Raw genomic sequence first — 121,896 nt, forward strand, 5'->3', positions numbered from 1 at the left:
GTTTGTATAAAGGTAGTAAGTAGTTTATAGCTGATTACTACATTATTGTGTAAAATGACCAATAAAGACATGTGCATAATCTATTGTTGTACATTTTATTATTTATTAATGTAATTTTTAACAGTTTAAGGACATGAATGTAATTAGTCCACTCATTCCCAAACCTCTAATGTCAAAAAGCTCCTCCCCAAACTTTTTCAAAAAGAGCTTTTTGTGTTCATCAAAATAATTGAAACCTCTTTTTACCAAACACTCAAAGTAGAGGATTGACTAATCAAATCCTCTAATATGAGTTCAAACCTCTAATTTTGCCCCAAACCTCTCTTTACCAAATAAGGCCAAAGACAACTTTCATCTAAGATAAAGGGCACCAAAAGTCAAATTTCAGCTGCAATTCATTACATAACACCCAAATCCCTACAATGAAATGAAGTAAACCCTTGGGAGTTTCACCCAGCGATACACTCCAGAATCAATCAGTGCCACAAGGGTAAAGCTGCAGACTCACCTTCAGCTACTAAGAATCTATAGTTTTTTCTTTTTTGGACGCATTGGACTTCTCAAGAATTTTCTCAGGCCATAATTTGTGTAGTACCATTATACCCAGTCAATTAGAGTGGTGTTAACTGCGAAGGCAACTTGATAATATTTTTAATACCAAAAACTAACCTCCCACCCTCTCTATCACCTAATTTAGAAACTAGATCTGAAAGAAACAGTAGACTGCCCGGTCACCACATGCAGTTTGACATTGCCAAAAATATGCCCAAATTCATCCCCACCTGAGACACGCTAAAATCACCCCCGCTTAAGCACAAAGTTCTAAGCTGCAGATGAGAACCATCAGAAGGTATGCTCTAAACAAAAGAGCACCAGTGTCCAGTAGTGGATCTTGGTCAAATTATATATGACGAACCAAGGTTTAAGATTTGAACCTCTTGATCAATACAAGTGCATTCAATCTATATATCACAACATTCTCTAGGTACAATTAGCTTGTATAATTAGTAATTCGAAAAAAAAAAAAATTGGGGCCAGTCGAGAAGATCACCCCTACCAGTGTCGAATCTAAAACTATAAAAGCTAGAAGGAAAAAAAAAAAAAAAAAAAAAAGAGTGCACGAAAAATATTTGCAGCACAGATGAAATATCGGAATATTAAAGCCTATAGTAAAAAAAAAACATGGTATGCACAAACCCAAGCATACGGATACAATTCGCACCGCAAACACCTAAAAGCACGCAAGGACAGCAAACTATGCACAAGGTTCCAAAGGTTATACAAATACAGATCATCAAAATCAGAACAAAAATTGGTGGAATTAACATGCTGCATTTGCTACTTCAGCATGGGTTATTTCTCATGTGGCTTGCAGAAGTCAAAGGGAAAGCCTACCATATTCAGTGAGTGTAGTAAGCATCAGAGGGATGCCCTCCACATAGAAATAGCACATGCTGGAACTATATGCAAAAAAGAAGGCAAGAACACCGGGTATGCATCTCCATAGAGACTATACTAGCTCTACCTGATGATTCCTAATGCCTAATCCCAGATCTCCTGTTATTTTAACATATGCAAGGCGTTACCCAACCGGGAGAAAGAGCAGTGCACCTGAAATTTCTTTAAATTTGCTAAAAGGTGGTGAGTTATACTATGTCAGAAATAAAAAGGGATAGTTAGAGAGAAAGATCATTCAGAAATTATGAGCTTTTTCGTATTGCGAGTGTGTCTAAGCCACTCCAAAGCTTAGAGGATTATCAATCAACTATATTTCTCTCTCTTCTCTATTCTCAACTGTTACCTGGTAAATTCTTGATTGCATTCTGCAAATCCCTAGTTCATTTGCACTTTGATGACCTTATTCTCCTCCCCTTCTGTATTTTTCCCTACAATTATCAATTTATCATCAACATTCTGACATTCGACTACAGCAAGCACGAAAGCGACCTCTTCCAAACCCACTGTTAACGTACAAGCATCACATTTAGGTGCGAATAAGGGTGTACAACACAGTAGTCTTAAATTTTGGATCTGAGAACACCGTCCTATATTGGGAAAAGGGTACGAGAATATAGAAGTTAGAGAGAAGGAAATCTTATCAATAACCACTTTAATGTCAATTTTTGTGGCATAACCACCTTATAAAAAAAACTTCGCAAGAAACCACCTTTTATGAACTCATCTTGTGTTATGATACTTGTCGTTGGATTCCGGCAATTGACTTCCATTTTCAAGCTCTAATACCACACATTCCGTGACCCGTTTACCCCCCCCCCCCCCAATTTCTTTCATTTTTCCCACACTCCCCCCCACTTTCATCCTCTCTCCTCTCCTTCGCATCTTCAACCTCTTCCTCTTGGAAAGGGGGGGGGGGGGGGGGGGGGGGTTGAGTGGGTCAGATGAAGTGCAAGTGCGAGTCAATACATGAAAATGGAAGTCAACGACCGAAATCTGAAAAGTTTCATCTCGCAAAGAATAATTCATAAAATGTGGTTTTGTGCCAAGTTTTTTAAGAAAGGTGGTTTCTGACATCGACTAACATTTAAAATGTGCTATCTGACAAATTTTCGTACATATAAATATATTACCTAGAAAAATCATCTTTACTACCACAGTACGGGAGTTTCACTGCCTTAAAGGTGTGGCGCACTCTTGCCTTTCGGCTGCAAGGATGCAAGCCTAGTACAGGAATGGGCTTGTGTGCGCTTAGCAAGCAAAAGCAAGGATCTACTAGAAGAAAGCTACACTATTGCCTCTTGGCAAGAAGATCGCATGTCAGGCATTGACTGGGCTTGTGTGCACACAGATGCCAAGCGAACCAAGATGACGAAGCAGGACTAGCGTAAGTCCAATGCCAAGTTTAGGGTAGGGAATAACAACATCATCTCATACATCAAAGTTGTATAAGCTTTCTCTTGCGTATTCATGAATAAATCAAAGAACTGCGAGTCTGCGATATTGTTTTATGGAAGTAGGTAGGCTAGACAGGCGCTTTTGCGAATTTCATTGAACTTCTTCCTCTTTCCTGAGAAGCGCCACTAACACTCAAAAAAACCAGAATACGAGCCTCTAAGGAGTTAAGGTATGAAACAATCCATCAATACCTACAAAGAGGGTAGATGTGATATAGCAGTTTATCCTAGCGAACCTGAAACTGCAGTGACATCATAATGGAAGAGAAACCTACAAAGAAGTCGTAAAAACAAGAAGTACAAGTACTAGAAAGCATAGATACAACTAATGCAAGCTAATCTCAAGTGGATTCTAACCACTATGGTCACAAACTTAGAATTTTCTAAACAATAATTGCTCTTGATTATAATAGAGTGCATTACATTTACATAAGCCCCATACGTTCTAGAATATGGAGTTAGAAAGTAAGAAAACTTGAGGAAATATATACAGTAAAAACAAGCTATAAAATCGACCGTTCCCCACGTGGGCCCCTTCCTACACAACAAAAATTTCAAAAAATGAAATAAGTGAGTATCAAAATTGAGCTCCCATCTATTGCAGACAAAGACAGGAACTCCACCAACCCAACATCACCTCCCTTCTCACCAACACCTTGTTCCATGTCCTATCTACATACTTCCAGCACTACACACGACAAAACCTGCGCTAGTAATTATCTCACCGTGGATGCTGACATCATAGTGAATTGGTGGGCCAAAGATTCCATGGTGGTCTTTCCCTCGGCTATCCACGTACAAAAAATAATGTTCTCTTGTTTTTCTTTATCAGATCACTATCCTTTCTCTTACTATCGCTTCTATTTGCATTTTTATACTTATCCTATTCATCTCAAATTAGTCGTCGACATCCCCAGCCGAAAATTGACATCGGATCGGATTTAGCATCAACAACAATATAGTTGAAGAAAAAAATATATGAAATACAAAGAGAACAAAGCCAGGAATCACTCAGCATCGAATATTATTGAACTCATTAATAATCAAACAAAAGCAGAATGAGAGGAATTGGCAAGTTGGTAAAACAATCATACAGAACAATGGTAGTAAATAGAGTTCATAATTTATCAACTCACAGAATTTGCATCCCGAAACTCAAAAGACTTGTCCAACACACTGTACAGACAGCAATTTGAGGCAAAGTTTTGAATTATAAACGTCTGAAACCCAGGTACCTGTAAAACAACCATTAAATCCAGGCTTCTAGGTAAAGACGTTAAAAAATAAGTTAAAAAACCACAAACCTTCTCTTCTCCATATGGACTGGTGCACCAGTCTTTAATTAGTCGGATAAACACCTGCACACATGCCTAGCAGACGGAAGCACATATTAGATATTATAAGCTACCACAGAACAAGTATAGCGGACACAGTTATAGAAACAGTTGAATCAGATTGGAGAGAAGAGAAAAGTGCACACCTTCCTCACGGTAATATCTTTATGGTTACAAGACGAATACAATAACAGCTGCATGATTGGATCCAGATAAACTCTACCTTTGGAAGATAGGAACACTGAAGACAGATCATGGGTGGCTATAACATTAAGAAATGTGTAAAATGTTCGCTGAAGTTCCTGCAATTCACGAATTTCCTACGGCAAAAAGAATCAAATTATAAGAATTATAAGCAGGTCTTCAAGGCCTTAATTATTGGGCTGTAGACAGAAACTACCAATCAACATCAAATGCTCTTTGTAGCACCAAAAACATTATATTTCTGTATACAAACCCAGTTTACCATCCTCAGGAATGAAAGTAAAGAATTGATTTTACCATGACTATGAGTTAAATTTTAAACATTAAGTATATCAAAGAATGACAACCCCATCACAAAGAACATACCTCCGCATCGCTCCCTGGTCCACCACAAGGAAATCCATTTTTTGGAATAACAGAGAATGCCCTACTGGCGATGGTAGGAAATACTTCATCCAGTATGTTGTAAACCGAGGTGCTGAATTTGCATATGAGTTGATTGAGTAATACAAGGACTCCAACCAACTCCTTTGGCTACGTAGGAAACAAAGTAAATTTAAAGTTAGCCACAAGATGCTATAACTAGAATAAGAAATCTTTAAAATGAAAACAAAGGCAGATATCATCAAAATAGACAATGGACCCCTCGGTCCTTCAATTGTTTTCATCTATATTACTCATACAGCAGTACAGGGTGAACTAACACATGAAGAAAAAAAAAAAACGTATTTTCAATCCTTTTTCAGGTAACATTAGTAATCAGGGAGAATAGCCACAAGCTTCAATGCTAAAGACATCTCCAACACTTGAACGAAACCCAGACAAACAATTGATACATTATGTAAATTATGAAATTGTTGAACGACCAATTTCTTTGGGGTTGTTAATGTACAAGTGTTGTGTATTTCGGTCAAACAAGGATTTAGCTTTCAGATTGGTTCAAAAGCAATCTCCAATAAGCATACAACAAATTTATTTCAGCTAAGTAATGGACATTATAAAACCTGCAAGTATTCCATTATGAGCTTTAAGTTACTGCAGTAAGTTCATTAACTAACGAGACATTAGAAAGATAAGAAACTGAAATTTTGAATGTTAAGCGTACTGGGGAAAAAACTAAAACAATTAAAGCTCTCCCCCCCTAACCACCTCCTTCTCTCACTCTCTCCCTCCTCCCCCCTTCTCGCTCTCTCTCTCTCTCATAGATAGATAATAAACCCAAAAGGATTCTCTCAAAACATTACTTAAACCTTCAACTCACAAGAACTTCAAAGTTTACAACGTACTCACGTGACAACCAATGTTCTGCTCCATATGAATGGAAGTATAAAATTTGTAAGAATCTAGAGAACAAAGAAGCAAGTTCATAAGCAGGCGATACACAAGATCATCCTCAACCCAAACAAACATAATTTCCTAGAGTGATTGAAAACACCACATAGACTCTCAAGTTGAAGAATGAGAACCACCTTAGCACATCTTAAGAAAGCAAAACGAACCGTTGTAAAATTGCAACTCATAAAGCCAGCAAAACAACATAATGTACCTCAATTTCTGCAAGCAGCTGCTCCAATGCCTTCGGCAAATAAGGAAATACAGATACACCCAATGTTTCAACCATGCGATGGATAAATGATGTGACCTGATAAATAATAAGGTAATATTTAGCAAATATTAATAAAACAATGCCTTGACAGAGTAGTATCGCATATACCTTGCTGCGCAGGGATTCCACTTTTGGAAAAACAATGAGAATTTGGAGCAATACATCCAATGTCTGCATCAAAAAAGGAAAAAGCAAAAGTATTATATAACTCGACAAAGCAAGAACTCAAGAAGAAAGCACTTACACTTTTTTTTATAGCTGACATGGGGTAGGCCCAAGGTTTCAGATGACTAATGTGATAAAGAAGAGATATAGAAAGAGGTTAGAAGTTTCCATATGATGAGGAGAGAGAAAAAGAAACCACCAACTAGTATGTTGCAACGGATTCAACATCCCACATAGGAAAGTGTTCCAACTCACAGACCAAAGTATTATATAGTGACAAAAGCATCCACGCTATAACAAAAAAGGTTGGTACCAAAAATATAACCTAAGCATTTTAAGATATTGGCCAAAGCCAAAACATACAAAAATGGCAAGAAACAGGGGTGGACATATTTGTTGATGTCACAGCCTGTCAATACTCAATATCACAGGAATCTTTATTACCAATCATGCAGGTATGAGCAGATGCAATTCTATAGTGCAAAATAGCACAACTGCACATGGACTGCATATTTCAGTAAAGGATTCAGAGTAAGATTGAAAAAGAAAATTAGAATGTCTATCTCATGACTAGGAGTGTTATTGAGCCAGGGTGGCTCGCAAACTGTTCGATATCGGCTCGGTTAAAGTTCGGTCAAAGCTCAGCTCAAGTGGGCTCGATTCGAGTTCGAGATCGGCGTGAGACCTTAACAAGCCGAGCATGATAGAGTTCGGCTAGAAAGCTCGCAAACAGGTTCGATATTAACTTACTATTTTAATCTAACTAAAACCTTAATTGAACTCCACTTGAAAAACAAAAGCGCCCAACTTCCAATCCCAATTCCCAGCTGCCCCAGACTACTTAAAAACTACAAATTACTGAATGAGAAATAACAAAAAGAATTAGAAGGTTGTTCAGTCATAATTCACACATAGCAGTCAGCACACAGCTGCACACCAAACACCACTTGAGGTATGAGATATTGCGCTGAGGGATGCGGGGTTCGTGGCGGCGAGAAGCGAGGTTCGTGGCGGCGAGAAGCGAGGTTCGAGGCGGCGAGAAGCGAGGTTCATGGCGAACAACAGGGAATTGCAAGTGAACAACTTTTTTTGGGTTAGCAGTGCAGATGAGTTCCGCGAGCAATTTTTTTCTTTTTCCTTCTTCTTTTACTTGATTTCCTCTTGATGTATGATGAATTATAATAACCGATTATTCCCTCCTCCTTTTCTTAATTTTGCTTTTTCCTTTTTCTTTCCATGAGCTGATGACAGACTCTTTCTCTCCTCCATTTAAAATTTTTCTTTTTTCTCTTTCTTTTTTGGTATTTCCGCTGATGTATGTGAATGACGATGAGTTGATTTACCAAAAAAAAAGAAAAAAAAAAAAAATCTCGAGCCATTTTCGAGCAGAATAGTGGGTGAATTTTACTCAAGCTGAGGCTCACTTGTTTCGAGCTCGAAGTTTCTTGTTCTCGAGCCAAGTCGAGCCTGCCCAAGCTCGGTCTCGGTTCGGCTCCTTAATACCCCCTACTCATGACTCATCATGCCTGATATCTTTTGGGTGTAGCAAGTATCCCGATGACAAGGTAGGGAATGGAATATTTTGAGGCTACTAGGGCCTTTGGTGATCAGTGTCATCTTGAGCTCAGAATTAGGCAGAGAGCTGGACCAAAATTGCATACACTAGAGTGGCACTGTTTTTATGTTTTCCCAGTTGAAGTTCCTAAGATATTTAAAAAAAAAAAGTAGCAGCATGAATGAAAGCATAGCAAACCAAACCTGCTTAAACATGAGACCAATTGCTGGACGGCTGCCAGTTACAAGACGTTCACTAAAACCCTGCATGGAAAAATTCAAAAAGCAGATTAAGGGGAGGCCAGAGGCGATGGGGCACTCAAGCTAAAGACTGTAAGAAAAAAATACACATGTTTTCATGTATCCATCATGTACAAGATTATTATACAACTAAAACTAACAAGCTTGATTCATGCAAAGACTACTAAACCTTTCAGGCATTATTCCACAAAATTACCATACAACACATTGTTTAAGCTCTTGAAATGTGAATTCGACTATATCAAGGATTTAAATGGCACTGATTACACGATCATTGATCATCCCTAATTTGCATTCACTACAAACTGTAAGCACATCTGCATTACAAGATGTACATGTTGCACAGAAGGGGCCAAACCTTGCTGAGTGCGTTAATTGCCATAATAATTTGCTGAATAATCAAAATAGTGGCTGGCGAACCTTCTGGATTCTGAATTTTCCCACTCACGAGTAATGTCTCCACCTGTATAAAGGCAATGTAAATATTTCAGACGTAATTCTAATACAATATATAAGGTTTAGCACTTCAGCAATATATGAGAAAGTACATTAACAGACAACAAGATTTATTTGAACATTCAAGACCGCAAAACTTAACCTGCTGACATAGAGGTGTGAGTAATGAGGAAAGATAATCAGTTTGCTTCTCAAGGGGAACATCTTCCATCCCAATCAGAATGCCAATTGCCTGCAAAACATGTCGAAAGCAATATATTCTTCAAAATCAAGAAAAAAAAATGTGATAACTGTAACTATTCCCTCAGCATTGCATATAGATCACAACTAAAATTTCTGACCTCAAAGATGTGACTTCCATCCTCAGCTCCAATCATCTCTTTAGCCGCAAAATCCATGCTAGTAAATCGAGCAACAACATCTTGCAAACTCTGCAAGTTAATTAAGGTAGAATTTAGAAAAGCAAAGGAGTTGTCAATTAGTCCCAACCACATGACATGCTCAATTCATCAAAAAGGAAAGATCACCTGTAAAATTGTCTCAATATAAGGAACAAGCTTTGATTTCAGCAATTTCACAACCCTCATAAAAAGATAACTTGCCCTCCTGCTCACATTGATATTTGGGTGGTGTATACCTCTTTCATCAAGAAAAGCTGCCAGGGCCATGGGTATGCACTGGGTATTTTCCTGAACATACTTCATGTACCTCGTAATTGTCTCCAAATATGTAAGGGCAACCAGCCTATTAGAATGGCATGAGAACCTTGTTGATAAAAGCATGGGCACTAACTCTCCTAGGACCCCACTCCCTGTTCTCATTGCCTCATCGCTCAGTGATTCCCCAAGTGCATACAGAAGCGAAAGTGCAGCTTCTACCTCCTCGGCATTTCTCTCAGTAGAAGATGCAACTGCGCTACCTAATGAATTTCGGATAAATAAATGAGTCACATCAGGTGCTACACGCCCCACACTACGGAGAAGAACCAGTAAATCCTTTCTAAATTCAAGCATCCTTTCCTCCTCTTCTGTTCCATCTTTATCCAGCACGTCAAGGTTATCTCGGTAAATGGGATCATAGCATATCTGTGCCCTAATCACTTCTAAAATCTGACTCACATGAACCAACTGCTTTTCAGTCAATGGAGACAGATTCTTCATTGTAGCTACATAACTAGCAAGGAACTGTACAGTACTGAACGTTGCACCCACCTCAGAACTTCGCATCACATAGAAAACTGATGGCAATACCTCTTCTAGAAGCTCTGATGATATTCGCTTACCTTCCTCAGAACTCGATTTCTTCGAACATTCCAGTACCTCAGCTGCATAACCAGAGAGCAAAGTGGCTATGCTAGAGACCAACTCAGTATCAGCTTCCTCACTTACCAAACCAAACACACGATTGATCTCCAAACTCCTTAATAAATAAAGCTTTGCTTGTGGATCCATCCGCTTCATTACCACAGCTAAAACACAATCACTAGCAGCACCCCTAAGCTTCTCAGACAACCCCTCAACCAAGATTAACTCAAACAACAACGGGATAAACACATCATTAGCAATCAAACTTATATCAATCCACGAGATATATCTCCTCATTGAATCCAATACACTAACGCAAAGCTCAGCATCCGAACTCTTATACACCGTAACAATGTCATACCACGCTCTAACAATCTGAGGCACACATTGTTGCCTCATAGCATCCTTAATTCGCCCCGCAACAGCCACTTCTTCGGCATTGCGAGGATAGTCCAAACTAATCAATTCATCATCCAAAGCAATCAACAACCTACAGAACATATCAATCACCACTGCCCCTTTATTCAAATGCGGCAAGAAATCCACAAACACTGAAGACCATACCAAAGGATACTCCAAATAAATCAAAGTAACCAACACTTGGGCAAGCTTATTCTTAATAAAAGCAGGACTATCTAATACCCTAACAACCACATTATTATCATCAACCCCCTCATAACACGCCATTGCAAATACAGATTTTCGAATAAACTGCTTCTCCTCGAGGCTCATCGAGGTCGAATATCGACCTCGAATCGCCTCGTGCAAGGATTGCAAGCACCAGAACTGAACTTGCACTAATTTACTAGTAAACAGACGCTCAATACATATGCTACAAATTGTTGGGTTCTCCTTAATTCGTTGACAATACTCAATTGCTTGAGACTTTAACACAGAATTAATAGTCCCAGATTCATCAAAACTAATCAAAATCCCTTTATCTAAGTCATCCATATCTTGATTAATCAACAAATCCATCCCAAAAACCCTAATTAGAATTCACAATCACACACAAAACCCAATCTTAAACCCTCCCGTAAAACCCTCAATACTGAAATTTCCAGATTTTATCATCAAATTAAACAAATTAACAGTTCTTGTTTTTTCAAATTGATAGTATTGTAGCAATGCCGAATAAGTTAATTGGAGGAGAGAGAAAGAGAAAGGGATCTGGCGAAACTCACCTCCAATAAATAAAATTAGGGTTTTTTGATGCTGAATTTATTGATTGAAGAAAAAAAAGTTAGGTTTTAAAGGGAAATAAGTAGTATTTTTGAGGGTATATTTGGTAGGAAAAAAAGAGGAAATTTTGGAGAGAGAAGTCGTGTTTATTAGGTGAGTGAAGTTTCAGAGTTTCATCAATGAAAGTGGAGGAGACGGAGGTTTTTTTGTAGGGGAAAAGAATGAGGGAGGTTTATATATGAGTTTTATTATTACGAAAATGTCCTTGTTATGGTGCAAAAATTTGTGAATTTAAATGGCCCCTGCTGATTTGCTTAGCCAATGAGAATACTTTTGACTCCAGCTGGACTTTATGACTTATGAGGTGGCAATATTTAGGGAGGGGTGTTTATATGGAATAATGGGAATTAAAAGCGAATTTAATGTATTAGGATTGCAAATAAATATTAAATATTTTTTTCGTTTTATAATATAAGTTTTGTTTCTTTATGAGGTGTTTCAGAATATAAGTCGTATTTCTATTTTCAATAAATAATAATGTCTAAAATAATTTCATGAAAATAATTCAGCTTTTAATGCACTATTATGAATGACAAAATGGAATCTTTTACCCCATTAACTCCTCTACGCGTTAAATCATGCAACATTAATGTTTACTTTTTATTTTTTTTAAAAACAAAAAAAAATATGTAAGTGTTTTTCAATAAAATTGAATCTTTTTATCCAAATAAAATAATATTTCGTTTTACCTTAATTTCCGTGTAAAAATAGGATTAGGACTTAGGGTCTGTTCTCCCCAGCTTATTTTCAGTTCAGTTCTAATAAGTTCAGTTCAGTTCAGCTCCATTCTTTTATAACTATTTTGTTAAATATTATTATTATGTTGGTATAATTTATTTTACTAATTACTATTACTATTATTATTATTATTATTGTTATTATTATTATTATTATTATTATTATCATTGTTATTATTATTATTTAAATATATATCATTAATATTAAGTATTATTATTATTGTTGTTTTTATATATATATTTTTTATTATAGCTTTACTCATTATTAATACTATTATTATTAGGAGGAACATAGTTTAGGTCAAAGCACAAATAAACCCACTTTTTTTTAGCCATAAACCAATCAAATCGCGTCAAGACGGTTTATGATGTAATTTTCGCGGTCCAACCAAATCATCATTTTTATTACTAAATATTTATATATTATTAAATTTAATTATTAAAATAGTAATATTAATTTACTTCTTAGATATTATTGTTATTATATATCATCGTCAAGTATTAATATATTAATACAAATAATATAAAATAATAATTATTAATTATCATTATTATCATTAATTATTATTATTATTAATTTATGATTATTAATATTATTTATTTATAACTATCATTTAAAAATATCCAAAATACTATTATTATTATTATTCGTTATTATTACTTATCATTATAATTATTATTTAATATTCATATTATTATTTTTTTAAATATTATTTATATATTTATTACATTCAGTTTAATTCAATTTAATTTAATTTAATTTAATTCAATTCAATTCAATTCAATTCAATTCAGTTCAGTTCAGTTCAATTCAACTCCAATAAGTTCAGTTCAGTTCAGATGTTTTATGCCGAAGAGAACAGACCCTTATATTATGAGATGGGTGGAGTATCTTTTACTATAAAATAATATTCCATGAGTCCCATAATATAATGCTTATGTCTCATTTTTTACGTGAATTAAGGTAAGTGGAACGTGAATGATAAACATTTAATGTTCTGGGAAAAAAGGCTGATTTTGGGAGAGAGAGAATGGTGAATAATGGGTAAAAGAGCATTAAATATATAACTAATTCAACCCTTAGGTTCAAAAATAAAGAAAAAAATAGGATTGTTTATATGGGATAATGGGAATTAAAAGCAAAATTAATGTATTAGGATTGCAAATAAATATTAAATATTCCATCCGTCTTATAGAGCATTAAATATATAATTAATTTGATTTTTAAGTTCAATAAACAAAGAAAAAAATATTTTCAAGGAGCAAATAAATGATGTTTGCATGTTTATTAGGCAAATAAAGGAAAATTGTGAAATTAAAAAATAGAAATAAGAACAACATTTTGGGACATCCAAAATGAAATGCAAGCACTATATTATGGAATGAAGAGAGTATTAATTTAGGAATTTATGGCATAATCATGCGTCAATCAATGTAATAAACTAATCATACTTATTTATTGCTTAATATATATTTTCACTTTCAGCATCTTATATGTATAGCTCCCTCATGATTTCTCATTAGAATTAAGTTGTAACTCGTGTAACTTACAAATTTCATATTTTGTTAGCTTTAATTTCAATTTTTTATAATACATGGTAATAAGACCTGATAAATTGAATATACATAAGTTTTTAATACATGGTGCTTTTTTGGTGATTTTAAGTTGTAATTGAAGTGTGAAGTTTTGAGTCTTAGGCATGTTCTCGCCAGCTTATTTTCAGTATGTTTAGTTCAGCTCCAATCAGTTCAATTCGGTTGAGTTCAGTTCGGCTCCAATCAGTTCAGTTCAGCTCCATTCAGTTCAGCTCCATTCAGTTCAATTCAGTTGAGTTCAGTTCGGCTCCAATCAGTTCAGTTCAGCTCCATTCAGTTCAGCTCAGTTCCAATCAGTTCAGTTCAGTTCAGCTCCATTCTTTTATAACCATTTTGTTAAATATTATTATTATGTGGGTATAATTTATTTTACTAATTACTCTTATTATTATTATTTAAATATATATAATTACTATTAAGTATTATTATTATTGTTGTTTCTATATATTATTTTGTTTATTATAGCTTTACTCAATATTATTACTATTATTATTAGGAGGAACATGGTTTAGGTCAAAGCACAAATAAACCCACTTTTTTTAGCCCATAAACCAATCAAATTGCGTCAAGACGGTTTATGATGTAATTTTCGCGGTCCAACCCAATCATTATTTTCATTACTAAATATTTTTATATTATTAAATCTAATTATTAAAATAGTAATATTACTTTACTTTTTAGATATTATTGTTATTATATATCATCATCAAGTATTAATATATTAATACAAATAATATAAAATTATTATTATTAATTATCATTATTATCATTAATTATTCTTATTATTAGTATTAATTTATGATTATTAATATTATTTATTTATAACTATCTTTTAAAAATATCCAAAATAATATTATTATTCATTATTATTACTTATCATTATAATTATTATTTAATATTCATATTATTATTGTTTAAAATATTATTTATATATTTATTAAATTCAATTTAATTTAATTCAGTTCAGTTCAGCTCCAATAAGTTCAATTCAGCTCCAATAAATTCAGTTCAGTTCAGCTGTTTTATACCGAAGAGAACAGGCCCTTAGCCTACAATTTGGAAAAGGTTAATTAGATCATAGACATTTCTATTTTATACGGCCTCATGGTTTTTAACACCCTAATCAATCGCCAAGTTTTCCATTTTAGTAAGAAACATGCCAAGCGTGTTATTTTAGTAAGAATATAGGGTTTGCTTATATTTGTATGTTGACTTTTGCTTATTAAATATTGCTGCTAAAGAACTACGATATATTGACCTAGTGTTTCTATAATATATGGTTGCATCTTGAATGGAGGAGTCGAGGAGATCCAATAATATTGAGCTGAATTAGTTTGCTACAAAAATCTCATTGGTGGGACATATTGAACGGTGTTTATGGCACCAATGCAACCACCTGGTTATTGAAGGGAAGGTGGTGCTAGATGGGCTTATTGTGCTCCGCGCTTGCTCTTTGGTCAAGATAGGCAGTATAGCAAGAAGATTTACGGTGTGCGTGTCCGAAAGCCTTGCTCCGGTCCATGTTGCTTGGTGGCCCCCGTAGTGGAGGTTGTAAAACTGAACGTTGATGCATCTATTATTAGTGGAAAATGCTAGATGATTCCAGGCATGGTAGCATGATATGATATGGTCTTGTGGTATGCTAAGTTGCATGGAAACGAGGCACGTAAACAGACACGGAAAAACGCAAATTCTAAAAATGAGGAAACGTCGGGAAAACGTTTTGGGAAAACTTTGAACAATCTCCATTAGTAATTCTAGTTACTTAATGATCTACATTTTGTTTGTATTGTCTTAGCTTTATATTCTAATCAAATTTCAACTGTCTTAGACCTTTGGATTACAAGTATGTATAATGGATATGAAATAGTAGCATATAAATATATAGATTTAGTATAGACTATAGTACTAGATGAACTGTATAGTTGATGACAATAGTTGTAGGCTTGTAGCCGGCCAACAGAAGAAGAAGTATTAGATAGGGTGTCCATGCATTTCAAAAACGTTTTCTTGTGTTTTGACACACAAAACGTTTTCTTGTGTTTTGACACACAAAACGTTTTCGACAGGCGAAACGTCTACCAAACTGAAGTATCCGTGCATCAAAAGGTGATATGCGCTGCTTTTCGATGGTTTTAGTACTATGGCATATGGATGTGGCGAAAGGAGAAGTGGTTTTTGTTTGACCTTGAAAAGTACTCGCAACATGGGTTTGGGAATCTCGTCTTCAAGATTGATTATATATCTTCAACTAGTTTGTCGTCTCCATAACTCTTCCATCTTTTTATCCAACCTAGATAATATCTTTGAGGATATTTTTTCTTTAGTAGATCTTCTAAGCTTGATAACTAATCTAATGTACATAGGAATGGAACGTTGTCGCATATCACCTTGTTAGACGAGGGCCTTTTGAGATAAAACAATGTTGGGAACGACATTTCACCTTAAAATTGTTCCATATGTTCTTATAGATTCTTTGTCCATCAATTAAATGAATGCGGAATTATCGGTCGAAAAAAAGTTTGCATGAATATTATTACTACATCGAAATATTATTTAATACAAATTCAATAAGACTATATAAATAGAATATACATGCCAGATCCAGCTATGAATGTTAGCAGAGCCAAAAAAAAAAAAAAAAAAAAAAACTAACCGGAGCTTCAACCCAATATGAGTTGGGCCTTTTGAAGTATGAATTGCATTCAAGGACCACAAAATTTGGAGGCCTCCGCCATAAAATGTACACGAGAGATTGTCAATTAAGTACCCCATTGATGTTTGGGCTCACTTCTTTTTAGTAAAACACCATCGAACTAGAGCATGATACTATGTTGGAAAAAGTTGAGGCACATATATAAAAATCAGTTCTTCAAAGTTTAGCAGATCAAGATTTCTCCCTTGGATCATCATGAATAATACAAGCATTATCGTATACTAAATTTAGTTAAACAGGGATGTTAGTTATAATTGGCAAAGCTATCTAGCAATATTTCAAAAAGTTAGAAAGTGAAGAATTTAATAAGTCAAGCTAATCAGCAAGTTCAGCTTGATTTATGAATATTTCACCATAATTTATATGCGATAAGTAGAAGGTGCAGCATAATGTACCTTCTAATTTTACAATACCTGTCAATATATAGATCATCATGTATGAGCAGCAAATAATAACCTAATAGTGTTGTGTTGGTATCACCTTCGATCCCAGATATTCTGGGATCGAGTCTTACCCCATGTAAGAAGGGATCCTTCATTTTCCCCTATTTACATCGGATTTCATCTTACCTTATAAATATATATAAAAAAAAGCATCATCATGTATTATACATGCTAGTAAGTATCACAAGCAATAGAAAAAATTTCTATATTGCAAAATCATTCTAAGCACCTTCCTTTCATTCATCAAATCTTCCACATTTGCATTTGGCTTATATGTTCTTCAATAGCCATTCTTGCTATATATAATATTTTGTATACATGATTATTTTATTAATTATTCTTTATAACAATTTCTAACAAGTGTTTTACTAAATGTGAATGAAAATCGGCAATTTACAATATATTAGATTACTCTAAGGGTTCGTTTGGTTCACTATATTTGAACTCCGAGAAACGGAATCAATTATCGATTCTCTTTCTCCTTGTTTGGTTCATCCATTCATCAATTGATGGCAATTGATTATTCCAATTTGTTACCTTTTGTTCCCCCTCAAGTAACATAATCCATTACTTGACTGTAATGGTTACCATTCATTTTCATTTCTTGTCTTGAACAAAACACTTAATAAAAGTGACCATTTTTGTTACCATTCTCATCCTCTATTTGTGTCCATACCCTTTTCATTCTATATCTTGAACCAAACGATTCCTTAATAATCATATTCCACCATAAGAGAGCAAAATTGTCAAATAGTAGCTAGAGCCTAGAAATATCGCAAATTAGATCCTGCACCGAGGTGTAGGATGAGCATCCTACACCTTGGCCAAAACTACGTCGTTTTGATGGTTTTAGGAGAGCCAAAATTTGGCAGGCTTTTGGCAGTATTTTTGAAAGTGGGCCAGCTCTTTCTCTCTCATCACTCACTCATTCCCTCTCTTTCTCTCTCATTTATTTTTCAAGAACCATTTCAATTCTCTCTCTCATTTATTTTGTTCTTCATTTATTTCTCCCTTATTTTCATTCATTTCTATTATAAATTTCCAAATGTTGATATTTGATTTTATATTCTGTTTTGCATTTTTAAAACTTTTTTTAATGTACAAATGCATATGGTTTGATGTACAATAATATACGAGTGTACATTTGGGGATTTTCAGTGATCAAAGTAATGACCATCAGTGTACATTGTGATTTATCCTTATTTACGTTGGTTGTGGTACCTTTTTTATTATTAGCTCCACCTACAGTTGCATGTACATGCACGTACCTTGCATGTACACTTTGTTGACATTCATGTACATTAACTGGGTTACAATCATGTTGATATGTGTTGACCTTTTGTTCTAGTACCCATATTGAGTTTTTTTTGTTTTGTTTTGTTTGTGTCTATAGAATATGTTATGCATGCATGTTAGTGAAGCTAATGTATATTTAGTCATACACAGTGATCATTAACGCAACTTTAATGTACACAGAACAAAGTCAGCTCTATAAAATAACTTGAACATCCAGTCATAACAACATTGTACATTCAGGCTTAGTAGTTGAACAATCTTGCTAGAATATTTGTACATTGAGTCATATCCAGTGAACATTCAATCAAACAATAATGTATCCTTATTTTCAGTGATCAAAGTAATGACCATCAGTGTACATAGTGATTCGTGATTTATCCTTATTTACGTTGGTTGCGGTACCTTTTTTTATTATTAGCTCCACATACAGTTGCATGTACATGCACGTACTTTGCATGTACACTTTGTTGACATTCATGTACATTAACTGGGTTACAATCATGTTGTTATGTGTTGACCTTTTGTTTTAATACCCATATTGAGTTTTTTTTTTGTGGAACCTGGAGCACTATGAGGTATAGGACTGTAATTGTACATATTGAATTTCATTAATGAACAAACATCAACACACCAATGTACAAAGATTGCAAATTACTCACTTGACATCAGCTTTAGGAATTGGGTTACTTTTATTCTATTATGTTTCTTTGTACATTCTTGGCTTCGTGGTTGTTCATTAACAAAATCAAAATGTACAATGACATCTCCCCCCATAAAATCGTCAATAACACACAATGAACAATAATAGACATCCAAAGTACAATCCTTGTGATATAGTGAACAATGTGATAACACACAATGAACAATAACAGACATTCAAAGTAGAGGTTCAGATATTTCTTTAGATTTTTTCCCTTTGTTCTCAAAAGGGTGGCCAATGGTATTTCTTCACTTTGTGTTCTTGCAACCTCAAAAAAAATTAGTAATTATAGGATGAAATTTAAAAAACGAAATCATTAAACATGGAAGGAGGTTGAGTGTGGAAAAGAGAGAAGTGGTGAACAGTATATGGGGGGAAATGATGGCAGTTGACATCAAATCAGTTATTAAATGGTGAACAGTAACTGTCAAATCATTTACTTTTTGAATTTTCGACATGTACATTGGATGTAAGGGGAATGTACATTGGCTGTCAAATCAATTACTTTTTGCATGTTGAATGGTGCGTTTTATTCTCCTTGCCTTGCATTTTGGAGCTAGTGTAGGATGCTCATCCTACACCTCTATCCACTATCTACCATTGAGAAATATACCCTCTCATCATATTGAAGTGAATGACTTTGTCATTTTGCATTGAGGGTGTTAGGTACCTATTTTCTTGTTTAACAATTACCATCATGAACTTTTGGCACGTTGAAAACGTTTGTTAAGAGCAGAGCACACGAAATATATTTTATAATCACTGTAAATTTATAATATATCGGCTCTATTTGGCAATACTAGCTGAAAATAAACTGAAATTAATAATTTAACCAAAATTAATAATTTTACTTGAAATTGATAAAATAAAGCTGAAATTGATAAAGTGTTGGAACTAATAAGGTAACTGATTAGTTTAACTATTTGACAAAATTTGTTGATAAAGTTGATAAATTATTTATGCAAAATTAATTGTTGTTAAAATTTTGGAAAGATTTTCCAAAATTTCAATCACCTGATTTTGAAAAGGTAAAATTTTTAACTCATCATTTAAGTCATTTTTACAATTTGAAATTTTATTTTAGATGCTCCCCAAACACTACTAATCATTTTAGCACCTAATATATATTAACACCTTATCATTTAAAGTAACTAAAATGCTTCCCCGAAACAGAATCACTATATATATATATATTACTTCCTCCGTTTCACAATAAGTGAAACATAGAGAAAGTGGGGAGTTACCAAGAAATTTAGAGAGAGAAAGTTGGGACCATAATAAAGTAGAGTGGAAAAGTATTTACTATCAGTCAATTTATTTCAATAACAAACTTACTTTTTCATGAATTTAGCAATACCAACCTATTTATATGAGATTATGAGGGAAAAAACTTTATCTACCCAGTGGGTCAACAACCCACTACTAATAGAAATGAATAAATAGTGGAATACAACTCATCAGTTCTAATAGTTTTTTAATGCTCTATTTCTAGTGGGTTAACTACCCACCGGGTAGATGTAACATTGCCAGATTATGAGATGAATGCGTGCTTTACAACAGTTGCATGAGAAATCTTTCGAAAGTGTGTTAGTTTCAATCGGTGTATTGGAAATGCGTGTGCGGACTTCTTACTGTTGCATATGTCTAATTGTCCATGTGATGACTTGCACGCGGTTGCTCATTGCTTGCACGCTTTTCTTCAAGCGATACCAATCCATTCCACGCCACGCAATCCTTCCGGCTCTACCCTGTAAGGCACAACCACACTATGCTAAAACTAGCTAAGCTTTTATCAATCTTCACTCACCTCAATCTTTTTTGTTATTTGTATGATGGATTGCTAAAGATTTGTTTGGTATCCCTTATAATTTTGCTTATGAAATATGCATCAAAAAAGTAAGTTAAACATATATACAAAGAAACTACCAAATTAAGCTTGGACTAATGGTAAGGAAATGACTTTCCAAATTCAAGGTTGGGGGTTCGACCCCCCACTAGGGGAACTTTGGGAGAGAGTTTCCCCCTTACCATCTCCCTAATCTCAAAGTGTCTACCCATAGAGGAGAGTTCATATGAGAATGCATACTAACATGAGAAATGAGAATGAATTTTACGCGATATAATTCTTATGAATAAGTGATGTAACTAATAAAAAGGAAAATTAGAAGAAAAATGAATATTTTTTTTGGGTTCAAAACTTTTTAGAGCGTATAACTCTAATGAACAAGTATTGTAACTCTAATCCAATCGTGTGGTTGAGATTACTTATATATATATATATGTATATTTAAAAGGTTGGGATCGATCTGGTGAGAATACTCACTTATGTGGGAACACATACTCATATGAGAACACTTTAAAATCTAGAACGCATACCTATTTTTTTAAGAACCTGAGAATATAATCAACACATATACATATATACATGTTCTGAAATATTTCAAGTGTGTTCTAACTTTTAAATTTTTTTCAAACATGTTCAGAATTGTTTCAAACATGCTTTCAAATTATTTTAATTATGTTATGAAATATTTCAAGTGTATTTTAAATTTTCTCAAATATGTTCCAAATTATTTTAAATATGTGTTGATTTATTTCAAGTGTGTTCTAAAACTTTTCAAGCATGTTCTGAATTATTTTAGTTATGTTCTGAAATATTTCAAGTGTGTTCTAAATTTTTTCAAACATATTCTGAATTATTTCAAACATGTTCCAAATTATTTTAATTATGTTGTGAAATATTTCAAGTGTGTTCTAAAACTTTTCAAACATTGTCTGAATTATTTCAAACATGTTCCAAATTATTTCATTTACATGAATATCAAATCCGTTCATACTTATATATATCACACATAAAAATTAAATCATAACATAAGAATTTATTATGCCCTCGCACAATACCACTCACCCAAAAGCCCAACAAGCCCCAAATTCCTTCCCCCTAACCCCCAACAATATTAAAAATTTGCTTCCTACTAAATTTGAACTTTAATCTCCCGTATGAGGAATAGAAAGTCATATCATTGAATTATAAAGATAGATGCAATGACTTTGTCGAGCGTAGGTTAAGAGCAACTCCAACGGTTGCTCTTAGGTCCTAGCTTGCAATTTTCCAAAAGTTAGAACTTCTAGCTCTATTGTTGGAGAGAAAACAAGTTTGTTGCTTTGTGAATCCAAGTAGCTCCGCAAAGCTACTTGGACCCCACTTTCACTTTACTCTTTCACATTAAAAATTGTTGTATGTTGATGACATGTGGAAACTATAAAAACTACAAGTGGTTGTAGTTTTTCAATGAAAAAGGTTGTAGCTTAGGAATGTTGTAGTTTGGAAATCTGATGTGGCACATAAAAATACAAGTAGTTGTAGCTTGTCATTGTGGGTGCTCTAAGACTATGTTCAGTTCACCTTATTTTTGCTTATTTCAGATCTGATTAGATTAGATCAGAAAAAATAAGTTCAGATCAGTTCAGATCAGATCATGCTTATATTTAAAAATTATTATTACTAATAAAGTACTCATTGACACGAATCAAACAAGACCCCACGTGACTATATTTTTTCTTATATATTGAGAAAAATCTAAAAGATAAGATCTTGTAAATCAGATAAGATCAGATTAGAAAAAATAAGTTCAAATCAGATTAGATAAGTTCAGATCAGAAAATTTGAGGTAAATTAAATATAGCCTAAAAAGCAACGTGCCTGAATTGACTCTGACTATTTCTAGTGCTAAAAAAAGTAAACTCATGAAATATTGAGCAGTATTCATGTACCCTCTCAATCAACATACATATACTGACAAGAGTCAACAACTCAACATATATGGACGTCGTCCACTATTTAAGGCGGGATCAAATATATCTAATCTGACGTGGCTCATCAACATTGATTAATCTGATTCACTCCTCCCTCAAGACACCTCTACTGTGATCGTGACCGTACTTGATCATTTCCCCACGCTGATTTTTTCTCTATATTTTCCTTTTTTTTATTTGGGTGGCGGCCAAGTTTCATACGTGATACGTGTGTTCTTAATAGTAGTCTAGTTGGTGTACACGTGTCATGGAAGGCAATGGCTGACAATGACACGTTCTAGTCACGTGTTGAATGGAGATAGGAATAGCAAATACTGTAGGAATTCTTCACTGTAAGTTGTTGTGTTGTGTGGACTGTGGAGAGAGAATGATTTGGATTGTAGGAGGGTGGGTGAAGTAGGAAGCCGTAATGAAGAAAGGAGAAGGCAATGGGCAGGGTAGGAGTGTCCTTATTTCACTTTCTAGAGGAAGGTACAAGGATGAGCATCAATGCATCATGAGCTATGTCAAAGATTCACACTAAAAAGTTGTTTGGCAATCGGCGGTTGGTTGTTAGCTTTTGGCTGGTTTAATTGGCTTTTTTGACTGGTTGAAAGCATTAACTGTATGTATTGGCTTTTTAAGTTGGATGTTTAAGCCAGTTATTTGCAAAAGTGTTTGACGAAATTAATTGTAGTTGTTGGCTATTTATTAGAGAGTTTATAGACCAATAAGCCAATCCAAAAAAGCTACTCCAGACAGCTTTTTCATTTTGACTTAAAAGCCAACTTTTCAGCCAACCAAAAAACCAATAACCACACACTTTTTTTGGTTGTTTGACCAAATTGAATAGCCAATGAAATAGCCATTTACCAAACATGACCTAAATACGTTTTTAGATTTTTTTGGCAGATGTAACTTTTTAAAGATGTCACTTCGTTAATTACGGTCTTTTCATGTCAATCTTAAATAAATTAAATACTTTTGAGTTGCAGCCTAAAAGGCGTAAAGATAAGTTGGATTCCGGCTGCAACTTAACAAAGTTTGGTTTATTTAAGGCTGTAATTGAAGACATTGAAATTAAATGGCTGCAATTAACAAAGTGACAACTTTAAAGAGCTGGATTTGACAAAAAAAAATCCATATTTTTATTAAGAAAAAATAGACGGTTAGCAATATTAACTTTGGATGTTATGCTTTTTTCAATCTCAACTTTTGATTTAAGCTAAGCTTAGTCATCCCAACTATTACTCATGGTTGAGAAAAAAGCGAAACTCCTGTAATTGGTTTGAAATTTAGGAATTTGATGCCGTAATTCCTAAATTTCAAATTAACGTAAATTTGTTTCTTTTTAATCTAACACATCTTTAACATAATCAATAAAAATGTAAAAAAAAGCATGAGAGATGGATCGAGTGATGATGGAGAGAAAAAGTAAGATAGAGAAGAAAATGTAAGTATAAATGATACTTCCTCTGTTTTTTTTTACGTTAAATTTTTTTTTTATAATTTTTATATTTAATAAATATAAGAATAAATAAAAATGTAAATATGTATTTCTTACAATTTTTACATTTATAAAATTAGAGATATTGTGGGATCAAAGTTGTGTTTCGACAAGTGTAAAAAGTCAAATGTTACATCTATTAAAAAACGAAGGAAGTAATACATATATATGCTTTTGATTGGATATAGCATTAGGAGCCAATGTCCAAAACTAGTATTGTTAAAACTGTATGTATATTAAAAAGAAAAGTTCTAAAATGAAAAGTTTTTTGTCCGTATCTACCTTATACTTTTTTTTTGCGAGAAACTACCTTATTTACAAAAATTTATACAAACTACCTTTGTTACTTATTGTTTGTTGACTACTACCTAAAAACTTTTTCCGACGTTTGACTGTAGTGTTTCGGTGAGTAAAACCCATATGCAGGTCATGCGACTAGTATTCTTATTTTCCGACATTAATGTTTTACGTTTGATTGTAACTAACCCGAACATCGAACTGACCAAAATAATATTTATACGTCAATAATCGTTAAAAAAATGAAACAACTAAAATGATTGAAGTGGGAAATTGATAGGAGATTTTGCTTAATTGTCAAGACTTGAGAATTCAGAATATATTTATATACTAAAAGATATTTAAGTCATTAATATTCACAAGTTGGTGACAATGACAATAATTAATTTTAGTAATTTCTTAAATAGGGTTTTAACTAATGATTACAAAATTAAATAGGCGTCAAAGAGAAGTTACCTTATGACTTGCTAGGGCCTCGGCGGGTTTGCTTTTGTGAGCGACAATTTTAGCTGGTAGCGACTCTAACGAGCAAGTTGTTTGATTTATATCCCAAGTTCAAATGTATTTTTGAGGCAGTCAAAAGTTGAATAGGTGTATAGTATTGGCTGGATACCTTATCTTGGAAGCGATTCTTCCTTGGTTTTCCTAGCAAAATGGAGAATCTTCTATTATGAGCCCACCGTTCGGGTGTCGGCACATACCAAATTCAGGCGGTCCTACGTTGTCACATGCTGTTTGCCGTTTATACATTCACTAATTAGTACTCCCTTTTTTTTCGACTTGAAATCTTGATTTATTTACAATTTGAAAAAATCTAATTTTTTTTTCATATATAAGAAAAAAAAATTTATATAGAATCTTATTTGATTTAATTTGATAATTACGTTATTAATATTCAATTATTATAATTTTAGTGTTATGCAATGCAATATATATGCAAGATCTAAGAATTATATTGACAAATGCACAAAAAAATGGGTAAAGTAATCATCACTCTTTATCTTAGTCTTATCCTTCTCATTAGACTAGAGCTCAATCACTTAGACTATGTTTAGTTCACCTAAAATTTTCTGATCTGAATTTATTTTTTCTGATCTGATCTGATTTACAAGATCTTATCTTTTAGATTTTTCTCAATATATAAGAAAAAATATAGTCATGTAAGATATTATTTGATTCGTCTCAATGAGTACTTTATTAATATTCAATTATTATAATTTTTACTAATATGTAATGAAAGATATTTAATAGTAATAATGATTTCTAAATATAAGTATGATCTGAACTGATCTGTTCTGATCAGAACTTATTTTTTCTGATCTGATTTGATTAGATCTGAAATAAGCAAAAATAAGGTGAACCGAACATAGCGCTACTCCACCATATTTTCTTTCTCCTCCGATTTCTTCTTTGCTCCTCTTTTTCTTAGTCCATCATGAAGAGCTGGACATTAATTTTTTTTTCTCTTTCCTAATAAACTAATAATACTTTTATACTCTCTCTCCTCATAACCCACAAGGAGGGCAACCACTGGGAGTACTCTAAGAATACTCTCAATCATTGTCCTCTTTGTGGGTTATGAGGAGAGAGAGTGTAAAAATATTATTAGTTTATTAGGAGAGAGAGAAAAGTTGGGCAAAAAATTAATGCCCAGCTCTTCATGATGGACCAAGAAAAAGAGGAGCAAAGAAGGAATTGGAGGAAAGAGAAAATATGGTGGGGTAGGTGGAAGAGTGAGAAAGTAATAGAATAATCAATGACCCCAAACTATAGGGCAACCATTGGTTGTGCTCTTAACATCACTACTCAAATGGATAAAAATAATGTTTTAATGTATTCCTAACCAATGAAAATTCAATATTAAGAGGGTTGTCAACCCTTAGGGTCACTCAATCAATGTCCAGGAAAATGTTTGAGTAACCCTTACCAACCCTCTTAGACACATTAGAATAAAATATTAATATGTATGTAATAAATGAGGAGAAAAGAGATATAAAAATAATGTTTTAATGTATTCCTGACCAATAAAAAATCAATATTAAGAGGGTTGGCAACCCTCACTCAATCAATGTCCTTATTGTTATGATTTTCAATCAAAAATAATGGCATTCGGCACAACTTATCCACAACCTCCATCATCATTTTCACCAACTTATCCATTCCTATAGAAAAATGATTAAAAAATTTCACAAAAATAGTAGAACCATCACCTAGTCAATAATTTGCCTAATTAAGCACTAATCTATTACACATTTGCACCTAGCCACCTACAGTAATATTTATATTCATATACTCCATGAATTAAGGTATTTTCCAGGGGCTTTTTAGTCATTCCACTATCTCTCTCCTCATGGCCACTAAAGCAAAATAAAGAGGAGAGAGAAATTTAGAAGATGAAGATGAAAGCAAGCAAGGTATCTGAATTTCTCAGAACCATAATTGCTTTAATAAAAACAAATAAAATATCAACCAAATAAATAAATTATATATATAAAAAAACAAGCATCCTCAATTTAAGCAAATCTTCTTCTCCACAAACATACTCTCTCTCCTCTCTCTAACTTTTCCTCTCTCTCTCGGAAATCTAGGTTTAGGGTTTGCCGTCAATTTTTCCCCCAATTTTACATCGTTTTATTCTCAAATTTAGGCTAAAATTTCAATTCACCGCTAAAAAAATTAGATCTATACTGAAATTTCGATTTGAACACCTGTAAATATAAAATTCGTAGTATTAATTTGACTTTTTGTTGATTCTTCCTTTTTCTTCTTCGTTTTTGTTTTTACTCCAATTTCAGAAAAGTAGTTGTATAATTTTCACAGATCTGCCTAATTTGAATCTTTTCATTGTATATATATATATATACCTTTACTATTCTTTTGTTTCTTAAATTCGCCGAGAAAGTTCGAAAAATCTTCGAATTCGACGAAGAAGATCGAGGAATCTTCACATTTCCCCTCAAATTTCAAGTTGAATTAAGTTCTTCGATCTTCATCAATGGCGGTTTCGACAATTGCGTTGTATGCGAGTCCACCGAGTAGCGTGTGTTCTACACCACATCCATGTTCAATCAATTCTCACTCATCTTCCTACGACTTCGATCTCAATGGTAGATCTCCTTCAACGAGCTCACAATCATCATCGTCAACCTCTCAACGGCCGATAATTGGAGGTTTATCGTGTCTTTTGAAACACTCTTCGTGCTCGGTAAACGAGGAATTTCAGAAGGTTGGGATAGAAGATCATCATTATCATCATCATCATCAATACAGTAATTTGAGCAGCTCATTGCGGTATTCGAATAGCTCGTCGTTGAGCTCTTCGTTGAAACGCGAGCTTCAGAGCCCTGTTTCGGTGTTTCAAGGTCCTGTTTCGGTTTCGAATAGCTGTAATAGCGTCGTTTCGGGATCGTTTTCGGGTTCCGGTTCGTTTCGGATGAATAATACGACGAATGGACTGTTGAATGGTTTTGTGAGGAATTCGTTAGGGTCGTGTTTGGATCGTGATGTGGAGGAGCTTACGTTTAATATGGAAGATCATTATGTGTTTGGTAATGGTGTTGAGGAATTGTTGGCAAGTGCTCAAATTAGGCACAAGATCTTCTATGAGGATTTTGTGATCAAGGCGTTTTATGAGGCTGAAAAGGCTCACAGAGGACAGGTAACTTTTTAAATTATTGTAATTTATTTGTATATGCTCTGGTTTAGATTCAAATGTCATAATTATGGAAGAAGTTAGTTGTATTAGAGATAGTTGAAAAGTTAAAAACTTTGTAAAGCTGCAGTAGTGTTGATATTTGAAAAGAATTAAATGCTTTAGTTTCAGTTATAGTAGGATTTCTTTTGATTGATGAAATTATAGAAATTTTGTAGAACGTGAAAATTTGGGAGGTAAGTGAAATCTGTTTACAGTTGTTTTGATTCACAAGTTTTGGGATGCTACCATAGTGTAACTATATAATAACGAATCATATGATGTTTAATTTCGAGCTGTTTTATTGTATGAAATTGAAAGTATTGTTGATTGTATTTGATTGTGAAGTTTGTGTTTGGCTTTTGTTTGTGTAGGTTAGAGCAAGTGGGCATCCATACTTGCAGCACTGCGTGGAAACCGCAGTGCTTTTGGCTACCATTGGAGCGAATGCGACTGTGGTTGCTGCTGGTTTATTGCATGACACCATTGATGATTCTTTTGTTACGTATGACTATATCTTAAGCAACTTTGGAGCTGGGGTGGCTGATTTGGTTAATGGGGTAAGAGATCTAAGTCTACCGTAATCAGCTGTGGTCTTTCTGTTTGTTTGTAAATTGCTTATGTTGACGTCTTTTGTCCATTTTTACAAAACTGTGGTTTGTTTTGCTTGCTTGTGAATTTCTCGTTTGAACTTCATATGTCGAATATTTCTGTTTTGCTCTGAAATACTTCTGTTTCTTTGTATTATGCTTATTCAGTTATCTGTATCTCCATCCAATATTTCGTGAGTTGCGATAATTGTGTTTGCCTGTAAATTACTCATTTGAACTCCATACTTCTGTTTTGCTCTCATGTATGAATAGATCATTTGCTTGAACCGAAACATGAGTCTTAAGACGGTTGATCTTTATTTTTTGCTATGACAATTTATGAATAGAGCATTTGCTTGAACTGAAAGATGAGGCTAAAGACGGTTGATCTTAATGCTCTGCTATGACAATTTTATCTATCTTTGTATTAATCTTTGTATTATATATGTAGTGTTTCCAATAGCGTACTTGAACACTTGTGATCTTATAATGAAATCTTCGACGTTTTTCAAGCACTCTTGGAACTCTTTATTGGAAAATGGGGCTAAAAAGGCATAGACATCTTTTATTTGTTTTTAGCATGAATTAATAATAAATTGTATCTTGATGCCTTAAAGCTGTTGATATGTATTTGAATAATGAGGGATTTACTGCAATCAGTTATATTGATGTCTTATTAACGCTGCCGATATGTATTTGAATAATGAGGGATTTACTGCATTCAGTTCTATTGGTGTCTTATCAACGCTGCTGATATGTATTTGAATAATGAGGGATTTACTGCAATCAACTCTATTGATGTCTTATTAACGCTTGATGCCATTGATTCAGGTGTCAAAACTAAGCCATTTGAGCAAGCTTGCACGTGAAAATAATACAGCGAATAAAACCATTGAAGCAGATCGGCTGCATACGATGTTCCTTGCTATGGCGGATGCTAGGGCAGTCTTGATAAAATTGGCAGATAGATTGCACAATATGATGACACTTGACGCATTGCCCTCTCATAAGCAGCAGAGATTTGCAAAGGAAACATTGGAGATATTTGCACCATTGGCTAACAGACTTGGTATTTCTACTTGGAAAGAGCAGCTGGAGGACTTGTGTTTCAAGCATCTATACCCCCATCAACATGATGACATGTCTTCCAAGCGTATGAAGTCATTTGATCAAGCAATGATCGAATCAGCAATCGGGAAACTCGAAGAAGCCCTCAAGGACGAAGATATATCTTATCATGATTTATCTGGTCGTCACAAAAGCTTATATAGCATCCATCGCAAAATGTCAAAGTATGTTCAGTATCTATGATCTTTCTTCTTGTTTGGTGGATTTTGTTCTGTACATGAATTTACAAATCATATAAATGGCTGTGTTCCTTCTTTTTCCATAGTTTGGCTGACTATATGTTTAATGATGTGCAGGAAGAAGCTGACAATGGACCAAGTTCATGATATTCATGGTCTGCGTCTGATAGTTGAGAATGAGGATGACTGTTTTAGAGCACTTAAAGTTGTTCATCAGTTATGGTCTGAAGTGCCTGGAAAGTTCAAGGACTATATCCATTGTCCGAAATGCAACGGGTATGTTCTCTGTTATGAGTTGGGAGGCTGAAAATTTCCTGCAGATTCTTTTTTTGATGGCTTTCTTATTTGCAGATACAAATCCCTTCATACCGTTGTGGTTGGCGAAGGAATGGTTCCACTTGAAGTTCAAATTCGGACCAAGGAAATGCATCTTCAAGCAGAGTATGGTTTTGCTGCACACTGGAGATACAAGGAAGGTGATTCTCAACATTCATCTTTTGTGCTTCAAATGGTTGAGTGGGCTAGATGGGTGGTCAATTGGCAGTGTGAGACAATGAACAAGGGTTGGTCATCTATCGGTTATGCTGATTCTCTCAAGCCACCGTGTAAATTCCCGACTCATTCTGAAGGATGCCCTTATTCCTACAATACTCTATCTGATCAAGATGGACCTGTATTTGTTATCTTAATGGAGAATGACAAGGTTAGTCTTCCCGCCTTCTCCCACATATGTTTCACATGTTCGGGTTCAATTTGATAGATTAAGATAATTAGCGGTTTAAATTAGTTGGATCATTACGTGGTTTGGCCGTTTGGAGGAATTTATAATGCTATAGGGATACTAGCGTGGATTGGACTAAGAGATTAAATCTTCAAAAACTGATATTGAGTTCTGCTAATCTCTTAGTCCTTCATCCTCCCTTCCATCATACTGGCTAATACATGGGATGGAAATCTCCTCATCATGTGTTCACATCTGTTTTAATTTCTTTCCGGTTCTTTTGGGATACTTGAGTCCCAGTTGAGTGTGAACCTGAATAATGAGTTGGGTGGGTATCCTGAAGGCTTCGAACTGAATATTTCATTGGTTCAGTGTTATGCTTAAATTTCTGTCTTGTTTCTTTAGCACGCTGAATCTGTGACGTGTTTTAGATTTATTGCATTTAAGGTCTCGTTTTTGGGTTAATTATTCTTATTGCAACACTACTACTACAAAAAGTAATATTTATTAAAATGAGTTTCAATCAGAAAAAATCACAAGAAAAACATTAAGAGAATTAGCAAAAAATCAGTCATGATCGATAAAAATCAGTTTCTAAGCAGTAAAAATAATTTTAGTTGTATAGAAATTGCATGAAGTGAATATTGCTCATTTTTTAAAAAAAAAAATTAAATTAGTTTAGAGGTTCTTGTGCAATTACTGAGTTTGGGATGTTTCATTGCAGATGTCTGTTCAGGAGTTCCCCAAGAACTCTACCATGATGGATCTGTTAGAATTGACGGGCCATGGTAGCCCTCGTTCGACATCTTACGGTTTCCCGATGAAGCAAGAGTTGAGGCCTCGTCTGAATCAGCATCCGGTGACTGACCCAACTTGCAAGCTGAAGATGGGAGATGTCATTGAGCTTACTCCTGCCATACCTAACAAGTCGCTGGTTGAATACAGAGAAGAGATCCAACGTATGTATAATCGGGGTCTCTCAGCATCCAAATCTTCCCCTGCCACCGCAAGTTCTAGTACAGTTGGCTGGAGAAGTTGACAGAAGAATGCAGATGTAACTTTAGTAATAGGATTACAGTTGAATAACACAAATCTGTTGTTGTAAATAGATCATTTGTACAGGGAAAAAGAAACAATTATGGTTCTTGTACGTGGGAATATAAGATTGTGGCTAACTGATTCTGATTAATGGCAGTAATGAAAAGTAAAGTATTCCCACAGATGCAATATATTTTTTGTATTTTATGCTCTTTTGGAATTTTTCAATCGTGTATTCTTAAGCGTTAAATTGCTTTCAAAGACTTGTTTGTACCTCAAGCTGAAGGTCTAATAGCAATTCCGTGTTAATAATTTATACCCAAACCCCTCTTCTTGGTAACAGACGATAATTAAAATTTACGAAAAAACTAAAGAGGAGGGACTAAGGGTCTGTTCTCTTCGACATAAAACAACTGAATTGAATTGAAATGAATGATGATATGTGAGAGTAAAAGTATTATCCAGAGCTGAACTGAATTGAACTGAACTGAAAATAAGTTGGGGAGAACAGACCCTAAAACTACTATACACAATGGAGTGCTCACTAAAAACTAAACTTACCATGTCCTTAGTACAAATCTAACAACCACCACGCCTAGTTCTTATAATATCGGTTTATGGTTTTTTACATCTTTAACCATTTATATTTTTAATTAAGTAGCAGGTTAATTATAGAGTTAGATCGATTGAAATATATATCAAATTACAAATACCAATAAGATCTACATGATAATATTTTCCACATACAACCAAGCTGTTGGTAGAGGTGGTGGGGAACTCACCTTGTGACTTGGAGGTTACAAGTTCGAACCCCACTACCTACTTATGTTTGGGAGTAGGGATCCCTTATAAGTTTCACATTATGAAGTCACTGAAATACACTTATTTGTTGATCTAAAAGCAGAAAACACAAGGCTAGCAGCTTAGCAGGCAACTAACTAAACGGGCTAATTAAGCAGTGTTTCCTCCAGTCTTCATTTCCAAAGAAAATGTTGAACAGAGTCTTGCCATGAAAGCACAAGCATTAACATGATCAAAACACCAGCAAGTCCCCAAGACGAACCACCGATTCTAAACACTGATGAAGGATCAGATGACAAGATCCAGCTTCGCTCTCGTGTCATCGACGAAAACGTAGGTGATGAGGTAGTTTTAATTGCGATTATGAGGCCGGCTAAGACCATAGGCAGAACAAAGCCAGAGTTCCATCTTATGTCATATCGCGTGTCATTGTTCCGAGTCACATATAATGGGGATAGTATCACAGCCGAAACCAATGCTAGCGCCATAGCTACCGGTCTTTGTGACGAGTAATGGCTCGAATAAGCGTAGGAAGTATCCATTTTTTTGATGGATCTTTTATCACTCAGCTGAACTCACTGAACCCACGCTAGATCCGCCCCTGTTTTTATGTAAAAGATCACTATGCGAGGGATGATGAAATAAGTGTAGGAGGGAAGGATGTTAAGAATGTGGGAAGGAGGGTTATATAGGGGATGAATGGGGTATGTAGACGAAGGAATTTTGCTGTAAAGTATGGGTTATTGGGTGGCAAAAGATATAAAGTAGCCGTCCTAAAAGTTCATAAAGGGAGGGAAAGGTTACGAACAAATTGATTGACATTGGGATGGGGTAAGGAAGGATTTGAATTAGCTAAAGAAGTTTTTGGAGGTAAGGTATATTCTCTCTTTACTCCTTTCTATATGTATCTTATTTTCTTGCTTTCATACGTAAACTCCCTTGCTAAGCTATTAACTATAGGTCACTCAATCAGTGGCGGATGCATGTTGATGGAACTGGGGTCACTTGACTCCACTTGGGGAAAAATAATATATGGAAAAAGAACCTAATTTTTATTGTATAAATGTAATAGAAGTGTTAATTAATAGTAGAAGGGAGCTTACTCAACACTAAAAAAATTAAAGGATCCCAACCTACATTTACATTACTATTTTGGGCTTTTATGATTAGTAATCTCGTTGCATATAATTTCTAGATCTGTCACGATCACTGATGAAAGATTCTTGGATGAGATCAGATGGTCTCACTCGACCAAATGGCTATAAGTGATAAAGGAAATGGAAGTGTGTTAAATGAACCATCTTTGTTGTGCTCATGTGAGTTACTCCTATTATTGCCAATTGATTTTAGTATGAAACCTTATTTGGGCTTGTATGTGAACAAAACTTTCCTCCTCGCTATTGAGCTGTCCAAGTTCATTTTCAGTTCTACCAAATTTATCAAAGTGCTATAAGATTGATTAAAATATATAGGCTAAACTATGAGCTATCAAACAAAAATAGAGTGAACTAACGAAATTTGCAGAGAAAAAATAATTAAATTATGAACCATGCTAACAAAATGAAAATCATTAATGTTGAAGTTAAAATTTCAAGCATGTAAAGCACGGAGAAAAAATAAGGTACTCTCTCCATTTCCTATTGATGTTCCTAGTTTGACTTATACATTTGTCAATGCACATTTTTGTATAAATATTTATAACTACGTATTTGTAAAAACTATAAAAATTTGCTATTATTAAAGTACTCATAGAGACGAAGCAAACATGACCCAACATGACTATGTCTTTTCTTGTATGTTGAGAAATATTTCAAAGTAACTACATATGTTAATTTCATATAGTGTAAGATTCCAACTAGTTACATCAATAAGAAACGAAAGGAGTGTAACAATTAGAAGTAATTATCAACCAAATACTTGGTTGTAAATTCCATTTCAATGCCAATTATTAAGCAACTTCATTGCCATTCAATGAAACTTATGGAAAAAAAATGGAAACATGCAAGTATTATTATGAACATTAACATGTAATTTTCTTCATAAAGTTATTACTTGTAAATTAATTACTATAACTCAATTAATCACCATTTGTTACTGCCTACCAAATGAGGCGTATATGATAATGAATATGAAAAAAAGGAATAAGAGAGAAGCCCTAGTTTGAATATATAACCAATTCCAATGAACTATCTTCTTGAATAAACAAAAAAACAGGTAGTATTGTTTATCTCTAAAGCCTTTGAGCGTCTTTCATTGTGTCTATCATACTATTAAAATGGGTGGATAAGACATGTTATTACGCCTTAATTTTTTCCGTGCACTTTTAACTACTGACACATAAAAGGATTTCACATGAAGATTTGAACATGTGATCAATTACTTGCAAACTAAAGACTAAATCACTTTAGCAAAAAAACTATTAATGTCTAACTTATTAAAACCATATATTTATACATTAAATATTCATTAAGAAAATGGAAGATCAATCATACTTCTAACCCCCCTTCACAAACAATGTGTGCTCCCCTTCTCACATAACAGAATTAAGATTATTAATGCCAACAGGTTATTCTAATTATTTTAGCATTTAGACTAAATTTCTAATGTATCATATTGCAGATGATGATAGAAGGCATCGTCCAGACCAAAATCTAGTTAACTAGTAACACAATATCGTAGCATGCTAAATAAAGCCCTAGCCATAAAAATTGATAATCTTCGGGAACCCTTTAAATCATTTATCTTGATAGCGTCGGGTTGAGAATTTGTAAAGTCTTTTTGTACTCCAATTCTTTCGAGGCATGGTCCAAATGTTTTTAAGGCAATGTTTAAGTTTTTAGGGACATTTTAATTTTAGATATCTAAATGTATTGCTGATGACCCCATGGTAAAATGAAGAGTGCTCGGTCTTATAAGAGAGTGTCTGGTCTTATAATAATGAAGTTATAAAATGTCCTCACAATATATACAATGTCTTAAATATTTTGATATGTAGTCATTTTTAAGTTTCTAACGGGAGAAAGGAGTATTTCAACTACAGATGCATAAGATCTTTTTACGTGATAAATTTTCCCTAAACCTAGTTTTCTCTCTAGCTAAGTGCCTTCATATTTTACCCTACTCCTTTTCATCAGTTAGGAATTGTCATGGACGATTTATCCATTGTAATCCCCTTTTCCTCTCTTATTTTCAGTTTTATTTCTTGTATTTTTCTTGTTTTGTTGAATAAATTAGTCTCTCTTTATGAGAGTTTCTCGAACCCTGTTATGGGAATTTTAGTCTCTATGGTGGATATCTCCTTCTCTCTAAGGGAGTTATGAGTCTGGTTTGTTTGTCTTTAGGTATGAGAAATTGTTCTTATTGGTTGAAGTTCAAGATTAGCAACATGAAGGTAGTGGAAACTCAGATTCGGTTAACATGATTCGATCAAGAACGTCGTTCTTCCCCAAATTATGTCAGAACGATAGAATACCTCATCAATAGCTGCTTGATTAAACAAACACATGGAAGGATGCATTGTATCGCTCGATCTGCTGGTTCATTGTAGTTTCTCTGAAGACGAATTTGATTTGATGCTATTTGATTGTATCTTGTTTTCTTTAATAACTGTTGTAGATGTCATTTGACCTTCAATTAATGAAATTTATCTTTAAAAAAACTAAAAATTAAATGCAACTTACTACATGTTCGTGGTGTTATGTGACGATCACCATACCTCAAGGAACCCCTTAATATACTTTTATATTTCAGTTAATAACTTTTGCTGTTGACATCTTGGAAATTCTATTACCAAAAGTTGTAACAATTGGTATTTGATATATATATATTGATACAAATCCTATAATGGTCCTGTTTGGCAAATAGAGTTTAGAGTTTGCGGTTAGAATTTTAACTTTTTGTTCAGCAGATTTGACTGCTGATTTGACAACTTTTTTTATAAATGTGTTTGGTAAAAATTAACTGATTACTAAAAGCTTATTGTCATTTGTTTGTGTAAAATGACATTTATAGACATTTTAATACATACATATGTGTAGTATTATTATTAGGGGCAAAAAAGTCATTAAATATATTTCTACCTAATCCTCTAAAGAAAAAGCTCATAATATGAGCTTTTTCATTTTGAGAGTTTTCATTCCAAAACTCTCTCTAAAACTCTCTTTTACCAAACACCCCTTTTAGAATTTTTGACTACTCAAAACTCTAAAAGTGGTCCAAACCTCTCTTTTTGCTCCAAAACTCTAATTACCAAACACCCTATATATATACATCATAACAATTGATTTTATACATTAAGAAGAAGTATATGGCCAAAGTAATTAATTAAATATCACAAAAGTCAATTTGGAACACAGGACACATGGACTATAAGTGTATATCCTTAGATCTTTGCCCGAGTGTCTCACTTAACCGTTAAGCTAATCCTATCTAGTATTTGCATGATTCTCTTCATTTATAAAGAATCAATAATTAACTATACATGCAACTCTATTACTCTAATATCATGTACTTTGTCACATAAAAGTTATCGCTTTTTGGACGTTAAAGCAAAGAAACTATACAATATAACCGTCATGTTTGTTTTCACCAATGCAAGAAAGATGCTTCTTTACACAAAGGACACACTTCATTTTTCATCAAAAATAATTACGTCTAAACCTCGCCAAAGAAGTTACAACTATCCACAACATTCCACGTATTCCATGTGATCTCTTCATCAAACAATTACTATAACCATGTTTAGCAATTAAATTACAACAAACAGATTGAAATTGGTAATGGTTTCGTTTTTGAAAGGGCTGATATATTAGAAAAATTATTAAAAAAGACGATCTAATTATAATATAAAAGTAGACCTAGTTACTAAATGGATTAAACTAGTTATCGAAAGAAATTAACCTAGTTACTATTGGGCTTATTCTCTTTTCAATAGCGGGATTACCATTGCTTAATTTTAGTTTAAAAGTAGGCGGTCTCTTACAAAACAAACTCTATATATTATAAATCTTCACATTAATCTCCTCGTTAAGTATACAAATATGAAGATGTTGTAACTTGTAAGAGTGATATAAGTTGAATTATTGAGCTTTTTTCAATACACACATTAGATAAATTCTCTCACAATTGGGATTTGGGAAAAAGCCGTCAAGTAATTCGGGTGCAAAGGAAACACACCCAATTATAGTTAATGTCCTATAAAACATAACAAGATTTACACAAGAAGAGATTGAAGAGTTAACAATGCTTAATATAGAGCTTCTTCATCAATACTTTTTAAAATTACTCATGATAATCAGGAAGATTATCACAAACGTACCAAAGTTAAAGCATACGCCTATATTTGTCCCCATAGCTCAAAATTTACTCTCGTCGTACTACTATTATTGTTTTGGTCTCTTGCCATGCATCATTGACTTGGATGATCAAACCACCATGCATTTTTGGATCTCCAATCATAGGCGCCACGATCGTCCGAACCTAGTCCTCATCCATGGTTGTGGTGGCGATGCATGCTGGCAATTCTTCCTCCAGGCATGTATATTATTAACTAATTGCCTAATTTCTAGCTAATTAATCTCATCTTGATTTTAGTAATTTTTAGTTCATTTCTTCACGTAGTCCATATATCCACCCAAAAAGGCGGAAACATATGTGTATTGTGTGGAAAAACTTAATGATCTAAACGTATTATAAACAGTTTTTTGAGAGGATATTGTTGATCTATAAACCAAAGTTAGCTCAACTTGATTCACTTCTCATTCGAACAAAAGTAAAAGTATATAAAGACACCTGATATTTCTTAATACATACTTTCTCCATTCTGAAACAAGTGAAATACTTCTAACTCTTACCTAAGAGCTTTTCGAAAGAAGTATTTTACTCATTTTTACAATGGAGAAAGTATAATTTAACGTGTCTTATAGGTCTATAAATTAATAAAAAGGTATTCATATGTTCAAATTCCTGAAGGATATGAGTTAGCTCAAGTGGATAGAGTGCTCCCCCTTGGCCCCTGAGGTCTGGAGTTCAATCCTTACCCCTAGCATTATGCTGGAGTATTTCCTTAGCATGCTATGCATGTCTTACCAGCCAATGTATGTTGGTGTTTCCTACCGGTTAAAAAAAATATGTTCAAATTTCTAAAATTTCTAACTTGGTTCTTTTAACTATGCTTGAACAGATAGGATCACTATCCAAATCATTCAACATATACATGCCAGATTTACTCTTCTTTGGTAAATCATACACCAAGTGCATGGACCGTACGCCTCGTTACCAAGCCAAGTGTGTGATGGAAGGGCTGAAGAAGGGATTCGGCGTCGATCGATGCACGGTATACTCGATCAGTTATGGAGGGTGGGTGGGCTATTCCATGGCTGAGATGTACCCTAACATAGTGGAGATGAATGTGATAGTTAGCACTGGTGTAGGAACTACCATTGAACAGAAGTTGAATCAGCTAAGTAGGGTAGGGAAGCAAGCAGAGGATCTTGTTCAAGTTGTTATACCAAAGGATACTGATGCAATCAAATTGTTGGTAAAATCATCATCATACAAGTCTAATCCTGCAATTTGGGCTCCTGATTTTTTACTTTGGGAGTTTATCAGGGTAAGTTGTTGCTAATTAGGGTGCGTGCTTTTTAACTAAATTTCGTAGATTTTATCTGAACTGATTGGAACTTATTCAAACTTACTAAATCTTATTATCGAACTTACTGGAGCTAACTTGGACTTATCTTTACTTAACTATTTCCATTAGTTCTTGGTAGAATGTTAAGAGAGGATATTAGTAGTGTGGCTTCCCCCACAATTCCATGCCAAGTTCCTCCGTAATTTGTTTTTATTTTTGATCGATTTCTCTTTTTTTCGTTTGTTTGGATGTTTCTAGAGGTGATTATGGCCCGGCAGGGCCGAGTCGTGCCTAAATAATTGCTCATTAGTTGGGTCGGGCAAAAATTTTGTGCCCCCGTTATTTTGGGTAAAAATGAACGGACTTTTCGAGTCAAAATCGAGCCGGATCCAAAACTAGACTAAAAAGTCATTTTTGGCTTGCCCAAAGCCAAAAAAAACGAGCTGGGTTGAAGCTGATCAGCTCTAGATTTTTCGTATTCAGTATCCAAGAAATTAAACTAATCTTTATTAGACTTAGAAACTTTTTCCTTTGCCAGAATAGATAATGCATAACATGATCTTCTTTTTCTATTTTCTACGTACTTTGTACTAATATTTATGTTTATTAGCCATCTATTAGCTAGATTCTGTCAAACGATTTGATACCATTCAAATAATGTAGCAATTATTAGCCTTTCAGGTAATGGAGGATAAAAACAGGAAGGAAAAAGAAGAGCTTATCAGATGTTTAATATCAGGAGAAGCAGATTCTAACGTTTCTGCTTTATCACAGGTAAATTAGTTCATAAACGCTCTAAATAGAAGAATATATATATATATGATCGATCGAGTATATTTCACCCATAAATCGACACTTAGCACATCTTGTAAATGACAAACTTTCCTATATATTTTAGAAAACAAACATAGTATAGATGAAAATTCGGTATTACTACATATATTTTACATAATTTTAAACCTACTCATAGTTTATACGAATTTCCAAATATAATAGAAAGTAGTTAAGGTTACTAATTAATCACATACAATCTTTTTCTATGATACATCTATTAATATTAGATCAATTGTTGAATTATTTGTCTTTATATATTTCTATAATAACGTGTGTGTATAACATGGGTCACCTGTCTTCCGTGTTGGTAATTTTTTTGATTCGGCAATTAACTGGCCAAGTAGGCTCAACCCTCGTGAGTTAGGGGGTAACAAGGAAATTCCAACCCATAAGGAAACTTCTAGAGACTGGAAAGTGGAGATTTTACACCCACAAGCAAATATCCACACAAACACCCCAAATTTAGGGTTAATGAGAGTCGAACTCCCGACCATGAAGTTGAGAGGTGGGAGCAACCACTGGGCTCTCACGTGATTCTCTCTTACCTTTATGTTGAGTATATTTTGATTTTTGAAGGAAACACTTCTTGTCTGGGGTGATCAGGACATCTTCTTCCCGGAGGACATAGGCCATCAACTACTAAGGTGATTCACTAAAACTCCATATAGTGCAGACTAGTGTAGTGTAATTCAAGCAAATAATTTTTGATGGTAAAAATTTATCATGCTGTTTAACTGCAAACTTCTGTATAAAAACTGCAGGATGTTGGGGCCTAAAGCAAGATTAATGATAATTAAGGAAACTGGGCATGCAGTAAATATTGACTCGCCAAAGGAACTCAATGAGTTGATCAAATCGTTTATTTTTGGTAAATTAGATAAATAGAATGCAATGCACCAGCATGGGTTCGCCAGTGAAATTATCTATAGTAAAATAGAGGTAGCTTTTGTTAAAAGTTAGTAAAAATCAGAAGTGAACTTGTCTTTAGTTTGTGCTTAGTTTTTCCTATTCTATCAGTGGAGGGTGGGTGGGATACTTGATGTATATTTGTATTTGTATTTCAGGTGTAAATGACAAGGTACCTCTTTATAAAATCAACAATAATTTATTTAAATGAGCAAAAGTTTATTAAAACGAGCAAAAAGATTAAATGTGTAAGAAAGTTAAAATAATGAACAAAAATTTGTAAAACGAACAAAATTTTCTTAAATGAGCAAAAAAATAAAATGAACAAAAATTTCGATTTTTAGAATTCAGCTTAACCCTTGAAATGAGTATATGTGTATTGTAGAAGTCAAAATGTTTCAAATATTTTGAAATAGATGAATTATTGTATATCAAAGTTTAACCCCAATAGAATCTTTATAATCGGTAACTTTTAATAGAATTGCAAAGTAAGAGATGGCGTGACGCCATGTCAACACATGATATTAAGTGACATGTGGCGGCTTGTAATCTTTTGTCCATGCATTTTTATAATATATATTGATGTTGATATGATAATAGAGTATTGGGTTATGACCTAATAATAATGGACTTGTATTCATCCTTGAACAAAAAGTTATTTTCATTATTGTTATCATCTTTTAAGCCATATTCGAATCCTCTTATACTGTTCTTTTATTTATTTATTTTATAACTTGCAAGTGCTCCTTCCTCATTCAGAGTAACAACTACTCCCTCTTTTTTTTTTTTTATTATTGTCACTTTTTCTATGCGCGTCTTCCAATGCACTTCTTTTAACTTAAATATATATCTTTCATTATATATTAGTAAAAATTATAACGATTGAATATTAATAATGTATTAATTGAGACGAATCAAACAAGACCTCACATGAGACATGACTATATTTTTTCTTATAGATTGAAAACAATTGAGAAGATTCTCTCTAAGTATAATAGTGCCAAGATTCTAAGTGAGAAAGATAAAAAAAAAAACAGAGGGAGTACTATATACTTTTGCTACTACTACTACTGCTTCGCCATTATTATTCAGATCATTTTCTTCATCATCACCTTTATTAGTTTTGTCTTCGACTACATCTAGATTCTCATTCCTAAATATCATGACTTCAAAAACAACTCCTCCTACAACATGGTTTTTCTTAAGCCATCCGCATCCGCTTATATCGCATGTTGTTTTGTTTTCCTTATCTAATTTCACCAAGAGAGATAAAAGGTGGCGCTTCACGTTCCTTCGAAATTAAATCTCTCTAGTTTTAGATTTCTCCCTCCCCCTTCCTCGCCCAATTTTTCTTATCGAAATAGGGAACTAGCTCTGATCCCCTTCTACTCCTTCATCCATTTCTCGCCAATTCCTCTTACCAAACAATGTACTAGAGTAAAATAGAAATGTAAAATTAAGTTGGTCAAATAAAAAAAAAGGATTAAAGTCGGGATGTTTTATTAGAATTTTAGGAACGAAATGGAATAGATGTGATATTGTAGAAAATGACAAAATTGTTTGGTTGTAATTGTTTGGATATGTACCTATATTTATTGGATCCCATACCCAATCAATCCCGAAAATTGAGATCTTGTATCTCTTGAATTGGAATTTGAGTAACACTAGCCTTATATACACGTAATATGTGCTTAATTTCAAAACTTGTTATTCTATTATATACTGCATCCGTTCTATAATTATGATTATGCTTAAAATGTGAAAGATTATTAATTAGATGAATTTAGATGTATTAATTCGCTAATCTAAAAAACTAAAAAAGGTTGTGAGTGATTTTTAATATGATTTTTTTCTGAATGAATTTTGAACAAAAAGAATAGTCATAGTGAGTTGGTTTGACTGAATTATAGAGTATTAAAGGTAGTGATTATTTCAGACTTTAATTTTCAGGTGGACTTATGTATACCATCTTCTCTTTTTTTTTTTTTAAAAAGGTCAAGATATTTTTTCCATTTAATTTTTTGATTGAAATGTTTAATGCATATAGCATTTTAAACTTGTTTAGAATGACAAGTTGAAATGAGAAAGATTAATAAATTATTTTCTTTTGTAAATTTTCTTATTCCATTAGTCATTAAGGGAAAATTGGGAATTTTCAAATGGGAAAACCATTTTCCTCCCATTCCATTATATAATATAGATAATGGGCTCTAAATTTCTACTTATGGGATCTTCATTCGCATACCATTTAATTCCTATCTTCATTCGCATACCATCTAAAATTTTTGTGCTTTTACAAGCCTACAATACGTAAGTAATTACTAGAGGTGATCATGGGTCGGGCCGGGTCGGGCCTAAAACATTTACCCATTGAGCCGGACCAAATTTTTTTGCCCAAAACCCACTATTTCGGGTCAAAATGAGCGGGCTTTTCGGACCAGAATCGGACCGGACCAAAAAATAGACTGAAAAGTCATTTTTGGATTGCCACAATCCAAATATCGAATCCAAATATCAAAGAACTTTAAACCATAATAAAAAAAAGGTATAAACATGGCTTCCCTCCCTAAGCCTTAGAAAAAGACTACTCACTCATGATAATGATAAACTCAATAAACATAATGAAAATCGAAAAATTCATCAAAATAAACAAAGTAAATAGGAATAACGAATGATTGGTGAACAATGAAAACGAAATCAACGATCTTTATAATCTTCAAAACCAAGAGTTAATACAAAGCTAGAGACGGAAAACTAAGTGTTTAGACCTTAAAAACGCAAAAATTAAGGAGGAAATCCGCCCGGTCGGGTACGTGAGCAGTTTTGCTCTTTTTGTCGCCCGATTGGGCGGGCGAATTGAATATGCTAGCAGCTCTATTTTCATGGCTCGCCCGGTCGACCGGGCGCACTAGTAGAAAAAAGGCTACTTGCTGCGGTGAAAAAGTGCCCTATTGCTGCGGAATAGGGCGCGCAGCAATTAAGGGCGCAGCAATAGGTATTAATAATATTGCTGCGGTTTTAAACCGCAGCAATATTACGTAATATTGCTGCGGTTTTAATGACCAAACCGCAGCAATATAAGAAATTGTGGTGAAATAAGGTGGCCCAAAAAGGTAATATTGCTGCGGTTTCTGGCCCAGAACCGCAGCAATATTACTTTTTTTATTATAAAAAAGTAATATTGCTGCGGTTTTCTGGCCCAGAACCGCAGCAATAGGTACTGGTACAGGCAAAAAAAATTTTTTTTTTTTTGAAATTTTGCAATTAAATTTGAAAGATTAAAACCCTACCACTAACCCATCCACAATCCATCCAATTCACATACAAAATGAAGATGAAATAACATGAATTTCATTAATATATAAAACTAAAAAAAACTAATTACATACATAATACAAAAATCAAAAAGTAAAAACAAAATAAGAAACTATTACAACTTAGACTAATTAAAAAAACTATAATGAAAAAAAAATAAGAAACTGATCTCTAAAATAACGAAAAAATCTAAAACCATATCTAAAAACGACAAAAGTAAAAATAAAATCCTAAAAATAAAAAAATCACAGATCTGGAAACAAAAAAAAAGAAAAAAAAAAAAGAAGAAAAAAAAAAAAAAAAAGAAGATCTGATGAAACCAACGTCGACATCACCGTCGACCATCACCAGCCACGCACCATTTCGAACCTTTGGCCGATGAAGGAGAGTTAAAAAAAACGAATCAAAACCAAAGAAGGCGGCGTTCACCGACGAACCTTTGCGCGACCCTTTTATCTCTCTCCTTCGATCTAGTTCTCTTCTTGCGGGTTGTTGAAGGCGATGAAGGCGGCAAATGAATCTGACGTTGAAACGAACGAATCTGTTGTTGCGACGAACGACGGTCGAATGTGGCGAGCGACCGGCGACCGGCGAAGAAGCTACGCGAGAGGATGAGAGGGTTAGAGGGAGAAAGAAGGAGAGAGAGGAAGTGAGCGTGAAACTGGAAGAGAGGAGGAGAGAGAGAGAGGAAGAGAAGGTGAGCGTGAAACTGGAAGAGAGGAGGAGAGAGAGAGGAAGAGAAGGTGAGCGTGAAAAAGAGAAGAATGGAGCGTTATATATTAAACCCTAAATGAGGAGTTTTTTGCCAATTAATATTGCTGCGGTTTCCACGTAGGACCGCAGCAATATTATTAAAAAAATATTTTTTTAATATATTGCTGCGGTCCTACGTGGAAACCGCAGCAATATTAGCTGTTCTGGGCCCACATTTTTTTCAAAATGTATCCGTTGAACAATATTGCTGCGGTTTTAGGCGGGAACCGCAGCAATATTGTCAATTTTTATTTTTTTATTTCTTTTTGCGTGTTATATTGCTGCGTATAAGTAAAACCGCAGCAATATCACCGCAGCAAATAACATTTATTCTACTAGTGGCGGGTGGTTTTTCTCCTTTGTTTTCCGTGCAATTTGTTCGAATCGCTCGTGCAATCTTCCGGATCTTCCTTGGACCTTATGTGACCATTTGTTTCCTGTTTCGCAACCTAAATAAAGGCACCGAACGCCTAATCTGCACCAAAACATGTAACACATGAAAACAACTCCAAGCACATCAAATCACATAAGAAACGAGCCCAAAAGAGCTCAAATCGACTATCAAAACTAAGGGGATTGGAGTAAATAATCGATATATAATAAACACATCAAAATCCCCCAAGCTAACCTTTTGCTTGTCCCTAAGCAAAACCTTGACATGAACAAGAATATGATTGCTTCATCCCTTTATATATGAAAACAGAGATCAAAATCTTTTATAAGGCTCAAAAATCATTCAAGCAGGCACAATTCAAGTTCAACTGTTCAGATTACACTATCCACCAATTGCCCAAGCAAGCAATCAAATGCGGCTGCCTTATATGACATGCAAATATCGAAAAGGCACTCACTAAGGTGTCACTCCTCTCAACATTTTTGTGGCAGACAATAAATGTGCCCGAACCCTCACCATCACAACCATAACAACCCTTCCCACTCACATGACTCTCATGTGTTTATAAAGGTAATAATGCCACTCATCCTAATCATGTCGACTCAAGTAGCAAACATACTCTTTAACCTTGACAAACTGACTCCACATCAATCCAATAAACAATGTAAACACAAGCTCAAGAAGACTTTTTCAGGGTTGTTATGAGGCTTAGGTAAGGGTAGGGAATATGTATAGGAAATGTGGTGGAAAAACCAAGAGCGGGGGAGCAAAAATCACTAGAAGCATCAACTAAAACACAACCAATAACAATGTCCCAACTCCATGAATCAACAAAATTTTCAATAAAACCATCCTTGAAGCAATGTAATAAATTTTACTTTGCAAGCAAATGTGAAGGAATGAATTTTTGAACCCTTTGTTTTTTTTTCAATAATCTTTCTTGTCTTTTTCTTTGCATCTTTTTAATCCAACAATCACGTTTATTTCACTTTGCTTATTCTTTCTTTTTCTCAAACTTTGAACCTTACAAAATAAATCATCTCCATCCAAAGTAACTCATAAACCCATCTCAGATACTAGCTTAGTACATGAATTATTCATTGGGTTCAACGGGACTAAGGAGGATAATAGTATATAAAACAAAACCACTCTGAGGCTCGAAAATCAGAAAAAAGAACGCCTCTATCATATCAATTGCCATAAGTCATCAGATATCAATAAGTATGTTGTCAAAGTCAAGATCAGTCAGCTAATGAGGAACTAACACACAAGAAACAGAATGGATATAGAAATAAATCCATGGGAAAAAATGAATCCTCACAGTCTAACTAGTTCAAGCATGAAGTCATGATAAGCGCGTTATTATAAAAACTCACTTAAGGTCAAGGCATTTAAAGTTCATATTCCAGCATCACAATCTCAAGTGCCCAACTATCCAGATAAATAGCCCAAATACACTTTCAAAAAACATCATGGGGCATAGTGAAGCAATCAAACCAATCCTGTCAAATCGTATTTTTGGTATTTTTTCAGCAATATTTGATTTTTTTTTGTTTTTTTGTTTTTTTGTTTTTTTTTTAATGTAGGAAAGCAATGAAACTAAACTACGAAAAGCAAAGAAACTAACTACACTAAAAAGCAGTAAAAAGGGAGGGGGTGTACTTACAGAAAATCAAAATCTCCCCCCCAAGCTGAACTCGACAATGACCTCATTGCATAAGAGGGAAAGATACGACTCACCCGTCATCATCAGACATATCAGCGGTAAAATCGCCACCAGTAGTACCTACAGCACCAAAAACAGCATGGCCAGAAGTACCCTCCCCAACATGGTCAGTGGGGTCAGGTACATGTGGCATCATGGGTAATAAGCCCCTGGTGAAAATAGTCATGATAAATGGGGTATAGCGCGTGGCGTATGTCGGACTCCACGGTGGTCAACCGTGTGTCCAGGGAGGTCAGGTGAGTCTAGATAGTGGCCTGGCCGAGCTCAAGACGGCCCGTCTGTGAGGTAAGGGAGTGTTGTCCCTGCTCGATGCGGGTAAGGGCCACCATCATAGGGTCTACAAGTGCGGAGGAAGAGGCTTCTGACCCCACATGGAAAGTAGGTACGAACCTACTGTACGAATGAAAACTAATACCGCAAGTGCACGGTATACAATGTAGCACAACTAGCAAATATGGGTCGAACCCACAAGGATGTTGATACTATGTTAAAAAACCCACTTGAATGTTTGAATTTTTGATTATGCAAAATAATTACGCTTAAGCCAAACAAATATTAGACTATACTATAACAATAATTGATCTACCAATAATGACTAAGCACTAGCAGCACAAACTATAGACTAAGACTAAACTAACTTAAGAAAATGAGGAAAACAAATAAGCTATTGGAATTGCAAAGACAACAATAATAAAACATGAATTATGATAATGGATATTGGAATCTAGAATAGGACTAACCTAAGACTTTAGAAGAATTGCAAGTAGTAGTATTTTAAGCAACACAAGATTGAATTATGGAGTAAGAGAACAAGCAATAGTAAGCGAGGATAACTAAAGAAATAAAAAGAAAAAAAATAATTCTTACTCAAGAAAAGGAGGAAAGAAGAAAAAAAAACTAATAGTAGATTGCAAATCAGTGTGCCACGAACGAACAAACCAAAAATTAGAGAAAGAAAGGAACGAAATTATCAAAGTTGATTAATGAAATAGATAGAGAATACTGAAATCGAACTAAGCTTCGCCGTTGTTGTCACCCTGTCGGCAATAACAAGCTCTACAGAACAAAAATCTTGCAATTGAACTAAATAATAAAGAACAACAGAGAACTGGACCAATTGTATTTCCGCCGCTGTCACCGACGGATAAATAAAAGAACAGACCATGAAAATGTAAACCTAAAACTAACTATTGTGTGAATGTATTATGTTGTTGCTGCTTATTCAGCTTCGTGAGGCTTAGGGTATGAGACTCCCCTCCTCTTATGTGCTACTCCTTTGCTGCGCCCAACAAAACAATAGAGTTTTGTCTTATTCTTCTTTTTATTTCTTCTTTTGTTATTTCCTTCATTTGTTGTGTGTCCTCCTTGTTTTAGTACAACATTGAGCGTTGGCCCACTTTCTTTCTAATTGATACAAATCTCTCTTTTGCTTATTATTGGACCCATATTATCTTATTTCGCAAACTAAATACCTACCATAAGACAAAAGACTAATTAAGCTTAATAGGTGATAAAAATAATAACTAAATGGAATAAGTACGTAATAATAAATGTCATCCGAAAAACCCATATATTTATATAAAATATATTCAAATAACTGAAATATAGGGGTAAAAATATGCAATATAATTAGCTAATCACCTACACTAGGTTCAAGGCGGGTTTGAGCACGGTCAGGAAGAAGGATAGACTCTTTCTTAGCGATGTACCACCTAAACTTATTGGTCGACTAGGCAGTTATCCACTTGGCATTAATCATATAATCAATGTCAATCTCAGCAGGACCACCAACTGCATTGCTAATGTCAAGCGCATAGCCAAAATGAACAGCGATAACGGTAATGAGGCCACCTAAAATAATAGGTTGCCCCTAACACTACCATCATCAAACGTGGCGGGCAAACTAGTGGCAGTTCGCTTTAGCTAGGACACAAACAAGTAGGGGAGGCACAAAAAATAGTCAAACTCGGGAAACAGATAACTCTCCATCAGAAAAATCTCCTATTTTTGACAGGAGTGGGGCTCAGCACGCCCAAAAAGGGTGAATCCCAAAAATCGCTGCAAGTAGCGAAGACTAGAAAAATATAGATGGTCAACGGACATGTGTTGGGTGTTCACTTCCTCCTCTCCCGTACATGTTGTCCACAATATATTAATGCGAATGTGGGGAGGGTGGCGATGGTCATCAATTATAGGGAGGCCTAAAATAGCAGCTAATTGTCCTAGGGTGAGTTCTCAATCCTCATACATGAGTCGAAAATGAAGAACCTGATTTTTCATTCCCTACTTCTAGGGAACTCAAAAATTCAAGTGTGAGATGCCTATAAATCCAGAAAAACATGCCAAACATTGAACCTAATCCCAGTTTCTCAAATAAAATCTTAGTATCATCAAATATACTCAAAACATGCATAGAACTTGAATCAACAAGACGAGTTGGGATTATATTCCGAAATTTTAACTTTTGAAATTTTTGTTTTTGCTCTAAAGATGTAAATATATTACCTCGGAAAAAGTTGAATTCGGTGGAATTTGTTGCTTGATTCCCCTCTTGTGTTTTGTCTCCTCTTGTTTGGCCTTGACATTGTGAAAGTTGTGTGAGAGAGTGAATTAAAGTGGGAGGAAGAAAAGATGGAAAATTGTGAATTTTGTGTGAGAAAGATGAAGAAAAGGAAGGAGGGTGAAGAAAATTATGAAGGAGAAGATGGAATTTGTGAGTGAAGAGAGGTAGGAAAAAGGATAGGTATGGTGGTAGTGAGGAGAGAGAAAGGCCGGAGGGTTTTGAGAGGGCTGTTTTTTTAAAAGGAAATGTTAAATCAAGTTCCGCTAAAATTATGATACATTGGGGGATTTTCTCCATACAATCAAGTTCTAAAGTACCTTTCGTATCTCACCTTGCCACTAGATTCTTTTAACACGAGAAAACACAAAATTACAAATATCTTTTGACAATTTTCTAATATCATCATAAAGTAAGAAAATTGGAGCACATTCATGATACTCCAACTTCACACCCTTTACCACATTTAGGTATGTTCTCTTTACCTTAAAAAATAAGTTTCAGGTCGAATAAATCCAGATCAAGTCTAATCATGTTTCATCAGGTCTAACACAATACTCAAAAATAAGTTCCAATAAAGGTCAATTAAGTCTGATAAGTTCAGTTCAAATAAGTACAAGTTTTTCAGTTGAATAAAACGCACCCTTAGTACTGCATCCCCCTCAAGCCAGCCAAATTCGGTCATACCCACGTCTTCGAGCTATTTGGAGACCATAGCGAGCTGCAGCCGCTTCAGCCATCGTTGCCTTGCACCCCACCTCAAGCTTCTTTACTGCAGCCATTATTACTTTACCATCTTCATCCCGTATGACCACCCCAGCCCAATATACGAACCATCAACAACATGGGCATCAATATTCACCTTCACTGTACCTGTGGGTGGTTTCTTCTACTGAGCTATAGTCGTTAGTGAACCTGTGACCAGAGAAGAAGAGAGCGACACTTGCTGTTTTTACGAACCATAGTCAGCAACCATTAGAAGAAAGCTAGCTGCCATTACGTGCACATTCAAGGTCACATTAAATTTGACAAAACATATAGCCAAACTATTGTCATTGATTAGTTGCTGATTTGTTTGTAGTATGTTAATTTAGTTTGATCTGTTAGTGTCTTCTTAGAATTTGTTTTAGTTAGTGTCTTCTTAGAATTTGTTTTAGTTAGTGTCTTTATTTTCTTGTACTGGGGCTTTGCCCCTCTTCTTTAAAAAAAAAAAAAAAAAGAAATTAATCTATTTACTAATATCAATTAACTAGTTATTATGTCCTATTACGATACGTTTTTATTTATTATTTCCTTCGTTCTTTTTCTATGCAATAATTGAATTATCGGTTTTTTCACCAAGTACCCCCGAGTTTTCAAAAAATTCACTTGGTACCCTCCATGTTTTCAAAATTCACCAGGTACCCCTCAGTTTCGAACTAATACACTCAGATACCCTTAATGAATAAAGACGTTAATCGCCGTTAGTCATTAACCCTGATTTCCTGTTTTAAACCCTAATCAACCCCCTAATGCTACCCTAATCCTAACCCCTACCTCTAACCCTAACCCTAACCCACAACCCACAACCCACAACCCCACCACCCACCACCCCTGTGCCTCCCCCCACCCCCCGCAGCCCCTCCCCAACCCCCGCGCCGCCCCCCTCCCACGCACCCAGTTCAGTTCACCAGTCCCCTCACCCTTCTCTCACCATCACGCGCCCCCACAACACCACCCCCACCCCCTTCCCACCAAGTGTTGTGGCCCCCACAACTAGCTTCCATTTTCGCACTCCTCCACCGCGCCGACGACAACTATAGTACGAAGCAGGGGAGAGGCGGAGCGAGGGAAGCAGCGAGATAGAGGAAGAACAGGGGTGGGGGATGCGCGAGTTAAGGGCGCGGGGAGAGAGAAAAGAACCACCGCCGTGAGTGATTGTGAGAAAAGAACCACCGCAAGGAGAGAGAAAAAACTGCAGCAACACCGCCGTGAGTGGAGGGCGCAGGGGTGGGGGCTGCGGGGGTTAAGGGCGCGGGGGTGTTGGCTGCCGGGGGTGGGGGAGGGGGGCTGCTGGGGTGAGGAAGGGGGGCTGCGGGGGTGGGGGTGGGGCAGGGGTGGTGGGAGGGTGGGGGGAGGGGTGGTTAGGTTTAGGTTTAGGGTTAGGGTTAGGATTAGGGTTAAGGTTAGGATTAGGGTTAGGATTAGAGGTTAATTAGAGTTGAAAACAGAAAATTAGGGTTAATGACTAACGGCGGTTAACGCCGTTAGTCATTAAGGGCATTTGGGTGTATTTACATAAAAGTGAGGGGTACCTGGTGAATTTTGAAAACATGGAGGGTACCTGGTGAATTTTTTGAAAACTCGGGGGTACTTGGTGAAAAAACCGTTGAATTATTATATTTACCAATACACAACTTTAACTATTGATATCTCTAATTACTTTTTAATAAAAATCATACTTATTTACATATTAAAAGTATATATCGAGACAAATCTAACAAAATCTCACATGATTATATTTTTTCTTACATAATTATCAAAACAGAGGGTGGTGAATGAATAGTGTAAAAATCTCATTATTGCAATAGAAAACAAACGGAAGAAGTATAATGATAATCAAATAGTTGAAGTAAGTGATACACTCAATTATACACGAAATCTATATTTTACAAGGTGGTACTAAAAACTGAAAACATGAGTTCAAAACTTGTTTATAAAGCAATTATAAGGTACATCGGGCAATATATAGATATAGAAACCCATAGACAATATTTGCTCATTTTAAAAGCCATATTACTTATTGCAAAATTATTTGCTAATGTCCATGTCACTTTTGCTCATCAGGAAATTAATTCTAATTTAAACCCAACCTTCGACTCCTTGTTGACCAACACCACCCTGATATTGTTGTGTTAGTCGAGACCCGTGTTTGCCGACAAACAACCACAACCATCCTCCAAAATATAGGTTTCGATTCCTGGCATCTAGTTGAACCGAGGGGATTTGCCGGAGGCATCATCCTGCTCTGGAATTCGACCCATGTGAAATTTCAGGTTGTAGGATGTAGCACTCAAGGGGTTCACGGAGTTGTCGAGGTAAGTATCTTGAAACATACTTACGTTCTTTCGGCTATTTATGCATCTCCTAATTTTGCTACTAGAAAATTAGTGTGGAAAGAATTATGTGATATGGCAGAAATTATAGATTGTCCTTGGTTAGTAATAGGCGATTTTAATGAAATTATAAATCAAGGGGAGAAGTTGGGTGGTCAACCAATTAAACAAAGACGAGCGCACCTATATGCATCAACTATGAATATGTGCAACTTGTTAGATTTGGGTTTTCATGGTCAAAAGTTTACATGGTCTAACATGAGAAAAAAGAACCCGATTTTCGAAAGACTTGATAGGGGATGGGTGAATCCGGAATGGGTCTCGAATTTTCCTAACTCCAACCTTTGGAACCTTCCTAGGGTGACTTCCGATCACTGCCCAATCCTAGTGAGACTTGATAATCCCCCCAAAAAAATTGGAGAGAAACCTTTTCGGTTTGAACCAATGTGGATATTAGACAACACGTTCAAAAATAGTGTCATGGAGTCGTGGGTGAGGGATGCGGGCCCAATAGGGGACATGCTAAAAAACTTGAAATGCACGTTAGTTGATTGGAACTCAAACACCTTTGGTAATGTTTATAGTAGAAAAGGACGGACCCTAGCTAGACTAGAAGGCACCCAAAAAGTACTTCAGAGGAACCCTCATTCCACTTTTCACCATAGACTCGAAGAAGAGCTCCAAAAAGAATTAATTCAAATCCTTATGCAAGAGGAGACCCTATGGATTACCAAAAGTAGGTTAGAAAGACTGAAAGGGGGGGGAGCGTAACACGAGTTACTTTCATAAAAGTGTCATGATCAAAAGAAATGCCAGTCGAATCCTGTCCCTAAGAAATGATGTAGGGCTAGATATCCAGGATCCGGACCAAATCAGAGACCACATCTCTGACTTCTTTAAAAATTTATATTCCACGGAAAAAGGTGGTTGTAGTCGTTAGAGAAGCCAAAGCCAAGAATTAATTGACATTGCGTACCCCCCGTCTGATGTGAAGATTAAAAGCTCCCTTCATCAAATGAAACCTATTAAGGCTCCAGGGCCCGATGGGTTTCATCCCATTTTCTTCCAAAGAATGTGGGACATTGTAGGGCAAGATGTGTGCAGAAACATTAGGGAATGGTTTCATCAATGTGAAGTCCCTAGTGAAATGTGCCAAGCCATCATTTGCTTGATTCCAAAACAACACCCTCCCGAAACTGTTAAACACCTTCGCCCTATTAGTCTATGTAACACTATGTACAAACTTGCAACAAAAGTGATCATTAATAGACTAAAACCTCTAATACCTCATTGGATATCCCCAAATCAAAATAGCTTCATTAAGGGGAGGGGCCCGGATGTTAACAATGTAGTAGCTACGGAAATACTTCATTCTATGAGTAAGAAGAAAGGCAAAACAGGTTGGTTCGCTCTGAAAATAGATCTGGAAAAGGCATATGATAGGGTCGAATGGAGTTTTGTTAGGCAATGCCTTCAGAATCTTGAACTCAGTGAAGCCTCAATTACCCTTATCATGAGTTTCACATCCCAATCCTCATCCACAATTCTCATAAATGGTAGGAAATCAAGCCCTTTCAACCATTCTCGGGGTCTGAGGCAAGGGGACCCGATGTCACCGTATCTTTTTAATATATGCCTCGAATCACTTCTTCATATGATAAACCAAGCTACTATGGACAAATCTTGGACGCCTTTTTGGGTCGGAAAAGATAAAGTGCCGGTTTCTCATCTAATGTTCGCGGACGACCTTCTAATCTTTGGAAGGGTAGATGAGTCAACTACTTTCGCCGTCCGCCAAATCCTTCAAAACTTCTGCGCGATATCGGGTCAAAAAATTAATGAAAATAAGAGTCGTTTGATTTTCTCTCCCAATACCATGGTGGAACATAAGAACCTGTTCCAACAAACATTGAACATTGAGGAAAATGAGAACTTAGGAACCTACCTAGGTCTCCCGCTTTCACATAAAAGGCCTTCAAGGAGTCAAGTGCAATTTGTTGTTGAAAAGGTTAAAAAGAAACTCGCGAACTGGAAAACAAAATATCTCTCGAGAGCCGGGAGAGTGTGCCTTATTTCTTTTACCCTGTCAACTATCCCGGCATATTACATGCAAGCTTCCTTTTTGCCAATGTCGACCCTCAAGGACTTGGATAGAGTGTGTAACTACTTTTTGTGGGGAGATGAAGAGAATAGAAAGAGGATACACCTAGTAGGGAAGGATAGAACCTTCACTCCAAAAGAGGAGGGCGACTTAGGTATCCGTAACCAAACAGCCATGAATAAAGCATATATGGCTAAATTGGGGTGGAAACTATCGCAAGGATCGGATAACCTTGCACAAAAATGCATTAGGTCTAAGTACGTTCATGGAAACTACGTCACAGCCTTTGCCAAGGGCTCCTCGGTGTGGCAAAATGTGGGCAAAGGGTGGCATCTGCTTGCGGATGATAGTAGTTGGATTCTTGGGAGGGGGGAAAAGATTGATTTTTGGTCTGATGACTGGTTGGGAATAGGACCTATTCGAGACTTCATACAAGGACCCCTAAACTCTCATGAGGAAACTTTTAAGGTTAGAGACGTAACCCGCAGAGGAAAATGGGACCTAGACTGTCTATCTATGAGCCTTCCCCGAGAAGTCCTGAGTCGTATTTAGTGATCATGAGGATATCCTGGCCCCAAGGTACCTAACTCCCCAGGGTTTCTCCATGTCCCTAGCATACAAACATCAATTCCATAGTGACGCAACACTAGATCTAGGTTGGATATGGCGCCTAAAAACCACCCCTAAAATCCAATTCTTCATGTGGCTTGTTTGCTTGGATCGACTGCCTCATGGCAAACTCCTTTATGATCGGAAAGTATCTCATCAAAGGGAGTGTCCTAGGTGCCACCAGGGAGTAGAAGATTCCCACCATATCCTTAGATCATATAACTATACTCAAGACATTTGGGCCCAGACAACCGCATTTATGCCCTGCCCCCACGAGTCACTGTTGTGTTGGGCCCAGAAAAATCTGAAAAATTCAAACATGTTCTGAACAACAACTTGGGCCACGGTATTCCCATTTTTGTGTTTTGAAATTTGGAAAATTAGGAACCATGTTGTCTTTAACCCATCCAAACCTCACTTAAAACCGGTAGAAGTATTATCTCAGGCATGTAGAAACGCAATGCAATACACCCAAGCAAATACCACTCCTGACCATAGTCTAGAAACCGAGACCACATACAGACTCTCTGACCATGCTCCTCCGACCTGGACCTTGCTCAATGTGGACGCCGCGTTTAAGAATAGAAACCAAATTGCGGGGCTGGGGGGGTCATAAGGGATAATGATGGTAGATGGCGGTGGGGGTTCACAAAATCCACTTTTGCTCGAGACTCTCTTTCGGCGGAAATTCAGGGGATCCGAGAAGGACTCTCCCTCGCCCTTGATAAAGACTTTCGAAAACTCGTTCTTTTTTCAGATTGTAAAACGGCCATTCAACTTATTGACCAAGAAAATACCCAAACTAATGTGTATGCTAACATGTTATCTGATTGCAGGGAGTTAGTCAAGAGTTTTGAAGGTATCAAGCTCATGCACTGTGATAGAAGCCTCAACCAAGTAGCAGACTCCATGGCTAAATTTTGTATTAGGAATGAAGACTTGTTGATTTGTAATAGTATTGCTAGAATCTTCCCCAACCCCACTCCTTTTTGTAGGGAATTCTACCTAGCGGATTGTGTTAATAGCCTCGTGGTGGCTCAAACGGATGATGTAATCGGCTCTTAAGTTTTTATTATGAATGCGTAACCTTTTTCACCAAAAAAAAAAATTAATTCTACTTAATTCAATTTTACTTTTGGTCATCTCAATATTTAATTTTGCTCATTCTTAAGTTACTTTTGCTCAATTTAAAAATCTTTCTTAATTTGTCGTTTTAGCTTGGAACATAAACTAGGTATAAACCATATTACTTGGTCCAATTTGGTGGTGATTAACTCTCTTCGTCATAAGCTCATAGCTGAAAAGTTTTCTGAGGTGTAAACTCGTTGATTATGGATATTCGGGAGGATCTGAAGCATTTGCAGGAGGTCGACATCGTCTATTGTTTCAGGAAATCCAATCAAGGTGCTTATTTTATGGCTCATAGAAGTCAAGAGGCGACCTTTATCCTTTATTGATTTTCCTCTTCTAATGTTTATTTCCTTCTATCATGCATAAGGATGCTCTACGCTGATCTTATTTTCAGAGTTAGACCTAGTGTTTATCTCCTTATCAAAAGAAACTAGTTTTTTCGGCTCAGGCTATTACCCGAGTAATTATATATTTTTTTTAATCAGAATTTTACTTTAAAAACATCAAATAATAACTTGATTAGACTTTAATATATACTTGAAGTCGCAACATCAAATCTTATTAAAGTGCACTCTCTAATTCTTTTTGGTTTATGTTCATTAGATATTACTTGGTCCAAAATACATAGTATTACATGTGATAATATGGTCATTTGACACAAACTATCCTATAATTATCCAAATAACCGACTCCCTCCACTCTCTTCCAAGTAAAATTACCAAAACACCCTGCCGACCATTACATATTTATCTCCGAGTAACCTCCCCCCAAACTCACTTTCTCGTACCAAACAATGTCGGCGGGAGACCAAATAGCGGCGGCGTTAACGGCACACTTAGCGTTAGCCGGCGACGGCGCATTCCTAGGCGTAGCCCTAGCCTACGTGGCAATTCGAAGCTTCACAAAATTCAGCGCCACGTCATCAGCGCTTCGGAAAATCCGAGATGCACCTTCCGTACAAGTGTCGGATCTACGGTCCTTAATTAACGAAGAAACTGACGGCGAAGATGGAGGAGAGAGAATATCGAAGGTTGTTGTTGTTGTACAAGGTTTAGTAGAGTCAAAGTCTGCTGTCAAAGGTAGTTGGAAGAGTTTGTGGCCTGCTGTTCTTGTTTCTCATGATTCTGGTGATCGTGGTGTTATTATTCAGCGATCTCAGAAGGTATTATTTCATTTCTAATTTTTACTCTTTTGGGAATTTAATTGAAGAAATTGATTATTTTGAAGATTGTGTGAATTTGCAAATTGGAAATCAGTGTAATTTTTTGGAAGAGTGATTGTTTTGGTGTTTAATTGTTATGTTTTCTTTTTGAAGTTGAACTTTTGAGTGTTACTATATGTTTTTTTTTAAGTATATAGATTAAGGATTGAAGTTTTAACATAGGAAAGTGAATTATGACTTATGTATGAAAGGAGGGAGTATGTATCATGTGTGTACTTAGGAAGTTAGGTTGAAGGATGTGTAATGAAGATTAAATTCATCGCGGAGAAGGGATAGAGAGAGTATTGTGGGTAGAATGAGTGGTTGTTCAAGACTATGTTGCTCAGACACGGATTGAGTGTCTACTCGGATACGGGTGTCCAAGTGTCTGGCTATTTTGTAGAAAAAAGACAAGTTTTTAGTTTAAAATGAAGTATCCAAGTGAAGTGTCGTGTCGGATACGACAAGACAACCGATTTTTGAGGTAAATGAAGGTGTCAGAGTAACATAGGTTGAAGATGTGAAAGAGATGTGGATGACACAGTTGTTGTTGTTTTGAGTTTAGGATCTCTTGTTTTGTTGGTAGGATGTGTAGAACTTTAGGATTATTAGAATGATATAGTAGGGTTGATAAACTAGGGTCAAGGTTTGAACTTTGAGCTTGATTGCCTTGTCTTGATGTTGCACTTTGAGTTTTGAGAAGCTTTGGGCGGATGTACCGTTACTTTAGACTGCTGCTGGTAGAACGTTCAGGATTGTCGTTGTCGAGTATCAATGCTTGATGTTTAAGATTGTTTCATGAAAGTAGAGGAACAGGACGATGTATATTGCCCTGTCCTTGTTGCGGCCATAATGATTTTCACATTGGTTTCAGCAGATTCAGTCAAATGAAGAGATGGTAAAAAAGCATATTCAAATCTATTGAAACCTAATCTAGTTTGTGTGGTAACTTTATTTAATATATGTAATGCTTATTTGTATCTGATTTCTTGATGATCATTTAAGGAGATTTCTGGAAATTGTTGGCAATTAAATTCCAAATTGCTTCTGCAAAACTCTTTTATGAAAAAAAGGTTAGGAAGAAGGGTGAGATCCTGTGTTGCCCAAGGATTGAAGATTGATTCGAAGTTTTCCTCCCCCGGTTTGGTTTGTTAATGTGGTGTGTTCACTAAAAGAAAGGAGGCAGACAAAAAAAGTTGACACTTTTAGCAACTTCTTGAAATCCCTTCTAGCATAGTTCCTGAAATGCCAATGTTGGAAATTGATGATTCATAGTAATGAACTGATGCTAATGCGATGCGCACTTGTTACATCCATATATGCTTTTTTCACTATGGATATTGAATTGGTGGTGCGTCTTGTTTGCATTGAGAATTATTTTTCAATCATCAAATGAACACAATCGTTGATATTATGTTATCGAAGAGTTAATTAGTCCGAAAGGACAGAAAAATATGGGCATCATGTTGAAGTCCCTGCATTAAAAGACGAGTGAGCTTATACAGCATTATTGTCAAGTAGTGCCTTCGCCCTTCATACTGCCAATGGGCTACTTTTGATGATGCAGCATGTAGCTAGATCCTGAAATCATGCTTGTTTACACTTGTTTAGGTTTTTGTCTTGTTTTGTGATTGAAAAGAAATGGGAAATTTGGCGTCAGGATTTCTTTGCAGTAACATATATGTTTATTCAGTTGTTTACCTATTGCCTTTTATTATTTTATCTAAATTTCATGGTTATATGCTGTGCAGTGTATATACAACGAATGGAGAGGATTGTTCGGATGGTATACTGATCTACGTGCTGTCGTGGCGAGAGCTTGGAGAGATCAGGGTTCTTCGTCCATTAGAATGGTATTTTTTTCATGCATCGAAATGGCATGTGATTCCCTAATAGCCTTTGCTCTACTTTTTTTTTTCCTGCTGATAGTAGATTATGAATAGTAGCAGCTTGTTTTATCATCTTGCAAACTGATATTTTGTCATGAGATGACTTAGGTCACTTACAATTATCAAATATATTATTATCCCTAAATTTTATAATTGATTTTATTAGCTTTTCGTAATTTACTATCTAGTGCGAAATTGAAAAATGGACGTCATGAGTCATGACATGATAAGATTTTTAAAAAGAATTTCCAAGGAATTATGGATAAAAGTAACAATTTCAATGGAATTCAGGTAAAAGAATGTAATTACCTTGATAAAAGTGTTAGAGATCGAAGCTTTTTTATGCCTCTATAGCTACATATAATTATAAGACTTTATTATGTTTTACTTTAAAACATTAAACATTGAAATATTGTTCCCCTCAAAAAAAAAAACATTGAAATATTGTAGCGGATTGGTGGTTGAACTCTCACATTTCATTTCAGAGGTCATATGTACGATTCCTAGTAGCTCCACATTGTTAATATTTATAAATAAGATCATAAACATGTGTATTAGAAGTTTGAAAAGAGTGCCACATGACACATACATTGGAGAGTGCCATGGGGCACCGTTCCTTTGATTGAAACACCTTTGTATAGGTGTGTTTGTCTTGTTCTAAAGCTCCATCTACAAATGGATAGATTCTTTATTTTACTTTAGTGAAGTTAATGAAAGTAAAGGAGCAGTGCTGGTTTCATATTAATTAATTATTAAACAGATGCTGCAGGATGAGTTCATATGCTAGCTTCTGGTCAAGGAAAAAAAAAAGCTCGCTCACTAAGTCATTATGGTGATGGTTTCTTTAGTTACACAGCATGGAGTACCCAAAAGTACGAGAGGCAAAAGTCCAGTATAATGGGAATGAAACTGTGAAAGTGCCAATTCAAGGGTTTCCTTAGTAATCATTTGTAGAAACATGGCAAACATACATCAGAATGATGTTTTTTGGTGTCACATTCTAGGTCAAAGCTGAACTATTGTATTCTAGTTAGTCTTCAAAATCCTGGTGTTTGCTTTTGCCAAGATATGAAACTTTGCATTCTAGTTTTTTCTTTATGCTGTTCTTAACTTCAATTACCAATAATGCAGGTTTACATTAGTAAATATGATTACTTTCAGGTTTACATTGGAACATTTCTGGATTTTAACAGAACTATCCTTGGAAAATAAATTTAAAGAACCATATGGTAACAATATTGAGGAAGATGGCAAATGAATAGTAAGGCCTAGGCAAGACTAAAATCACTAAAACAATCTAGGATGACTTCAGGGCATCTCAAGTCTTTCAGGGCATATATGGCAATAGATTAATGTTGATTGTTGACATGATTATCTGTGGAACGACCTGATTATGTATGAATAGAGTTGTGTGGCTTATATTGTTTAAGATTTGCTTGCCTGTATTGTGAACATGTACTCTAAACAAAATGACTTCAACTTTTTTGCAGGTTCCTTTTGTACTTGTTGATGGTCGTCAACAGCCGCATTCTGATTATGTTCTGGTTGATTTGGATGGTTCAAAACATCCACTGCCTCTGACAACCGTCTACCATAATATGCAACCTATTCAAGCTTCCCCCTATACCTTTCTTCAGGCACTTCTTGGACATGAATACCCGGTGAGCTGCTGGCTTTGCTATTGCTTGACCATGCATTTTCTTCCTTTTTTTTGCTTTCTGCAGTTTTCTACTTCATATTTCTGCCTCTATATAAGTAAAACTTCTCTTTAAATGAGTAATATAACTGGCTTGAAGGTTGGCGTGGTCGATGAGGAGAAAATTCTTCCGCTTGGGAAGGAGGTTACAGCAGTTGGTACTTGCTTTTCAAAGAATGGGATTTTTGAGATCAAGTCATGCAGAGATCTTCCTTACTTTCTGTAAAGCCACCAACTTTCTCTCATAAAAAGTTCTATCTCAAGAAGATCCATATGCTTGGACTTAGTCTAAAACAATACAAAATTATGACCCAATGTATTGTTTTAGACTATCTTACAAAGAAAATTAGTTTTTGCATTACACTTCATTTTGCTGGTCAGATAGTTTTATAAATCCTACATTTGTTTCTCTTCTCAATGTATTAACTTGGTAATCTTGAACCTTTTCTGTAGGTCTGAGTTGACCAAAGATCAGATGGTAATTGAGCTCTCTTTCAAGACGAAGTTCTTACTATGGAGTGGTATCGTTGTTGGTACGGTATCAATTGGCATACTTGGCTATGCAATTGTTAGGTATTATTGCAGACTACAGTTGCACATTCCTTTACCATTAACCATGTTCTGGTTACAGTGAGACATAATCTAACTTAATGAGGTTATAAGATTGTGATGACATAAATATGGAGATCAGGATCCTTTTTCCCTCTATTGTTGATTAAAGGGATTATATACTTTTCTTGGTTTGATCACCTATTACTCTATCAGTGGTATGACTATTATGTTCCCCTATCATGTTCCCTGGCTACACCTAATAGTTGCGTTCTTTACTTGGATTTCTGCCTTCGATTGCATCTACAACTACAGTAATGCAGTGTGAGTCAAAGCTATGGTAAAAATTTGGTAATGTATTAGTAGCTTTTATTGAAAGCATTTTCTCTTGATGATATAGAGCAACTATACCCACCAAATTATTGAATTTATGTTTCCCTTGCTGTAGATTTCTAAATTTACTGTTCTAATCATACTTTCTCTTGGTTGTCTTCAGTAACCTGATTTCAGTACTTTGCTTCTTATTTTCTTTCAGGAATTGGAATAAATGGAAGCAATGGTGGGAATACAGGAGGGCGCAGCTGCAAAACCGTGCTGTTGATGGTGATAGTAGCAGCAACAATTCCGAGTCTGAAGTTGTTGAAGATGAAGAAGTGGGAGACATTCCTGATGGGCAGTTGTGTGTAATCTGCCTTATGAGGAGACGACGATCTGCATTTGTACCGTGTGGGCACATGGTTTGTTGCCAGAGATGCGCTTTTTCAGTTGAACGAGATTTATCACCAAAATGTCCTGTTTGCCGGCAGGCTATCCGTGGTTCAGTCAGGATATATGATTCTTGAGGTACTTTAACATATATATACATATACATTGTCTATTGTTAGATATTAGCCTAACACAGTAAGCGGAAGCTTTTGTGAATATAGCTCGTTGCTGAACAGACTTTGATTTTGGTGAAAGCAAGTAGGCAACATGTAAAGATGTAGTTCCCACAAACAAGCAAATGTCTGATTTCTGATCGAAATTTACCTAATATTTCTGACCTCTCATTCCTGAAGTACATATTTTTTGCGTTGCTATGACAGTACTATTACGGCCCGTTTGGTAGTCGTTAATAAATTGCGGTAATGGTAATGAATTTAAAGTGTAATTTTATTAGGGAAACACCCTTAAAATCTCCATGGGGAGGTATTTTTTCTCCATGGACAAGCAATCTCACTTCTAAATTTGTATTTTTGTCTTTAGGGGAAGCAATTTTCATTACCACCTACAAGGTGGTATTGGATGGGAATGAAAATTCAAGAAGGAAAGTGGAGATTTTAGGATAAATTAGCATTACCATGGGAATGGACAATGATAATTTTTACAAATTTACACACAAGTTCATTCTCATTACCACCATTTATGACCAACTATTAAACGAGCCGTTAAGTGTATCTTCCAGGACCAACCTGATATATCATCTTCTAGTACAACCTGGTATATGTAATTGAACGTAGAAAATACTCAGACATCAGAATGCATAAATGATGGACCTTGTTATTGTGGATCAAAAGACGAGTTTAGCTGGCCCTATTATTGTTTATACGGTTCAATTCCTAGCAAAGAAGCCTTTATTGGAATTTTGGATGATTTAGAAGCTACTTGATTATCAATTTTTAATGTTTGTTCTATTTAATTTATCTTAACTTATCCGAATTATTATAACTTATTAAAACTTATATGAACTTAATTTAACTAAATTTAGTTTCTTTGAATTAAGTTGAACAAAACATAACTTTAATTCTTTGGGTCACAACGTCTTTAACATCGTCAATATAGATTTATCCAAGTGATTGCAACCGAAAAGAACTCGTACAAATGAAACCTTAGATAATTACCTTCCTCAAGGCTCAAGCCCAATTCCTCTTTGGGTTGCTTCATTTAGTTGTCTTTTCCTTTGGTATTTTTGGAATTGCACTTATAAGGGACCTATTTATCTGGGAACCCATATAATTTTCACATTTTACTTGTAGTTTTCCTTGTTAATATAGTCTAATAGTCTATATATACAATTCCTCTGTTTATATAACTGTAACATTTTTTTTTATGAAAGTTCCAAACAAACTGTAATGTTTTCCTTATATGGGAATACAGAATACTTTCTCTCCATCTTTTTATGACAACATAGTTTTTTTTTTTTTTTATCTATCTCAATCTCTTTTATTTTTACATGACTTTCTTAAAAAATATGATAAAGAGCTAAAGAGCTAAAAAGTGATAGAACGATAATAATGTAATACAGGAAGTATTAGCGATAGTATATCTTCAAATAAAAGAAAAGGAAGAAGCAAATCTTGGTAAAAAAAAGTAAAAGCAATAATATTAAAAAACAAAATAGTGGATGTCCAGAAAAACTTTAGAAAAATCTGTAAAGCATAGCAAACTTGAACTTTCAAGTTAGGGAATGTGCACTTCTTTTTTTGAATTAAGAAAGATAATTGGTCGAAGACCAATCCATGCTAGCCTAGCAGGGCACACTGGTTTAGAGGTAGGGTACAAGGTTAAATAATTCATAATTAAATGTCCAATATATTAGTGGGATGAGTATTCGAATCCTGGATAATGCCCTAGAATTCAGGGTGGTAGTCCACTGAGCTACCACCTTTCTCTCTAGGACATCATTACATGTGCATTTTATCTGTTGCATATTTTACATTGTAATGTGTACCTTGATTTTCATGTCAAGGAGAAAGAAGTGAGGAGCTTCGAAGCCTCGTGCGCGCAGCCTAGACGAGAACATCACCAACCGGCCGAGTGCAGCAGCCCCGGACGGGCACTGAGGCCCGTGCGGGCTGGTGGTAGGCTCGAACGGGCCATCTAGTTCCCCTACATTCTGCCTCGAGGGCAGAAAGTTCTTCCAAGGCCTGCCCCGGGCGGGTAGCTTGCCCTGTTTCGCTTTTTTGCGATTTTAATCCGGATTATTTCGGATTTTATGTTTTTGTTTTAGGGTGATTTTGTAAACTTTAGAAAGTCATGTATAAGGCATCCTAAAGTCATTTTAGTCATCCAAGATTCATATTAGCCACAAAATAACTCTCTCTCTCTCCTCTCTCTCTTCTTCTTCTCCATTGTAATTCCTCCATTAGAGAGGCTAAAGAAAAAATCCAAGGTTCTTGCTTGTGGATGCAGGTCAAGATTGACCGAACCACGTTAAATCTTTGTCTCTCTCTATTGCTTACCCTTCTCATTTAAAGTTTACAACTTTGCATTTATTGTTGAACTTGAAATTAATTAGCAAACCCTAAGTCCTAGAAATTGCATTTATTGCTAACATACATGTTACGTACCATATGAAGGAGAAGGATGTACAGCATGCCAACGAAAAGAATGAGGAAGATAAGATGAGTAACGAGTTTTACTGACTCAATTTCCCCACCTAATTTGTTGCATTCCATACTCATTGAAAACATCTTTGAATTTTTGACGTCTATGTTGACATATGTTCATTCACTCTAAGACTTGTATAATTGGAGTTCGTTTCCATGATCATCATTATACATAGTTTAGCTAAATTTTATCAAGTTGAATCGTAAAAACGTTAAATAAAGATGATCATTGGACAACCAATCTATTTTCAAAATCAGGAATCGATGACGTTTGAAATATCAAAATCGGTGATATGTGTATCTGATGTAATTTCATTATATTTGTTCTAAATTAGATTGAAGATATGTAGATATGGTTTTCTACGTTAGATCTTCTTATCTTGGCATTTATATCAAGCTCACTAATTCCATAGTTTTGCAAGAAATTCGATTCACCTTCAAAAGATCCTTTGTTCTTTTCTTGCCTCTTCTTTGTTTATGATGTCAAAGAATAACATTTTAATATCGACTTGTAGCAAAAGGCATATTTTATTTTGTTCAAACATATAATTAGAACTACAAGGTCATCTCTGTAAGTACTGTCTCACTGGTGAGATACATCTCCTTTTTATTACTGAAAGACAATCTTTATATCAAGAACACATATAATACGATGACGTGCTACTGTGTATAGTAAAGATACCACACGGTAGAGTCTTGTGGAATGTTACGAGTTTGTCCATAAATAAAGGATTTCATATGAATATGAGGTTCGACGTTCGAGTGAAGTGTGAAATCTAGGAAGAAGGTATATCCAGGGATATAATAGGTTTATAAGCATAGTGTTAACCTATTATTAAGAAAAATTATTGTTTTTAAAATTCACATGCATGGCTGAGGTTTTACACTTCCTATTATTAGCCTATAATAAAGTTTTTCTCGTCAAAATATGTTTTGTATCTTTTTATTACTTGGTTGTTTTTAAATTTCGCGACAAAGTAAATCTTACCTCTATTAATGTAATCAACTAATCATGTAATTCATCCCGTACTTTTATTCATCTAGATAACAAACCAAGGGCTATGTTTTTTTGTCCTATAGGAGTTTTATTTCCACCGCCTTCGGCGAGTGGACTAATCTCCTGTGGGAGTTTGCATAGGTACCTCAAAAGGCAGCATCCCTCACAACTGAAATTTTTTCCATCCCGAAAGCTCGAACTCGAGACTTCGATTCAGGAGCAAGAGACGCTTAACCACTCATGCCAATCCACCAAGGGCTATGTGCGTATGTGTAAATTGTAGTAGTATTGTTATCCAATTGCGAATTTGCAAAGGCTCCAATAATGGCCAGTCCCTAAATGCAAAAGTGTTTAGTGATGTTAGGCATCTACCGACATAAACATGCAGTGCCAAAATATGCTACGAGAGTACAAGTATCGTGTCATATCCTACCATTAGCGTTTAGCATGCATAAGGAGATAAAGTTTTTCTAGCATAATTGTGTCTATAATAACTTAAGTATCTGTACAACTTTTGCAATAAAGCTCTGACATTTTTACGATGAGTCATTAAAATTAGAATGTGATATTGCGATGTACAATATGTACTGTATAATAGGAGTAGAAGATCATTATATTCGCTATTCATAAATATAAATTGGAATCTTAATATTCAATACTTCTATTATTCATACATTGGTAAAGAGCAACGATGTTTTTTTTTTCAAAAGAATAGATAAATATTAAGAAATGACAGAGCATATCGAATCTAAAGAAAATGGGAAATGCAAGTGTTCTGGTCTCCTCTTTTGGATAAGATGCTGGAGGATCAATAATTTGATAGATATAATAGATGATACAGAGTACCAAGGGCTAATCTTAGATGTACATCAAAACTAATGTATTATCATAATTAATTTCTTAAATTTTTGGGATTGCTTATTATTATTATTATTAAATTAGAAGGGTAAGAGATGAAATTTGATCACAAAATCTCCTGAAATCGGGAGAAAAGCTGTAACCAACTAAATTATCCCTCACTCTCAAGATTAGTACAAGATGATAATATCTAAAAGCAACTTTTGTCCATCTCGATAATAGTCTCTTCATTTTTCTAGTTGTTTGGCTTTGACTCTTATTTATTTTCATGCACAACTTTGATTTTGTTATATATATCTTAATATATCGATTCAAAGGCATTATAAAAGTTGATATTTTTTAGAACATTTACTTGGAAAAAGCCAATAATATAAAATTTAAAATATAATAGTTTTATATGTTTAAATACAATGTTGTTATATTTAGGGAATTTAAATAATGCAAAAATAAAAGTTGAACAACTAAAAAGCTAGAGAAAATATTAAATACATAAAATATAGCTTTGCACCCAATGTCCTAACCTATACATATTTAGACTTCAACCTAAACCAACTTGAAATTATATTGATGTCTAAAGACTAAAGAGGGTTGGTATTCAATCATTTTACATAATGATATATATGCTTAATCAGAATTTAATCAATAATAATTCTGAAGTTATCTAAAAGATAAAATGATTTACAAGACTAGAAAAATGTTATAATAACAGTGTTATTTGCCACTCTTAGTTGAAAGTTTAAGATGTAATTGGTTCTACATTTTTAAATAACAAATCATATCAAACCACTAAATTTTTCATTGTTGTGACATTTTTTCTGAGATTGGTAAGATAAATAACTCTACTAAAGTGACATCTCTTGCATATTGAAAATATATATTTCATCTAATCGATTAATTCTTTTTAGTAGGTAAGAATAAATCCTTTGAGTTGTTCTAATACAAAGCTCTCATTTAAAGACCTAAAGGCTATTACAACTTTACAAGTCAGGCAACACACAACCCCCAACCTTTTAATCCACACAATGGCTTAGATTACATGTCAAATTTAAATTTCGCTACGAGAAATCAGGAGCGGGGAAAATATGAGCAAAAATAATGAGGGTCCTGTACAAGTTCTTTCCTTAGGCCCTTCATTTATAGTTCAAAAAAGATAGAAGTATAAGATTCGTATTTACAGTCAGCTAATGGCGACTATCTTCAAAAGTTTAAACAACAAATTAAAAGTTAGATGAATTTCATGTATGTTCTAGTTATTCCTTCTCTTACACTTTTACTAATGATCCAAATATTTTCCTTTGTCTAATCTTCAAACAATTAAAAACTAAATATATTTTGAAACCCTTATATATTAGAGTCCTTATATTTTAAGGGTCCTATTTCATTACCGTGATCACATGAACCAAGAACCATCCATGCGAGAAATGGAAATCTCACTGCTTGAACCGATCCCAATTCGTGGATCCATCGGTTATGGACTTATGGTACATATTCCCTTGGCTCAATCCCTTGCATCTGACAAGTCACAACCGGGGATTGACACGTATCAATTGTTCGTATTCTTGGTCGAAATTATATCAGTGTGCTGTTTGGTTCCAAGTGTTACCATTTCTCTCCCATTTAAAGCAGATTTACGAATGTGCAGTAAATAATATTCACCCACTCACTCAGTACTCAGTATTCAGTACTCAGTAGTCACTAGTCAGTACTCTTCTAATCAAACATCTTTATCATGATTCATGAGTGGCACTCTTTTCTAAGTCGTCCCATGCATTTGCAGTTTTGCACAGTCCACCTTTTGTTTCTATTTTCTCTTGCGGAGGTGAGAAATGAGAATATAATGTGTGAATTCAACATCCTAGAGTTGAATCAAATCAGAATGTATATGATAAAATCAGAGAGATATTGAGAGAGAGAGTAGAACTCTTTATTTCTGTGTTTATTGTCCTCTACAATCTAAGGAAGAAAGAGTATTTATACAACTAATGAGGAAAGTGTGTGCTGTAAGCTTTAGAAACTTATACAAGAAGCTTTGTAACAAACTCACTAACAGAATTAACAAACTCACTAAGAGAAGCTAACTAACTTTATAATTTATTGAGCTAACTGTTATGAGGCAGCAGATGAGGTGTGAGCTGCTATGTCAGCAGCTTGGTTACTTACACCCCCTCCTCAAGCTGGAATGTGATGTTTAGTCAGAAAGAAGCATTCCTAGCTTGACAGTGAGAAACTTGTGTTGGACAGCTCCAAGAGCTTTAGTCATAATGTCAGCAAGCTGCATCTGGGAGCTGACATGATGTGTGGCAATGAAACCTGATTGAACATTTTCTCTAACATAATGACAATCAATCTTGAGATGCTTCGTTTTATCATGAAAAACAGGATTGGCTGCAATATGTTGAGCAGCAATATTGTCACAAAATAGAGAAATAGGAAGAGAAGGATGAATATGGAGATCATTAAGGAGGCCAACGAGCCAGACAAGTTCACTTGTAGTATGACTCATACTACGATATTCAGCCTCAGTAGAACTTTTAGAAACCACCTTTTGCTTCTTAGTTTTCCATGAGATAAGAGAGGAGCCAAGGAAAACACAGTAACCAGTGAGAGATCTGCCTGAGTAATGACAAGTCCCCCAGTCTGCATCACAATATGCAGCAACTTGAAGAGAATTCTGAGCTGAGTAGAATAAGCCATGATGTAATGTGCCTTTCAAATATTTAAGAACATGTTGAGCAGCCAAAAAATGTGGCATTCTGGGATCAGAAAGAAACTGACTAAGTTGCTGAACAGCATAGCTTATGTCAGGTCGAGTCATGTTCAAATAAAGCAATTTACCAATGATTCTTCTGTATATCTCTGGATCAGGAAGTTTGTCTCCATCATAAATGCTGAGTTTGAGGCCTTTAGGGAGAGGAACAGCAGCAGAAGAACAAGATTCCATAGAACAATTTTTAAGCAAATCAAGAATGTATTTGCGTTGGTTTAAAAGAATCCCAGAAGTATCACGTTTAACCTCTATGCCAAGAAAGTACCTTAACTCTCCAAGGTCTTTTATAGTGAAAGCTTGATGTAGTTGTGCTTTAAGATGAGTAATAGTAGATAAATTGGTACCAGCCACCAATAAATCATCTACATAAGCAACAACTATAAGTAAATCTGAATCAGTCTTCATGATGAACATGGAATAGTCCAATTTTGATTGAGTAAAACCATAGGCAAGTAAGAACTTGGTCAATTCTAAATTCCATTGCCTTGATGCTTGTCTTAATCCATATAATGATCTCTTTAATTTGCAAACTTGCCCTGGGGAAGCTTTAGTGTATCCTTGAGGTGGATGCATATACAATTCTTCTTCAACATAGCCATGAAGAAATGCGTTGTTAATATCTAATTGATGAAGCTCAAGGTTACAAGCAGCAGCTAGAGCCATAAGAATCCTTACTGTACTGAATTTGGCAACTGGACTAAAGTGTGTTTGAAGTCCTTGCCTTCAATTTGCCTATCACCTCTAGCCACTAATCTGGCTTTGCATCTTTCAATAGTACCATCTGGGTTGTATTTGGTCTTGTAGACCCATTTACACCCAATAGCTTTATGACCTTGTGGTAAAGTAACAAGGTCCCAAGTCTGATTTTTTTCCAAAGCTGAAAGTTCTGTATTCATAGCTTCAATCCATCTACTATCTTGACTGGCTTGTTTGTAATTGGCAGGTTCAGTGGAAGATAAAACATTAGCTAGACTAGCTAAATGTTCTGGACTGTAGGTAGAAAAAATAGGGGAGAGAGACACATTAAAACTTTGAGAACTAGAAGTATCTTGAGAAGTATGATGTAGAGTGGGAAGGTCTACAACAAAATCTGCTAGTTTTGCAGGAGGGTGAATATGTCTAGAAGATTTTCTAGGAGGATTAGGAATAGGTTGAGGGATAGAGAGAGAAGTAGAGTGAGAAATATCAGGAGAAGTAACAGATGGTGAAGAAATAGAAGAAGTAGGATGAAAAGAAGTAGTAGGAGAAGAAATAGGAGAGGTAGAAGGAGAAGAAGTAGTAGGAAAAGGTGGTATATTAACTGGAGAAGTTAGATTATCCTGAGGATCATGAATAGCAGGATTAACCAACTGAGGAACAGGAGGTAAAGAAACAGAAGGTGGAGAAGAGACAGCAAGTGAAGATTTAAAAGGAAAAACATGTTCCTGAAATCTTACATTCCTACTAAGAAGAATTTTGTGTGTATTAAGATCATAGCATTTGTATCCTTTCTGAGCAAAAGGATAACCAAGGAAGATGCACTTGGTAGCTCTTGGAGCAAACTTGTCAGGTGTTTTAGTTTCAACATAGCACAAACAACCAATTGTTCTCAAATGATCATATGTAGGTGGTCTCTTCATTAACACTTCAAAAGGTGTTTTCCAATCCAAGATGACAGTAGGCATTAAATTAATAAGATAAGTGGCTGCTAATAAGCAATCTGCCCAAAATTTTATAGGTAAATGTGCATGCATTCGAATTGCTCTAGCAGTATCTAATAGATGTCTATGTTTCCTTTCGACTCTCCCATTTTGTTGGGGAGTATTAGGAAGACTTCTTTGATGTATGATACCTTTTTGAGCAAAAAGTTGAGTGCAATAACTCTGGATAATCTCAGTTCCATTATCACTCCTTATATATTTCAAATGTAAGCCAAATTGTGTCTCAATATATGCAAGGAATTGAGATAAAATGAGAGGAACTTGTGTTTTAGAATGTATTAAATGAGTCCAAGTGACCCTACTGTGGTCATCAAGAAGGGTGAGAAAATAGGTTGCACCAGTTAGACTAGGCTGTTTATAAGGTCCCCAAAGGTCTACATGAAGTAAACCAAAAATCTCAGAAGCATGAGAAAAAGAAATAGGGAAAGGGGATTTATGCATTTTGGCATATATACAAGGTTCACAATCTAAAACTGAATCCTGTTTTGAAGCAAACAAAGTAGACATTTTATTCATTTTGTGAACAGATGGATGACCAAGTCTAGAATGAAAAATTTCATATGAAGGTAAAGTACTAACATGAGAAACAGTACTTAGAGAAGACAATTGAGAAAAATCTAATACAAATTTGTATAGATCAGCTTGTCTCACAGCAGTGGCCTTGACTTTGTTAGTCACAAGGTCCTGAAACACACAAGATGTAGAAGTGAATGTGGCAGTCAGATTATGTTCATCTAAAAGCTTGCCAACAGAGAGGAGGTTGTGTTTAAAATCAGGGAGAAAAAAAACATTTGAAATAGCAATATCAGGAGTAATAGAAACTGAACCAATAAGATCAACCAGTTTAGTTTTACCATCAGGTAAACCAACCTTAATAGGTTGAGGTAAGATAGTGGAAGTAAGAAACATATTCTTATCACAGATCATATGATCTGTTGCTCCTGTATCAACTATCCAGTCAAATTGACTGTAACAAGTAAGTAATGACTTAGTGGAAGCATTAAGATTACCTGCAAAATTGATAGAAGGAGAAGAATGAGAATGATCTGCAACACTAGAATGAGTCTTCATCAGCTTCATCATTTCTTTGTAGACTGCATTTACTAAGGAAGCATCTACTGCCATCTCTTTATGAGAAGAAGGATCATAATCCAATGGATTATCAGCCACAAATTCATTTGCATTTGAAAGTTCAGATGCATGAGCTGCCATTTTAGAAGTTGAACCTCTACCAGATTGCTTGTTTTTGAGGTTTGTAAACCATTCTGGGATATTTCCAGTAAGTTTAAAGCACTGATCCATGGTATGTCCAATCTTCTTACAATATTCACATTTTCTGTCACTTTTGTCCACCTTATACTTCTTATAATCCCTTCTTTCTCCAGAATTATAATAAGAAGAGTTTGCATTCTGCTTCATAGAGGCAAAAGCACTGATTTGAGCAGATGAAGTTTGCTGTTGATCAGTCAATTTATTTTGTTTTTCAACTTGTAACAAGATATAATAGGCCCTATTCACAGTAGGTAAGGGATCCATACTGAGAATGTTAGTTTTAGAGGATCCATATTTCAAACTTAAACCAGCAAGAAATTGGATTAGTTTTTGTTTCTGATCAGCAGCAAGCACTTTCTTGAGTAATCCACAAGCACAGTTAGCTAATGCACCACAAGTGCAATCAGGAAATCCTTCAATTAACTGGACTTCATCCCAAACTCTCTTCAGTTTAGAGTAATATTCAACAATAGATGAATCATTTTGTTGAATAGAAGTCATTTTCTGATGAAGTTCAAATAATTGAGGAGCATTTGAGTGGCCATACCTTTCAAGTATTTCTTCATACAATTGGTGTGCAGATTGTTGAAGTAGAAAACCTTCAGAAATGGTTTTCTCCATTGAGTTGATTAACCATGATTGAACCATATAATCATTCCTTATCCACTTCTGTAAATCTGATGATTCAACATCAGGTTTCTTACTTGATCCGTCAATAAAACACAGTTTATTCTTAGCTCCAAGTGCCATTCTAATTACTCGATTCCAGCTTAAGAAGTTCTCTCCATTGAACTTATGTGCAGCAAGTTGTTGTTCTGGATGATCTCCAGAACCTAAGTAAAATGGATCACTATATCCAATATGCAAGGGAGTTTTATCAAGAATTTCAGGAGTATTTGGAACAGAATTTGCTTCAACTTCCATTGAAGAATGCTTGAAGATTTGAAAGAAAATTTAAGAAAATTTCTGGAAATTTTGAATCAGAAACTAAGAAACTGATTGAAATGAATTTGTGTAGATATTATCTTCAATTAGAATACTAATTGATCTTATAAGAACCATTCGGCTCTGATACCATGTGAATTCAACATCCTAGAGTTGAATCAAATCAGAATGTATATGATAAAATCAGAGAGATATTGAGAGAGAGAGTAGAACTCTTTATTTCTGTGTTTATTGTCCTCTACAATCTAAGGAAGAAAGAGTATTTATACAACTAATGAGGAAAGTGTGTGCTGTAAGCTTTAGAAACTTATACAAGAAGCTTTGTAACAAACTCACTAACAGAATTAACAAACTCACTAAGAGAAGCTAACTAACTTTATAATTTATTGAGCTAACTGTTATGAGGCAGCAGATGAGGTGTGAGCTGCTATGTCAGCAGCTTGGTTACTTACATAATGTGATGAGTTAAACAGTAGTAATATCTTCCAATCTCCATGGATTATCCTCCAGAATATCTGCATATGTCATACGTGCATGCATCCTAACATTTCATATTTCGAATGTAGCTATAACAAGGAAACTTCAAACTATTGGAGTAATTATATTGATAATTAACTAAAAATCTAATGTATTGACAACATAAGTCTTCAAACTTAGAGCTTGTTCTCTTTGGCATAAAACAGTTGAACTGAATTGAACTGAACTGACCTGAACTAAACTGAACTGAACTGAATTGAACTCAATAGTGATATGTGAGAGTAAAAGTATTATCAAGAGCTGAACTGAACTGAATTGAACTGATCTGAACTGAACTGAACTGAAAATAAATTGGAGAAAATAGGCTCTAATCATACTTCTCAATTAAATAAAAATTGTATTTAATTAATTATTAGGAAAACCCTTTGATGATATGGTTGAACTTAAACATTTGTAATATTATGTTCTAAAAGGTCTTAACTTTTAATTAAATTAAATAATAGGACATATTTGCATAATAAGCCGTAACTTAGAGTGGTTTTCTTAACCTATTAAATGTCGATTATGAAAGTCATAAATTTGTCCTATAAAAAACATATTATATTAGAGGTATATTAAACTTAAATTTAATACTTATACGAATCCATTCCATTACTCGAACCAAATTGATTATAAAGGTAACAATTTGATAAATTTGATATAACTGAAAATGGACTTGGACAATTCAGTACAAAGGAGGAGAGTTCGATCTACATATATACAAGCGCAAAAGAGGTTCCATACAAAAATCAATTGGCAATAGTAGGAGTAGCTCCTCTAACTTCTATTGTGATACTTTTTCTCATCTTTTTTCAATATAAAACAACTCACATATGCACAACATACATAGAAGTTAAACACGATTTCTATTCTATTCCACTCTTTTATATGATCACATTCCCCTTCCATTTCCTTGGTTTAACCAAAGGAGCACTAAAGTTGTGGGACAATTAGGGTACAGGCTACAAAAAAACACCATAAATATAAGAGCAGACTGCAGGCAGACCGCAGACCTCTCATTTGATATAGTGTAGCAGCAGTCAATATAAGAGTTAGCAATAGTAACATCAATCTCTTCTTGCAACTTTCTTTATTCACAAGAACAGATTCTGATGATCTGCCAAAAAAAAGAAACCAGCATTATACAGTACTTATATATACTTTCTGCAAGAAATCCAGTGATAAAATTATAGAAAGTTTCAGTCCCACTACTATATTGTCTCATCCCTTAAAAAAGAGAAGGAAGATTAAGATGATGATATTAGATGATAGAAATAATAAGAGATCTCCTTTCCCTTTCACAGCAAGTCAATGGAAAGAGTTGGAACAGCAACTTCTTACATTCAAATACTTAATATCAGGTGTTCCAGTTCCACCTCAACTTTTCTCTAATGTCATCACTAACCCTTTTGCTTCCTCTTCTTCAACTCTCTTCCCTTATCAACAATCACTACCATGTAAGCTTTTTTTTATAGTACTAATTTTTATCTTCAAGTAATATGGACTTCCTTTTTCTTTGGGATTATTCATGTTTTGCGTATCTCTGATATGGGGTTATCATGACTTGCCCTTTTTGGTTTGTGTGCTAGTTTGAAGTTTCATATACTATCGGTGTGTTTGGTAGTTGGTTATAAATGATGGTAATGAAAATAAACATTTGTGAAGAATATCATTTGTCCATTCCCATGCTAATGAGTGACAATGAGAATTGTTTTTTATTGTAGACAAAAATACGAGTTTAAGAGTGAGATTGCTTGCCCATGGAGAAAAATGTCTTATCATAGAGATTTTAAGGGTGCTTCCCTAATAAACTTACACTTTTAATTCATTTCCATTACCGCAATTTATTAATGACTACCAAACGGGATCGTATATGTGCATAAGTGTATATGAATACGTGTTTTACAGTTAGTCTTTGTCAAAATGTGGAATCATTATTATCTTCCTAAAACTTATTAGACTTACATGCAATTCGAGAGAAGTGACTTCATATGCCTTAAGTTTAAGGCTAATAAGTTTAGAAAAATCTAGATAAGTTTAGTTATTGATCAATAAGGGTCAGCCAAGGTCAATTCACAACTCTAGGAAGCTATGATAATTTCGGATATATTCAGATAAATTAAGGCTAAAACATTCGGTTCAAGGAAAAATAAGTGAATGCACCATCACATCGTTAAAATTTAGGGTAAAAAGAAGTTGTGGATTTTGTGTTATAAAGATTTGGCTCTACACTTTTGGGTGGTGGAATTGAGAAGGTTTATGGAGACAATTGAGGCCCGATGCTCATATCTTCACCCCTAAGAGCTCATAAAAGTCTTTTGCTTGAAGAGACTCCCTTATCAATTCATTTCATTACTTTCATTTCATAGGCTTATACGACATAAATTAATGTTTATACGACATAAATTAATGTTTGTACGACGTAAATTAATGCTTGTACAATGAATCCAAGTGTACAAAATAGCGGTGTGCGCAAATTGCCTACCTGTACCACTAGAGGTACTTTGAGGGTAGAGATTTCCCTTACCCTTATCCTTCCCCTTTACTCTTAAGTGTCTGGCCTAGGGCTGTTCAAAGTGCGGTCTGGACCGCACCAAACCGCAACCCAAACCGTTTTTTCGCGGTTTGGGTTGGTTTGCGGTTTCAAAATTGCGGTTTGGGTTATGATTTCAAGCAAACCGCGGTTTGCGGTTTGGGTTGGGTTTTAATTTTTGTAAACCAAAACCGCACCGCAAACCGCAAAGTTACATATTTAAAAAAAATAAAATTAAATACACTTATGAAGGTGACATACAAGTATAAAATTGAAAAAAGAAGTTTGAGGTAAAAAACTTTAACACTTTTGATAAATCATTATATATGTTTAATTATGAATTCAACTTCATATCTATTTGGACTCTTAGTAACAATTTTTTTTTAATCTTAGATTACAAAAGTAATGTCGCGGAGGAAAAAATGGTTAAACCGCAACCCAAACCGCACCAAACCGTTTTGCGCGTTTGGGTTGGGTTGGGTTGGGAAAAATTGCGGTGCGGTTTGGGTTGGAAAATTTTCAAACCGTATATTTGCGGTTTGGGTTGGGTTACATCCCAAACCGCACCAACCCAAACCGCGAACACCCCTAGTCTGGCCCATTAAAACTCGAACAGGGTCCGGACCACTTCTTCTTACCCAAAAAAAAATTGACTACCTCTAAAGATGTCATCTTACAAGGTAACGTGTGGGACGTATACTATTTTAATTTTTACTGATAATTTTTTTGAGCTGAATTTGCACCTTAGACAAGCATCCAGCAAGAAGAAAACCCTAATCACTAACCATTAGAGTCCATTTCCAAATACCGATACAAGGTTTATAGTACGATTATAAGGTGTTAAAACAATTGTAGCTATACAAGTTTTTGATAGAGTATAGATCTATTCCTGGAGTCTCAACCATCAGCTTAAGCTTTTGGTTGAGTTGGTCCTTTGACATGATATCAAGAGCCAGCATGACAAAAAGGTCACGGGTTCGAATCTCATCCACCCCTTCTTTCTCAGTGGAATATTTAACGTCAGATACGAGGTAAATCCTTATCCAATAGCGATCAAATACCCAGTTTTAGACGAGACCCGCAGTCCGGGCTCTGATACCATGTCATTGGACTAATTTAACCAAAAGCTTAAGCTGATGGTTGTAGTCTCAGGAATACTTTAATACTCTATTAGTTTTAATTATATCTAAAGGTTTTGTAACACTAGAACTTGAGCAATGAGCATTGAGGTTATTTTGGAAAGAAATGTACTACTTCCTTTATTTCATAATACTCGTTACACTTTTCATTGTGGGAAATTTCACATTACTTGTTAGTTGCTACACTTCTTTTTTGGACAATATACTCTCTGTATCTCTGTCCTCTCACATGGATTCTTTTTCTTTTTAGTCTCTACCTCTTTTTTCTTCAAAAATTGCCTAAAAGTTCGTGAATTGAAAAGTGTAGTGAGTTATATGAAACGATAAAGTATATTTTATCACATCCTTGTTTCATTACTATAATTCTTAAAGGGAAGATCCAACAATTATACATAAAGTACAAGTATATGTTATTAAAGATATATCCTTGTTTATGGCAGTTGGATGGGGTTGTTTTCAAGTGGGATATGGAAGAAAAATAGATCCAGAACCAGGAAGATGCAGAAGAACAGATGGTAAAAAATGGAGATGTTCAAAAGAAGCATTTCCAGATTCCAAATACTGTGAGAAACACATGCATAGAGGCAAAAACAAAACCAAAAAACACATTCAAGTGTTTTCAACAACACCACCAAAAACAACAACAACTAACACCATAATTCCAACAACACCATCTACAACAAATAAACCTTATTTATCTTCCCCTGTTATTTCTTCCTCTGTTTCTCCATCTTATATTAACCAATTACACTCTTATGATCATACCACCTCTTTTTACCCTTTTCTCTCTCCTCAATCATCTTCATTTTCAACTCATTTTACTGAGTCAACTCAAAATGTTACTGCCCCTCATTGGCTTTTGGACACTCAGTTATATGATGATCAGCCTAAAAAAGACATGAGGTTTGACTTTGACTTCTTATATATTTGCTTCATTGAGGTCTATGTTTAGTTCACCTGAAATTTTCTGATCTAAACTTATTTGATCTGATCTGAACTTATTTTTACTGATCAGATCTGAACTGATCTGATTACAATATCTTATCTTTTAGATTTTTCTCAATATATAAGAAAAATTATAGTCAAGTGGGATCTTGTTTGATTTATCTTAATGAGTACTTTATTAATATTCAATTATTGTAATTTTTACTAATATGTAATGAAAGATATAATGATTTTTAAATATAATCATGATCTGAACTGATCTGATCTGAACTTATTTTTTCTGATCTGATCTAATCTGATCTGATTAGATCTTAATGATGTTATGCTTTAAGTATATGATTAAGGGTTATTAACAATCATGTTTTGGTGATCATAATAATAGACTAGTAGGTAAGTCGTGCAATTATGTTACAAAATTAATTTAAATAGCGACTATGTTTGGAAGTGGGGTAAACATTTAAGGTACCTTAAATAATAAAGTGCTATAAATTTTAAGTGCAAAAATAAGTAATTGTGTTTGGGAGTACCTAAAATAAAAATTTAAATGGTTAAAATGAATAATATTGATAAGTTAAAAATTTTAACTTTTCAAAATTACGTGAGTGATCGTAATAAAATTACTCTTTACTGAATGAAATTGACAATTGAGATTACTAAAACTAAATTTTTACTAAACAAGATTGATTTTTGCTGAAATTCCTAAGACATATGTAGTAAATATTTTAAAATTTTACCAATTGAAATTGAGCTTTACTTGTTTAAACATAAAAATGGTTTTTAAATATTACTCTAAAAGTGATTCAGTTTATCTTATCTTAAAGGTCGAAGGAACGAGTTTGAGGTGATACGATTTATTTGGAGTCACGTAGGTGGCAACTTCTATATATGAGGATAGTTGATAAGAAGTTTGCTTTCAAATTTTGTACGTAAGATTGTCAAGGGATCAACTCAACCAAAAGCTTAAGCTGATGGTTGAGGCCCCAGGAATAGATCTATACTCTATCACGTCCCCTCACGCAAGAGCCCTTTGGGCTTGAAGTGTGGATGCAGCACAGGTTTCCCTCAAACTTGATGCGAAATATTCCACTGAGCAAGGAGGGGTGGACGAGATTCGAACTCGTGACCTTTTTGTCACGCTGGCTCTGATACCATGTCAAGGGACCAACTCAACCAAAAGTTTAAGCTGATGGTTGAGGCCCCAGGAATAGTTCTATACTCTATGATACCATGTCAAGGGACCAACTCAACCAAAAGCTTAAGTTGATGGTTGAGGCCCCAGGAATATATCTATACTCTATCACGCCCTCTCACGCAAGAGCCCTTTGGGCTTGATGCAGCACAGGTCTCCCTTATACCTGACGCTAAATATTCCACTGAGAAAGGAGGGGTGGATGAGATTTGAACCCGTGACCTTTTCGTCACACTGGCTCTTGATACCATGTCAAAGGACCAACTCAACCAAAAGCTTAAGCTTTTGGTTGAGTTGGTCCTTTAACAAAAATGATACGAACTAAATTAACTTCCTATTAACAATGTACCTTTTTTGTTGAAAAGTTTAACATGTTTAGATAGCTGTATGATGGTATTGTGATTCCTTATACAGTTGAAATGCAGGTACTTGAAAGAGATGAAAGGAGCAGTAGTAAATGAAAAGAGATCAAGTCAATTTCAAGATACTAGATACAACAAGATCAACAAAGAAGAGAGAGGAGAAAGATTTGGAGGAGTTGATAGAGTAGATGAAACCCAGATGCTTTTTCATCACTTCTTAGGTGATTAGCCCACTAAAAGCTACTAAAACCGTCTCCCGAAAAATTAATTAGCAAGTGATCATATGACTCGTAATAAATTTGATCTATGTTAGTGAAAAGAAAAGCAAGACGGAGTGACTACGACTATCACATCGAAAACGAAATAATAATTATTACCTTTTGGATAGCTTTTAAGAGTTCAACTAAAAATCAAACAATTTGGTAGAGCATAATAGGTGAAAAGCAACAATAATACCTTTGGTACAATATTAGAGGATATGTATGTCATCAATCGATAACCATGGTTAAGGATATTAATGTCATTACACTCCTTGTTCTCCACCAAAATGTTTTAGGTTTAGCGTTTTTCATCTTATAGTTAAGCGGTTAAGCACACGTAAGATGTTCATGTAATGATTACTAATCTAAGATATGCTAATAAAGATGGTAAGAAGTATGAAAGGTTTTGTTTATCTTATTGTATCTAGTTAGCATGGTGGATTTTAATAGTTGATTTAACTATCATGTGAAAACAGTTACTATAATCCAACTCACTCACACTTACACTACATTAATTTATTACTTTTATCTTATGTGAGTAATACATTATGCACCCACTAGATACATAAAAGATTAAAAGGGGGTTTCATCAAACATACTTAACAAGATACAACCACTAACTAGTTATTAGGCCCGGGCTATACCCCGGGTAAGAAAATTTTCATTTATTAATATTGTACTTTGATATGATAGCACTAAATACTACTTGGTCTAGTGGTTAAAACTTTAGTACATGAGCTTGAGGTCACGGGATCAAAACCTTATACTATGCAATTTCTAATTTTTTTTATTGTACATAGATTACATGATCTAAAACTCCCTAGGGAAAGCGCCACGTGGCACCGTTCCTGATTTACACACGCCTTTTAATATATTAGTATAGATGATCCTTTACTAAGCACCTTGATTAAGACCACTTTCTTTCAAGAAGGTCATAAATGAATAGTAAAAGTTAAAACATACTCTGATCTAATCTTTAAATCTAATAGCTAGAGAATCTACATTCATATGACCACTTGTTCGAGAATTATGTGGGAGCTCAATGGTTGGAACTCCCACCTCTTAATCTCATGATCGGGTGTTCGACTCTCATCAATTCCAATGAGGAGTTTGTGTAAATATTTGCTTCTGGAGTTTTGGGTATAAATCCCCACTTTTCAGTCTCTGAAAATTTCCTTATGAGTTGGGATCCCCTTTGTTACCCTCCATCTTATGAAAGCTGGCCTTGATTGCATCAGTTAATTATCTAATAAAAAAAATGATCACTTGTTTACTTGACTTGAAGGGCTCGTGGGTTTAAGTCATAAATTCATAATTATAAGTTTCGATATATTCGGCCCATTGAATTGGACAGGGTACTACAAGGTTGGACAATGAATAAAAGTGCATTAAAGAACTTCACTTGGTTTTAGCTTTAGAGAAACTACTTGCAATCATCCATGAACTAAACAAAGAAAAATGAAATAAATTGTATATTAGGAAAACAATTCCACCTAACAAATAATTATGGAATATCGTCGAACGGAACTAAACCAATAATGCATCTCCGAGATAAATATAATTATGTATTTTTATGTAGACGAACTTAGCTCTTTTCTTCATTTAAGTAAACTTTAGACAAACATGTAACTGAAAAAAGAAAATCAAACTATATATATTCTTGATTTTATAATTCAATATAATAATAAAATTATTATATATGGTATAATTCGTGCTTTTCCTAAGCTAAAAATATATAGTTTATAGTGGGTAATTGTATATAAATGATATTGATCCACCTAATATATATACATATCTTCATTAACAACAATCATTATCAATTATTTTAAAATTGAAACTACTACAGTCATGGGCGGAAGTTAGAGTTTGTATATGGGTCGTACAGGTTGGGTATAAGTCAGTCATTCTAGGTCAAATCATATTGGGAGAAACCTTTGTGTTCGGTTGGTTGGCGCTTGTCTTGGATCAATAAAATTTATGTCCGAGCCGAATTCGGGCTTCCTGGCTCATATCGACATCAGATCAGGTTGAATTAGGGGTGAAAATGAGCCTGTCCTGTTAGCGAACAGTTCAGGCTCGGTTCGGTCAAAGCTCGACTCGTGCTGGCTCGGCTCAAATTCGAACTCAACTCGAGACTTTAACGAGCTGAGCTGGCAAAGCTCGACTCGAGACCTCGTGAATAGGCTCGATTATACTTTTATATATGAAAATAATATATTTATATATATATACATAAATATATTAACCTAGATATCACACAATAAGAAGCTAATAGTTTCTTTGTCTAAAGGAAAACTTATAAAATCAAATATTAAAAAGGAAAAACACATTAAACATGTAAAAAACAAGAGGTGATAAATAGTTAAGTATGTTTGCGTGAACAGCTCGAGCTTGCTCGTTTAACATTTGGCAAAGCTCGACTCGAACAAAGTTCAACTCGTTAAGTTTCAAGCTCGGCTCGAGCTCGAATAAACTTAAACGAACACAAGCTGAGTTGACCAGAGTTCAGGCTCGACTCGACCGATAAGCAGCCCTAGGTTGAACCAAGCCAATTTGGCAGTTTCAATCGTTTTGTTTTCTAATTCGAGTCAGGTCAATTTGGGTAAGGTCACGCTTGACATTTCACTTGCATTTATTTGGATATTCCCCTCCATGTTGTCATTTTCACTTGCAATTTATCACTACTATTGTCCAAAGAATCACATTTCACAAATAAACTGAAAAGAGCAGTTGTAGTCTGTAAACTCAACCCATCTTTCACTCCTTTTTCCCTTCCTCTACCATCTATTAAAGAAAACAAATATTTTCGCGATTTACAGAAGACTATCCTTTTAAATGTTTGTGAAAAATATAGCATTGTTTTCGGAACATGTACAGTCAATATTTTAGGGTCAGACAGAGTTGGTTCAATTTATGTTCGTTTACGAGTTGTATTCGGGTCTAGTTGATTTCAGATCGCGTTTCTTGGGTTTCGATCCTATTACAACCTACTTGGTGGAGAAAAGGTCTCGAGTCGGGTAAATGTATACGAGCCTATTTTGCCAACTCTATAGGCAATACATGTGACTTGCGATTAAATTCTATACTTATTCATGGTCCATTTTTGTTTTGGATGAGGTATATGATGGTCTTATTGAAACATCAACGTCCAATAACCTCGTTCACTTATCATTTAAATTGTTCCCAAATGCAAACCTCTCTTAATGCTTCATTTTTCTTTTGGATGAGATATATGATGGTTTTAGTGGTCGTTTGGTATACATGAAAATTTAATTTTCATAGAAAGTTTTATTTCCTAAGAAGGTATTTCTCTTTTATAATTCCTAGAAAATTGACTAATGTGTTTGATTTACTTCAAGAAATTTGTATTTTTCATGAAATAATGTGTGAATTTTGAATGACCAAGGGGAGCTAGGTGAATAAATTCTCACATTTTGTAGGAATTTCAATTTCCTAAGAATTTTCATTGCCTCAATTTTTTCCATTTTCAGTCAATAAAACAACTACCGAATCTAAAAAATCATGAGAATTCTATTGCATACGTAATTTACTCTACACCAAACCAAACAAATACTATCTAATGATCACATGTTTAAAAGGTAGATCATTACCATTCAGTCATTCACCAATAGATTCCACCTTACTACGCTTTTATTTTATTTTTCAGGATGATAAGATTTTTGCTCCACCAAACAATATTGGAACAATGTATGCAAGTGTTCTAAAGAAAGACGTCATAAAACTTGTCATTTTCCATCCTTCTCATAAAACTCATGGAGAACACACGAAGTGTGACAACCACACTAAGCAAAACGTTTGGTGGCGTGGACAATACACGTAGATGTAGCACATCAACGTTTCTTCATTTTACAATTTCATTGTGCGTGTGGTTTGCGCGAGCATTTTAGGCAACAACTAGTGGAAGGATGTCTAATTTCACGTGGAATCAACACACACCTAAAACTATCCCACTTCCTTTAATTTATTTCCTTTCAATCAAAATTGAAATATTATAATTATTTCTGTACCCAGTTTCTTACAATTGAGAAAATCATCTTTCAATTGATTCATTCAATTTCTAGGGGAGCAAGAACTGTGTTTTGATTGGTGAGTTTTAAAGTATGATGATTGAACTGTGTTTTTTTTTGTTCAAAGATTGGATTTTTATCTTTTTTTGATGATACCCATATGTTGTTTTATCATTATTATTGTTCATTGATAGCTAATTTGGTTGATTAGGAAGGGGTAACAGTGTTAATTTTGATTAGGGTATGATTTAATGTCTTTTTGTGACCTAATTTTCTTGGGTTTGTGTTTTTTTAGTTGTTGATGGTATCAATTAAGCTATTTTGATTGAAAAATAAATATTTTTATAAGTTAAAATTTGGGGATTTATGATTATTAAGTTGATGACTATTCATTTCTTATTTGAGAAACAAAGATTGTGCTCAATTATACTGTGTGATTATCTGACTGTATATTTGGATTTTCAGTAATTTCAATTTTTTGAATTTGGGACAGAATAACTGATGTTTATTGTTGAAATGATTGCATTTTAGTCCCACTAAAGCTTCTTTACTTAATTGGAACTTAGGGTTTGAGTTTGTTTTGTCAGGGTAGAAATTTTTTGCTGGAACCCTAAAAAGTCAAGGTTTGTAGTTGGTGAATCAGTGAAGAATGGGTTCGGATATCGGCGATGATCCTGTTCTTAATGAGGAGAGTGATGCACCAGAGGATGCAGTGGATGATGGGTGAGTACTTAGATTGAGCTTATGATATTGTGTTTGGTGCATCAGAAGATTTTTCTTTGTACTAATATGGTGATTGTTTTCTTTCCCATTCAAATTTCAATTTTATATCTTAGTATTCATTCTAGGGACCCTTTCTTTCTTCACTATATATGGCAAGAAAGAGAATTTGCATTTTCTTTCTTTTGAGTTTCATAACCATGGTGTGCTTCATCAATGCAAATTCTTAGTTGTTCCTGGGAAGGCGGTGTTCCTCTTGCGTAAAAAATGCTGAAAAGATCATGTGTAGGGGATGTGAGCTTTTTTATGTGAGAGGGAACATTGTGTTCCCAAGAAGATTATAGACTAATTACTTCATCAATCATCATACGAGGTTTATAGCTGAAGTGCTGAACTAAAATATATGTATGAATCATGAGGTCGTTTATGGCATATTCATTGAGTGATTGAACAATTTAAATGGAGAACATAATTTGAAAAGAGAAGGGTGCTCATGTCAAAAATGAGGCATCAATATTCTTCTGGGGTATATTAGGAACAGACTTCAATTAAGAACCCAGAAAAGTATGTTACATTGGATCGGAAAGCATGATTTAAGAGTTTGCTTGGATTACAAATGAACTACATTCTATCATTTTCCTTTTATGTGAAGCATACGAGTATGTCATATGGTGATTAGAGCATGTGTTTCTCATATAAAGGCTGTTCTATTTGTAGTTCTCAATCCAGAAAAAGGAAGCGTGGCAAGGTACCCAAAAAGATTGTGAAGGCAGAGAGAGAGAGACTGAAGCGTGAACAACTAAACGAGCTTTTCAACAAACTTGCTAGCGTTCTTGGTAATTCCGCTTTCTGACTTTGGTGTACTTGTTTATCGACTTTGGTGCTTTTTAGGTCAATGACTTATCCATCTTGACTTTTTGCAGAATTAAATCAAGAGAACAATGGTAAAGCCTCTGTACTGAATGAGACTATTCGGCTTTTGAAAGATACAGTCTCTCACATTCAGAACCTCAGAAAGGAGAATGAAACCCTGCTGTCAGAATCTCATTATGTAAGCTCTTATACTCCTATTTAATGTATTTCAGACTTGTGCTATAGCCTATAAGTATACTAGCAATTGGAAAGCATGAAATGATGCATGCTCCTTTTAGGAATGGTTCTGGTGCATCTTTCTGAATCTGTATGTTATAAGATTTTACTGTATAATAGGCATCAGTTTGCGCTGTGTTTATGTTTGTTTTCCTCATCTTATCCCAGATCTGTTCTAGAGTTTGTTTACTTGACATCTTTATGTGGGAAGTTGGCCTTATAAGCAAGATACGAGTCTTGCTTATTTTGGATTCATTCATGCTAACATCCAGTATTAGTTAGTTTTGTGATTCAACCCCCCCCCCCTCTCCTCTACTTTTGTTTGATTGAATTGCTATGTTTGCGATGATTGCTAGAATATGTTTGATATCATCCTGTTTCTCTTGTCTTGGTTGTAAACCAATAATTAGCCTGATTGCCAAAATTTAGCATGAAGATTTAATTTCCGGGTAATAATTCTCAAGCCAACCTTGCAAAGCTACACGTTCAAAACTATTAATAGGAATTTTGACGTGTAAGATTCTCGACACGTTGACATGGATAGAAACACTTTGACACATCACTTCATGTCAAGATGATGGAAAATTTCCATTATATAGTTGAGTTGGACACTTGAACATGTATCTATGTCAGACATGAGTCTGCCTGAGTAACTTAGGTCTTCAGACATATGTATCTTCTAGTCACTATGTCAGACATGAGTCCGAATCTGAGTAACTTCTAGTCATTTGATTTGTTCATGCATATGTAGGCATGTTGTTTTACTTAGTAATTTTTGAAGAATCATCTGGATGCTTGGTACTACACAACAATATTTGATTTACTAATATGGCTTTGCAATAGAAATTAAGGTTTTGCCAATTCATATAGTATGTAATTTCCTGATATGATTGATGTCTGGGCAGATGGCAGCAGAGAAGAATGAGCTGAAAGAGGAGAATACTGCTCTTGAAGTACAAATCAAGAAATTGCAAAATGAATTGGAAGAGAGATTAGGCCAATCAAAGCCAGACCTAAATGTAAGCCCTCCAGAATCATGGCAAAGGGAAATGCTTACACACTTTGCAGAAGGCCACTATTCGCAAACACCTACCACCGATCTATCTTCTCAACAACAGCCAATTCTTGGGCCGCTCTATGTCATTCCTATGAATCCTGACTTGCAAGCTTTTCAAAAGGTCGACGCTACCCCTAATAATCAACCTATAGCTGTGAGCAAACCTCATGCTAGATACCCGACCCCAGCTGATGCCTGGCCATTGCAGTTGCTGTCGAAGCAGGCATAGATTATGATAAGGCAGACGACATTGTAGATAGCTTGTAGCGTGTTAGCATTAATTACGGGACTCAAATTAGATGCCCTGGATGACTAGAGTATGTATATAAGCTACTCATGATATCCAAGTATTAGCTTCTTTAACTATATTCAGTCTCATCTTTGTATATGGATTGAAGTTTAATAACTTCTATAGCAATATATTTTTTGATGTACAACTTCTTGCTTAGGTTACTCGGCGCTTTTCTTCCTCAATTGCTTCACTGATCAAGTTTGTGATATCCAAACTTATGGCCTACTTGAACTTGGAATTACGACTTTGCCCATCAATTTTGTGACCTTGATTTGGAGACAAGGATATATTATGCTCAACTTGTAAGTTTCATTGGGTCTAAACAAATCAAATTCTTGTCAATTTGACGAAAAAAGGTCCCAACTTTCATTATCTCATCGTATTTATTTAGAATAATTTCAACTTTCTGTTTTGGAGGAAATGAGAGTTGATCTTTTCTGTTCTACTAATATGTATTCCACTAACAGTTCAAAAGTCTAACTACAGATTTTATGTGTCACATACCACTTCATTTTATATAATCACCTACCTTTTCAAAATTTTGTATATAAATGTTTTGTATATTAATGACCTTAATTTTTAGCATTTAAAGTGTCTTTTGAGAAATCAAAGAAAAGGTCCACAGTTGAAGACTTGAAGACGTCAAAACCCAGTAGTTGGATTTGTGTCTTTGACTTTCTTATTACTGTTGAGACTTGGTCTAACTTACTAAAATTGATTGTCTTTTTCCTCAGAATTATTTTGTAGAAGATAGGATTGTCAGCAAGTAATCACTAATCGTTACTTTTAATCGTTTAATTAGTTAGGTTGTCATCCGTTTTTCTCTTTCCTCCTCTCCTGCAAACCCAAATGTTCTCTCTCTGTTGGAGAGCTATTCCATCCGTATACAACTATTATATTATGTCTCTCCTCGTTAGACTTCGGAGACTTCATTTAACAAAAAATTCGTCTAATGCGAACTGATTTATTGATTGTTATCGATACATTTTCGCAACATATATCAATATTAACGTCAAACTTAGAATAGATCATAGTTCGAAAATGCGATTTTCGGTCATGGTGATGCGGGATTCGAGATGATATGATTGTCGTACCGCCAAATATCAGCTCAAACCATGAGATGTTCCTTGAACCCACTTAAAACACGAAGTTTTTCACACCTTTACGATGCAGTTACTATTAGTTCGGTAGATTTAAAAACTTTTACGACACATAAGATACTATACAAAGCGGCCTTGTTTTAGCACCATGGAATAGAATGATGAACCCGTCATGCGAAGGTATAGTGAAATCTTAATACAACAATTTAAACTTTTGATGTAGGGAGTTTCTTACTACTCCCTATCATAGATGCCCACGACTTGTAATTAATTAACTTTTTCGCAAAAACAAAATTTAGTATTTAGACTTTTTTTCTGTCCAACTTATCTTCACTTATTGATCGATTAACTTTTTTGCTAAAACAAAATTCAATATTTAAGCTTTATTCTATATAACTTATGTTCACTTATTGATCCATTAATTTTCATCAAGTAGATATAATAAACAAAAATTAGCAAAGACCGCAAGTAGAGATGAAAGTTAGGAAAAGTGATGATTGGAAAATGGGTTGGTAATTTCTACTAACGCGTTCATAGAATGGTGAGAATTGTTTGACACTTCATTATTTGGTTATTTCCAAAATTTAATCCGGTTTTTGCTTATAGCATGCAAGAATTCAGATAACCAGATCTAATATCCAATTTCATATAGGCATATAGCCAACCAAATACTCATATTATGCGCATTTTTTTTACCGAAATCACAATGAAACGAGATCGAAACTCTAAGATCCATATCCTTTTTCAAATTTCGGATCAGATACGTATAAAAAAAAGTTCGAGATCCAAAAAGGCAATAGATCCGATCCGAGTTTTTAAACCAGATCTTTCACCCCCTTTTGTAAAGTAACCCTGCTATCTCGCATCTGGGAATTTACTTGAGAAGTCAACCATAAATTTTACTGTAAATTTAACAAAATATAACACATTCAAAACTACAAAATCCATCCCCAAGTTCAGAGAGATGAGCTCAGAACCCACTTAAAGAGTTAAGAATGACTTGTTCAATTTTCTGTTTGTTCAAAGGAGATACAAAAGCCAATATTAACCACAAGACCAAAATTTCATCAATTCTCAACAACCTTAACGAGTGAATTTAAGCACTTTTAAGACCAGACCAGACCAGCCAAAGTGCACATGTATATGTTCCACACTTATTCATCAGTCATCATCCTTTGAACAAGTATTTTCTTAAATCTCAGACAATATCCCAAAAGTTGATCTGTCTTACTCTACGACCTTAACTTACCTTGTCACATATTAAACATACATCCAAAACATTATACGGACATGCACAGTCAACTATGACTATTCTAACCAAAGCCGAAAACTCGAGGATTAAGTGTGAGGACTACCTTAGAGCTCCCACATTCCAACTATGAGGTTAGAAGTGATGTGTTATGATGGGGGTTTTCTGGTGAAACTCTTAGTTAATCGGCCCAAGTGGTTGAGACTTTGAGAGTTTCATTGTGGGTAGGGAGCCGGGATCTCGTCCACCTAGCCATCTTGCTCGAAGTCACCTCGATGCAACTATAGCAACTTTTCTGGAAAAAGAAAAAAAAAACTAGCACACTTGAACTAACAATCGATTCTAAAATCGATGCCAGATGATCCAAGTCCCACAAACTAAGTCGAAAGTCACGACACTGAGTGACCCAACCAATTACAGCATTTTGCACCGTGCAAATAGTTTTGAGAAGCCGATGTACATGGTTTGATAGTCCATCTATGATTATTCTATGCTATTACAAAGAGAATATAGGTAGGCCAATGTATGAACTCATGGTACCAATACTGGTATACCACACACCAGCAGACTCATCAACATGAAAAAAAGAAGTGACATTTGTTGCTCCAAAGATAATTGTGAATTAAGGTACGAGTGACGAAGGAACACTTTTGTGATGCCTACAAAACAAACTTAACCTCTTTCTAGCATCAATAAGTTCAGGAACTCTTGCCAAATCACCTCGTCCCTCAACTATGAAGTTTTGGAGAGAGCATGTAAGATGGATGCTGATGCTCATTTGACTGGAACTCGGGTGAAATATCAAACAAATTGACCCAACGCACTGGAAATTGCTCAATAAAACAAGCATTCATTTATCTTCGCGATGGAGAGGATAATCAAAATGTCACTAAGTGTAAAGTCAAGATTCACAAACACAAATAACAAAGTATGAAACCTGCTTTAATTAAAACATATTCATAGCTCCTCTAATTTACAGTCATATTGTACAACGTTAGCCATCTAGGTCAATTGTTAGTAAAAATAAAACCAGTACAAGAATATGGAGGGGTAAAAACTCCATGTTCCCAAGTATGAATTATAAGTCAATGTATTAAAAACAAGATATATGAATCTCAACACAAATTTAAGAAGGGAAAAATATCAAAAAAAAAAAGAAGAAAAACAATCAAAGATTTACCCCATTTACAGAAAGAAGAACCCCAAATGAATAATCCTCCTCCGTTGCTCAAATTCCAATGCCTCAAATCTTCCCAAAAACTGATTAAATCCTATCTCTCCTCCTCACCATTCACCCACTATACCCACCACTTCAATTCAATCCAATCCAATCCGAATTCCGCCATATAAAAGTTAATCACTAAAGCATAACAAGTGAATACTAAAAGGAAAACTCTGCTTCTCCATCATATTTCATAAGTCATAACTCATAAACCAATGAATGATTTTAGCCACGCATCTTATAAAGCTGTCTCCTCTTAAAAGCTAGAAAACTGATCACCCCAATTTGCAAAATGACAGCAATACCAGCAAACAGCAATCCAATCTTTTTACCCGTATTGAGATTGGAACTCCCATTGCTAGCTTGAGAATTGGGATTGGCCACATTGTGTGGTTGTTGAGCGTGACGGTGTTGTGGCGGAGGCGGAGGCAATGGCGATAATGGTGGAGGAGGAATACTCGGAGGCGGCGATATAGGAGGGGGTGGTGAAGGCAAAGGAGGGGGAGAAAATGGAGGCGGAGGCGAAGGCGGGGGAGGAGAAGGAGGAGGTGGTGATGGTGGTGGTGGTTGTTGTGGAGGTGGTGGTTGTTGGGGAGGTGGTTGTTGTGGTGGTGGTTGTTGTGTATCTACTTCACCTTGCCTTGTTTGTGAAGGTTGAGATTGTTGTTGTTGTTGTTGTTGTTGAGATTCTTGGGATTGTTGTTGTGATTCAACAATTGTAATAGTACAATAAGCTAATAAAACCCCCAAAATTACCAACTTCAATAATGATACCCTAACCTCCATAATTGCTACAAAAAACAAATTCCTTCCTTTTTCTCAAATTTCACAGATTTTAATACATACCCACAAATTTAAATCATCTGGGTTTTTCCTCAAATCCACCACAATCTTATATAAACTTAAGAAATTGATGAAAAATGTAGATAATTTTACCTTCCAATAAAACCCCTTTCAATCAACCTTGATCTTAATTTCCAGAAAATCCACGAACTGGGCACCTTTCTTTTGCACCAAAATTGATTAAACTTCGATTACTATCTCAATAAACGCACAATAAACAAAACCCACAAAATCAAATAAAGAAATCTAGGGTTAGGGCATGAAAAATCTGGGTTTGATGAAATTGCCACTCATGAAAATTTGTTCTTGTTTAAAATTGGTTAAAATAGATAAGGGGATCGATAAAATGAAATTCGGAATTAGGTTTGTAGTGGAGAAAAATAAGCTGTCAATTGAGAAATTAAAAGGGGGGTTTTTCTCAATCTGAATTTTCCCCCCAAGAGAGAGAGAGAGAGAGAGAGAAAAGTCTCCAAACAAAGAATATGGGTTGAAGAGAGAGAAAAACAGACGCGCGGAGCAACGGTTGAGTTTATATTTGTTGGTTTGGTTGGGAGGAATCAGGGATGTGAATATGTGTGATTTGATCTCCTTCCACAGACAGAGTATCACACGCTGTTTTTCTAGAGAGAGAGAGACGGCAGCTACAAGGAAATTGTGAGAGACTTGTTTTTTTTTTTTTGGTTTTTGATATTTTGTACTTTTATATTTTGATTTGATAAGAAAGATGAAAATTTTACCATATGGGTATAGTTTTGTAGTATGAAAGGTTAAGATCGATTGTTAACAAGAAAACAAAGCTAGGAAATATGTGATGATATGATAAGGAGTCGGTTATTAAGATCATGTTCAATGGTTGTCGCAAGTTGTAAGTATAGACGGTAAATCTTCTGGTAAAGCGGTTCAAATCACGGTTCATGCTCGATTTTGGGTCGTTGAGGTTGGAGAGAAGGGGTTCATATACACGTGGGTCTGGAAAATTACGATTAATTGTACTGTAACGATAGTAAAATGGTAATAAATTGTTTGTTGGATAAGTTTCGAGTTGGTGTAACAATTTGATTAGTGTCTTGATAAAAGGCTTAATGCACTAATTATGCTTGATGATGATATTGTATATACACGACTTACCTTCACCAGTAAAGTGTGTTTATATGTTGAGATACTTTATTTTCTATGTAAAGTAATTTTGGGATGAGTTACTTATTGCAGAGTTTTATGAGAGTGTGTATAAGTAATGAAAAAATGTGTTGCATGACATTTGTTGGTTTGTAGGGTCAATTGACATTAGCATATACCTATTTGATTGTAACTCGTGGCTAATGGGGTTAAGTGTAATAGATTTAGACTACATCCATCGAAATGGGAAACCGGCTTAATTCTCTTAAAAATAAATTATACCACCATGTAAAGTGTTAAAAATCACAAATTTTTTTACACTTTTCAATAAACTATTGATTGCTTTGAAACTATCAACGAACTACGCTAAAGAAAATGGTAATATTCTCATGAACAAACAAAAATACAAAGTACTCAACTATAACAAGTAGATAGTTAGGTGATTGTAATACAGTAGGTCAAAACAAGTCAAAATTTCATTTGATAGATATATAGAGAAATTCTGAATTTGTCTACAATTAACAAATTACAACTATTTTATTCAAAGCTAAAACTATATTATTAATCAAACAAACTTGTAAAAAAAGTTGTAGATCTAACAACAAAACTATAATTCATACAAGTCACTATTATGTTGAGGTAGTTCAATGAAGGAAGATTGGCCAATCCCTTATATTTCAACATAAAGTAGTGGTACTTAGGGCCTGTTCTCCCCAGCTTATTTTCAGTTTAGTTCAGTTCAATTCAGTTCATATCAGTTCAGTTCAGCTCTTGACAATACTTTTACTCTCACATATCACTATTCATTTCAGTTCAATTCAGTTCAGTTCAATTCAGTTCAGTTCAGTTCAGATCAGATCAGTTCAGTTCAATTCAGTTCAGATCAGTTTAGTTCAATTCAATTCAGTCCAGCTATTTTAAGCCGAAGAGAACAGGCCCTTAGGCAGTTTTTTCAACCTAAAACATTTAATTAGGCAGTGTTTTTCAATAATTTTTTTATTAGATAAATTTTGACAAATTACCTCTTACAACGGCACAAGATTACAATAGTAATTGGAGTTTGAAGACCGTGAAAGTATTGTGTCAGACCGTCTGACACAATACATTTGGTCGGACGACCACTCCCGTTCGTAACCTGTATTATGCAACCATACCTATATTCAAGAAAGTTGTGAGAGATGAAGGTGCGAAATAGAAAAATGCAGAAAACTCAAATTATATTGAATTCAAGCTTATGAAGCACAGCAGCAGCACTTTAAGAGAGAGAAGGGATACCGTATTGAGGATAGAAGTTAAAAGATAGAAATACAAAAGATACAGGAGAGAAGAGAATATGTTATATTAGATGAGAATAACATAAACAGAAGGAAACTCAACAAGAAGAAAACGAACAATCCTCAATATACCGCACAAGCGAGGAAACTCAACACGAAGAAAACCTACAATATCAATCCAAGATACTTTGAAGGTGCTAGGAAGTGAACACTAACCACATTTTTTGTCTGAACATGAGTATGGAGTATCAGCTAAGAGGAATGAAGAAGAAGGAAAAAATGAGAGAAAGTAGAGGTTAGTGTTTTGTTTTCTTTTCAGTTGGACTTTGTTTACTTTCAGTTGGACTTTCTTTTCTTTCAGTTAGACTTTCTTTTCTTTCAGTTAGACTTTGTTTTCTTTCAGGTGGACTTTCTTTTCTTTCAGTTAGACTTTCTTTTCTTTCAGTTGGACTTTCTTTTCTTTCAGTTGGACCAACTGAAAGAAATAATGGACCAACTGAAAGAAATAATAGACTAACTGAAACAAAATGAAGACTACCTGAAGAAAAATGTAGACTACCTGAAAAAGAATAAAGACCAACTGAAACCCAAGTAAGTCTAACTGAAGCACAAAAACCCACTGAAAAACAAAAAAGACTAACTGAAAACAAAATGAAGACTACCTGAAAAAAAATTGGAACCACCTGAAAAAAAATGAAGACTACCTGAAAAAAAATTGAAACCACCTGAAAGTCGTCCGACCAAGATTATGGTCGGACGAGTCCGACACAATACGTTCTCTTGGAGACCCTACATCTTATCAACGACATATATGGTGGAAATATCTGATAAATGAGTTATATACGCAAAAACAAAATATAACAAAACAAGGTTCAAAAAATTCCAAAATTAAAATTAATTTCCAGGGCTTCTTTTGGTTCCCAATTTGGTAAAGAAAGCCCATCTTGCAAATTTGAAGAATGGTAGCCCAAATGTGATTGAAAAAATGGTCCAGACTATAGAAAACCTTGATGGGATAGGACCCGAGCTTTGTCTTTGTATTTTCTTGGAGACAATATGAACTAATTCTCCTCTATGACTATGAGATAGACAGCTCTCTGGTCCATCTTTCACCATGTACTACATTCTTCTTCTTTTTGTTCTCTCTTTATATGTGGTGCATATATTTTATATTTTGGTTCCTATTATCTAAATTCGGCACTTAATAATTAATAAGTACTTCATTCGTTTATTTGTAGTTGCAATACTTTAGTCTTTGTGATATTCATATGCTAGTCGTGACTATACTTTTATGGTTAATATGTTAGCCAAATAGTAGTATGTTAGATGTCGGTGATGTTTTGTATTAGTGTAATTATACATTGGGTAATGTGAAAATCAAAACGTTGCAATCAAAACATCCACCAACTTACATTGTTTCTTTTTTTTAGCGAATCCATATGAAAACCTCCTTTTCTTTTGTTCAATTATCATTCACATGTTTATGCCTATCGTCGTAGAAGCTATTTCTAGGAAGGATTATAACTTTTGGATATCTAATCAATTATTCTCGAACCAAAGAACCCTAATACAAACAAAGGAAATAGTTTTCTTTATGGGTAAAGAAAGAGGGAGGGGGGAGGGGGACCGAATAACATTAGGGATTAAATTGTATAAAGTGTAAAAAAAATTTATGATTCTTAACAAAATTTACAATATCTTTGTATTAAAAAAATACAATATCTTTAACCATGTATCAAAGAAGCTACTCTACTTTAGAAGTGTATGCATTCTTGACAAATCTGTTCTAATACCATGACAAATACATCATTGAGCTTGCACATACAGGCCCACACTGAAGAAGAGAATAACCACACACAAGCCCGCAATAGGTTACATCCTAAAACCAATTGACAAAAGAAGGAGTAATTCATTAAGCTTATATGTTAATCATTCTCTCTCTTTTTCGTCAATGTGAGACAAGCTCACATGTGAATTAACACATTAACATTTTTCTTCTAATTTGTAATTTTTTTTAGAGATGAAAAGGGTCAAACTAAGAGCATGAAACAAAAACGAAGAAGGTATGATACCTTAACCGGTAATTTGTTACACCGCATCACCAACACAATAACTACACTGAATATTAGGGCAAATCACCATCCGTTGAGAAGAAGAGATTTTTCATGAAGCATTTTTTGTCTTGTTGCTCAAACAAAGAAAGGAAAGATTTCCACTATCTGAGAAAGGTTTAGAAGTAACATTAGATGATTCCTCAAAAAAAAAAACATTAGATATGAAATGGTTATAGGGTAACATTAGAAGGAAAAAAAAATGTAGGAAATGGAGATTAAGGGTGCGTTCTATTCAACTTATTAGCCCTAAACTTATTGGACCTTATCTGAACTGAACTTATTGGAACTTATTAAACCTGATTGGACCTAATTCAACTTATTGGATATGATTGAACCTTATTGGAACTTATTGGATCTTATTGGAACTTATTGAAACTTATTAGACCTTATTGGCCCTAATTGAAACTTATTAGACCTTATTGGACTTGATTGAAACTTATTAGACCTTATTGAACCTGATTGAAACTTATTTGACCTTATTTGACAAAAATATTGACCATGAATAACATAAATATTACCACTAACGTAAATACTACCCCTCAAAATTTTTTATGGAGTAATAATTATTATAATTTGTCCTTTAAAAAATAATGATTATTAAATATCTCTTATGATAATTAATTTAACAAAAAAAAATTACTATTTATATATTTGTCTATACATAACTTTCACCACTAATATATCTAATAGTATTGTTTTGATTTTATAAAACACTACTAGAAATTATGAATAATAATAATTAATAACATTCTAATAGTCTTGTCATTGGGGTACTTTAACAATTGAAATTCTAATAATAACATAATCAGCTAATAGTGATATGAAATTATGAATAACAAAATAATGGATCATAATACAAATGTTTATTGAACATTGACTATTTGGACCTTATTAGACCTGATTGGAACTTATTGGACCTTATTAGACCTGATTGGAACTTATTGCACCTGATTGGAACTTATTGGACCTTATTAGACCTTATTGGAACTTATTGCCCTTATTAGACCTTATTGCAACTTATCTGAACTTATTGGACCTGAAACTTAATTTTTTAAGTTGAGCAGAACGCACCCTAAGTATCATCATGAACAATTAAAGTTCTTAAATAATTCGTTTTGATGTAAAGCTTAATGTAAATATCTCTAGAGATATGGAAAGTAACATTTATAAATAAATTTTTAATTTGAAAGAAATAAATAATAGAAGACGTTGTCAACAAAGTATTATTCATCATATTCATAATTGGTATAAAATAAGAGTAGAAAATATCAAGGGTGATTTTTAGATATTTATATTATCATGATTATTAAAATATGACAATTTAATTAAGATGGTTTTAGACTAAGATCATTTTAAGATCTAAAGCAATTCCAAAACATTGAATTTAATTTACATTTTATTTAGGCAACAAATGTGAGAAATTTGTCGAAGATGACTAGAGGTGTAAATGAGACGAGACAACTAGCGAGCTACTTAATAACAACTCGTCAAAGCTCGAATCGAGCTCAAGATGTTGATGAGTCGAGTTGATCAACTCGATACTTAACTCGAAAACTCATAAGAAGCTCAAATACCCAATAATCTATAGCAAAATACATAAGATTCGACTCATTTTCTAACTTATGATTGCTTTTAACTCGAGACACTTGTATGCTACTTGAGATATACTCAGTCAAAATTCGACTTTGTCCAATCCCGACTCGATCAAAACCCAACTCGAGCGAGCTCGATTCAGTTCCAGCTCGACTCAAAATGCTAACACAAATTCTTATATGTGGCCGGCCACACTTATATTGTGGGTGACCTACATATAATGCCCGCGATGTTTTACAACCAAAAAAGCCCACATAACCCATATTTTCTCTCTCCTCTTTTCCTCTTTCTTCCTCTTTCCTCCTTTCCTCTTTGAATTTTTGAGTTTGAGAATGATGAATTTCGTGACCCACATTTTCTCTCTCCTCAATTCCTCTCTCTTCCTCCTTTCTAAATCCTCCATTCCAGAACAATAATCCCTAGGAAAAAAATCACTCGAACAAAAAAACAACAAAATCAGCAAGAATCATAGCAAAAGTCACAACGATCAGGCTCAAAGTGACGAAATTCACAAGAACATGCATTCACGAAGTAGAAGTACCAAAACATTTCATCTGAAAGAAAGACTCGTCCATTCATGGAACTCTCGCGAACCATATCTTTAACTATTCATTAGCGAAAGCTGAAAATAGCGATAAAATCGTGAAATTCGTGCTCCTTACCTAATGGAGTTGATGTTTTTTTTTTCAATCGATTTTGTGGTTTTGAAGTGCTTTTCAATCTTTGAATTGGTTTTTGTAATATCCCCAAGTTTTAATATTATTTAATTAATAACTAATCGTAATTAATCAACTAAAAACGATCCAAATTTAGTAATTAAAAATTTCTAAGTTAATTTCTAAGTTATTTTGTTTGGTAATTTTTGGTTAATGAAGCTCATAAATTAAGTTACTAAATTTAGCATCAATCTTGTAAATGATGTAGGACTTAAGGTTAAAAAATTCTGATGGACCCAATGCCCAAATCCTTTGAGGCCCAAACAAAACAAAACAAAAAAAAAAAAAAAAAAAAGCCTAGTACTTTTCTTCTCCAAAAATCAGAAAACACAAAGGAAAGCAATAACTTCATCTTCTTCCTCCTCCATACGTGGAAGGACAAGAATGGAGATTTCTCAACAAGTCAAAAACTATCTTAGTAAATTTAATTGAGCTTTAACTCTCTCAACCACCCTTAATCCACTGGTTTTCTCAAAACCCCTGAATTTAGCCACTTGTTTTCTTAAATGGTTTTGGTAATTTAAAATTCTGAAATTCATCTACTGAGATGGAAGTTTCTCTATAAATAGGGAGGAATGGTTGAGTTTTACAATCAAAAATCAACAACAATAATCCAGAAATTTACATCAATTAAAAAGAATTTGGAAACAAAGTTTGAATTTTTCTTTCACTTCTCTATTTTCCCTCCGTTCGACCACCGCGCACCACCACCTGAATCCCTCCCTGTCGCCTGCCGCCACCGACATACGGATGCCCACTTCCGACCTTTCCCCCGCCGCGTAACCCAGTCGCGCCACCAACCCCCCCAGTCCCCTCTCCCCTCTCGCGCACTCTGTCGTCACCTTCGAATTCCTCCACGAACATTCTCTCTCCTCCTTTCTTCGCCCACTCCTCTGGTTTGTGCGTTGCTCGCTGCTGTTGCTCGTATTTTCCGCCGCCGCCGAAGCTCCGAGGAAACCGCCGACCGTTCGCGCTGCGCCACACCACCGCGATCTGCTGTTTGGTTTAGCCGGAGCTCCGAGCTCCCTTGTCTGCTGTTCGTCCCTGCTCCAAGAGAGCAGAGGTACTTCACCCTCTCTCCTTTTATTCTTCGGTTATTTCACCAAATACCCCCGACAAATCAAAAAATTCACAATATACCCTCAATGTTTCAGAAATGCACCGTATACCCTTGAGTTTTCGAAAACGTGCACCAGATACCCTTTTGCCTAACTGCCGTTAACCCACAGTTAGCTTTATTTACAATTTTGCCATCATCAACCCTAATCCTAATTAAACCTAACCTAAGCTAACCCTAATCCTACCCCTAAACCCTCCCCCTTACCCTAACCCTACCCCTTGGCAGCCCCCACCCCCCCTCCCCTCCACCACCCCAGCCTCAACCCCTCCCTCTCCCCCACCGTCGATGTTTGGCCGGCCTCCCCACCCACCGCACCGACGGTGCGCGTGCCGGCCACCCCCTCCCCTCCCTGCGCGTCTGTTCGCCACCCCTCACCCTCCCTTTCGAACACAAAACCCCCACCACTCCCCTCCCTTCCCCCGCCGCAGCCCCCACCCCCTCCCCTCCCTCTGTGCAACCTCCACCCTCCCCTCCCTCTACCGCAACCCCACCCTCTCCTCCTCTGCCGCAACCCCACCCCTCCCCTCTCTGTTTTCGTCGCGTAACTCCCACCCCTCCCCCTCCCTCGCCGCAACCCCCACCTCTCCCCTCTCTGTTTTCATTGCGCAAATCCCCCGTTTGTTTTGTCGCGGAAACCCCCCTGCTCGAAATCACCACGCACCACGCACTTCTGTTCGCCGGAGCTGCGCGTCGCACTCGCTTTCTCTCTCCTCTGTTCGTGGTTGAAATCTGATTAGGGTCGGACGCGAAGGGGTGGTCGACGATGCGTCGGTGGGGGTGGGGAGGCCGACAAAAGTAGCCGCGGTGGGGGTGGGGGAGGCCGGCACACACATCGGCGGTGGGGGAGGGGGAGGGAGTGCGGCTGGGGTGGGGGTTGGGCCTGGGGGTGGAGGGGTGGTGGGCTGGGTAGGTTAGGGTTTGGGTGAGGGTTTAGGTTTAAGGGTTAGATTAGGGTTAGGGTTAGATTAGAATTAGGGTTTAGGATTAATAATGGCAAAATCGTAAATAAAGCTAACGGAGAAATAACGGACGTTAAAAAAAGGGTATTTGGTGCGCAAAAATGAAATGTCAGGGGTATATGGTGAATTGTTGAAACATTGAGGGTATATTGTGAAATTTTTGATTTGTCAGGGGTATTTGGTGAAATAACCGTTTATTCTTCTCTCTAAAAATATGGTTTAAAATGTTATAAGGCAAGCCTAATTACTACCATTTACTAATTAACCTAAGTGGGCCTAAAATCTGATTTACCTTAACTAAACCAACTTGATTCATTGGTTGCTTGTTTATTTATTGGACTTAAGTGGACTGTTTTGTGGGCTTAATTAAATCACTTGTGTAAATTAAACCTTCAAATAGTTATGTTAATATTTATGTTAAGGGTTAATTAAAAATGTTATGTTAAACTAATTACTTTCTAGATCTTATAACCTGAATTCTTTATTGAATACTAGTAACACTTAGTTTACAAAATGAGTTGATATTTAGTTCATTAGTGGTTATTAGAATAATAATAACAATTCATGGGAAATTAGGCAAGGAATGTTGTAGTAAGGTATTTTCCTTATATAGTCACTCATAATTCCAATTTGTAACTCCTTTAAATGATTATGCAACTATTAATTTATAAGCTTAAAATATAGTAATACGACTAAAGGATTAGTAATACTTTTAATTTGATTTCTAAATAATATCTATGGAACTAAGTATAAAGATTTTTGGATAAGCTAGTATAACTTCAACGTATTACATAACCGCGAAATAAGTTAGATTATATAACTTACATAAATAATATTGTAAATTAAGAATCATACTTAAAGAGCACTTATATTAATGTTTCTATTAACTTCTAACTTATAAAAATACTCGTTTTGAAACTTAAAAGAACTCGTTCCTCGGAGCTCAGTAAGGACGATATCAAGGACATAAGAAGAGGATTATTTTATTATTCTGCATCAAGGTAACAACTACTGCTGGTACCCGCAATTCCTTTGAAATGCGTTTTTATAATATGCTACTGAAATGATGATTTATGAACATGTGTTTTTGAGTTGCGGGAATATTATTACATGTTTTGATTACGTATCCTGAGATTTATACAATTTTAAAAGACTGAAAGATACTGAGTTACAGAGGTATACTGATCACTGAAAATGATATTGTTTATGAAATATTGATGGAAGTTACTGTATTACACTGATCACTGTTAAAATAAAAGAAACGTAACATGATAAAGTAAAGTGGAAGAACTGGTTGGTTGTACCTACTGACTGACTGAAGGTCGTGCACGTACCGTACTGTTTACTGGGGCACTGGCCCGATACTGTTTACTGGGGCACTGGCCCACTACTGTTTACTGGTGTAGGGCAATGCCCGGGGCCAAGGCCCTTGCACAGTGGTGCATACACATACTGGGAGACGTCCCAGCACTGACTGACGTACATCAACCAGAGTAAAAACTGATGAAATGGAATCATGGACTATTAAAGTGAATTGAATGAATTTTGTTTTCGTAAATGTTTGAATTATTCTTTCCCCCTGTTTTGTAAATAAAATGAGTTGAAATGAGTTTACGTTGCTAGGGTAGTTTGTTACTGAGCCTCGGCTCATAACGTTTTGTATTTATGTTTTAGGTACTGCTGGGGACGATGGTACTGCGTAGTGGCAAGGATTACCACCTTATTAAATCATCTAGTATTAGTGCTACTAACTTGTAAGGTTAACTTAACTAGAATGTAAGACCATATGCTTTGATATGAGTTATCGTTGTTATGTCAAGTAAACGTTAACGTTGTCTACTTTATTATAATATAAGATGTCTAAGTTATCACTATTATATCTCTTAATGTTTAAATAGTTTTATGATTGTGGCCTTGCACCTTCCTAACCGAAGGTGCCGCAGTAATGCCTTGACTAAATAGGTATTCCGCTGCTAATTAGATTATCTTAAATGGTGAATTAGTAGTCGGGGCGTTACAGTTTTGGAGTTACAGCTATTGAAGCTTTAATTTTGTGCTCATGAGTTGTTTGTGAATGAAGATGTATCCCTTGGTTCATGGTTTATAGGTCTTAATGTGGAGCATATTGATGACCATAACATGTGTTGGGGAACTCTGTTGCATACTTTTTTGAGCATCAATGGACCTCTGATGCAATAAATTGATAAAGTAAAATTGACAGTATGATGATTTAATAATATAATGGAAGCACCAAGTAAGTGTTGTCCCAGTGGTGATGGGGACTGGCTTTGGTAGGACGGACCCGTGTTCGAATCCCCGCAACACCCTTGGGAGAGGAATGCAACCTAACCACCCCGAACTTTGCCTCGATCCGGATGTAGCCCGAAGGGTGAACCGGGTGCAAACACCAAAAAAAATAAAAATATAATGGAAGCTCTTGTATGCGATTTTGTTTATGTGTTGGTGGTTTTTGTGTCAAGGGAATGGTGTAGACGTGTAGTGTTGGTTAAGGGAATGGTGTGGTGTAGTTTAAGCTTTAAAATTTGTTGAATGTTGATTAGTTATTAATGGAGAAGAGTTGAGAATACAATAAATAACCCATTAAATCAAATGAGTAACCCTTTTTGTTTATATAAGTAATCTATTTTGTTTATAATTAAAAGTAACCCCTTTTTATTGTAACTAGTGAGTGTCCCGAGAAATGCTCCGGATTGTTTCTTTTCGTAATTTTTTGTCTTGTTAGGAAAAAATTGACGTCATAATTTGAAGAATACAAGAAATTGGAGTAAGAGTTTATGTCTACAATATCTACTATCATTATCATTAATGTGTTAGGTATCCAACTACTTGTGTAGTTTTTTAATGAGATATAATTACAAGACCTTATTATATTTTATTTTTAAATATTAAACAATGATGTTATGTTGGATCAATGGTTAAGCTTTCACTTTCTATTTCAAAGGTCAAGTGTTTGATACTTTCTAACCACACAACATATTTTTTTGAGTTGAGGGGTTTGACATGAAAATAGAGTATTTGCATTAGAACCTTAGAGGAGAGTGCCACATCGCACATAGACATTCTTATGAACGCCTTTTAATATATTAGTATAGATATATAGATGTGTAATCCTAAAATATTATATGTAACCTACTTTATCTTATCAATAGCTTTATTTATTCATATCATTAACCTCAATTGTTTATACTAATAACCTCATTTATTCATATCAATATCTCCAATTATTCACACAAGTAACTCTCATTTTTTAATACAAGTAAGCCCAATTATTCATAAATGTAACCTCATTTATTCATATGAGTAACTTCATTTGTTCATAACAGTAACCTCAATTAATCATACGACGACTCTATATAATCATACGAGTAACCCCATTTGTTAACAAAAGTAACCCAATTACTTAATACTAGTAACCTCATTCTTTCATAAGAGTAACCTCATTTAATAATATGATAACTCTAATTAATCGTATGAGTAAACCCAATTGTTTACAAAAGTATTTAACCCCCATTTATTCATACGACTAACCTCAATTGTTCACAATAGTAATATCCTTTATTCATATTAGTAACCCCAATTTTTCACACAACTAACTCATATTTATTAATACAAGTAACATCATTTGTTCATAATGAGTAACCCTATTTATTCATACCAGTAACCCTATATAATCATGAGTAACTTAGTTTTGTTCACATAAGTAAATTATTTTTTTTTATAAGAGTTACCCTTCTATTATTACGCGTAACCTTAAAATATCATATGAGTAAATCCATTTATTTTTTATAGTAACCTCATTTACTTTTTGGAATAACCTTGTTTAATTTTATGAGTAACCTATTTTAATTATTTGAGTAACTTAATTTAATTTTATGAGTAACTTCATTTATTCATATCAATAACCTCATCTATTCATGATGAGTAACCCCAAATATTTACAAAAATAACCATCATTTATCAATACGAGTAATCTCATTTATCAATATTATATGAGTAACCCCAATTGTTCACAAAAGTAACCCCATTTCTTCATACAAGTAACCGTACTTAAGTATATGACAATCCTATTAAATCATGAGTAATCCTATTAGATCACAAGTAACCCTAATTATTCATACAAGTAACCGTACTTAAGTATATGGCAATCCTATTAAATCATGAGTAATCCTATTAGATCACAAGTAACCCTAATTATTCACAAAAGTAATTTCATTGTTTCATATAAGTAACCTCATTCATTCATAAGAATACTCTGACTAGATTTCCCTTTTAGTATAAAAATAACATTTATCTATAGTAGTGACACGCTTTTATTGTTAATAGTAACCATATACTCATACAAGTAACTTTATTTGCTTATAAAAGTAAGTTTATTTGTTCATAAACGTTTGTGTACAATGGTCAACTATAAAATGTCATATCTCACATCACACCTAATCTCTTTGGAAAATTTAAGTTTGAGATAAAAATTTAGCTCGATATATTTCCAACGCCTGGTCAAACGCTCGATTACGATAAGAAACCAGTGAAATATAACTTTTTGAAAATGAACTGGCTAACTGACTAGTGCGCTTGCCCGGCCACATCTATATTTGTAGATTTGGTCAGCCGCCACACGCTAGACGAGCTGAAACGCTAAATAGTCTAGTCAAACTAACTCAAACTCTAACTCAAACTCGACTTGTATCATTTACCGATTAAAGTTAACAACTTTAATGGTCCAAATTAGTAAAATGTGAGTGGAGCGGGAAGGAACTAATTGGAGTAGAAGGACAAGAATATTGGGGTATCAGGGATTTTTTTTAAAAAAATAAAAGCTCAAAGATAAGCAAGCACAAGCTCCAAATTGGGAATTGCAGCCAAAAGAAATCGTCCTTTCCTTTATTTTCATTTGTTTCTATTATCTGCATTCTGCAATTAGTGTACAGGGTCTCCCTCTTGTCTTGTCCCATCAAATCAATCAGTTGTATGCTACCACCAGAATCAGCCTGGATATCCAGCCATTTATGTATGCCAATCACCATCGCAACTTTATAAATTGCACAAAAATAAATTGAAAGTTCACCAAGAAAATCTTAATGTTACTTCAACATTTTGTGTTATTTTATACAGTATATTTTAACGAATAATGATTTGTAGTTTGCCTACTCCAAGTAAGCAAATGATCCTAAAAGTATAATAAACGGTTTTTCACCAGGTACTTGTGTGATTTTTCAAAATTTATGAGGTATCCCTACATTTAAAAAAATGCACCAATTACCCTTACTATTTCAATAAAATTCACGAAATGCCCTTAATGACTAACGGTATTAAGTTTTCGTTAGTCATTAAGGCTAATTAACCCCTTAAGCTGTGCAGGGCACAATATCCAAATAACAAAACAGTTTAGTAGTGAGGGAATTCAAATAACTAATACATCTCAATTTTCTATAATTATATTGTTGGTCACAAGAATGAAAGTACTGTTTCACACTGTGTAGGGCACAATATCCAAATAACAAAACACTTGTAAGTAATAGGTCATACAAGACATAATATATCATAACAAGATAAAGTTCATAAGAAAATTGCTCAAGTCAAATGAAACACATGTTATATTGACCACTACTCGTTGATGAATGTTTCATTGCTTGCAGGTTCAATGTTTTGGGTTAGATGACTCAAAAGTAGCTATATTTCCGGATTGTCTTTAAATCTTCAATTTGTTTTATTGTATTTTGATGTAATGCATAGAGGTAATAATGATACGAGTCGAGTTCAAGCTAGCTCGACTCGACTCGTTCGCATTTCGAGTTGAGTTGAGTTGAGTCAAGCTCATTCGAGTTGAGTTTTGACCGAGTCGAGCTTTGACCGTGTAGATTTCGAGTAGGTGTCAAGTGTCTCACGTCACAAACAACAATAAGGTAGAAAAATGTTGAATCTAGGTAATATTGATGATTGGGTATTCGAGTTTCTCACGAGTTTTCGAGTCGAGTATCGAGTTTCTCAACTCGACTCACCAACATTTCGAGTCATTGCCACCCCTAGTAATAATGCATGTGAAAGTAAAGAAATGATTCACAATTTTTTTTGCAAAAGCAAACTTTTGGCTTTGACCTTTGAGGACATCTAATATAGTTGTGTCAAAGAATAAAAATCTATAAAATTTTTGTATTAGTTATAAATTACTATGACCATATGCAAATTGAGTGTGTATAATAATTTTAAGTTTTAAAATATATTTAATCCATTGGAATTTTAAACACCTACCTCCCCAAAACTTATTTAATCTATTGGAATGCTAAATATTGATCCAAAACATTTTAAAATTATCACGCGCCCATCAAAAAATTCCAACTTTACCCTTCCTTTGTTTTTTCCCCAAACCACCACCTCTTGCCATCACATCGATTGTTACAACCTCCAGTCCCACTTGAAATCAATTTTTTTACGAGGTGAGTGGTGGCGGGTGGCCGGAAGAGTAAATAGTGACAAGTGGTGGCGGATGGTGAAAAAATTTAGTAAAATAATAAATTAAAAGTGATCACGATGTAATTTTAAGAAATTTTAAAGCGATAATTAATACTCTATCTCTTTGTAGAAATGTCTAATAGGGTTGTGGGCTCCTGGCCTTCCCTGCCACCTGCTCGATGAATAGATACTACGTCCCAAATAAGGGAGGCAGTCAGAAAGCTTTTAAAATGACTGAAGAGGTAAAGAAAAACAAAAGGACACAAGCGGGATTCAGAAAAAACTTTGAATTCTGATGGGAGAGGTCGATATTGATCTCTTGATTTATCCTCCAACTTCTTTGTCTCAGTGTATGGATTTGACCAACAATAGATTTCCTCAGTTGGTACTAGATGCTACATAGATTTTTCCCCAACTTTATTTTTCATTTTTTGTTTTTAGAAAGAGTTCTCCTCTTGTTTTAGAGTATTTCTTGTTTTATAATACATACAATATTTGATTATTTATAATTTTTAAGATATCTCTTCAACTAATAATATTTTAAATTATTTGTTGATAAATATCATTGTTAAAAGTTGATAAAGAAAAATATAAATCAAAATAAATCAAATATTTAAAATCTTACATAGTCAAAAAAAAAATCCTATTAGTAAAAAACTTATGATCAAAATTTACAAACTTTGACCCAAAAAATCAAAATTTGTATGTGTTTTTTTTCAAAAGGGAGGAATTGTATGTAGAATTCTTGACAAGAGTAGCTTAAATCTATGAATATAAAAAAGCATAAAAAGTTATAAGTTTTTTGACAAAGTACTTCATTCATTTGTACATCATGTCGATTTTTCACACTATTTGGATATTATCAAATTTAACTATATTTAATTACTATTTTGTAAATATGAATATCATTATCTTAATTATTGTTAGGTTGATCTTAATATATATTTTCAAAATTTAATAATATACAATAATACAAACTTTTGTCCGTTCTCTCATAATAATAAAAATTTTTGATTATTTTTTTTAATACAAACTTTTGATCAAAATTCCTCCAGTAGGACAATACCGGTTATTAACTTGTTCTAAAAGGTAACAAGTTGATGTGGTTCAGGTGGGTGGGTGGTTGGTTGGGGAGGAGGGAGAAAGAAGAAAGATCATTTTGTAATTTTTTTTGACTTGTTTTACAGGTTACAAGTCAACTTGACCTACTGGAGGAATTTGTGATGTAAAGTTTATATTATTAAAAATAATAAAAAGTTTGAATTATTGCGAGAGAACAGACAAAAATTTGTATTATTATAGTTAAAAAATCCTAAAATATATTATAGAACAAAATTGTACATCGACATCAAGTGGGTCCAACCAATATGATGCCTTTATTAAAAAACAGAGAAAATATATGACGAAGTTACAAAAGGTTGCGAGACCTTGTGCATCCTAAAGAAGTTGGAAAGCAATGCCCCATTAATAATCTTAGATTTGTTCAAAGTGCCGGTTGGCATAGAGTAAAAAATACGTCTTTGAAATTCTAAATCAAAAAAAATAAAATTCAAGCAAACAATTAAAGACAAATACAAAAGAAAGAGTGATTTCAGATCTTGTGTAACATATTTTGAATACCATCTATGTGTCACTAGTTTTTATTGACGGATTATGGTGTTATATTGTAATTAAAATAAAAATTGATGGACTACAATGATATTATTAACCAATAAAATGAAGTTTGCTCACAAATGATACCCAAAAATACAGTGGGACATAAGATTTTGATTTAAAGGATAGGAGTTAGCTCAAGTGGATAGAGCGTTCCCCCTTGACCCTTGAGATTAGGGGTTCGATCCTTATTCCCAGCATTATGCTAGGATATTTCCTTAGCGTACTATACATGCCTTATCAGCCAATGTGTTGGTGTTTCCTACAGGCTCATAGCCTTATAGGAGTTAGCCCTTGAGTTGACTTAATTTCCTAATAAAAAAAAAATAAGATTTTGATTTCAAAAGAACATGTTAGAATGATCCAATCCATGTATTATCACGCTACAAGTACCCGATGAAGCACAAACGCAAGTCCAGGCCACCAATTAAATTCCTACACAATTGACAGCTTCTGTTAATTACTATCTTTACTAGACAAACTACCACCACCAACTTAACTTAATTCCTATGTTAAACCTTTAGTAAATTGTCCAACATTACAGTCTAATATAATTCATTCATTCCAACAAAGCAAAGATTGGTAGAATTCCCAGATTATTACTATTATGATGCGTACTTAGGCGATCACCAACACCAGGTTGACTATTGTTACTATACATTAAACTAGGCATGTCATCTGAAGCATTGTCACTTCCATTTGTGATAGCAAGTGGTTGAGAGCAAGCATTGTTGTACTCTTCCTCTTCTGAGCCGGCATTGATGGCCGGAGGTGGAGTCGTTGGCGAGTCTTTAATGGGTGATGCTCGCTTTGCTAGATCGCCTCCGATGAGAGTCGAGCTCGAGCATATTCTCTTGACATCGTACCTGCTTATGTCGAAATTGGTTACTGCACTTGTGCCTCTAAACTTGATGGCTGCTATGTCATAAGCCTCTGCTGCTTCCTCTTGTGTGCCTAACATGTTTAATACATATGATGTCAACATTAAATTTTCATCTAGCAGCTTTAATTTAGATCGCATTTGATTTACATGATTTTAATTTATTAAAGAACTTTTAGGCTCTTAACTCAATATATTTAGTGCTTAACTAACGTCTCAAGGCGTTTTGTTTAAGTATCTTTTTGAATCAAATACAACGTTTGTCGATAAATCATCTTTTGAAAACAAAAAGTGTACTTCCTCCGTTTTTTTTTACTCGCTACACTTCTCATTTCACGGACTTCTAGGCAATTTTTGGAGGAGAGAGAGGTAGAGAGTAAAAAGAAAAGGGACCCATGTGGGAGAGAGATAGAGAGAGTTTATTGCCTAAAAAAGAAGTGTAACAAGTAACGTGAAATTTCTCATAATGAAAAGTGTAGCGAGTAAAAAGAAACGGAGGAAGTATTTCAATTTAGGCTCCGTTTGGTAGGGCGTAAAATATTTTCAGTGTAAAATGATTTTCATGGAAAACAATTTACAATGGAAAACACAATTCCAAAATTAGTTTTTCGTTGTTTGGTTCGATGTAAAAAAATGATGAAATGAAAGGAAAATGAAAGTGAAAGTAAGGAGGTAGTGAGAGAAGTGTACAAGAGAGAGAAGGAAAATAGTTTTCCCTTCATTTTGAAAGGAAAATGGTTTTCCATCCTTGGGAGAGTAATTTTACCCCAAGGGAAAATGGTTTTACACTCTTTTGCCAACCAAACAATGTAAAACTGAAAATAGAGGAAAACAGTTTTCCGGGAAAACATTTTACGCCCTACCAAACGGTGCCTTAAAGATGTTAGTGAAATTAAACTAAGCAATAGATAAAATCTGATAATTAAAGAAGAAGCAATTAAAGGTGTAGTAGGAGAAGAGAAAAGAAATTACTAAAAGTGCCAAGGTACAAGTCCTTGTTGCCTGCTACCCTTCCAATTCGAGCTTGCCACCTTCCATGTTGATGATGTCTGTTAATTGTTAAAGAACCAACAAAAACAAAGTTAGCAAGTAAGAGGAAAGTAGATGATAGATATTTTCATGGATTTCCTTTTAATGATTTACCTAAAATGCAATTGTCACATGCATAGTATTACTATTATTGAGCTAGATCATCCTTTTTACCCTATTATTGAAAATAATGATTGATAACAAAAGCTGCAAATTTTGCAGGATTATTATTATTGAACTACCAAGAATTTAATCATGATTAGGATTATTATGATTATTACTACATTATTGAAGCTGGACTTTTAATTGGTCTGCTGTCACAAATACATGATACTTTTCCCCCCATTGGGGACCCGTTACTCCATTAGTAAGAAGAAAGATTTTACTGAACCAACACCTCGCTCAGGTCATAGCTTGAGAATAGGGGATATAAAAGAATTCCTACTTAAGGCTATGTTCAGTTCACCTTATTTTTGTTTATTTCAGATCTAATCAGATCAATTCAGATCATGCTTATATTTAAAAATAATTATATCTTTCATTACATATTAGTAAAAATTATAATAATTGAATATTAATAAAGTACTCATTGAGACGAATCAAACAAGACCCCACATGACTATATTTTTTCTTATATATTGAGAAAAATCTAAAAGATAAGATCTTGTAATCAGATCAGATCAGAAAAAATAAGTTCAGATTAGAAAATTTCAGGTGAACTAAACATAGCCTAAGTTTAAGTAGGTAGGTTCGAACTTGTGACAAGGTGAGTTCCCCGGCCACCACCTCCACCAAGTGAGCTTGGTGATACATAGTACTCCTTCTGTTTTTCTTTTTTTATTGTTCTCACTTAGAATCCTGGCACTATTCATACTTAGAGAAAATCTTCTCAATTTATTTCAATTTATAAGAAAAAATATAGTCACGTGGAATCTTGTTTGATTTGTCTCAATTAGTACATTAATAATATTCAATCATTATAATTTTTACTAACATATAATGAAAGATATTTAAGTTTAAAAATATGCGTTGGAAGATGTGCACAGAAAAGTGAGAAAGATAAAAAAAAAAAAAAAAAAAAAGAGGGAGTACCTTGCTATGCACCCAAAAAAAAATACATACCTTGTTACTCCTCTGTATATTGATGCTCCTCTTGAAAACCCACTGCTTTGCCTGTCACAAAATACGTCACAAAACATTCAAAAATAACTATTGATATTGAATTGCAAAATCAAGAATATTGTACTATAAAATGCAGCTTTTCATTGATGAATAATAAGACTTGGAAACTTTGAAATTGGAAAAGACAAATACCTCCTCAGATGGGCGACAAATTCTTGTCTATTCATGTTCTTCATCCCTTCGAGTTCTTTTTCATAATCAGTAATCTGGTTATACAGAATAAAAAAAAAGGGGAAAGTAGAAAATTAAGTCAACAGGTTAATTAAAATAAGAAAAATATTACATGTACTTCTTAGGTGATTCACTTACTAGAAATAGATAATGTACAAAAATATTCTTATAACTAATTCAAATTTCACTAGTTATTAATGTCTATTTCTAATATATAGATATATGAAAAAGTGCTCGCAACATCATAGTGGAGTCTTTAAGAGGACGCTCGTAATTTCACGAGTTGAAAAGGTAAAATTAAATCCAAAATATAGTCAAGCTGTCAAATTAAAGCAAATAGAGTTAAGTTGGTACCAAGTTACAATTTTGATACCATCTTAATTCTATATTGATACCACATCGTTAGGATCAAAATATAGTCAAATTGGTGTCAATATACTTAAAAATTTGGTATCAAATTCTAACTTGATATCAAGTTGATTCTATTTGATAACAACTTAATTGTCCAATACATGAAATTACCAGCGTGTCCTTAATGAACTGTTGTAAGATTCCACCAAATAGTGGTTTAGTCGTTTAGACAAGCTCAAAGATGTACTTCTAGCTTTACTAAGTAGTGTTTGACTTAATAACTCACAGGGAAATTTATATGAGTAGCTGGGCCCCAGTATTTCAGTGCTGCTAAATCATAGGCTCTGGCTGCTTTTTCTTCCTTGTCATAGCCACCTGATATAGACAAACAATGCAACTTTCTAATTTAGTAAGGGTATTATTTTTATAAATGCAGATCAACCATAAACTTTTTCAGCTTGAAATGGTTATATTAGGTAGTTTAATTAGGCGCATCTTTGTTAGCAGTTTTTAAAGGGTTCACTAAGGGCTGGTTCAGTTCAGTTCCGAACAATATTATTACTCTCACATATTATTATTTATTTCAGTTCAGTTCAGCTATTTTACGTCAAAAAAAATAAGTTCTAAGTTAAACTCTCATAATATGTAGTCCAAAAGTAGAAACTTAACAACATGGTTTCATGTACTAATTCCATTGTATATTACATTATTACTATATTAGTATAAGGAGTAAAGTTAGAAAATCATCGCAGCATCGTATTGCATGTGATTCAATCATAAAGTCACAATTTTATACTAGTCTCTTTCTCCCACCGTAGTTGGCAATACCATAAAAAAGATAAAAGAAACAAATAATTCCTTCATTTCCTTTTAAATGTAACAAAAGAATATTTTATATCTCACAAAAAATACTCTTTTGTTGCATTTAAAATGAAACGTAGGAAGTATCCAACAATTATTATGTGACGCTATTTTCTATAATGGAAGGAAAATTTTATACATACTTCCTCTATTTGTAATTAAGTGTAGCACTTTAATATTTGCATTATTTAAATATTTCTTAAACATATATGAAAATACAAAAAATATTAAAAGAGACGGTCTCATTTTAAAATAAAAATAGACCTAATAACTAAATTGATTAAACTAGTCACCAAGATAAATTAACCTACTCACTATTGGGCTAATTCTCTTTTTAATATTGGACTTACCATTGCCTAATTTTAATTTAAAAATAGGCGATCTTTTATAAGACAAACTCATGAAAATAAATGTTATTGTCTTATTAAATAAAATCACTTTTTAACAATTTTTTCTATGTACACTAGTGTTTAGGTCCTGACGATGCCTCATATTTCTCTATGCTACTCCCTCCGTTTCCTAAAGATCTTCCCACTTACTGTTCCTACAGATACCAAGAAAAATCAAGTTGTGTGGGGCATGGTGTGAGTAAAGTAGGAGAAAGAAAGGGGTTAAGATAAATAAACAAATAAAAAGGGGTTAAAGTAGGAGAGAGAAAGGGAGTAAAATTGAATTAATAATGTAATGGTGGATCATATGATAGTGACATGAGAGGGTATATAGGGAAATTTGTTTTGCCAAATAAGGAATAAAGTAAAAGAGGAAAGATGTTTTGGAAACAACCTTAAACGGAAAGAGAGAAGATCTTTAGGAAACGGAGGGAGTACAATTTAGTAGTAGTTAACTAAGTCATCTCATACTCATTTAAAAAAGACATCTCATTCATTATATGGATTTCAAAAGTTTTCTTTTCATATAGCATCATTAATTTTTGATAAATAAGCAATAGCAGTATGGTGGAGTGATGGTTGGATCTCTTCTTTGTTTTTACTATATGAAAAAGATGTGGATAAAATATTACCGAATGAGACATGGTGACACGAGACATATACATTTTTAGGAACGCTTTTTAATATAATAATATAGATTATATATTAGTTTACATCAAATTATAAACTATGAAAAGTACTCAATTTAAGTACATGAAGCACTTTTCATAACTATTCAAGCCGGTTTTAGATGCAAAAGAGGGTAAAGAGTAAAGACTGATAAAAGTACACAAAGTTCAAACCCAAGTCACTGATGCTATGATGTGATTTCTATAGACTACTTTCCAATTTCCATACTAACACAATTCTACAGTCGAAAACACTACTCCCTCCGTCTTTTTTTATTTGCTACATTTTGCTATTTAGGGGTGTCTCAATTTATTTGTTATATTTGCAAATATTTCTATATATAGTACATAAGTCCCACACTTTATTTACAAATTTGTCATCACTCCCTTCTGATTTGTAAATGTTTCCATATATAATACATAGGTCCCACAATTTACCTATTTGCTTTTTTGTTAATTCCATTTATGTCAATGGTCCCCACTCCCTCCTTGGTCTTTGTAAAAAAGTGCTTGTAGCAAATAAAAAAAGACGGAGGGAGTACTTCGCATCAAAATTCATATTTTTACCAACATTATTTCATTACATCAATGCATCATTCCAATAAACCTCTACACGAAATATATACTAGACATAGACACTAGTTTGATAGGAGTACTATGGAAAGTTCAGTAATAACTTATTGGATAACTTTTTCATTGGATTAAGGTTTTTTATGTAGCTGAACAGCCAAAGAAACTGTTTGATATTTTTTAATGACTTTTCTTTACCAAATACTTTCGGCGTTTCTTTTTACTTGCAACAGTTTGACTTTTACACTATTCACCAACTCTACTTAGTTTGTGTTTGGTGATTTATAGTTAAGGAAAAACATATTCATGTGGGATCTTGTTAGATTCGTCTGAATGTATACTTTCCGAATATATACTTTTTATAATTTTTATTTATCGGTAATTAAAGTTATTGATGGTTGAAATTATGTATTGGCAAGTGTGAAAGTCAAACTGTTGCAAGTAAAAAAAAAAAACAGAGGAAGTAGTAGTATTGTAACAGTTGATTTATATCAAACATATTAGTAATAATATGTCAATCATAGTGCATGATTTACTAAATTAAAAAACTAATCTAAACAGTCCAAATAGAGTAGAGGAAGTTTCACATACCGAGATAAACTGCAATGTTGCAAAATTCCAAAAGCCAGAAAATGAGAAATATGTGGAAAAAAAGGCACAGTTAGTTAGTTCCACATGGATTTCCAGATATAGAAACGTATAACCATCATTCACCAATCAATGAAAATATGAAATTGTCTGTAAAATTTAATTTGTGTTTCTTTTTTCCTTGTATATTTTACCCACCTTGCCTTCCTTTCCTTGTTTGTCCTTCTTTCCTGCAGCTATTATCCCACAAATGGGCCTCATATCTTCCTGTCCACCTATGCCTAATCAAAATTTTCATGTGAAAAACAAGCACATGCAACAAAAGATATATACACAAAGATAATACTTGTATCCATAAAACTTGCATATATATACATCTCTAACACAAATACTCCCTCCATATTTTAACGAATATATATAATAGATGGTAGTTGTCTTAAAGTCTCTTAAAGACACATCTCTTACCATTATAGTATCGGTTATTACTAAAAGTATATTTGTTCCATTGAATATCCTTATAATATAAACTTTTTAATAGAACTCTAATACGTATACTCATATGTGAAAAAACAAATGTATGAAGAAAAGATCGATAGATAGGAAAATAAATTTTGACCTAAAAAAAGTCAAATGATGCATGTATTAAAATGTCGCTTTTATCGATAGATAGGGCAATAATTTGTGATATTTTGAGACAGAGAAAGACATACGTACTTGGTAACACCGCGATATTGTGATGTTCTTTGTCCGAAAGTATCAAGAGATTTTCTAGGAACAAGTTCTCTACCACCATTACTAAGTGACTTAGATTGTCCTCTCTTCTTAGTATCAACCACAACCACCTCATCCAAGGGTCCCACCATAGGGTTGACCGAGAGAGAAAGTGATTGGATTTGGTTGCCACCACTTAAAGAAGTGTTAATGGGTCCCACAATTGGCTGACTTTGTGTTTGTCTAAGCCAAGATTTGAACTCACTAATGGCGGCACCATCATCAAAGGGTGAAGAAGAGTAGTGACATGAAAGTGGTTGTACTGACTGCTGTGAGGAACCACCAGTGAGAATAGCATTTCCACCTTCACCTTCACATTCTTCTCTTTGAGAGTTATTAGGAGGATAAGGGCATGTTTGGATTTGGAGAAAATTTGAGGTGGTAAATTGGTCTTGTGGAAGTGCATTCATGTTGATAATCATCTTGTTGTTCTCTTGATCTTGAGAAGTTGTTGAGTAACAACATCCCAAAAAGTCTTCTAGCTTTGGGTGCTCATCATCTTCATACTTCCACTCTAATTTGCAAAATTAATAAACATAATTAGGAATCAATATAATGAATCCTTTACCACTATATATATTTTGTACTAAGAGGCATACATACATGCAAACACTATAAAAAAATTTACAAAGCATAATCAATTAATCATGTATATAACATTAATTATGATGAACTTTGTTTGGCTAGATTTTAGTTGGTTAAATAAGAGAGATGATGGTTATTTCTCCTTAAAAACAAAGTAAATATAGTCTAATTAATAGTCATATGCATTAGTAATCAAGAATTATTGTATCACATGAGTAGAACACTATACGTTGAATAAAGATTGGACAAAAGTAAAAGTTACAGAAATAGAAAAAGAAAAGTCAATGTATGAAACGTATGCAAAAAACACTTAAAAAGTTCAAAGTTCAATACTAAAAAGGTGGTGGTCTAACTAAGTCATACATCCTGATAAAACTCTAAATAATTTACCTAACTAGACCATGCAAGACCTTGTTAACAAGAATAATATATTAATGTTCATAAATTTTAGCGGCTTGTTTGGTTGATGATATTAAATGGTAGTAATGATAATAATTTATAGTGTAAATTTGTACATGTAAGTATTTTCATATCAATATTCATGATGATGCTACTTTATCACAAAACACCTATTTTTTTCCTAAAATTTCATTATTATCTATTACTACTTGAGGAGAAGGTGATATTGGTTGGTAATAAAAATCTATAAAGAAAACAAATGTTTTGACGTTAGATTTAATGAACATGAATGCTAACATTACAATGTCTTCATAAACTTACACGAAAAAGACAATACCATTACCACTAATTAGTATCACTAACCAAACATGCCGTAGATGTACAATCTTATCCAGATACTTGACATGTTACACGAGTAATAACACAAATGATGTAACAATTAAAGTTGGAGACAAAGGCTAACCTTGATGGTTGGAAGAAGAAAAAGGGAAATTATGAAGAGAGTGAGAAGTGAAAAGGGAGCCATCGGAGTGGAGAGGCATGAAAGAGGTGGCGTTATGCGGCGTTGCTGAATTTGCTTCTTCTACTTCTTCTACTTGTTGTTGTTGTTGTTGTTGTAAGTGAGGTTGTGGAGTAAGAGAAAAGCCCAACCAATTGCTCATTTTTGTTTTTGCAAGTGTTTAGGAGCTCAAACTTCTAAGAAATAGGCAGCAAAATTGACCCCCACACCCTGCCACTCAGGATTATAAATCTAGTGCTCCCCAATATGAAAGACAAAATATTTCAAACTAGTCCTCTTCCCTTTTCAAATTATCTGACAACATAATAAAGTTTGGAAAATGTAAAATATCTAACAGTTATTCTTATACATAAGTGTGAAAGATAGAGAGATTGATGAAGCCTATTTAGAATTACAAATAAGGATATAGAAGTTAGTTCAAGTGGGTAGAGCGCTCCCTCTTGGTTCTTAAGGTCAGGGGTTCGATCCTTACCACTAGCACTATGCTGGGGTATTTCCTTAGCATGTTATGCATGCTTTACCAGCCAATGTGTTGGTGTTTCCTACAGGCTAGTAGCCTTGTAGGGGGTTAGCCCTTAGGCTGACTTAATTTCCTAATAAAAATTAGAATTACAAATAATTTTGATATTTTGTCAATTTCATAAAAATAATTTTTTGGTAATTAGATGTTGGCTAACTAGTGAGTTTGCTTTATTTGACAAGGAGTTTGGGCATGTTCTCTTTGGCATAAAACAGCTGAACTAAACTGAATTAAACTGAATTGAACTGAATTGAAATGAATTGAACTGAATTGAAATGAATTGAACTGAACTGAAATAAATAGTGATATGTGAGAGTAAAAATATTATCTAAAGTTGAACTGAACTGAAAATAAGTTGGGGAGAACATTCCCTTTGTCTATTGCAAACAATTTGGTAGCAAAGAAAATGTTAATTAATTATCCATTTATCCTTGTATTATAACTTACTATTAATCTATTATTTATTTGTTTGTGTGAGACCATAAGCATAAGTGGGTAATTCGAGAAGATATTTTGTTGGCAAAGAATTAACCGACCAAAGATTTTCTTCAATGAAATAATATTATTAGTTCTTCATATTAATTGTTTAGACTTATATTAGCAAATATTTATATAGATGTTCCTTTGAATAATTAAATGTTAAAAGGCTAAATATTACATATCACCAAACCTGATTGGATCTAAATAGTGTTGATTTAGTTTATGTTTACATATAATTAAACTTGCTTCACCTGATTGATCCTGAAACTATTTAATAACACGATTAAAATGCATCTTTTAAAGATTAAAGAGTGTATTTAGTTGGACATAATTTTTTCTTAAAAAAAAAAGTAATAATTATCATTTTCCTTTATTTCGTTTGTATAGAGCCCAAAACAATAAAAATTATTCCCTCTGTCTTTTTTTTAGTTGCTAAATTTACTTTTACACAATTGTAAAGGAAAATGTGGAGATCATTGAAAAGTAGGGCAATAAAGCATAAAGTAGTTGTTTTTTTTGTACATTAAAGACAAAATAAAGGATATAAAGGTAAATAATATGTGGATACCGCATACTAAAAGTAGAAATATTTAACAAATGTAACAAGTAAATTGAGACACTCGAAAATGACAAGATGTGTCAACTAAAAAAAGATGGAGGGAGTAATGCACTCAAAAGTTTCATGACCTTTAACCTTAAAAATAAAAATGTTGCAAATTAATAAAGTGATGAAGAGTAGAGAACAAGAGAGATGATACACATACACTCGGTGTATATGGGCCACACATACACTGAGGCTCCGTTTGGTAAGGCATAAAACATTTTCAGTGTATAATAATTTTCATGGAAAATAATTTACAATGGAAAACACAATTCCAAAATTAGTTTTCCATTGTTTGGTTTCATGTAAGGAAAATGATGAAATGAAAGGAAAAGTAAGGAGGTAGTGAGAAAAGTGTACAAGAGAGATAAGGAAAACAATTTTCCCTTTATTTTGAAAGGAAAATGGTTTTCCATCATTGGAAGAATAATTTTACCCCAAGGGAAAATGATTTTACACTCTTTTGCCAACCAAACAATGTAAAACTGAAAGTGGAGGAAAACAGTTTTCTGGGAAAACGTTTTTACGCCCTACCAAACGGGGCCTGAATGTATGTGTTACTACTAAGATGTATATGTTTTGTATTTGTTACTACCAAAATGAGAGTATACTGTTACTAAAAAAATTACAAACTTACAATCATTTAAACCTATTTTGTTATTCAGCGATACTGGAATTTACATAATACATAAACAATTGAAATACTATATTTTGGAATTGAATTTTGTTACATGGTAGAGATGAAAATATAACATTATTATTACAGATAAATTAAATAATTGAAAAAGACAGGATAATTTAGTAGAAATCAATAGTAGAAAAATGGTGAAGATGAATAAGATGAAGCTATATATGAATAATCTGGAAAAAAAATTACAATTCTTTTCTTTAGTTTTAAACAAAGGATTCATACAAATCTAAACAAAGAAATTTCATAAAACAGATTTTTTAAACAAAAATAAAGAATAAATTATTAAAAATTAAAATTATTTGTCAAAATATTGTAAAAGTTTGTAATATTTTTAGTAATAATATATATTTAAAGGGTTTTTTGTCAGAAATGACCTAATGAAATACAAGTTTTGTGCGGAAGGACCTATAATTTTTTTTTTGTCAAAAATGACCTAATAAAATACTTCCGATTGTGAACATAAACCACTTTATGAATTTTCGGCCAAATTTACCATTTACCGACGTTGACCCTTTTTTTAACCCCTAGTTGACTCTTTAATGTTTTGTTGCTATTACCATAAAATTAGGAGGAGATCAGAAGAGAAATTACCGTAAAATTAAGAATCCTAATTTGCGATTTTGGGAAAAACGTATAATAGGATACTTAAATTTCAAAAACCCTTAAACATTGAGAGAGAAAAATTTGAAAAGCAAAAAATGCCTTGGATTTGATGAAGGTTGTAGGATAAGATCGAATAGGTTGATGCTTCCCTTTAATGGAGATTGCGTTGTGGGGAGGAAAGTGTGATAATTCAATATGTTTGGGTCAGTTAAAATAGGAACAAAACATTAAAGAGTCAACTAGGGGTTAGAAAAAGGATCAACTCGGTAAATGGTAAATTTGGCCGGAAATTCATAAAGTGGTTCCTGTTCACAATCAAAAGTATTTTATTAGGTCTTTTTTGACAAAAAAAAAAATTATTAGATCTTTCCCCGCAAAACTTATATTTTTTTAGGTCTTTTCCGACAAAAAACTCTTTATATTTTATTAGATCTTTCCCTACAAAACTTATATATTATTAGGTCCTTTCTGGCAAAAAAAACTCTTTATAATAATAACATATACCTAATGTAAGTGCGTCCATATTTTGCAACGAGTGTATGTATAGCCTTTGCGAGACAACAATGAAAATAATCTTGGTTTCCGTTCCTTCCTTGATATATCCCTCTCCGGCTCTCCCTTTTCCCGTTTCAGTTGTTGCAGGTGTAGCCATAATAATGCAGACAGCAACAAAAATTGAAAGAACAGAGAACTGTAACTCTAAGCGAGTGGGAAGATTTTATCCACTGTGTCTGCGTCTATATTTAGCCTGTAGACACCTATAATTTAGACCGTCAGTAATGAATAGCTACACTAATCCTCTTGGAAAATTACCGCTTGATATGTACTTTTCATAGACTACTGTATGGCTGAGATACAGCTGATGCTTGGCGGGGCCTGGCCTCTCATAGATTTCTTTGATAGATTA

At 34.5% G+C, this 121,896-nt stretch overlaps 9 protein-coding genes across 16 annotated transcripts in view; 5 read left to right on the forward strand and 4 right to left on the reverse strand.

Annotated features, from left to right (window-relative positions):
- LOC104899749 (exportin-T) overlaps positions 1-11,222 on the reverse strand; it is a 13,866-nt gene extending 2,644 nt beyond the window's left edge. For 2 of the 4 annotated variants that reach the window (XM_010687006.4, XM_010687007.4), the window contains exons 1-11: positions 9,020-11,219; positions 8,834-8,923; positions 8,635-8,724; positions 8,395-8,499; positions 7,980-8,039; positions 6,165-6,227; positions 5,997-6,092; positions 4,817-4,984; positions 4,393-4,566; positions 4,217-4,282; positions 4,049-4,147 (exon numbers count right to left, since the gene is read on the reverse strand). In XM_010687006.4, coding sequence (XP_010685308.1) covers positions 4,049-4,147; positions 4,217-4,282; positions 4,393-4,566; positions 4,817-4,984; positions 5,997-6,092; positions 6,165-6,227; positions 7,980-8,039; positions 8,395-8,499; positions 8,635-8,724; positions 8,834-8,923; positions 9,020-10,774 — 2,766 coding nt within the window. In that variant the 5' untranslated portion in view covers positions 10,775-11,219. Of the gene's footprint in view, positions 1-1,801; positions 1,887-2,639; positions 3,451-4,048; positions 4,148-4,216; positions 4,283-4,392; positions 4,567-4,816; positions 4,985-5,996; positions 6,093-6,164; positions 6,228-7,979; positions 8,040-8,394; positions 8,500-8,634; positions 8,725-8,833; positions 8,924-9,019 lie in introns of those variants that run through there. The other 2 variants (XM_019250952.3, XM_048633699.2) reach the window with 2 other exon arrangements.
- A 15,296-nt stretch (positions 11,223-26,518) lies between these two features.
- On the forward strand, positions 26,519-31,683 carry LOC104899750 (probable GTP diphosphokinase RSH2, chloroplastic). Its single transcript, XM_010687008.4, has 6 exons — positions 26,519-27,783; positions 28,191-28,376; positions 29,238-29,698; positions 29,831-29,989; positions 30,065-30,416; positions 31,159-31,683. Exons 1-6 carry the CDS (start codon positions 27,121-27,123, stop codon positions 31,471-31,473), a joined length of 2,136 nt encoding a protein of 711 aa, XP_010685310.1. The 5' UTR covers positions 26,519-27,120; the 3' UTR covers positions 31,474-31,683.
- A 5,876-nt stretch (positions 31,684-37,559) lies between these two features.
- Positions 37,560-40,623, forward strand: LOC104899751 (uncharacterized). Its single transcript, XM_010687009.2, has 5 exons — positions 37,560-37,805; positions 38,455-38,883; positions 39,586-39,678; positions 40,315-40,382; positions 40,500-40,623. The coding sequence occupies exons 1-5, from the start codon at positions 37,560-37,562 to the stop codon at positions 40,621-40,623; spliced, it is 960 nt and encodes a 319-aa protein (XP_010685311.2).
- A 16,361-nt stretch (positions 40,624-56,984) lies between these two features.
- On the forward strand, positions 56,985-64,791 carry LOC104899752 (E3 ubiquitin-protein ligase SPL2). 2 transcript variants are annotated; one of them, XM_048648402.2, is made up of 7 exons: positions 56,985-57,490; positions 59,281-59,382; positions 60,909-61,079; positions 61,215-61,336; positions 61,568-61,687; positions 62,199-62,506; positions 64,392-64,791. In XM_048648402.2, the coding sequence occupies exons 1-6, from the start codon at positions 57,122-57,124 to the stop codon at positions 62,503-62,505; spliced, it is 1,191 nt and encodes a 396-aa protein (XP_048504359.1). In that variant the 5' UTR covers positions 56,985-57,121; the 3' UTR covers position 62,506; positions 64,392-64,791. The 2 variants fall into 2 exon arrangements, with proteins under 2 accessions (XP_048504359.1, XP_010685312.1); XM_010687010.4 differs by lacking the exon at positions 64,392-64,791 and having other exon boundaries at positions 56,986-57,490; positions 62,199-62,712.
- Positions 64,792-69,074: 4,283 nt separating this feature from the next.
- LOC130589570 (uncharacterized mitochondrial protein AtMg00810-like) lies at positions 69,075-70,316 on the reverse strand. The gene has a single exon (XM_057390871.1). The coding sequence runs from the start codon at positions 70,314-70,316 to the stop codon at positions 69,075-69,077; it is 1,242 nt and encodes a 413-aa protein (XP_057246854.1).
- Positions 70,317-74,993: 4,677 nt separating this feature from the next.
- LOC104899753 (growth-regulating factor 5) lies at positions 74,994-80,927 on the forward strand. 3 transcript variants are annotated; one of them, XM_057396423.1, is made up of 3 exons: positions 74,994-75,543; positions 78,199-78,661; positions 79,525-80,272. In XM_057396423.1, exons 1-3 carry the CDS (start codon positions 75,339-75,341, stop codon positions 79,541-79,543), a joined length of 687 nt encoding a protein of 228 aa, XP_057252406.1. In that variant the 5' UTR covers positions 74,994-75,338; the 3' UTR covers positions 79,544-80,272. The 3 variants fall into 3 exon arrangements, with proteins under 3 accessions (XP_057252406.1, XP_010685314.1, XP_010685313.1); XM_010687012.4 differs by lacking the exon at positions 79,525-80,272 and adding an exon at positions 80,307-80,446 and having other exon boundaries at positions 74,996-75,543; XM_010687011.3 differs by lacking the exon at positions 79,525-80,272 and adding an exon at positions 80,318-80,927 and having other exon boundaries at positions 75,001-75,543.
- A 3,401-nt stretch (positions 80,928-84,328) lies between these two features.
- Positions 84,329-87,845, forward strand: LOC104899754 (transcription factor bHLH47). 2 transcript variants are annotated; one of them, XM_010687014.4, is made up of 5 exons: positions 84,329-84,621; positions 85,135-85,265; positions 85,980-86,098; positions 86,186-86,313; positions 87,257-87,845. In XM_010687014.4, the coding sequence occupies exons 2-5, from the start codon at positions 85,192-85,194 to the stop codon at positions 87,635-87,637; spliced, it is 702 nt and encodes a 233-aa protein (XP_010685316.1). In that variant the 5' UTR covers positions 84,329-84,621; positions 85,135-85,191; the 3' UTR covers positions 87,638-87,845. The 2 variants fall into 2 exon arrangements, with proteins under 2 accessions (XP_010685316.1, XP_010685315.1); XM_010687013.4 differs by having other exon boundaries at positions 84,330-84,621; positions 85,130-85,265.
- Positions 87,846-90,970: 3,125 nt separating this feature from the next.
- Positions 90,971-92,214, reverse strand: LOC104899755 (lysine-rich arabinogalactan protein 19). Its single transcript, XM_010687015.4, has one exon. It carries the CDS (start codon positions 92,055-92,057, stop codon positions 91,497-91,499), a length of 561 nt encoding a protein of 186 aa, XP_010685317.1. The 5' UTR covers positions 92,058-92,214; the 3' UTR covers positions 90,971-91,496.
- Positions 92,215-109,481: 17,267 nt separating this feature from the next.
- On the reverse strand, positions 109,482-118,397 carry LOC104899756 (AP2-like ethylene-responsive transcription factor ANT). The gene is made up of 9 exons (XM_010687016.3): positions 118,038-118,397; positions 116,534-117,104; positions 116,018-116,100; positions 115,823-115,831; positions 113,030-113,118; positions 112,354-112,427; positions 112,162-112,212; positions 110,983-111,059; positions 109,482-110,084 (listed from the first exon to the last, which is right to left on the reverse strand). The coding sequence occupies exons 1-9, from the start codon at positions 118,234-118,236 to the stop codon at positions 109,690-109,692; spliced, it is 1,548 nt and encodes a 515-aa protein (XP_010685318.1). The 5' UTR covers positions 118,237-118,397; the 3' UTR covers positions 109,482-109,689.
- Between the last annotated feature and the right edge of the window lie 3,499 nt (positions 118,398-121,896).

Source organism: Beta vulgaris, chromosome 7, assembly GCF_026745355.1.
Source record: "Beta vulgaris subsp. vulgaris cultivar EL10 chromosome 7, EL10.2, whole genome shotgun sequence".
NCBI classification, from domain to species: domain Eukaryota; kingdom Viridiplantae; phylum Streptophyta; class Magnoliopsida; order Caryophyllales; family Amaranthaceae; genus Beta; species Beta vulgaris.

What these genes read in the sequence shown, in the direction of transcription:
- LOC104899756 (XM_010687016.3), bottom strand. Translation starts at nt 118,236, where the DNA reads ATGAGCAATTGGTTGGGCTTTTCTCTTACTCCACAACCTCACTTACAA. An exon ending in TTCTTCTTCCAACCATCAAG is followed by an intron (nt 117,105 to 118,037) that starts GTTAGCCTTTGT and finishes TTTGCAAATTAG; the next exon opens with AGTGGAAGTATGAAGATGAT. An exon ending in ATATACAGAGGAGTAACAAG is followed by an intron (nt 111,060 to 112,161) that starts GTATGTATTTTT and finishes AACAATTAACAG; the next exon opens with ACATCATCAACATGGAAGGT.
- LOC104899753 (XM_010687011.3), top strand. Translation starts at nt 75,339, where the DNA reads ATGATGATATTAGATGATAGAAATAATAAGAGATCTCCTTTCCCTTTC. An exon ending in TTATCAACAATCACTACCAT is followed by an intron (nt 75,544 to 78,198) that starts GTAAGCTTTTTT and finishes TGTTTATGGCAG; the next exon opens with TTGGATGGGGTTGTTTTCAA. An exon ending in CAGCCTAAAAAAGACATGAG is followed by an intron (nt 78,662 to 80,317) that starts GTTTGACTTTGA and finishes GTTGAAATGCAG; the next exon opens with GTACTTGAAAGAGATGAAAG.
- LOC104899750 (XM_010687008.4), top strand. Translation starts at nt 27,121, where the DNA reads ATGGCGGTTTCGACAATTGCGTTGTATGCGAGTCCACCGAGTAGCGTG. An exon ending in AAAAGGCTCACAGAGGACAG is followed by an intron (nt 27,784 to 28,190) that starts GTAACTTTTTAA and finishes TTGTTTGTGTAG; the next exon opens with GTTAGAGCAAGTGGGCATCC. An exon ending in CATTGTCCGAAATGCAACGG is followed by an intron (nt 29,990 to 30,064) that starts GTATGTTCTCTG and finishes TCTTATTTGCAG; the next exon opens with ATACAAATCCCTTCATACCG.
- LOC104899754 (XM_010687014.4), top strand. Translation starts at nt 85,192, where the DNA reads ATGGGTTCGGATATCGGCGATGATCCTGTTCTTAATGAGGAGAGTGAT. An exon ending in CAAACTTGCTAGCGTTCTTG is followed by an intron (nt 86,099 to 86,185) that starts GTAATTCCGCTT and finishes GACTTTTTGCAG; the next exon opens with AATTAAATCAAGAGAACAAT. An exon ending in TGCTGTCAGAATCTCATTAT is followed by an intron (nt 86,314 to 87,256) that starts GTAAGCTCTTAT and finishes ATGTCTGGGCAG; the next exon opens with ATGGCAGCAGAGAAGAATGA.
- LOC130589570 (XM_057390871.1), bottom strand. Translation starts at nt 70,316, where the DNA reads ATGGCTCTAGCTGCTGCTTGTAACCTTGAGCTTCATCAATTAGATATT.
- LOC104899751 (XM_010687009.2), top strand. Translation starts at nt 37,560, where the DNA reads ATGATAATCAGGAAGATTATCACAAACGTACCAAAGTTAAAGCATACG. An exon ending in GCTGGCAATTCTTCCTCCAG is followed by an intron (nt 37,806 to 38,454) that starts GCATGTATATTA and finishes ATGCTTGAACAG; the next exon opens with ATAGGATCACTATCCAAATC. An exon ending in ATAGGCCATCAACTACTAAG is followed by an intron (nt 40,383 to 40,499) that starts GTGATTCACTAA and finishes TAAAAACTGCAG; the next exon opens with GATGTTGGGGCCTAAAGCAA.
- LOC104899755 (XM_010687015.4), bottom strand. Translation starts at nt 92,057, where the DNA reads ATGGAGGTTAGGGTATCATTATTGAAGTTGGTAATTTTGGGGGTTTTA.
- LOC104899752 (XM_048648402.2), top strand. Translation starts at nt 57,122, where the DNA reads ATGTCGGCGGGAGACCAAATAGCGGCGGCGTTAACGGCACACTTAGCG. An exon ending in GTTCTTCGTCCATTAGAATG is followed by an intron (nt 59,383 to 60,908) that starts GTATTTTTTTCA and finishes ACTTTTTTGCAG; the next exon opens with GTTCCTTTTGTACTTGTTGA. An exon ending in AGAGATCTTCCTTACTTTCT is followed by an intron (nt 61,337 to 61,567) that starts GTAAAGCCACCA and finishes CCTTTTCTGTAG; the next exon opens with GTCTGAGTTGACCAAAGATC.